Source organism: Aulonocara stuartgranti (assembly GCF_965226115.1).
Source record: "Aulonocara stuartgranti genome assembly, chromosome: 7".
Lineage (NCBI taxonomy): Eukaryota > Metazoa > Chordata > Actinopteri > Cichliformes > Cichlidae > Aulonocara > Aulonocara stuartgranti.
Window position 1 is genome coordinate 45,744,454 of NC_138945.1, and position 110,702 is coordinate 45,855,155.

Genomic DNA, 110,702 nt, shown 5'->3' on the forward strand with positions numbered 1-110,702 from the left:
TACGTAGAAAAATGTGTGTACATGTTAATAATTAATGGCGGATGAGCAGATGACATAAAAGCAACCAAATGAGATCATTTGTCAGAAGTCTGTTAAGTGGTGAAATTTGGAAGATGAATCTCAACAGTTTATTTTTGATTTTGTTGTTTTGTGGCCTGGCTGTGGCCTAGGATACTATCAAAACCAATGCCATGACAGAAAAATTAAATTCTTTGGAAATCAAGATGATGAACATTGAAAGCAAGCTGGAAAACTTCAGCTGGGACAAAAAGGTAAAGAATAAAGCTGAAGCAGACGTTTTTGGGTTGGTTTTTTTTGTGATTTTCAACATCTGGAGAAATAAAATGATGTGAAGAATCATACTTTAACACATATCTGAAATAAACATGTTTTTTTTTCTTTTTTTCTTAGAGAGAAACACGGTCATATTCAGTGTTGGAATTGGAGTGGATTCACCATTTGGGCCCTTTGACACAGATGTAACTATGATCTACAATTACACATTTTTAAATATTGGAAATGCCTACAGCCCAGTTACAGGTAAGATTCTTCTTCACATTTTTGTGTTAGTCAAGTAAATAAAGCCCAAAAAATGTGTCATGTGATTATGCATGTTTACATTCAGTAATAACATTTGCAGATTCGTAATACTGAAACTTTTTCGAGAATTTTGAAAAAATGAAAGAGATTTAAAGATATTACAAGTGTTCAACTGAGGTGTTTCTTGCATTTATACGTGTAAAACTTGCTTCTTCAGAAAATGACAAACAATTAAAGGAGTTTACTTTTTTTTTCTCCAGGTGTCTTTACAGCACCTGTTTCAGGTGTGTACTTTAACATTTTCTCTCATTCTGGAGGTCGCCATAGAACATGGCTGCATTTATACAAGAACAATGAGGTGATCTTACACATCCATGATCACCAGTCAACTGACACAGCTGATAATGGAGAAAATGCGACATTCCTGCAGCTGCAGCAGGGTGATACAGTGTATGTGTTTAAAGGCGGGTACACATGTCTATAAAGCCAGCACAGTAACAACTTTCAGTGGATTTTTGGTCAAACAAAACAGTTAAAAAGAGACGTACATTTCTTTGAAATTGTGTTTGGCTGCAGTGGTTCTTGTGTGTGCTCCAATAAAACACATTTAAATCATACATACAGCTGAATATGGGGTTTACTTCACTTTTGTGTTGTTAAACGATTTTAATGCTTATCAAACTAGTAAAAGACTCTTTAAATGTGGCGTGGAAATGCTAGTAAACTTGTTTTTGATGTATTTGTAACTAGTAGATGAACAATGTTATGTTTGGAAACAGTTCATGGGGAATATTCATAAAGGCCAACTGAGACATTTTTTCTACCACTCTTTGAAACCAGGATTGAACTAAAACATTATTTTGTTCATCTCCGTCTCAGAGAAAACCAGCAACAGCTCAGAGTTACAAGATGCAATCTTGACTTATTTACAAAAGTGGCTGTTGATGTATTGCAGTTGCCAGAAAATGGCAATTCCAATATAACTGTAAAAAAAAGAGGAGTAATAAAGATGGCGTTGTAACAAAGTGACAACCAGACTGGTTTAGTATAGCTGTTGCTTCCTGTGGTGCATCTTTCAGAAATATGGCGAGCATTACATTCATGCGAGTAGCATGATTTATGCTGCTCTCCAAAGAAAAGCTACAAAGTGCACAGGCTGTGTGGATATGATGCAAATGTCAGGAAATACATAACAATCTGTTATCAGCCTCATTCACTGTTTGATACAGGGAGAACACAACTTCCAGTTTGTGTGAGTAAAATCAGATTTTTTTTCTCTTTGTCAGTTTAACAGTTTCTGTTTTGGCTGTCACTGTTCCCTGTCTGTTTTCTTACCTGGTTCTTCCTGACCTTGTACTTTCTCCTCACGTTCCCCTCTTTCCTCTTTCCCTCTTCGGACTGACAATCATACACAAATAAATTGTATTCAATTAGATGAAAAAATTAAATTAATATGAAAAAAAAATTCTATCAAGAATCATCTATCAGTGTACTTTCAACCAAAAGGCAAATAACCAAACCACATGAACATCTAATAAAAAATATAAATATTGAAACACTGATCCAACATTATTCTTGATTAACGGATCATTTGATTTTACACTTTTACCTGAATGTGGCTCCTTTTTTTGAAAAAACTTCCTTATATCCGTTATGAACCTGGCTGTCTCTCTGTACACACACACACACACACACACAACAGGAGTTATAAGGTTAATGGGCATTCAGTCAGTTAGCTAGTTAGTATCCATTTCAAACAGGACAGTGGTAACAACAGTAGGCTACGGACAATTATAAGTTTTAGATTTTAAATAGGCTGTATACATTTCAATGGGAGCAACAGGGTGGCCAAATGTCACTGATTTTACTACAGAGCAGGACGGATTGTAGGTTAGCAAACATTGTCGGAAAACACGTTTTCAACACTGCAGGTTAACTGGGTGTAATGTTTTTCAGCTAAAAAGAAACATGGCCTGACTCCTACCTAACTATATAAAGAGTAACTTAGGGTTAAATGGAGCTAATATGTCCTGTTTTAAGCCAGGCACTTACACCTCCGCTCCGCTGCCTCTCAGCCACCATCGCGCTGGCAGAAAGGGTGCTAGAGCCAGCGTAGGGGAAAGACGAGCTGGAACAAACCATTTTGGGAGAGGGTGGTTATCTATACTTTTGTTGTTAAAATGTTACGTCTCAACCAAGTTCTGTATGCTTTTTATATTTTTAGTAGTGTGACACACACACAGCAAATATTGTAAAAAAAAAAGTAAGAAATCTTTGGGGGTGCTTCGATTCATTTTGAAAAATGGGCTAAAATCGCCCCTGGTCTGTCTTATAAAAAATACACATGGACTGACTCAATTCTTTCACAGCAAAGCAATAAGATCCAGTTTCGTTTTCATGATAGTAAGATTTTGGATCAAATGCTTTCTTAGCCTAATATTTGACAGCTAACTTGGTGTTAGATATTACTGTTAGTGGTTGTATGTTAGCATTTAGTTAGTGGTTATTCTATGTATTTTATGTTAGTTGTTGTATATTATGTGTTCCTTTTCCAAAGACTCTATACTGAATTCCCCATTTTACAAAGTTTATACATACTACTTCATTATCTTCTCCTTTGTCGTTTTAACCAGGTTTCCTCTGTACAGATATTTTCTGTTGTCCTTCCTTTGAAATTCAGTGATTCCTTTAAACTATTCTCCAATTTTCTCCAAACCTTTAGTGTCCCACTCTAAAATAATCATATTGTCTTCTCTTCTGGTCCTCCTGCCTTCTTATCTGTCTTGGTTCACTTATTAACTCCCAGAGCGTGTCTTTTATACAAAAAATTAATCTAATCCATTCACAGTTTTTTCTGTTGTTCTGTTTCTGTCTTGCTGTTTAGTGTTTCAGTTGGTCCATGCAATTTATCAGATAAGCAATCAGCAAAATCATCTTCTGCAATGTAAGTGTACAATGACTTTCCTGTCAGTCATATGTCTATTTCACAAAACTTTTTTCGTTAATTCTTTACAGCTTCTATGCAACTTATACTGTGAACTTCTTTAACTTCTATTTCTATTTCCATATCTTTTCTCCTAACCTCACATCCCCCATAGGTCACCCTGTGCTGCCTACCACAGTTATCTTTTGCATTATCACAGTCTCCATATCTGTGCTCACCCCCACACTTAGAGCACCTCTGCTTCCATTTGCACACTGCAATGCTCATATCTCTGACACTTGTAGCACCTGAGGGGAGGAAGCACAGAAGGTCTAACCTGAAAGTTCATCACCCCCCCCGACTGTCTAATCTGTACCTTTGGAATGAATTCCAAAGGCACTGATAAGTTATCAGCTCTCTCCCCATAGTTGTTTTAGACGATTTCTTCAGTCAGTAATTCTCACTATCATGCATGTTTTGTTTAGGTTTCTCTAGATCGCTGCCCACTGGCATTCCTGTAATCACTCCCCACATTAATTTAGTCCCTCTAATATTCAAAAAGGTTGATTCTGTTCATCTGGACATAGTGTTTTCAGTGGGAGAAATGTTTCATCACTCATCCACGTGAACACAATAAACGTTTTAGGATTTCCTTACCTGAATGACTGAGCATGTATAAAGACACCCTCTCCCATTATCTTTGACAATTTTAGTTAGTTGCCTCTCCAAACTTCTTTTTTGGTTCCCTAGGCAAAACTACTGAGTATTAATTAATCTTACTTTCTAAATTTTACGTCCCTTACATCTATTTCTATTTTATCAACCACCCCTCCAGTTTCTTTGATCTGTCATTCACCTACAAAGTCATCCCATATAGTCATGTTAGTGACATATTCAACTCTGGTCGCTTTCAAGACAGTAAATAAAATTCTTGTCCTCTCTGCTGAGTCTCCAGACATGATCACATTTTTTGTTAAACTGACCTCCCCTAGCCCTAAACTTTGCATGTCTCTACTTGGCTCTCTTCTCGCTTCACCGATTTCCCTGCATGAAATCAAAACGTGTTGTACTATTTATCTTTCTTAACACTGATTACAGTATTAAGTTGCATTCTTACGCAATTTACGTGCCATTCAAATTACTGCATCCAGCTTGAAGTCTGCTGATAATCACATGCTCCTTCCTCTTAGAGCCCCTGCTTCTCTACACGCATTAATGAGATGTTTTTTGCCTGTTCAGTTAAACGTGAATTATGTGATAAAAATTCGTAAACCATCTCTAGGTGCTTGCTTGCTGTCCCTGTATCAATAGACAATAATGCTGACAGTGAGTGAATCACTGCATTTTAGCTTCTTACTATTCCTCACACCTTCAAGCCACTGCACACAAATCCTCTACATATACACTTGAATTAGATGTTCTTCTCCCAGTGATGATCTTATGTGGAAATAACAGTTGTTGCTGTCTGTGGCTCCTTAGACCCATCTGTGAAAATCTGAATGTAATCGCTGTAATCCCTGTGCCTGTGATGTTCCTGGACCAAATCTGGTGCTTTATGGTTGTTCTTAATATTTAACAATTCAGTTTCTGTATTTCTTGCACTACCACTGCACCCTATAATACCAATTTGGCTAACGATCCATACACTACAAATTCATACTCTGACTTTTGGCTTTATTAATTTGACATATGTTCTTCAGCAGCATCTTAGCAGCTCCCCAGCGTAGATAATATTAATAAATAATTTAATAAAGCTTTGCTTTATTACTCTGCTAAACTGATCGGTAGGTTAATCTTTAGTCAAAATACAGCCACAGAAAGCAAAACTATTTTAACTGTTTGAGTCATATCTTTAAAATTCTTTCTTCCATTTTTTTTCTTGTTTTCAAAGTTCATATCTTTATTTATTTTTTTCACTAACAATTTAAAACTTCACTCTAGTTCCCATGTTTGCTCTTGGCAATTTTCTTCCTACAACTTAACAACTTAACTGTCGACCCATCGATTTTTACTGTTTATCTTGTTCAGGGTCACTGGATATGAACAGGTCAGCAGCTTGTTGCATTGCTAACACAGAGAGACAAACAGCACATCACATCTACAAGCATTTCAGATCATTAGCCAATTAACCTAAACCTACTAACTGCATGTGTTTAGACTGTAAGAGGAAGCTGGAGCATGCCCTGGTCAGGACCTTCTTGCTTTGAGGGAACAGTGCTAACCACTAAACATCAGATGTTCAACGAAATTAGAAGCAACTCCCTAGCAGCAATATTTGCAAAAAAAATCAATAAAAACAAATCTAAAAATACCAGCTATACAGCTATAAATGTAAATGTAGAAAATAGATGACTGAAAAATAATAATAATAGAAATGAAATTATAATTTAAGGTAACCTTATGTTACCTTAAATTAACTGACAGTGATTCTTGTCACTGATGGATGCTTTGTTGGTAGATTATCCACCTTTTCTTCCTGTGATTTTTCACCAAGGATTTAAAAACTATATTCACTAATAAAATATATGGGTTGACCTTAGCTATGTAAGGAACACATGCTTGTAACTTGTTTTCACTTGGATATGGAGCTACTGTGTGAATGCACAAGGATCACAAGGATCCATGGTTAATCAAAACCTTGAAGTAAAGCTCTGATCCATTCTTTTCACGTTTCATTCATTCGTCGCTGTCTGCCAGAACTGTCCTAACATTAGAATGTTTTTAACTATACTATATGTTTACCTGCAATATATAAAATATTTTAATAGTATATTTTTATATAAAACCTGCAAGTGTGTACACTATATGAAAAATACTTTATTCAAATTATGAAAATCAAAACAATTCCAAACAACCTTAAACTTTCTTCAGCATTAGATAGTTGTGCTCTTTTGGCTTATTACATTTTTTGCAACACTGTTAAGTGTGAGCTGAGATACCAAAGAAGTAAGATGCACTAAAACCAGCATCAAAGGGGAAATAAATGAGTACCTTAAAACTGTCCTGCTGACTGTTACTTCTTATTTCTCCAGACATGAATACAATTCAAGCATTATTCAGTTATAAACACCTAGGCAAAATAGAAACCATGACCAAGGAGTCTCTTTGTCTCTCTGTTTGAGTATGTTTTGTAGTTACATAAAGAAAGCCATAAATAAGTGTTAAAGTCAGCAATCCCAAGCTGTTTTACCTCCTTTCAGTCAACTCAACATGGTGCAGTGCACACTGAGAAGAACATTAAACCAAATCCTTTCATAAAAACAGTTGCACTTTTTCTTGTCAAGCAGACTTCTAATAGCTGCAACTTGGAGACCACAACTTAAACTTCAAGGCAGATAATGGCATATGCGCTAAAATATAAAGTGATACAGCAGATAGAGTGATAACACTCCAAAATGAGAAAAAATAGTTTGTATAGTATGCTTTGCATACTGTGAAAAGGGATTAATTTATTAACCAATAGAGCTATGAATTGAAAAATGAGTGTTGTTTCACGCTTATTTTTCAATTTCTTGTGCTGTGCTGTTTAAAATGCCAGAACTAAAAGCCTTAGTCATTTTGTGCTCTTTGGTCAGCAGTGCTATTTAACGTCAGTCATTAATATGACATAATCTAAAATTTCAACAGCACAAAAATTCTGTCAATTAAAAATAAACAAGAATAAAAACATAGTCTGTTACATTAGATTTACACATATTAAAAAAAGCCAACAAAAAACATCCATTCACCGCCCCATTCCCTTCCACTTACCCTTATCAGGGTCATGGGGGAGCTAGAGCCTATCCCAGCTATCAGAGGGTGAGAGATGGGGTAAAAAACTATACCCCAAATAAAACTATAAATATATATTTATAACCGTCGATTCCTACATATCAGACTATCGGAATAATACGGTGGCTGGGAAGTGCAAATCGCAACAAATTAAAAAACCATAACAAATTAAAAACCCGCAACAAATTAAAAAACCCCGCAACAAATTAAAAAAACCCACAACAAATTACAAAAACCTGCAACAAATTACAAAAACCCACAACAAATTAAAAAACCCCACAACAAATTACAAAAACCCGCAACAAATTACAAAAACCCACAACAAATTACAAAAACTCGCAACAAATTAAAAACCTCCACAACAAATTACAAAAACCCACAACAAATTACAAAAACCCACAACAAATTAAAAATCTTTGACGGAAAGGGATTGTCTGAAATACTGGAAGTGACGCAACGATTAGCCTAATAGGGCTTTTGGAGCGTGGCCATGATTTTTGGTTGAGGCGCCATGTTTCTGCGCCAAACAAAGCGCTAGCGAAAGAGGAGCGAAAGTACATGGATAACACCAGCTATGGTTCGTACTTGCTGTGCTGACGCCTTAACGCCCACTCACATCCTGGGCCATCTGACCTCAGGAATTCGCATGATAAGGTGGGGCCTGGTTTCACAATGAACACACCTGAAACTCTGGCTGATTTGGACCCACGCCCAGTTTCACACCTTGGCTCAGGCGATTAGAGGATCATCAAGGGGTCCTTTTGTCCCTCTTTGGGGGGGGTTACTCCCACTAGGTTTATATCTGGGACTCTCCACCATTTGACCTTAGAACTGAAGAAGCTTCTCGGATGAGAGGTGAAACGTCTTCAAGCAACTTAAAGAAGTCCAGACGCTTTTCTTTGCAAGCTCCTTTGACTACGATGACCTAGATGACTGAGAACCTTCACAGACCTCTTGTATCAGATGTTACCAAAAGAATGCGTCTAGTCTGGATAGCAGCTGTGAGACGAGCTGATATCCAGTTCTCTTCCATCTCCAAATATCTGTTGGTGTGCTCCAGACATTTTCATTCCGGTAAGTTATAGATATGTTCATATCACTCTTTATCTGGTCTTTAAGTCTGACGTCACTAGCATGGGCTCAAACGGCTGCTGCAGGTCCATAAATCACTGAGAGTTGAAAAACTATCTAAAGTCTTTCATCTGTAATAAAATGATCAGCGCTCTGCTCTACCATGTGTAACAATTGAGTTTATCATCCAGGCAACCATGAAAACGAAGCGGAATTTATGACATTTAACAGAGTTAGAAGTTAGCAGGAAGTTAGCTCGCTAGCTTCCATCTAAATGAGGGATTTTGGAAACAAATTCAAACGTACAGCTCTGCTATCACTTTCAACATAAATGAAGGCAGAAAACTAAACAGCAGTGACGTTTTCTAGGGTTACTGAAGGTTATATATAATGATTTGCTACGTCACCACTAGCGACACAGCTATGTTAGCATAATATAAACAGGCTAACTTTTTTCCACTTGATAAAAGTTATCGTTAGGATTCTCGGTGGTCTGGAACAAATATACAGTGGGGCAAAAAAGTATTTAGTCAGCCACCGATTGTGCAAGTTCCCCCACCTAAAATGATGACAGAGGTCAGTAATTTGCACCAGAGGTACACTTCAACTGTGAGAGACAGAATGTGAAAAAAAAATCCATGAATCCACATGGTAGGATTTGTAAAGAATTTATTCGTAAATCAGGGTGGAAAATAAGTATTTGGTCAATAACAAAAATACAACTCAATACTTTGTAACATAACCTTTGTTGGCAATAACAGAGGTCAAACGTTTACTATAGGTCTTTACCAGGTTTGCACACACAGTAGCTGGTATTTTGGCCCATTCCTCCATGCAGATCTTCTCGAGAGCAGTGATGTTTTGGGGCTGTCGCCGAGCAACACGGACTTTCAACTCCCGCCACAGATTTTCTATGGGGTTGAGGTCTGGAGACTGGCTAGGCCACTCCAGGACTTTCAAATGCTTCTTACGGAGCCACTCCTTTGTTGCCCGGGCGGTGTGTTTTGGATCATTGTCATGTTGGAAGACCCAGCCTCGTTTCATCTTCAAAGTTCTCACTGATGGAAGGAGGTTTTGGCTCAAAATCTCACGATACATGGCCCCATTCATTCTGTCCTTAACACAGATCAGTCGTCCTGTCCCCTTGGCAGAAAAACAGCCCCATAGCATGATGTTTCCACCCCCATGCTTCACAGTAGGTATGGTGTTCTTGGGATGCAACTCAGTATTCTTCTTCCTCCAAACACGACGAGTTGAGTTTATACCAAAAAGTTCTACTTTGGTTTCATCTGACCACATGACATTCTCCCAATCCTCTGCTGTATCATCCATGTGCTCTCTGGCAAACTTCAGACGGGCCTGGACATGCACTGGCTTCAGCAGCGGAACACGTCTGGCACTGCGGGATTTGATTCCCTGCCGTTGTAGTGTGTTACTGATGGTGACCTTTGTTACTTTGGTCCCAGCTCTCTGCAGGTCATTCACCAGGTCCCCCCGTGTGGTTCTGGGATCTTTGCTCACCGTTCTCATGATCATTTTGACCCCACGGGATGAGATCTTGCGTGGAGCCCCAGATCGAGGGAGATTATCAGTGGTCTTGTATGTCTTCCATTTTCTGATGATTGCTCCCACAGTTGATTTTTTCACACCAAGCTGCTTGCCTATTGTAGATTCACTCTTCCCAGTCTGGTGCAGGTCTACAATACTTTTCCTGGTGTTCTTCGAAAGCTCTTTGGTCTTGGTCATGGCGGAGTTTGGAGTCTGACTGTTTGAGGCTGTGGACAGGTGTCTTTTATACAGATGATGAGCTCAAACAGGTGCCATTCATACAGGTAACGAGTGGGGGACAGAAAAGCTTCTTACAGAAGACGTTACAGGTCTGTGAGAGCCAGAGATTTTCCTTGTTTGAGGTGACCAAATACTTATTTTCCACCCTAATTTACGAATAAATTCTTTACAAATCCTACCATGTGGATTCATGGATTTTTTTTTTTCACATTCTGTCTCTCACAGTTGAAGTGTACCTCTGGTGCAAATTACTGACCTCTGTCATCATTTTAAGTGGGGGAACTTGCACAATCGGTGGCTGACTAAATACTTTTTTGCCCCACTGTAATCTCATGGCAGGTTGCTGTAAAAGGACCAAACTTCAGCCAGGAGAGCAACTGAGATAATTCATCCACAAGGATGTATAGGATTAGTCATTCATATACTGCTGCATAGGCTGGGCTGTAGCTACATCGTAAGGTTTTAAAAACTGAGCTTTCAAATGATTAGTGGTGATAAAAGCAGAGGGAGGCCAACAGTGATCACTGACTGCTTTTAGGAGCGCTTTGTTTGGCCCAGAAACATAGCGCCTCAAACAAAAATCATGGCCACGCCCCCTCTCGTGACATCACGCTCCAAAAGCCCAATCCGGTTGTTCAGTCTGACGTCACTAGCCGTGTCTGGACCTAAACTCCGCTGCAGGTCCATATATCAAATGATCACTATGGCATTACTGAGAGTTGAAAAACTGTCTAAAGTCTTTCATCTTTAATAAAATGATCAGCGTTCTGCTCTACCAGGTGTAACAATTGAGTTTAGCATCCAGGCATCCATGAAAATGGAATTTATGACATTTAACAGAGTTAGAAGTTAGCAGGGAGTTAGCTCGCTAGCTTCTATCTAAATACAATATAGCAGAGGTGGGACCAAGTCATTGTTTTGCAAGTCTCAAGTAAGTCTCAAGTCTTTATCCACAAGTCAAAAGTCAAGTCTCAAGTAATGTCAGGCAAGTCAGAGTCGAGTCTCAAGTCACTGGTGTAAAAGTCCGAGTAAAGTCACAAGTCTGAAATTTTGAATTTCAAGTCGTTTCGAGTCTTTAAAAAAAAACGAAAAAATAATGTTGCAGTTATATGCTAAATGTAAATATTAGACCATGTAATTTTTAAATCTGTGTTTTTCTCAACACATGACGAAATAGTGAACGTAGAAAATATACACAAATTGTGAAATTGCACCTCTATAAAATGCAGCTCAATTAAACCTAGCTCCTAGAATAATTTTCACCGACGGTTCTGAGATAAGCTGCATGTTATTCTTGGATGCGGTTGTAGGACTGGCTTTAAAATCGCTTGACAAAAATATCATATACATTAAAAAAACTGCATCACCAACGTAGCCTGGACAACATTTGCTAGTTAGATGAAGTTAGCTATCTCATCGTAGCATATTTATATGCATATTTATAATCATACGGTTCTTGGAGTGAGTGCATACACTCATGAAGTTTAGTAACTTCAGGTCACTGCAACAAGCCCAGGTACAGTTTACCGACGGATGGGTGCAGGACCTTGAAATGCACAGTGTAGAACGAAAGACCATCGTACCTATCATAAGTTTACCAGTCTCACAAATCGTCGTCATAAATACACATTCGTTAACCGTTTATTAATATAACCTTTGAGCTCAATGGTAATTAATTAGTAGTGGAAATAATTTCTGGTTCGCATTACTGAAATGTAGCAGTGACAATAATATTGTATGCTGTAATCGCACTGGGCAATTGGTGATACAAAAACCTGTTTTACCCTGTGAATAAAAGTATATGTTTTTGTCAATGTACCATGGTAATAACAGAAGCGAAACACAATATTGTGTCAGGACAATTCACTATTTATGCACAATAAATAAAGGAGCATAGCGTGACAATTTCTGTTCAGCGCCAGACTTGCTTGTAACCTATATCACCAATTATGTTAAGAAAAATGACGTATTAACTACTACAAAACTCTGACCTTTGTGGGAATGCTTGGAGCAGACTAACCTGTGAGCTGGAGTGTTCTGGGACGTTATATTTTGTCTTTGAATGGCTGCAATCCAGGCCATCCGTCGCCTCTTTGTTACTTCGGAAACATGGCTCGAACAATTTCTCTTCAACGACGTAATCCGATAACAACCGATCTCTTTACCCGCCGGCTTCCCGTGGCTGTCATGCGACCGGCTATTGCAGTTAATAATACAACAGCTTCTTGACATTTTTGTGTTTCTTTTTATCGCTGTGTGACTGATTTCAATTGAAAGCCTGCGTGCGCTAATACCTCTTGCCACGAGTTCCCAGAATCCTTTGTGGTTTTACCCCTGAATGACGTCACATTTTCAATCTCTATATAATATGCATGTTAAATTTTATATTTGGGGTGAAATATCAAGTCTTTTCAAGTAAACCGGTTCAAGTCCAATTCAAGTCCCAGGTCATTGGTGTAAAAGTCCAAGTCAAGTCACAAGTCTTAGAAAATTTTTTCAAGTCAAGTCTAAAGTCATAAAATTAATGACTCGAGTCTGACTCGAGTCCAAGTCATGTGACTCGAGTCCACACCTCTGCAATATAGCATGTCCTGACTGCGGGGTTTTGGAAACAAATTAATGAAGACAGAAAACTAAACAGCAGTGACGTTTGTAGGGTTACTGAAGTTGGGCTAGCTGGTATATAATGATGTGCTACGTGACCGCTAGCGACACAGCTATGTTAGCATAATATAAACAGGCTAACTTTTTTTCCACTCGATAACAGTTAACGTGAGTGTTCTTGGTGGTCAGGAACAAATGTAATCGCATGGCAGGAGGCTGTAAAACATAGGTGCCAAACTCTGGCCCGCGGGCCAAATCTGGCCCGCAGCCTAATTACATTTGGCCCAAGAAGCCATACCAAATTACTATTGGAGCTGGCCTACTGGTATTATAGAGCTAATACATATATTGTTTAGTATTAAGCTTTGCTTGTTCCATATTCAGTTTTTCAGCAAAACTTGTTTGAGTCCATAAGAAAAGATTCATTCTTATATCTAGAGGAAGATTTTTTTTCAGTAAATATTAACGTTAGCCCGCGACTTTGTTCCAGTTTTGAATTTTGGCCCACTGTGTATTTGAGTTTGACACCCCTGCTGTAAAAGGACCAAACTTCAGCCAGGAGAACAATTGAGATAATCCATCCATAATACGAAGTTAGTCATTCATATACTGCTGCATGGGCTGGGTTGTAGTTACATCCTAAGGAGCTTTTTGAGATCAAATACAAGAAAATACATAGCATTAAACATGTTAACAACACAAAAGCCATATTAGGCCCGGAAGTAGGATTCGTCGCGTCATCACTGAACAACCGGATTAGGCTAATCGTTGCGTCACTTCTGGTATTTCAGACAATCCCTTTCCGTCAAGGATTTTTAATTTGCTGTCGGTTTTTGTAAATTGTTGTGGGTTTTTTTAATTTGTTGTGGGTTTTTGTAATTTGTTGTGGGGTTTTTTAATTTGTTGTGGGTTTTTGTAATTTGTTGTGGGTTTTTGTAATTTGTTGTGGGGTTTTTAATTTGTTGTGGTTTTTTAATTTGTTGCGATTTGCACTTCCCAGCCACCGTAGAATAACCTTAGGTAGCCAAGTTTAACTAGCAACAAAAACAAAATCTTAACCATTAGAAAAACCATAAAAAAATTCACATCAGTTCAACAGATATCATTAATTACAGCAACATTAATGAATGGTTTATTCAATCAGGATTTATAGTATATTATAGCACAGAAACAGCAATAGTAAAGGATATGAATGATAACTTATGGCCTCTGGCAGTGGAGTCATCTCTGTGGTTGTTCTACTAGACCAACGTTCAATACTGCTGACCACAGTATACTACAGAGTTTTATTACAGAGATTAAAACACCATTGGTACTGCACTGCAATGGTTTGTATCATATCAATCTAATCGATTCCAGTATATGCATGTAAATAGAGTCTTGCTCACACTCAACAGTTAGTCACAGGGTTCCACAGGGTTCAGTGGTGACATCGATGCATTTTATATTCTAAATGCTTCCCTTGGGCAATATAATTAGAAACCTGCACATATTTTTTATTGCAGGGTCATCAGATCCAGCTGTAAATATATGCTTTGTAAAATTAGAGAGGATGTTTGTCTCCCAAATTTACTAACTTATTCTGTTCACAATTCTTTTGTGAACAAAATAAGTGACAATTTTTATTGCACAATTTTAAAGCATTTCTAGGTGGTGGGAGGCTTCCACTTGGCCAGTCTCTGAATATCCTCTCAGTTTTTCGTGGATGATGTGGTTCTGTTGGCTTCATCAGGTGGTGGACTCCAGCTCGTACTGGAGCGGTTCGCAGCCGAATGTGATGCGGCCGGAATGAGAATCAGCACCTCCAGGTCTGAGGCCAAGATCCTCACCAAAAAAGGGTGGTGTGCCCACTCTGGGTCAGGGATGAGCTACTGCCCCAAGTGGAGGAGTTTAAGTATCTTGGTGTCTTGTTCATGAGTGAGGGGAGACGAGAGCTGGTGCTGTGGCTGCAGTGATACAGACATAGTACCAGTCCATCGTGGTGAAGAGAGAGCTGAGCATAAAGGCAAAGCTCCTCTCCCAGTCAATTTACATCCCCAAGCTCATCTATGGTCACGAGCCTTGGGTAGTGACATGGATACAAGCAGCAGGAATTAGCTTTCTCCAAAGGGTGGCTGGCCTCTCTATTAGGGAGTCTGCCAGAGTAGAGCTCAAAGTACTCTAGAGCGGCTCTGCCACATCGAAAGGAGCCAATTGAGGAGGTTCGTGCATCTGACAAGGATGCTTCTGTTCCGGGTATGTCCCACCGGGATGAGGCCCCAGGGTAGAGCCAGGACACGCTGGTGAAATTATATCTCTTAGTTGGCCTGGGAAACCCTTGGTGTTACCCTGGACAAGCTGGAGGAGGTGGCTGGGGAGAGGGAGGTCTAGGTTTCTCTGCTTAGGCTGCTGCCCCCGTGACCCAGCTCCCGATAAGTGGAAGAAGATGGATGGATGGCTGGATGGTGTGTGTTGTCTGTTCTGCATAACAAAAAACAAAAAAAAGTAACTTTAGTGGTTGAATGTTATGGGTGATTAATTAATTTTCCAGTTCATTGTTTTCCCTAATAAATAACAATATTAGTTTTAGTTTTAAAAAAGGTTTAGATAGATTTCTAAAACATTTAAGTTTTCTTGTTTTACGAGAGGTGGTCAAATAAATTTGTTAAGCACTGTTACAATGAGAAATGCAGAATCAAGTCTAGTTATAAGGTGTTTAGTTAAAGAAGGCAAGGTTTCTATAGGAGAAATACAGAAATCTGCATTTAAGCTTCTGAAATGCTTTATTGTTGTGTGAGCACTTAATTTTTCCATGTTGGACGTAAAATGCATAATTATGTAACGTCTTTGAACTAGTTTGCTCATGATAGCACTCGAGGTCAATCTCTTTATCACTGAACTGTTGCAAATTAATAGACCACAAAAAAACAATTCTAGGAGAAAATAAATTATATTGCTTATAAGGAAAGATGATTGTGCGTCACAGTAAGTTTCAAAAGTTTTTTTAAATTAAGTTTTTGCCTCAGTGCAGTGAGCAAAATACAATGATTTGTGATTTATTTTAATACAGTTGCAATTAGTGTCGGGTATCGTAATGTGTCAAGTGGAAACATGGTATCCATGGATCCAATCCAAAGATGAACATCAAAAGCTGAAATCTGCCACTTTGTTAAATTCCTTAAATATTTCACCTGCAAATATTTGATAACAGTATGATTCATGTGTAAATAAAGATGCATGTGACAAACTTGCTTCGCTATTCTCAATAGGTCCATCATCACACAACAGCAGGCACATGACCCAAAGTCAGAGTAACTAGAGCTCACACTCACCCAGCAGCAGTCCAGAAAGTTTTCAGAGCCAAAGAGGAGATTACAAAATAACTAAGCCGTTCTCTTTCTGACTGCGATAGTCAGCATTCCTAGCGAAACTAGGGAAATGGGTTATTAATGTTGTCCCTTTTATTTCTGTGCTCAGTTAGAGATTTACTCCCACCTTGTGTGTTTTTGTATTTATGCGGAGTTTACAACACCTTGCCTGATTTTCCACAATGCATCTCACGACAGAAGAAACAATAGAGCTTGGACTCAATGACCAGGGGACAGACAATCCTGCATTTGGGGTAAGTGATGTGTTGTCTTTATCTGCTCTAAAGTTTCCACATTGATTTTCTTTCTTCTTTCGGCGCACCAGCTGATCTTGATTGATTTTTTTGGTGTCATAAGACTCCAACTCTGTCACAAAGACAAATGGAAAACATATAATAACACAGAGTCACTACTTAAGATTTTGACAATGTTGTATGTTTGCTTATATTAGCAGACTAGAGTTAAAAAAGAGCTACAGTGTGATATCCTTTCAATACAGCACTAAGAGCTAAATGTAAGCCACTCTGGAATGTGAAATCAACAAAGGGTGCATGTGTTGCCCAAAAGGAGGGATATGTAAGTGGAGCGGACTCCATGGCTGTTTGTGTATAAATGGGGAAAAAAAAGTTTAGACTGCATGTGGTGTTCAAGTGTACACAGCTGACTTTAAGGCTGATGTTTTCCTCTTCCTACCCATGGCAATTGACTGAAGAAAGAAAATTGGAACATAAACAAACTCCACTGCAGATGGGCAAGCACGTGAATCTGTCATCATCTGCAAAACTGGGCCTTGTTTATCATATTTAGCTAACCTTGTATTATATATCAAAGCCTCCTCCTTTGGGGAAAATCACATCTTCATTTCACGTCTCTCTTTTAAGTTAGTTTTATTAAAGTGCATTGTACACAACACGCATCTACAATTGTCAAAGTTTTGTTTTAGCCTTTTTGGAAGAAAGGTCTACTTATATTTTTCTCTTAAATTTTAACCTCTACAATAGTTATCTGGCAAAAACATGCTAAAAACAAGTGTTATAAGATTATTGTGTCCCTTGAGTCTGTAGGATTTATAATACATTTATGATCCTATGTGATATTTCATTTGAGCAACAAAGTCACTTTGAGAGAAGGAAAATCAACACACACACACACATGCACACACCCCCACACACCTTGGAAGAGCAAGAGATACACGACTAAAGTAATAACAGCTCGGACATCACCTGTCTCAACAAGGCCACTTTTCATCAGTATGTCCTCTTGTGGAACCAGGACATATTGATAAAAAGTGTACTGTGGCATCCAAACCCATGAGTAGTTATGAATTAACAGACGACCAATATCCACACTGACCGAGAAGTACCTGGCACCTGGTGCAATCAAAGCAAGAGATCCAGAGACTACAGCCAGCACAATGGGAACAATAGTGAGATGCATGGACACGATAAGCCAACTCTGGTAGAAAACAGCATTTTAACTGAGCATCTGCTGAGCTAAGGATAAAGCAACTGCCTCGTCTCAGGTATGAGATCAAGTAAATAAATGGTAAATGGCCTGCATTTGTATAGCGCTTTTCTAGTCCTTAAGGACCCCAAAGCGCTTTACACTACATTCAGTCATTCACCCATTCACACACACATTCACACACTGGCGATAGCAAGCTACATTGTAGCCACAGCTGCCCTGGGGCACACTGACAGAGGCGTTGTGCATCAAGGATGCAAGTAAAGAAAGCCCCTGTGGTGAAGAAGAATCAGGAAAGCTAATGTTAGTCGGTCAATTGAGACAATACTAGCACATTGCTGAAGAAGCTAACAGCAGTCCACGATCACTTGGCAGAACTTGATCACCTGACCATCAGGCAACTCCTGTACATAGCTTAACGGTTGAGGTTAAACGTTAAATAAACAATCAGCTTATCTATGAATAGCTCACTTGTCTCTTTAACTTCTTGTTTTATTGTCGTCTAAATCCAATTTTAATGTATTCCAAGAGCTCTGGAGCAAAAGTGGTGTGGCACTGTATTAAAATGACCCTTTTTTTGGCTGTTTAATGTGATCAAACAGTGTTGAGATTACTTTTAATGGGAGAATGAAAAATCTAACTCAGTATATCAAAATCATCCATCCATCCATCTTCTTCATCTTATCCGGGGCCAGGTCGTGGGGACAGCAAGTTAAGCAGAGAAGCCCAGACCTCCCTCTCCCCGGCCACCTCCTCCAGCTTATTTGGCACCAAGGTGTCCCCAGGCCAGCCAAATAAGAGATATGATCTCTTCAGTTTGTCCTAGGTCTGCCCTGGAACCTCCTCCAGGTGGGACATACCCAGAACACCTCACTCAAGAGAAGCTCAGGAGGCATCCTTATCAGATGCCTGAACCACCTCAACGGGCTCCTTCCGATGTGGAGGAGCAGCGGCTCTACTCTGAGCCCCTCCCAGATGGCTGAATTACCCTTGGGAGGAAGCCCATTTCCGCTGCTTGTATTCGCAATTTCTCCAATCCTGCTGTCTATCTCCCGCTCCCTTCTCCTGTCACTCGCGAACAAGACCCTGAGATACTTAAACTCCTCTACTTGCGCAGGAACTCAAACCTGACCCAGAGTGGGCACTCTACCCTCTCCGGGTGGAGGTTGGAGAGGATATCAAAACCCAGACATGGTTTTGTAGCATATTGTTTGCCTCAGTTTTGAAAGGATGTAGTGTATAGTCATTTTATTAAGTAGCATCTTACATAATAAACAAACCTAAAAACATTATCAAATAGACTTTTGGCAGTTAATATTGAGATGTCTGTAGAGTGAAAAGCATTTTAAACATTAAAGTGAGAAATCTGACTCAGTGACTCAAAACCCAGACAAATAAAAACAATGCAGCAACAGCTGAAGATTTGTTCAGCTGACCCTGACGTGAACAGCTTACCCACATCCAGTCATATGTATTTCTGTTATCTGTAGATGCTGGGTTACAGGAAGAGAGCCACTAGATGGAAGCAAATAATAACTGAAGCAAATGTCTGAAGATGCTTCTTGCTGGAGAGGAAATGTGGTACAGATGGGTTTGCAACTGAGTGGTTGAGACTGATGGAATGGTGACATTCACACAACAAGGTGTCAACTTTGTTTGACGAGATGAGTGCAGAGCAGTCAAAGGAGCTTGCAAAGAAAGGCGTCTGGACTTCTTTAAGTTGCTTGAAGACATTTCACCTCTCATCCGAGAAGCTTCTTCAGTTCTAAGGTCAAATGGTGGAGAGTCCTAGATTTAAACCCAGTGGGAGTAACCCCCCCAAAGAGGGACAAAAGGACCCCCTGATGATCCTCTAATCACATGAGTCAAGGTGTGAAACTGGGCGTGAGTCCCAATCAGCCAGGGTTTCGGGTGAGCTCATTGTGAAACCTGGCCCCACCTTATCATGCGATTTCCTGAGGTGAGATGGCCCAGGATGTGAGTGGACGTTAAGGAGTCTGGGGAGGGAACTCAAAACTGGATTATAGATGGCAGACAGTTGGTGTCGTAAACCACCGTCTCTGTTCAAAGATGGTCGCTCACAGTGGACATAGATGGCTTCTTTCACTCCTCTTTCAAACCATCTGTCCTCTCTGTCCAACATGTGAACATTGGCATCCTCGAAAGAGTGACCTTTATCCTTTAGATCCAAAATGGACTGCTGAGTCTTGTCCTGTGGAGGTGGCTCTTCTGTGTTGTGCCATGCGCTTGTGAAGTGGCTGTTTGGTCTCTCCAATGTAGAGGTCTGGGCATTCCTCGCTACACTGTACAGCATACAGCACATTGTTAAGTCTGTGTTTTGGAGTTTTGTCTTTCGGGTGAACCAGTTTTTGTCTGAGTGTGTTGCTGGGTCTGAAATGCACCGGGATGTCATGCTTGGAGAAAACTCTCCTAAGTTTTTCTGATACACCGGCTACATAGGGGATGACAATGTTGTTGCGTCTGTCTTTCTTATCCTCCCTCGCTGATGTCTGATCTTCTTTTCTGTGCCTCTTTGCTGACTTTATGAACGCCCAATTAGGATAACCGCATGTTTTGAGTGCTACATATGTGTGTTCCTTCTTTTTCCCTTTAGGCTTAGAGGGAACATGTTCTGCCCGGTGGTGTAGGGTCCTAATTACTCCAAGTTTGTGTTCCAGAGAGTGATGGGAGTCAAAGAGGAGGTACTGGTCCGTGTGTGTGGGCTTCCGGTAAACTTCGATGTTGAGGTTGCCATTCTCTTCAATGTGCACAGCGCAGTCCAGGAAAGGCAAACAGTCGTCCTTTGTGTCTTCCCTAGTGAACTTGATGTTTTTATCCAAGGCGTTAATGTTCGCAGTGAAAGATTCCACTTCTTGTGTCTTGATTTTGACCCAGGAGTCGTCTACATATCTGTACCAGTGGCTGGGTACTCTTCCTTTGAAAGAGCCTTCCTTTCCAATTCCTCCATGTAAAGGTTGGCTACAATAGGTGACACAGGGGAGCCCATGGCACAGCCACGTTTTTGTCTGTAGAAGCCTTCATTGTATTTGAAGTATGTTGTGGTAAGGCAGAGGTCTAACAGTGTGAAAATCTGATCGGGTGTGAAGTTGGTTCTGTCTTCTAAGGAGCTGTCTTTTTGTAGTCGTTTTCTGACAGTCTACACTGCCTCCGTGGTGGGTATGCAAGTGAAGAGAGAGACTACATCAAAGGACACCATGGTTTCATCTGGATCCAGGGTAAGTTTCTGGACCTTGTCGGTGAATTCGGTGGAGTTCTTGATGTGGTGTGGGGTGTTCCCCACGAGAGGTGCAAGGATGGTAGCAAGGTGTTTTGAAATGTTGTAAGTAGCTGAGTTTATGCTACTGACGTGGGACACCTTCTTTGTGGATTTTAGGAAGTCCGTAAAAGCAGGGTATGGCATCCCCTGGGTAAAGGTGGTGATATGTAAGGCAGTCAATGATTTTGTCCTTTTCAAGGTCTTGAAGGCAAGCTATAACTTTCTTTTTTCTTTTTCTTTTTTATTTGTAGCTGCTTGTGGGGTCTCGCTTTAAGGCTTCGTAGGTATTGTTGTCACTGAGGAGAGTAATGATCTTTGTGTGGTAATCTGTAGTGTTTAGGACCACAGTGTATCTTCCCTTATCAGCTGGTAAAATAGTGATGTTGTGGTCTTTGCTCAGGGAAGCGACGGCCTGCTTTTCTTGTATTGTGAGGTTGGACGGAGGGACTTTGGCACTGGAGAGGGTGGCTGAGACTTTCATCCTGATTTGCTCTGCTTCTGTCGGTGATAATTTATTCATCTGTATGGCAGTTTCTGTGGCTGTGATGAGGTCCACTATGGGCAACTGTTGCGGAGAAATGGCAAAATTGAGTACTTTGGCTAATACTCTCTTTTCAGGTTCAGTGAGATTCCGGTCTGAAAAGATCTTTACCCATTTCTCCTGTCTTCAGGTGTGTTTTCTTCTCTGAGTTGTGTAGGTTCAGAATGAGGAGTGTGTGTTTTTGAAAGCAAGGTGTGAAATTTTCTGTGTTGTCTTTCTTTTCCTTTAGAGCATAGGTGTCAAACTCTGGCCCGCGGGCCAGATTTGGCCCGCAGTGTAATTACATTTGGCCCGCGAAGCCATACCAAATTACTATTAGAGCTGGCCTACTGGTATTATAGAGCTAATACATATATTGTTTAGTATAAAGCTTTGCTTGTTCCATATTCAGTTTTTCAGCAAAACTTGTTTGAGTCAATAAGAAAAGATTGATTCTTATATCTGGAGGAAGATTTTTTTTCAATAAATATTAATGTTAGCCCGCGACATTGTTCCAGTTTTGAATTTTGGCCCACTGTGTATTTGAGTTTGACACCCCTGCTTTAGAGTGTTGGGCCTGCTGAGCCTTGTCCACAAACTTGTAAACCTCTTCTAAGATTGGAGAGGGTAGAAGGGTTTCCAGTTCCTGCAGAGTCTGGCTGATCTTGATCTGGATGGCATCTATAGTGAAATGGACCTGTCTTATCCTTTCACTTAAAAGCTGATTTTGGCTCAGACAAAAACTGGTTCACCCGAAAGACAAAACTCCAAAACACAGACTTAACAATGTGCTGTATGCTGTACAGTGTAGCGAGGAATGCCCAGACCTCTACATTGGAGAGACCAAACAGCCACTTCACAAGCGCATGGCACAACATAGAAGAGCCACCTCCACAGGACAAGACTCAGCAGTCCATCTGCATCTTAAGGACAAAGGTCACTCTTTCGAGGATGCCAATGTTCACATGTTGGACAGAGAGGACAGATGGTTTGAAAGAGGAGTGAAATAAGCCATCTATGTCCACTGTGAGCGACCATCTTAGAACAGAGGCGATGGTTTACGACACCAACTGTCTGCCATCTATAATCCAGTTTTGAGTTCCCTCCCCAGACTCCTTAACGCCCACTCACATCCTGGGCCATCTCACTTCAGGAAATCGCATGATAAGGTGGGGCCAGGTTTCACAATGAGCTCACCCGAAACCCTGGCTGATTGTGACCCACACCCATTTTCACACCTTGACTCATGTGATTAGAGGATCATCAGGGGGTCCTTTTGTCCCTCTTTGGGGGGATATTCCCACTGGGTTTAAATCTAGGACTCTCCGCCATTTGACCTTAGAACTGAAGAAGCTTCTCGGATGAGAGGTGAAACATCTTCAGGCAACTTAAAGAAGTCCAGACGCTTTTCTTTGCAAGCTCCTTTGACTACGATGACCTGGATGACTGAGAACCTTCACAGACATGAGTGCAGAGCACAACCTCTGAGACACAGCAGGTTTCAAAGACAGTTGTGTCCCACTGTGGACCTAGTGATGAAGACTTTAGTGAATTTTAGAACCTTCTGGTTCTAATATGTGAAGCACGTAGAAAGAATGCTGTTGCAATAGTATAGACCCTGTTAATACATAGTGATTAAGTACACTGACAAAGCGATGGATGGATGGATTTCATGAAGATTCCGCCATAACAACAGTGTCCAATAGTGTCTTTGCTTTGTCCTTGGTTGTTTTGGTTGGGTTGTCTTTCTCTCTTTTCTTTTTTTTCTTTTTTGTTGGCGCACGGGGCGGGAATGTTGTACAAGGAGAGGTGTTAGAAGTAAAATATTGACCGAATCACTGGATGATAATGAATGACATAATGAATGAGATGAATGACATGTCCATACCTGTTTGGTCGGGGGCCAGGTTCAAAATGACTTCATCTCATAATGTTGCCCAATAGGGTGAAAACTGTGCCACTTTTGTCAGAACACAAAAGGTGAGAAAGGAGGGAAGGCATGCTAGGAGGAAGCAAGAGAGAAATAAGGCTAGAATTGCAAAGGTGAAAGTGGTGAGATTCTAAATGAAGGGACTATGACTGGTAAAAGAAGAAGGAAGCTAGAAAGATTGTATAACATGATATACAAGGTCAGACATTTCTGTACACTCATTATGGGCATGTATGTCATGGTAGTTTGGGGCTTTTAATTCTTTCTTTGAATTCTACATCTTTAATGCATTTTTTAAAAAAAAAACAAGAATTAAGTGGACAAGTTCGAATTTATATTGGATTTCTTTAAACCATACAGGGTTAAAAACATACACACAGGCTCATATATATATACATACACTCACTTAGATATTTTAATAAATATGCTGAAGGTTCTCAAGTGTCTTTTGATTTGGCAGGTTTAAGGCCTGTTAACTTTTTATTAGTGCATCATGATTGAATAGAATTCGTAGTTTCTCTTTGCAAGAATGAAAAGGATTTCTTTGAAAGAACTCACTGGTTCAATAAATACTCAGATGAATTTGAAAATTTTAAGGAGGCGGCATTATTCTTAGAGCTTGACTCAGTGAAGCTCTATGATCTACAAAGTTTAACATCATTAAACTGGAAAGATGCAGACTAAAAACGAAGCCCCTGCTCCAGTATAAATACCTTCAATCACAACTGAAGTGTATGCTTTCTGGAGAAGATTTTTAGGGTAAGATGAGACAACAATTAAGCTACAGTATCTCGCCAGAATGGCAAGAGGTATACTGGTGGTTTAAAGGTGAGGCTTTCAAACCTCCCTGTATCAGCTATCAATGATGGTGTTTTTTTCACTTAATGGTGGCCTTCTTCACATGCTCCAACATCTGTATGGACTTCATTTTGAGAGTTCAAGTGAAATGTTATCAAAAAATGAAATTCTAATCCAAAATCAAGTACCTAGGCATGCAGACTGCTTCTAGAAATGTTTGTGAAAGAATGGGTCGTTCTAAGGGGCTCAACAAATTACAGTGTGATACTGTGGTAGGATGTCCTGTGTCACAAGTCCAGTCATGGAATTTTCATACTATTATTCCACAGTCAACTGTTAGTAATATATAACAGAGTGGAAACGATTGGGAAAAACATCCACAAAGTGGTATTCCACATTACAGTTTTTTCTGAATGCTTAAACCCTAACTGTGATTCCTGTAGCACAATCTCTAAAACTATTCAGACTTATAGCAAAACCACTCACTGAGTTTGCAAAACTAAAAGCACAAAAACTGCTTTGCACTCAGTTTGCAATTTTGTAACACACACTTTGCAAAACTGTAGGCACAATTCACTGCACAACACTCAATTACCAAATTTCCAACACACTCCTAGCAAAAGTATACACATGTATGGCTATCATTAACACTAATTTGCCAACTGTCTGGCACACTTTCACATGTGAAAACTTTTTTAGATAATTAGTTCACTTTGCAATCAGCCTAAGCACTATAATACAGGTAAGCTGTGTGTGCGGAGTACAATGGAGGGAGCAGAAAGAGTGAGAAGTAGAGGAGGCCGAGGAAGAGGACGTGGAGGTGAAGAAGTAGGATGAAGAGGACGACAAGGACAAGGAGGAGCAAGAGGAAGACAAGGAGGGAGGAGAGGAAGATGAGGAGGGGTGAGAGGAAGGGTAGGAAGAGTAAGAAATAGAATCACTGATGACATCAGAGCTACAATAGTGGACCATGTAATCAACCGTGGAATGACCCTGAGGGTAGCTGGCCAACGGGTCCAGCCTAACTCGAGCCGCTACACTGTAGCAAGTACCATAAGGACATCTTGAAATGAGAATCGGTGAGTATAGTCACTTCGCACAAAGATTTGTAGCACTGCCATATGCCAATGAGAAACACACCAATACCATTGATGTAAAAATACTGAAATTGTTACTTTACAGAATTGCTAGATGACCAGATGCTGGGGCAGAGGAAGCATGTTCACTGCAGACCAAGTAACCCATATAGTCATTATGGCGATTGCAAATAATCCTATACTTGGAAATAAACACTTGTGTTTGTTTTGATGTGTTTGAATAAACACCAGTACTTGAAGTTTGGATCCCTCTATGCTTATGGATCTATGACAGAAGTATGAGCTCAAACTGACATAGCCTACCTTGTGCACAGAGAAAGCAAAAGCCAGATGTGTTTTGTATTCATACCATCAGTGTGCAGTTGGCGCATTGTGTGCTTAGTAGATGATGGCTTGTGTGTACTGTTTGATACGGAAACACCATTTTTACGAAGGTGTGAAGAGTTAATCTAGCTGTGTTTGCTTTTGCAAGAGAACTACAATGTTTTGATGATTGGGTGACAGGTTTTCTTATTTGTGTGAAGAGTTTTGCAAAATTAGCCAATAGTTACAATAAATGTGCTTAAGCAATCAGAAAAAACTGTAAATCACAAAGCAGCGTCAGCTGATGCTCAGGTGCATAATGGACAGAGGTCACCACTTCAGAGTCATTTGCTACAGACCTCTAAACTTTATGTAGCTTTTAGATTAGCTCAAGAACGGTGCATGGAGAATTTCATGCAATGGATTTCCTTGTCAGAGCAGTTCCATCTGAGCCTTACATCACCAAGTGCAATGCAAAGCATCATATACAGTGGTTTAAAGCATACTGGCACTAGACTCTAGAGCTGTAGAGACATGTTCTCTGGAGTAAAAATTGTGCGTCTCAATCTGGCAATGCAATGGACAGGTCTAGCTTTGGTGGTTACCAGAAGAATTGTACTTATCTGGCTGCACTGTGCCATGTATAAAGTTTGGTGGAGGCAAATTATAGAGTTGGGTTTTTCTCAAAAGCCGGGTTCAGCCCCATAGTTCCAACGAAAGGAACTCTTAATGGTTCAGCATTTCAAGATATTTTGGAAAATTTCATATTCTTAACTTTGTGGGAACAGTTTGGGGATGGCCCTTCCTGTTCCAACATGACTTTGCACCAGTGCACAAAGCAAGGTCTATAAAGATATGGATGAGCAAGTTTGGTGTAGTGTGGAAAGACTTGACTGGCCTGCAAAGAGTCCTGACGTCAACCCAACAGAACATAGTTGTGATGGATTAGAGTGGAGACTGTAAGCCTAAACCCAACACTCCAAAACCTAACAAACCTAACAGCCTAACACCCCTAAACCTTGTGGACAGGCTTCCCAAAAGAGTTGATGCTGTTATACCTGCAAAGAGTTGTGCAACACGAAATTAAATCCTATGGATTAAGAACAGATTGTCACTCAAGTTCATACAGCTGTGAAGCCAGACAAGCAAATACATCTGGCAATATAATGTCGCTATAGCTTTGTGTTAAATGAGGTTAAACTGCGGTTTATTTCTTGTTTGAGCTGCTCCAGGTTTTCATATTATTTTAGAGGACTTTGTGAATGACACTTTTCATTTTGGATTTTAGGTCCATACTAATGTTCTCTAAATCCAAACAAACTTTGGCAGCATAGGTGGTTGGACCCGTTCACTCTCAGCACCCCTTTTGTTTGACCTGACTGTCTGTTGGCATTACTATGAGGGTAAATATGTTGTAAATGTGAGAGCTTGTAAAATAAAAGGAGAGAATGTGTAGAAAAAATATGAACTTGTAATTTGAAATGCTTGCGTGTAAAAAATGTTCACATACTTGTGATTTAAATTTATAGAAAAAATATTCACAAATTCAAGGATGGACATTTTCTCAAATATATAACGAGAACTGCAAATTTTTGTATTGTTATTTGTTTTACTATGTACAACTGCAACCATGTGATCAAAACCAGTCAAAAATAGAGTCTTTGTAGAAATGGTGCACAGTGGCACTGCTTCGGGATATTGTGTTGCAACCAGAAATAATAAAAAGCACTATCTGCTTGGATGCTGGTGAAATTGCTCAATGAGGTCCATGCCAATGCATTCAATGGGACCTCCATTAATGATAGCAGGTGCAAAGACGCTAGATGCCAGGACCGTGGAGAGATATCAGAAGTGGAAGTGTGATTAAACGTTGGACTCCACTGGCTGCAATGGGGATGCACCACAGGGCCTCCTTGGGGCTGAGATCGGCCATCAGCTGTGGGTCCCTGCCAGCTCCCTGCTGCAAGGTGATCCTTAGCCAGCATTATGGCCAGCTTGAGACTTGCTGGCTGATGACAGCCAAACTGACTCTGCTGTTTATGCTGGGAACCCCTCCATAAGCTGCATCAGTGTCAGCATGTTCAACAGCTAAGCTTCCCCCAGGCTACTCAATTGTGGAGCCTCCTAGTGTAGGCGAATGGCTAACCTCTCACCCCCATCTCCCCTTCCAGGAACCAATAGCAGTGATGCTCATGCAAGAGTCCCAGTCGGTCCATGATGATTTGCTGGATGTTGAGAAAGCAATTCCTAACAACCACCTAAAGGCTAAGCTCTAAGCTGCCACTTCTACCAGAAGCAGCAGCCACAGTGAGCATTCAAATATCCTTGGGCAAGATACTAACCCCATGTTTGCCTACTGGTGGTGGTCAGAGGGCCCGGTGGCGCCTGTGTCCGGCAGCCTCGCCTCTGTCAGTGCGCCTCAGGGCAGCTGTGGCTACAATGTAACTTGCTATCGCCAGTGTGTGAATGTGTGTGTGAATGGGTGAATGACTGAATGTAGTGTAAAGCGCTTTGGGGTCCTTAAGGACTAGAAAAGCGCTATACAAATGCAGGCCATTTTTTTTTTCATTCTCGGGTGCCCAGCACGTCTCCGCCGTGGCCTGTAAAACTTCAGGGAAGTCCTGGGGGTCCTCCCTCTTGTCCATTGGGTGGAGCGTCAATGCTCGGACTCTGGGGAGCAGAAACAGCGGTAGTGAGGAGCCAGCCCAAGCAAGCAGACATTTGAGCAGCCTTATCTGCCGCTTGGACTGTTCCTGCTGCTTGTCTAGAAGATGGCGCTGTGTCCCCACTAGGTCAGTCACTATCTTGGCTTGCACCTCCACTGGCTGAGCAGACCACGGATCCATCGTGACATGCCTAAGTTTTTGGAACGCTATAGCAACAACCCAGACAGTTTATCCAGTTTATATAATGCTTTTTAAACACTCTTTCTCCAGCCGACACCACAAAACTGAACACACTGGTCCATCCCTCCCCTAGAACTGAGCCACAAACCACACGCCTCCACAGTGACTTAAAGTGTGATGTACTGATGCCCCTGAGTCACAATGCTGTGATACAGAATGAGGGCTCTGAGGTGAAGTAAACTGCGCTTTTACTGCCAACAGCGGAGCAAACTGAGTAAAATGACTGCTGAAATATGGACAGAATGTCTGTCAAATTTCAGAGCGAAAGCTAATGTCAGGGCAGCACACTGATCAGTGTATTTATGGATGTGAGTGAAGTGGCCCCCCCCACCTTCTTCAAATCCAACAAAAGTGGTATCAAACGTTTGTGCTACGTTTGTGCTGGTTTGTGCTGCAAAAATTTTCGTTTGTGCTACTATCATTTTAAAGATATTAATAAAAATTTCTAGAGGTCATCAGAGGTCAACCAGCCCCCCCACATTAATTAAATCAAACAAAATGGGTGTCAATCAACTGTGCTACGTTTGTGCTGGTTTGTGCTGCTAAAATTGTCGTTTGTGCTACTATCATTTTAAAGATATTAACAAAGATTTCTAGAGGTCAACAGAAGTCAACCAGCCACCCCATATTAATGGAATCAAACAAAATTGATGTCAAACGTTTGTGCTGGTTTGTGCTGCAAAAATGTTTGTTTGTGCTGCTAACATTTTAAATTTTTAATAAAATAACATCTTGATGCGTACTTAATCATCCAGGTAAGTAAATCCCAAAAGGTTGATTCTGTTTATCTGGACATTTTCAGTTGGAGAAACGTTTTGTCACTCATCCAAGTGACTTCTTCAGTCTCAGCTGACTGCAGGTTTCCCCAACCTTATAAACAGTACACATGTGAGTGAAATTGGCCCCCCTACCTTCTTCAAATCGAACAAAATTGATGTCAAACATTTGTCCTGCAAATTATTTTGTTTGTGCAGGTTATGTTTCCCTAAGAGTGAGAAACATAACCTGTGAGAGAGAGATGTTACATCTGTCTTCACTTGCAGCCCAGTCATAGAAGCGTTGGAGGTAGTTCATAAGAGATTACAGGATCACCCCAACCTCAGCAACAGGACCACTCTCAGCACTGATCAGTTGTGTTTGCTTTTGGAACTGTGTCTTAATTCCACTTCCATTTTGCATAAGGGTCAGTACAGGCGGAAACCTAGGTGTGCCATGGGTTCCCACAGGCCCCTGGTCAAAGTCACCAAACCAGTTCGTAAGCAGGTACAGGTGTGGCCAGAAGGGTCCTCAGAGGCACTGCAAGACTGCTTTTCCACCACAGGCTGCTACACACGACAACACCACAGACTTTAAGGAATATACAGAAAGTGTTACTGCCTACATCCCAAAATGCATTGATGATGTCACAGAGACCAGGTGTCACGGGTTGCTTAGAGGATCCACTCGCAGGACTCATGAGTAGCGTTTAAACAGAGACGGTTTATTTACAGATCTTCACCAAGTGTATGTACTATATACAAGACGTGAGGGGCAGGGCTCCAGGGAAAACAGGGAAATCACACACGCGCTCAGTTCAACCTCTCTCTTCTCTGCTAGCGACCAGTCACTCCTTCCACACTCCACATGGGGAAACACGGGGAATCTAGGAACAAAGAAACACTCGTTAAGTCTCTGAGACGGAGGCACAGGAAACTTGAGCTAGACGTGTACTGACTAGAGCCTTCACAACAATCCAGCATTGAACAGCTGATCTCCTCCTTCTAATATACCAGCTGGTCTGATGAGGCCCAGGTGTTCCCAATCCAGGAAGGCGTGGACCGAGGGCGTGAAGCCGCCATGCGTTCCGCCCCTGCAAAACAGGGCAGAGAAGAAGAGAGGGGGAGAGAGAGGGAAAAAGAGAAGAGAAGGAGGGCTAGGAGTGGAGAGATTCTGATCAGCACCTTGCCGATCCTCCAGATCTTGACACCAGGCCTATCACTGTCCGGGCCAATCAGAAACCATGGCTCACAGGTCAGGTTTAAATGCTCCTAAGGTTGAAAAATGCAAGCCTTCAGAGCCGGGAATTAGGTGAGCCAAAGAACAGCAAGGGCAAACCTGTCACGTGGCATCAGCTACAGCAAAGCTTCAGCGACAGCAGAGATACTTGAGGCAGTGGCAAGGAATACAAACCATCACAGACTACAAGCCTACTCTGCAGACCGTGGTGACACAATCCCCAGACAGTGTGTGGAGATCCCTTGCCAAAATCAGTACTGTCGTTCCCACATGCCTCAAAGCCTCCAACATCATTACTGTTCCCAAGAAGTCATCTACCTCCTGCTTTAAGGACTACCGTCCTGTCAAACTCACCTCCATCATTATGAAGTGCTTTGAACGGTTAGTCATGCATCAAATCAAATTATCGCTTTCGTCAAAATGCTCAAGTGATGATGGAATTTCAACTGCCCCTTACTCAGTCCTCACGCATCTCAACACTAGAGACTCATATGTCAGAGCGCTGTTCATAGACTTCAGTTCAGCCTTCAGCATCATCATTCCCCAGCAGCTCATTCACAAACTGGATCTGCTGGGGATCAGCACCTTGCTGTATAACTGGCTGCTAGATTTCTTGACAGGAAGACAGCAGACAGTACGGGTCGACAGCAACAACTCCAGCCCAAGAACACAGAATACGGGGGCTCCCCAAGGATGTGTGTTGAGCCCCCTTCTCTTTACTCTGCTGACCCACGACGAGATCTACTACAGGGGTGAAGTTAACCATCTGGCAGAGTGGTAAAGCAACAACAACCTGTCCCTGAATGTGGAGAAGACCAACAGCGACTCTACTTCCTCTGCAAACTGAGAAGCACAAGTATGACTCCTGCAGGAAAAAATGACAACGGGTAGTAAGAGCAGCTGCACCTGCCTCATCTGGAAGGTGCTCTCTATTACAGGTGACTCCACTCATCCCTTCAGCAGCGTCTTCAGTTTGCTGCCATCAGGAAGGATACTGAAGAGCCTCCGGGCCAGAACACACAGACTGAGAGACAGCTTCGTCCATCGAGAAGGGGGGGCCCAAGGGTACATCTTTCACCATCCTACAATGCTGTGATTGTAGCCATTCCCCACTTTCTGTGAATGGTACTCATGGCCATTAATCAGTAGGCTTTGATTAGTTGTCATTGATCAATGGTCATAAGAATTTGCATACTAACAATCATGGAACTAACCCCTCAGTCCATTGTTCATTCAGTGGTGCTAGTTTCCTTCACTATGCAAATGTGTACTGTTTATAAAGTTGGGGAAACCTGCAGTCAGCTGAGACTGAAGAAGTCACTTGGATGAGTGACGAAACGTTTCTCCAACTGAAAATGTCCAGATAAACAGAATCAACCTTTTGGGATTTACTTACCTGGATGATTAAGCACACATCAAGACGTTATTTTATTAAAAATTTAAAATGTTAGCAGCACAAACAAACATTTTTGCAGCACAAACCAGCACAAACGTTTGACATCAATTTTGTTTGATTCCATTAATATGGGGTGGCTGGTTGACCTTTTGACCTTTACCTTTTCATTAATATCTTTCAAACAGAAGCAGCACAAACGACAATTTTAGCAGCACAAACCAGCACAAACGTAGCACAGTTGATTGACACTCATTTTGTTTGATTCAATTAATGTGGGGGGCTGGTTGACCTCTGATGACCTCTAGAAATTTTTATTAATATCTTTAAAATGATAGTAGCACAAACGAAAATTTTTGCAGCACAAACCAGCACAAACGTAGCACAAACGTTTGATACCACTTTTGTTGGATTTGAAGAAGGTGGGGGGGCCACTTCACTCACATTATTTATGGCTAGTTAGCTAACACCTTTACCATTAACTAAAATAGTCATGAAGGATTTTCATGTCTGTGTTGGTTTTCTCATTAATCACAGTAGTAATGTACTAAATAAATATTTGAAGGAAACTTACAGTGGCTCTCTGTGCTCTGTGGCTGTGAATCCACCATGGCAGACAAGACAGTGGGGAATGAGACTACTTGGTCTTCTTTTTCTTTGATTGGCTGACGCCCAACCTTGTCACACTCTCTGTGGTTTTAGTCATATTATTAAAATCTTTGATCCCTTTGTTTCTTTTCTCACCACTTATCTTGCATCCACACCTTTATACAGGGAGTGCAGAATTATTAGGCAAATGAGTATTTTGTCCACATCATCCTCTTTATGCATGTTGTCTTACTCCAAGCTGTATAGGCTCGAAAGCCTACTACCAATTAAGCATATTAGGTGATGTGCATCTCTGTAATGAAAAGGGGTGTGGTCTAATGACATCAACACCCTATATCAGGTGTGCATAATTATTTGGCAACTTCCTTTCCTTTGACAAAATGGGTCAAAAGAAGGACTTGACAGGCTCAGAAAAGTCAAAATTAGTGAGATATCTTGCAGAGGGATGCAGCAGTCTCAAAATTGCAAAGCTTCTGGAGCGTGATCATCGAACAATCAAGCGTGTGAATGTGTGTGTGAATGGGTGGATGACTGGATATGTAAAGCGCTTTGGGGTCCTTAGGGACTAGTAAAGCGCTATATAAATACAGGCCATTTACCAATCAAGCGTTTCATTCAAAATAGTCAACAGGGTCGCAAGAAGCGTGTGGAAAAACCAAGGCGCAAAATAACTGCCCATGAACTGAGAAAAGTCAAGCGTGCAGCTGCCAAGATGCCACTTGCCACCAGTTTGGCTATATTTCAGAGCTGCAACATCACTGGAGTGCCCAAAAGCACAAGGTGTGCAATACTCAGAGACATGGCCAAGGTAAGAAAGGCTGAAAGACGACCACCGCTGAACAAGACACACAAGCTGAAACGTCAAAACTGGGCCAAGAAATATCTCAAGACTGGTTTTTCTAAGGTTTTATGGACTGATGAAATGAGAGTGAGTCTTGATGGGCCAGATGGATGGGCCCGTGGCTGGATTGGTAAAGGGCAGAGAGCTCCAGTCCGACTCAGACGCCAGCAAGGTGGAGGTGGAGTACTGGTTTGGGCTGGTATCATCAAAGATGAGCTTGTGGGGCCTTTTCGGGTTGAGGATGGAGTCAAGCTCAACTCCCAGTCCTACTGCCAGTTTCTGGAAGACACCTTTTTCAAGCAGTGGTACAGGAAGAAGTCTGCATCCTTCAAGAAAAACATGATTTTCATGCAGGACAATGCTCCATCACACGCGTCCAAGTACTCCACAGCGTGGCTGGTAAGAAAGGGTATAAAAGAAGAAAAACTAATGACATGGCCACCTTGTTCACCTGATCTGAACCCCATTGAGAACCTGTGGTCCATCATCAAATGTGAGATTTACAAGGAGGGAAAACAGTACACCTCTCTGAACAGTGTCTGGGAGGCTGTGGTTGCTACTGCACGCAATGTTGATGGTGAACAGATCAAAACACTGACAGAATCCATGGATGGCAGGCTTTTGAGTGTCCTTGCAAAGAAAGGTGGCTATATTGGTCGCTGATTTGTTTTTGTTTTGTTTTTGAATGTCAGAAATGTATATTTGTGAATGTGGAGATGTTATATTGGTTTCACTGGTAAAAATAAATAATTGTAATGGGTATATATTTGTTTTTTGTTAAGTTGCCTAATAATTATGCACAGTAATAGTCACCTGCACACACAGATATCCCCCTAAAATAGCTAAAACTAAAAACAAACTAAAAACTACTTCCAAAAACATTCAGCTTTGATATTAATGAGTTTTTTGGGTTCATTGAGAACATGGTTGTTGTTCAATAATAAAATTATTCCTCAAAAATACAACTTGCCTAATCATTCTGCACTCCCTGTATATTACGTTGTATGGGGTATTTTCATGACAGGCTATCAGGGGTTCTGACCCTACACTATTTTCTCCATCATAGCATAACCAGATGTACAGTAAGAGAGATTCTTGTGGCCTCTCCAGAAGATAAATAGCTGCTCAATCCCCTCCAACCAGCATTTGCACTTGTCTAATGGTAGCATTACACTCCCAGTAGCTCACATTTCCCGACATCATATTTCCTTTCAGCAGCACAGATGCTGGGAGAAAAAGCCACATGGGTTTAACTTACCATCTGGGGCCAATCACTTAAAGGCCAGTTTAGTAAGAGTACTATTTTTTTTTTCATAAATTACTGATAATAAATAGCAAAAAGAAAGCACTGATAATTGCATGGAGGGTGTCCATGCAATTTTAGAAGGAGCAGAAATGCTATTGTTTGGACATTTTTCTGCTTTTACATAGACCAGCAAGGGCATTAGTAAGACCAAATGGCATCACCAAGTATTTAAAATGTCCCAAATGAGTGGTAAAAGTAGTTTTCCACTCATCCTTTTCTTTTATGTTTATAAGCATTACACAGATCTAATTTTGTAAAAACATTATGGTGCCTCAAAAGCTGAACTGAACAGAAGTAATCTGGTGATTTGATTTAACCTCTGGTAACCCCCAGCAATCAGAAAATGGCCTAAGAGTCTTACTCTTCTTTTAGACAAAGGAACACTTCATAGGAGGGAAAGCTTTAACACTTTTTAAGCTCTCCCAATTGATACCAATCACTGTGGAAGAAGTGGGGTGAATGGCTATGGTCACTGAGGCCAGAATTACTTGTCACAATTATGGTGCGCATTTGGTCTATAGCTGCTCCATGAATAAATGTTGCACATGCTTGTGTTGGCCCAAAGACAAACCTTGTTTAGATAAAGCCATATAGGTATGGCAGCTGAGTCTCTTGAGTCCAGTATTTGGCCAGATAATTCTGTCGTGTTTTGCAAGAAGTTATTAGCAACAGATAAATACTCAGATAAGATAGGGGAGCTGTTACTGGCAGGCCAGAGGATCCCAGGGACAGTGGAAGAAGAAAGTGGTGGAGACTGGACAGGCAGTTGAGTAAAAGGGGAATATGTCTTTTGTAAGCAGGCAAGCAACTTAAAGAGACAGGTAAGTGAGACAGTGAACCTGAGCTCAGTTTTCCCACAAAGCACAAGCATTGCATTTCACCAGGAAGTCACAGACAAACAAAAATTCAGGATTCATAACTGCCAAAGCAGAGGCAAAGCAAGAGGATCACAGAGCCACATTACTACCATGCATGTAGTAATGCCATCTGGCAGAATATGGAAGCACAATACTACCGCAAGCAGTTAAGGAAATGGAATACAAGCTCCAACTGGAGGCAGCATCTGTAAGGAAAAAAAAGCAACTCCAGCTGAGAAAGTAACACTTTCACAGCAATTTGCAGGAGCACTTATTAAAAGATTTGAGTGTATATTGGCCTTTTATGTAAAAACATACATACAAGCTCAAATATATACATACATTAAAAAAAAATCCTAAATAAATTCAAACTTGTGCATACAATTAATTGGGATTTAAAGTAATTAAAATTTCAAACAGTTGCTGAAATGATGCAGAGGAAGAAATGCATTGCAGTGGATTAAACTAATTATTGCTAAATTAATGACTAATTAATGACTAATGACTTTTGCTGTGCTTCTCTTAAAGGACAAAGACGACGAACAGCCACAGCTGACAGCTGATCCTGGGGAGTCTCACACAGAGGAAACCCTAGAAGAGACAACAGGAAAAAAAATAGATTTAGTTTACTCCCTTAATGACAGGCCACCATGGTACCTCTGCATTTTGCTTGGCTTCCAGGTAAATCTATCTTCTGACTTGTTTAATGGATAATAATAATAATGGATTGGATTTATATAGCGCTTTTCAAGGCACCCAAAGCGCTTTACAATGCCACTATTCATTCACTCTCGCATTCACACACTGGTGGTTTAGCCCAGTGTCACAGCAGAAAACTGTATCTAACCTTGCTACTACTGCAGGAAAACATTCTGCTTTCATTTATTGAACATCTTTGATTGGCTGTAGCTCTGGAGGTAGAGCCGGTCATCTACTGATTGAAAGGTTGGTAGGGCAAGCCAGCCTGCTCAAGTCTGCGTGCCAAGGTATCCTTGGGCAATATAGTAAACCCCAAGTTGCTTTCCAATACATTCACTGTGAAAGTGTGACTGTTAGAAAGACAGCACTTAGGTGCAGAAAAAAAAGTGCTTGTGTGAATGGGCGAAAAGGGGTATATAAGAAACAGTCCATTTACTCTTATAATGAAGCCTCTTGATGTTAGATCAATGCCAAAGCAAGGAGACAAACCTACAGCTCTGTAAAAATAAAGTTGCATTGGCTAAACCAATTCTCATTTACATCTACAGCAAATGCGAGGTCAAATTAGCAGTCATTATTCATAATCCCAAATTCCACATCCTTCTCAATTTCTTTTTGAGACAATTAAAAACTTTCTATAACTCAGTAACTTAATGATAGATATTGCACCATCAGCTTCCTTTATCTGCAGTTTAGTGCTGGACAGTTAGGAAAGTGGGCTTGTCAGTGTTTTCCAGCTTTTTAATACAGAGAAAGAGAAGTGTAACTAAAGCTGAGGTAAATGTAGTTGAAATTATAACTAGAAGATTTCCATAATCCTGACAAGTTGATGGTAATGTATTTTTTGTTGTTGCAACATTTGCGAACTAAAAAATAAACAATAATTCAAAAAATGACATTAATGTAGTTAAAGAAAATGTCTCACTTTAAAAAGGGGTGATAATTAATGTGTGTTGGCAACAGTATGTATTTACTCACAATAAGGTCTGTCAGTAACCCTAACCCTGATTCTTTAGTGACTCGTTAGCGACTTTAGTGTAAAGTCGCTAACATGTGAGTGCTTGTATGTGTGAGACGGTTCTAGACATGAGCAGAAATGAGTAAGGGGGATTTTGAGTAAAAAGGGAGGGAAAGCTAAATATGACATGTAATTTTCTTTACATTTTTAGTTAAACTATTTTAAGTCGTGTCAAAACATTTTTGGAAATGGGACTTTATTTTATTAATAACATACCAGAGTGTGGGTAAGACATGCAGCAAAGACTAGAATGTCAAGAGTTAATTTCATGGCTGATTAGCAACAGCATTTCAATCATTCAATAACATTATTTACAAGACCTGCAATATGGTTAAAATCCAAAGTGTGGTCATAAGTTAGTAGTTTAGATATTTTCAAGGTTATAATAATACCAGTTTTCTTTCAGGCTGAGTGACCTTGGTTGAACCAGCGACAAGGAAAATATGATCATGCTGTAAAAATATATTAAATTTAAGCTCCAAGGCTGGCATGTTGAAATGACCAAAATGTTGGTGACTTTATTTTCTCCTGTAGCATATTATTGATTTGTATTTATTTGAAAATAATCTGTTAGCATTTTAGCATACATATATATATATTAGGGGTGCAACGATACACAAAATTCACGGTTCGGTTCGGTTCGATACTTTGGTGTCACGGTTCGATATTTTTTCGATACAAAAAAAATGTTCATGCCTTTTTAATTTGTCATTTATTAAAATTATAAATATATATTTTAACTCAAAAGTACAGTTTTTAAATTTAACCCTAACCCTTGTGCGTGTTTTTTATTTTGACAGCGAATGCGCACCTGCGGACCACTTATGTGCACCCCTGGTTATATAGCTCGTCATATTGCAGCCACAGAAATTCTTTTGTCCATGAAACCATAAAGCTGCACTTTCTTTTTGCCTTATAGTCTGATTTGTCATAACTTCTCCGTTTTGTGGTAAGCTTTTCTTTGGCTGTCACTTCTTCACCCTGACCTGTCTTATTTGGCTCAGCAGAACTAAAATATATATCTGTCTGTGAAGGTTCTCAGTCATCCAGGTCATCATAGTCAAATATATATCCTGCTGCTTTTACACACGCACTCACATAAGCTCAGCGATTCTCTGCGCGATCAACCTCTCACATGTTTAAGCTGCGGGAGATTTCACTTGTCATGTTTGCATAGTAAGCTAACAATTAATAAGACGATGTCAGAAGAATTGGTGCACAAATTATCATCACTCACAGATCAGTGCTGTCGCTCTCTATACACAGTTTGCGCGATTGCAAAGTGAAAGCAAAAAAACAAGCGCAAATTCAAACGCGATTGCAATATGTCACATATTGACAGCGGCTCACCGATGCCAATGACATAATTACCCAGCTACATTTCTGAAAGAATGCAAAAGCATTGACATATATTTTTCCTTCCTACAATAGCCCGACGGGCAGGGCAGAGATAGATTTTGGTAGCCCGACTGAAAAAAATCGCTAGCCCCGGGACGTCGGGCTAGCGATATTGCGAGCCCTGTATCTGATTGAGGAATCACTCATCTTTGAAAAGAGAGTTTATTACAGAGAAATGTCTCTTTCCAAAATAAAAGCTATACTATCCGCTTCTTCTGGGCTATATTCTCAGCAGCATATTAAACATATAAGGAGAATCATGTGCTAACAGCTGTCTAAATGACTCGGCTAAAGTTAGTAGCATGCTTGCTTGTTTTTTTTCTGCTTCCACTTGTCTTTGCACTAGGATGATGTCGGCGTAAATGTGCAGTCATATTCGTCGTGTTCCCACTAGTGCTTTCAGGTTAATCTCGTTGAAATGACCTTAACGCCACAACATGGCAAATCTCCGTTAACGAGCTACCACCGATCGCCCCGTGCATGGGGCTAGACGGCCAACACGTTAACGAGCTAACACACTAGTTCCCACCCATGTAATTGAGCATTGCATGGCACATCCAACATACTGTTTTACTTTAGTCCATGACTCGCTTACCTTCAGGGTCATACGTCACATGAAAACCAAAATAATTCCAAACGCCAGATCTGAATGAGGGTGGGGGAGGTCCATGTTGCAAGGAGAGCTTAACTTCTGTCTCGCTAGCTTGCCCTGCGCTCTTCCTTCTGACGATGCTGTCTGTGTTGAGCGCTCAGTGAATCTACGTTCGACTACTCCGCCTAGGCTGCACTGTCGAGCCTTGGCGGAGTAGTCGAACGCAGATTCACTGAGCGCTCAACACAGACAGCATCGTCAGAAGGAAAGTTGATAAAATAAATAACAAATGTTGTATTGTTCGATACATATGCGTACCGAACCGAAAGCACTGTATCGAACGGTTCAATATCGATACGAATATCGTTGCACCCCTAATATATATATATATATATATATATATATATATGACCACTCACTCAAATCTTTTAATAAGTGATGCTGAAGGTTCTATTGTGTCTTTTAACTTGACATGGCAAAAGGCCATTTATGTTACTGATTAGGATTGACCACAAAATATGAATGTTGGGCAAAATGTAAAATCTTTTAGGTTTATACATCTGGAAAGAGTAACTTCTACCAGCCTATCTCATTCCACAAGGAATCCTCACTGCCATGGAACTGATATCTCCCTGATTGTTGCAGGTTTGGAAAATGATTAAAACAAACAATGCCCGTGTTTTCCACCCCTGTGTGAAGTATAGTAAAGCCTTGAATGTCAGCTGCAAAGACATAAAAGGATATGACATTTTTGCTAATACTTGTGGCATTACCTTCTTTTGTCAGCATTGGTGAAACACCAAGGATACCCGCTCCATTGCCCATATTATTTATTTATTTATTTTTTTTACAAATCACTTAACATTTTCTGGACGACATTGTAGGTTGTGTTGATAGGAGAATTAGCTCTGACCACACCGATGGTGTTGTCAATGACATATAATGTGTTTTGTACTTGGCTGCAAGCAGCCTTAGTGAGTCCAGATATATGTCTATGCATCACTCAAATTAGATTAAAGTGTGAGACATCTGAGACTGAACATATCCTGCCAGCCAGGCCGTTGTGTTTTGATGTAGCAGATACAAGATTGTTATTATTCTAGCTGACCACACTAGTTCTGAGTTACAAGAAATAGCCTTTGTCATAATGATTTAAAGCAAAGAAACACTGATATAGGGAAACTCTTATTGCTTACTGAGTAGAGAACATCAGATAAACTGGTATTACTGTTTTAGATTTAGACATTTCCTCAATTACACTTGGCATTTGATCTGTACGCAGATATTTTGAGATAATGACATCCAGTACAGTCTGGTATGAAATTAATTCTCATCTATGTCATTGCACATTGTGACTGTTTTTCAATAAAAAACAACAACACAGCAAGCATTAAAGTCAAATAAAAAGGAGTTTTATGAAGATAAAAACATAAATTAATCTGTATAAAAAGAAAATATGTTTAATCCTTTAAAATCTCTCTATTATTCCACTTTCTGCAGCATTACATTCTTGCTTTCGGTGGCATCATTGCAGTTCCACTGATCTTGGCTGAACCGCTCTGTATAAAGGACAACAACATTGCTAAAAGTCAGCTGATCTCCACCATATTCTTTGTGTCAGGATTGTGTACGCTGCTGCAGACGACTGTTGGAAACAGGTAACACCCTTTTATGATTTCAGTGAACCAAAGCAGACGAAAACACAAGAGTTCACACAAGAATTTCCACTTGTGTAATATCTTTTGGCACTAGCTTTGCAGTGCGCAAACTGAGACAATGCCCCACCTAAGAATGAGTGAGCGTTTTATTTGTTTGGCACACCTGATATTGGGGAAGCATTTCTTTGTTCAGTGAGGATTTTTGAGGATTAATATAAGTCTTCCTAAAACACATCCACAAAGGATCTAAAGTAACAGCCCAGCTCCTGTAGTGGTTCATGTGAACTTAAACTGTGGGTTAGTTTATTGTGGGGATCTCTAGAACAGCCGTCCCCAACCCCCGGGCCTTGGACCGGTACCGGTCCGTGAGTCGTTTGGTACCGGGGTGCGAGAGTTGAGGCTCAGGCGTGAAATGTATAGTTTTCAGGGTTTTTATCGGTTTTCAGCGTTATTTTGTTATTGTTTTTATCGTTTACTCGGTTTTCCTGGGTCTTTTCACGTGTGTTATGAATAAATTTTCTTTTTTTCGGTTGGGAGCCGAAAGAGCCGGCTCTTTTTAGTGAGCCGAGCCGAAAGAGCCGGTTCTCTAAAAAGACCCGGAAATCCCATCACTAATTTTTCAGTTTAAGTTTCAATTTTATTTCTATAGCAGATTTAAAAGACCAAGGTACATCAAAGTGCTTCACACAAGAGCCGCATTTGCGGGGTTACAGCAATAGAGTGACGAAGAAAATACAGTTATCATTACGGAAAAGTTTCAGATAAGTGGTATGGCACAAACGCAAACTGAGTAAAAATTTTAAATCGAATTTGTTTCAAAGGCTAGCTTAAACAAGTGGGTTTTTAAACGTGATTCGAAGGATTGAATGGATTCCAACGCATTGACAGTTTTTATTATCGGGCTACAGAAAACTTAAAATGAGCTTTGCATATTAGCAAGATGGCGGCGCGCACGGGTGCAGCGGCTCTTAGCTCTCCAGTTTGGTGCTAATTTTTACTTTTAATGTGGATATTTTTGAATGTTTGCAACACCACCATCTCTTACAGTCGCCAGAACCTAATTGACCTAGGTTTTAAATATAGTTTGTCTGTTTCTGGCGACTATCAGCGAACACACAACATCCTGGTGGCGATAGCGAGACCGCCAGGGTCACTGTGGATGGTCTGCCCGCCCAGCAAGCGTAGAAGGCGACGGGGGAAAGAAAGCAGAAGAGGGGATGCCGGTCGGGCTCAGATGCTAGGCTACGCAAACATTCACACCGGCCAGCACTTCCGAGCCTTTTCCTATCGAACGCCAGATCCATCACCCACAAACTGGACGAATTGGAGCTACAGATAGCCAACACAAGCTTTGCACGTAACTGCAGCATTATTCTTATTACGGAGACGTGGCTTCACCCGCTGATTCCCGACGCTGCAGTCGAGTTAGCAGGCCCCACGCTACACCGGCATGACAGAAACAGCAACTCAGGTAAAAGCAGAGGAGGGGGGCTATGTGTTTACGTGTATAACGAGTGGTGTTGTAACAGCAGGATCATTCACACACACTGTTCTCCTGATTTGGAGGTTCTGGCAGTCTTGTGCAGACCTTTTTACATCCCGAGGGAGTTTACAGTAGTTATTGTGATAGCTGTTTATATACCGCCGGATGCTAACGTTAGCACGGCTCTCAGCCTCTTGCTCAACACCATAAACAAACAAAGCGACTTTAACAAAGCGTGCCTAAAGACTGTGCTTCCTAAATTTGTCCAGTTTGTGAACTTTGCTACGAGAGGAGAACACACTTTGGACCATGTCTATTCAAACATCAGGCATGCTTTCAGAGCGACACCCCTCCCCCACCTGGCTGGATCTGACCACCTCTGCATGTCCCTCACCCCCACCTACACCCCCCTGCTGAGAAAAACAAAGCCCCAGACAAAGACAATAAAAACCTGGCCTGAAGGAGCCCTTTCTCAACTGCAGGACTGCTTCTCAACAACTGTATGGGATTTATTCTCCAGCCACAACCTCCAGGAGTACACGGACACTGTACTCTCGTACATCAGGAACTGTGTTGACAATGTCACCGTCAACAAAAGGGTCAGGGTGTTTCCAAATCAAAAACCCTGGATGAAGTGCAATCCCTCCTAAAAAGCTGCAACACTGCCTTCAAGTCAGGGGACAGGGCTGCGTATAGGGCGGCCAGGGCAGACCTGAGTAGAGGCATCAGGAAAGCTAAGGCTGTCTATAGGAGGAGGATTGAAGATCACTTTGCTGACAACGACCCCAGAAAAATGTGGCAAGGGATCAATCACATTACCAACTGCAGAAGCAATAACCAGGCAACATCTAGGACTGATGCCTCACTGGCTGAGGATCTAAACCGTTTCTTCGCCCGCTTTGAGACGACCAGGCCCTCAGCTGCCACACCACTTCCACCCGCCCCCAGCACTGGCACACTAACACTTAGGGAGCATCAAGTGAGGTGTGTTCTAAGGTCAGTGAATCCCAGGAAGGCGGCAGGTCCTGATGGAATACATGGAAAGGTTCTCAGAGCATGTGCTGACGAACTGACCGGAGTCTTCACTAAAATCTTCAACCTTTCCATGTCATCAAACACCGTCCCACCCTGCCTCAAAACCTCCACCATCATCCCCATCGCCAAGAAGACAGCTGTGGCCAGCCCAAATGACTACAGGCCTGTTGCACTTACGCCTGTAGTGATGAAGTGTTTTGAGAGACTGGTCTGTCAGCACATCAGGGCCGGTCTGCCTCCCACTCTGGACCCCCACCAATTTGCCTACAGGACAAATCGAACCACCGAGGACGCTATCTCCATAGTGCTCCACACTGCGCTGAGTCATAGGAAGCTATGTGAGAATGCTCTTTCTGGACTTCAGCTCAGCATTCAATCATATCATCCCAGAGATCCTGGTCCAGAAACTGTCTCACCTGGGACTCTCCACCCCCATCTGCCTCTGGATCAAGGACTTCCTGACAAATAGACCACAGTCTGTCAGACTCGGCCCCCACCGGTCCAGCACCATCACACTCAGCACCGGGTCTCCACAAGGATGTGTTTTGAGTCCCCTCCTGTTTACGCTCTACACATCCGACTGCTCCCCTACCCATCTCTCAAACACCATCATAAAGTTCGCGGATGACATCACAGTGGTTGGACTCATCTCAAGGGGGGATGAGTCGGACTACAGAGATGAGGTCAACAGACTGAGTGAGTGGTGTTCAGTTAACAACCTCCAACTGAACACAACGAAAACTAAAGAACTTATCTTGGACTTCAGGAAGGGCAGAGCAGACCCGGCCCCACTTTACATTCACGGGAACTGTGTGGAGAAGGTACACTCCATGAGGTTTCTGGGCATGCAGATCTCTGATGACCTCTCCTGGACTGCAAATACCACGGCGGTGGTTAAAAAGGCCCAGCAGCGTCTCCACTTTCTGAGAGTCCTCAGGAGGAACAACCTGGAGGAGAGGCTGCTGGTGACATTTTACAGAGCCACCATAGAGAGCATCCTAACGTACGGCATAACAACATGGTATGCAGGGTGCTCAGCTGCGGACAGGAAAGTACTGCAGAGGGTCATCAACACAGCCCAGAAGATCACTGGCTGCTCTCTGCCCAGCCTGGAGGTCACTGCAAACTCTCGGTACCTCAGCAGAGCTGGCAATATCATCAAGGACTACTCTCACCCCAGCAACCAACTGTTTGAACTATTACCGTCAGGCCGACGGTACAGGTCACATAAAACCAGGACAAACAGATTCAGGGATAGCTTCTTTCCCAGAGCTATCACCGTAGTAAATAAGCACAAAAACAATTGAACCTATTCCATACCGTCACTGTCATTATATTATGCTGCTATTCATACTGTCATTATATTAATGATGCTATCCTGTATATATTGTACATACTATTGTTTGAGTACTTATGATTGTTTTTTTTGTACTTTTTATATTTTACATTTATATTTATTATTGAAACTTGCACCAAGGGAGTGGCACTCCAATTTCGTTGTACTCTGTACAATGACAATAAAGGCTATTCTATTCTATTCTATTCAGGTTACTGCCAGGACTTGCTGGGAAGTCCTACCAAGGAGGGGTTAACATTAATATCGCACTACAGCCAAATCCTTTGTTTAAAGAATGAACACTATGGGTGTATTTTATTTAGTTTGAAATTTTTTCTCTGGATGTTTGAATTAGTTTTAAACACAAACTGCATTCTCACTCTTCATTATGAGCATATGGCACGGGGAAAATAGGTACATAACTATGACACGAGTGTAGTCTAAACTAAGAGGAAAGAAATAACATTTGATTTCGTTCCCAAAAAATACATTACAGGACTCTGTAATAACAAAGCTTGACTACCCTTTGGCAGATTACAGTATAATAAAACCAATGGATTGTACACTATACTATACATTTGCAGATAGGTTTTACAAGCACTAACTGATTTGTAAAATGCTGTAAATTAAATTAAATCAGAAAAACACTGTCATATCATAGATAGACTAGAAAATAAACAAACGATTGATCGATACAGGTTGTCGTAAGCTCTATGCAGACAGGTACACATACCACCAAGTCAGATAATGATTGATGGGCTAAGGGAGGAAGACAGGATGAATTGAATGTCACATATTTTGACAAACTTGAAATATCAGGAAAGGGATTCCATTTGTGATAATCAACTGCCAATTCCTAAAGTGTCTAAATGAAGAATGAACCATGGTTCCTCCTCAGCTATAAATAATAAGTCCGCCTAATCTGTGCAGCAATTTATTTTGACAGTTAAATGATTATGTGTGGAGAAAAACATCAGCATGATTATTGTCCATTTGCCACTTAAGGTTAAAGTTAACTTTTAGGCCAATCTTATGGATTGTTATTTCATGAGATTGATCTATATACGTATATACCTGTGTGAGAGAGTAAAATCAGTGTAGTTATTTTGAAAAATAAAAATTATCTTCAGGTTTGCTTTGAGTATACAAAGTCAAGCGTAATCAGAAGAGACTTTACACCATTTGGTCAAGTGACCTTTGACCTTTAACTTTAAAATTATTGACTTGCAGGTTACCAATCCTCCAGGGTGGCACATTCAGTTTCATCACACCAACCCTGGCAATTCTTGCATTACCCAAGTGGCAGTGTCCTGTGCCAAATGTACCTGTGAAACCATTGGTGCAGTTTCATAATGGCACCAGTCAGCTACAAATGGAAAATTCAGATGAGGTCTGGATGACAAGAATGCGTGAGGTATGTTCACTTGTGTGGTTAAAAAAACAAAACAAGGTGTGTGTGTGTGTGTCGGGGGGGGGGGGGTATAAATAAGCAAAGAAGTGAAAAATATGTTGTCAAGACTTAACATTTAAATGTGAAGTTGAATTCATTTTAAGTCCCTCGACAAACAGGAAAAAGGACAGTGTGAAGAACCCAACGAGAGAAAAGCTACATTAAGATAAGATAAGACTTTATTGATCCCACAATGGGGAAATTTCTGCGTCACCTCAGCTCGGGTACAGATATCAGAAGGAAATACAAAAATACAAATAAGTACAATCAATGAAGATAGATAGATAGATAGATAGATAGATAGATAGATAGATAGATAGATAGATAGATAGATAGATAGATAGATAGATAGATAGATAGATAGATAGATAGATATTTCTCATCAGAGGCTGCACAGTACATACTATTTAGAAACTGTGGCTAGCTGTCAATGTGAAGTTCTTTGTTAGCATGTGCTCAAATTACACAACTGCTTGAATTCTGCTATTTTTAAATCGCTAATAGACAGTCTGTTTCAATTTTATCTGTCCTAAATTTCAGATTTTGGGTCAAACCAGTGAAAATGTCAGACTTTTAACTTGAACAGTTTTTAGAGTTTCATGTTCTAAAACTGAGTTCTGCAAAAGGCCTAAAACTTAATTTTGAAAGGTTAAAGTCAAACGAAAGCATTATAATGGCAAAAGATGCACAGCATTTAATTTTAGATATGAAACCTTTATGTTGGCATAGGGAATGACATTACGTCCTTATTGTCTTATCTTCCACAGATCCAGGGAGCCATTCTGGTATCCTCTCTCCTTCAGCTCACACTAGGCTTATCTGGGCTGGTGGGCCTTGTGCTAAGATATATTGGTCCTCTGGCTATCGCTCCCACCATCAATCTCATTGGTCTGTCACTGTTTACTGAGGCTGGAAAGAAGTCTGGAGGCCACTGGGGAATAGCTGCTCTGTGAGTTAAAATCCTGATTAGCTTTATGTTGGAAAATATGTTGAAAGAAGTCTCTAAGCTCATCAGAAGTGTCTACCAGTCCTAATTCTGTCTTTATTATATCAAAGCATATAATTCTAACTGGACAGGAAACCCATATTCACACGTTGCTTTACTTGCCACTTGCCTCTATGGTTGCTGTCAAAAGACATAGACTCACCGTGGACCTGAATGTTTTGGTAATACTGAGCTTTCCATAATTCCTCTGAAGTGAATGCTTGCAAAGAAAGGTTTTATGTTCAAATTAGACAGAAATTAAGTTGACCATAGTTAACACAAGTATTGTTGGAGGAGTGAGGCTCAGGCATTCAACCCCAAATAAAACTATACCAGCTGTTAAGCACAGAGCTATAACAACGTACTGCAGTGTACCAGTGGAAATGGTACAAAACACAGTGGACTTAATAATTACAGTGGCAGACTACTTCAGAGTTCTTCATTATAGCTCGAAAGCATCAGTTGTAACTTAGATACAATTGGGTATTACAACAGGGCAATGACCCCAAGCACACATGGGCTGGTGTAATGAACTGAAGCACTCTTTGTAGAAGCTCAGGTATGGGATATATTTGGCCAGGCGGAAGTAGATCTTATTGCCTCCAGGGCGAACACTCTCTCCTTCTGTTCTATGCCATACCTGGCAAAGAACAAAGACCCGCTCTACCTATGAGAGCAAGTCACCTACTAATCATGAGGTTGGTGGTTCGATCCCTGCCTGCTCCTTGGGCAAGATACTAACCCCAAGTTGCTCTCCGATGCAATGTGTGAATGTTAGATAGAAAGCTCTTGTGTAGAAGAAGCATACAAAAAGAATTCTTTTATGAACGGGTATGAATCGGTGAATGAGTCAGTGTATAGTGCTTTGAGTACTCAGAGCAAAGTAGAAAAGCACAACATAAGAACCAGTCCATGGGAAGACGTGCTCTTAAATGCATATCCGCCAGTAGAAATGATACTTCCAGTTCTAGAAAGCACTTTTATAGTTGGGCGCTGTTTTGATTTGAGGTCCTCTCTCTCCTCCGAGCTGATCATTCTGAAGCCAGTCTCCTCCTCTTCGGTAACTCCTATGACCCCTGTGTACTTATATCCATCTTTTCTGTGTGCCAATAAAGGCTGTGAAACTATTTGATTACCTTTTCCATTGGCTCTGCTTTCTGGTTCACCCTTGGTATTTAATCACACAAATGATGCAAACCTACAAATAAAACAACAAGAAGCCAAAAGAGCCTGACAAACATGAATGCGGACATTTTGAAATGGACACTGAGAGAAATCAAAACACCAAACCAAAATCCTAAAATAGAAATAAAAATAAAATCTTCAAATACTAGAACCACCATGAACATCGACCATTAACCAAGACTGAAATATGGGGTCAAATTCAAAAACCACAATCAGTCTCAAGCATCATGAAATTAATTCTATATTGACAAATTTACCCTCATTTATTTTTAAAACATAAATGCCTACTGTGTTAATCCACATCTCCAGCTAAGAATTGTGCCGTCTAGTGCTACCCTGTGAAATCTGTCTTCATTTAACATTTCTATCTTGAGATAATGCAGACTAATCCTGTTATATAGAGAGATATTTGTGGGTTTTAAAAGGTTGAGCACATCCCCCTCCTGGTGCCATATATGGATAGTAATCAGTCATATCCTTCATAACTTCAGCAGTCTCTCTCTGGCCCTCATCCATCAATAGAAGTGTCAGTCCATATCCTGCAGCTTGTAGAAGCAGACATGGACAGCTTATTTGTAAATCACCTCTTTACTTCTATCTGACCAGTATTCATGCACAGTATGACATCTTTCATCACATTTAAAGTGTTACAAAAACATATCATTTTCAGGTGTCAAGTACCAGCCATGCCTGTTGTGTAAAGTGGCATGTTTTCACTTGCCCTGACCTCCCTGTAACAGTGAACCATGCCCTGCTAAAAAGAAATTCCACAAATAGCTGGAAGCAAGGGCCAAGCCTTTGGGGAAATTACTATGATTAACACATTTTATCCCATTTTCTTTTTTCCTATAGCACAGTGGGTCTGATTCTACTGTTCTCCCAATATCTCAGCAACGTTGATGTTCCAATGGTTTCTTACAAGAATAAAAAATGGATGGTGTTCCAGTATCCACTCTTCAAGCTGTTCTCTGTGAGTTGTCAAAATTTCCAAGTCTAATATGTTTCACTTGCTTTCCGTTGTGATAAAAAAGATCAAATTAAATGATGGGACCCCAAAAAAACAGTTTCGACCATCCTAACCTTGCTTCATAAAAAATTTAATGAAAAATAAGTTGTGAAATCATGTGGAGTCAAGTCAAAGTCTGCCAGTCAAGTTAGATTTGAAAAAACTAAATGTTGTCTATTTGTATAATAGACAACATTTGTATACTGAAAACAAGTTTACAATTTGACTTTTTGTTAAACACTAGTATGTTGAATCTGCCTTTTAACTCTGTGTAGGGACGATATTGCCTCTACTTTTAAACATTATTATGGCAGTCTATAGTGCTGATAACATTACACTGGGAAAAAAATCTTTTGAAAAAATCGTTTTGAAAATAGAAAGAAAAAATAATATAATTTATTTTTAAGCTGTTGTTCTTTCCTCTTTCATGTTCATGCAATGGGATACCTTGAAAGTGTCTGTGCTCGGCTGAAACACAATCCTTTTGTGGCTCCCAAGAAGACAACAAGCATCAAAACTTGGCATGCTTTCAATAAACATTTTTCTAGAATGAGATCTGTTTCATATCAGCAGCTACATCTCTGCTGCAGATAAAAGAAAATTAAAAAAAGTTTTGATGACAGCATCATCCATGGCTTTCTTTTTAAGCTACTAAAAAAATAGAGATTTAAAAGAATGGCAAAAGATCAAATGGTGGGTAGAAATATTTCCAGAAAAGTCTGAAAACACCAACAACATCTAAATGCCTGTTGATATTAGAGTAAACAATGCTTAACTGCTCTAGCTATTCATCAGTATTCATTATCATAAAATATGGTATTTTTCTTTCTATCTAAGAAAAGATTGTGTACACATAATGTGTACCCACACATAATGTGTACCCACAAACAAAAGTACACACAATCTTCTGTCAAGTCATATTCTTTTTTAGGCTATCATTATAATGGATATGATACTTGGTAACTGAAATCTTCTAGAATTAATTATCTCAAGTTTACCCATGAACTTTCCATGAATCCCACTCAGTTATCTTCATTCATGGATTCTACAGATCAATGTATCATGATGACTTTAAGGCAGAAATTTAGATAATATAATGAGCTCATTCTGCTTGCATGTTTGCCTGACTATGAGTTATGCTTTCACTTTCCTCGATATGTCCTAAATAAAAGCATTCATGTGCACAGTTCTTTTCTCCCATGTAATCCCTGTACAAATGCGATGATTAAAAAAAACCCACTGGAGTCCCAGACAAACTGTATGCACATGTATTCAGGCTCATATTTATGACAGCTGCAGAAGTACATCTACCAAATTGATCAATAATGTGATCGTGCTTAAGCTGTCACCACCATCTTACATTTGACGAAGGGGTGTGGATGGAAAGGGCTGGTTTATTGGTTTTAAGATAGATTCACGTGGAACATCTTATCACCTCAAAGTGTTACTGAAAACAAATTCGGACTTGCATTTTTTGTATTAGTTAAATTTTTTGTTTTTCTGTTTTTGATAACAAATTCCAGGTTTTGTTTGGCATGTGTGGTGGCTGGCTTATCTGTTTCTTGCTGACCATTTTTGATGTCCTGCCTTCAAAGTCTGATAAGTATGGCTTCTCAGCCAGAACCGACATAAACCTGGATGCTGTTACAAACTCTCCATGGTTCCATGTGCCTTATCCTGGTAAGTGAATAGGTATCATACTTCAAACAGTTCTTTTATTTTACTATATATATATATTTTTGTTTACTTTTTTAATTTTCTTGAACACCTTTCCTCAGAAATCTTTAATTTTAGTAGTTGTAATACCCTTATTAGGGAAACTACTTTGCTTCATAAACATATAAAGTTGCAAAAGTCCTGTAGTAACTGCATTATTAAAGATCTGCCATTTATTGCTGTATTACAAATAAAGTAAAAATTCTTAGAAGTTATGTTACCATTTGGCTTGCTTGCTTCTCATTAGGCTACTCTTGATAAACATGCAAAACTGTGGTTAGTTAACCCTTTAAGACCTACCATAGAACCAAGTCCACCAGAGCTTATATTATATTTTTACATGCTGTAGTGCCATGTTTGGGAGCATTTCAAGTTGCTATACATCAATACAACCATTATAGCCCAAATTTTAATAATATGTATGCATTAAGTGCATAGTAATTGTTGGAAAAAATGTTGAAAGAAGTTTTTGCTTTTTTAACATATAATACAGAAATTTAAGAGGCTTATCCCTCAAAACTGTAAATACAAAATAGTTGCACAAAATAGTTTCCAACCACAGGAAATTTATTTTGAGTGTCTTCATAGTTTTATTTTTGAAAGACAACAATTTTTATGTACTGCAGGAAAAACGAAAATAAATATTATAGTGCAAATTTGCAAAAAAAAACAAAAAAAAAACAGCATATGCATCAAAATAAACTATTTCCAGCAGTGCAATATGAGTCCTAAGCATCCCAGAAACGACACAGAAAGTCAAACATAATTTTTAAAAACACCAGTATAGGCTTACAAGGCCCTGATGGTAAAAAACTACATTTCCGAGATTATGACGTCACTCCCTGTTTCGGGCAGGTAATGGCGGACATGTGATAGTTCTATTCCAGCGTAGGAAGTGTTACGAACAGCTGATCGGATCGGCAATATTATGTTTTTGTTGCTGCAAGCGCTTTTTATGCAATTTTTGCAAAGCTACATGTGGAAGGAAACTGTGACCTAGGAAAAGCTGATGGCATAAGATGTAAGTACAACTCCTCCGGTTTCATATGCAAAAAAAAATATTGCGCTAGCTTACGTGGTTGCAGTTCTACCAGGATTTAAAAATAGTTATGCAAAACAGAGCGTGCCTGCTCCGACCGGCTTTAAAGGGTTAAATGTTGCACAATTGCTGTTAACTGATTCACACATTAGATATGAAACTAGACATTTATTTATGATTGATTGCTTAATGCGTATCTGCTAAAACCTTGGTATGTAAGTGAAGAGTGACAGATTGATTGAGGCATAACACCTTGTGCCAACAGTCAGTTTGCTCTGACTGGTAAGAAGTCATGTGGGATTTGACTGCGGAATGTCTGTTTTGTAGTTTGAAAGAACACATGTTTGTAGAGGATTGGGACCTTTTTTAAAAACAAAAACAAAAAGGAGATCAAAGCAAAACAATATCATTTTGTAACAGGAACAATATATAGTCCAGGTAAGGGTATAAAATGCATTTCCCTGTTGGAAACTCACAGGTTCAGCTTGATGTCAGTATTTTTTTATTCAATAAACATGCTGGGAAAGTCAGCTGTAGGACTTTAGTTGTTTGCACCTATCATCTGCTGTTTACAGATGGTACAAAAGTATCCATATTACTGAGTTCAGATATTCCAATCGTGGCCATAGGCATATAAAATCAAGGATGAAAGCGTACAAACTGCGTCTACTCCTTCTTTTCTTCTGAACGAATGGGTCACTCTCAGGAGCTCAGGGAATTCCAGCATGACACAGTTATAGGATGCGACCTGTGCAACAAGTCCAGGCTTGAAATTTCCTCGTTATTAACTATCCCACCGTCAACTGCTACTGGTATCATAACAAAGGTGAGGTGCATAGTGTATATATGACATCAACCTTCTGGCCTCACTACAGACCTCCAAAGTTCATGTGGCCTTCAGAATAGTGCAGTGTATATAGAAGAGCAATTTATAGAGAATGTCATGGAATTGGTCTCAATGGCCAAACAGCTGCATCCAAGCCAGTCACAACGCAAAGTACAGAAGGGGACAAGGTCCCATAATTTGTACATTGGTCCATGAGTCCTCACCTCAACCTGACACCTTTGGGATAAATTAGAGCAGAGACTGTGAGCCAGGCCTTCTCTTACAACATCAGTGTCTGACTTCACAAATGCACTTCTGGAAGAATGTCAAAAATTCCCGGAACACTTGAAGCTGTTATAGCTGCAAATGGTGGGCCAACATTATATTAAACCCTTTGCATTAACCATGGGATGTCACTCAACTTGATGTGTGTGAAGGCAGATGAGCAGATTAGCAAATACTTGCCGATACTTGCCAAACAAATACACAAAATTGTTTGAAATGATGGCAGGAAAAACACTTGCCTTTTAATGATGTCCTGTTGTGAACCCAAAGAATTTTGACAGCACATGATAGTTTTTAATGTTAGAAGTTGAAGACTGAAAGCAGTATTAACTGCAATAGTGCAGACAATGATAAAGATAGTGAATGTTAAATAAGTTTAATTAGCATGTTTGGGTTTTATTGGGTTTAGCTGGTGATAATCTGAAGATTTTGGTACAGTAGAAATAGATATATACCTTTTATACCTTTAATCAATGGAAAATTGCTCAGGAGATTGCTAAAGGAAGAGATTTCCCCAAATATCAAGGAACTGAAAACAAAGTTTTATGTTGCAAATTCTCAAAGATGCTGGGAAAATCATCTTTTCAATAGCTAAAAAAGTCTACTGGCGAGCCAGATTTAAAAATAAATGCATCCTCTAGTGCAGCGATGGGGAACTCCAGGCCTCAAGGGCCGGTGTCCTGCAGATTTTAGATATCACCCTGGACCAACACATCTGAATGAAGTGATTAGTTCATTGCCGGGCCTCTGGAGAACTTCAAGACATGTTGAAGAGGTAATTTGGTCATTTAAACCAGCTGTGTTGGATCAAGGACACATCTAAAACCTGCAGGACACCGGCCACTGAGGCCTGGAGTTCCCACCCCTGCTTTAGTGCCTGTTGTGTTAAAGTTGTGACAATGTTGTATGTAATGACAAGGATTTTAAATTTGATTCTGGATTTAACAGGGAACCTATGAAGAGAAGCCAGTTTGGGTGAAATATGCTCTCTTTCTAGTCCCTGTCACTACTCTCGTTGCAGCATTATGGATCAACTGAAAACTTCTCTGAGAGCTTTTAAGACATCCTGATAATAACAAATGACAGTAGTCCAGTCTAGAAGTAATACGTGTATTTACTACTTTTTCAGTATCTGAGACAGAATGTTTCTAAATATTATAGATGTTGCGCAAATGAAAGAAACCACATATCTTGGTCAAAAACAACTCCAGGATTCCTGCCAGTGTTACTGGAGGTAATGCCATCCAGAGTAAGCATCTGGTTGGACACCATATTTGTAAGATTTTTAGGGTCAAGTGCAATAACCCTAGTTTCATCAGAATTTAGAAGTAAAGTGAAATTAGACGTCTTAGAACTCTTTATGTCTTTAAGACACTCCTGGAGTTGAACTAATTGGTGTATGTCATTTGGTTTACATATCCAACTTTTTCTGTATTTAAAAAAAAGTATGCTATGCCTAATGGAATAATACTACCTAATGGAAATGTGTACATTGACACCCAAACTCAAGGACTTTCTTGACTCAAATGACAACGGAGAGGTCTCTGATTCAACACTGTGGGAAACATTAAAAGTCGTAATGCGTGGTGAAATTATTTCCTATAGCTCAGGCCTCAAAAAGGAGAAGATGAAGCAACTTTCTGAAATTAATAGTGCCATTCCTCGTCTAGAAAGGGCTTACCAGAATTCTAAATCACCTGAGGATTACAGAGAGATATTAAAACTCAAATACGAATACAATGCAATTATGAGTGACCAGGTTACCAACCTACTACTGAAGCTGAAACATAAACATTTTGAGATAGGAGACAAACCCGGTAAATTGCTAGCGCAACAACTAAAAGGAACACGAGCTTCGAGAGCAATTCACAAAATAAGATCTAAATCTGGTGCTTTTCTAACAAGCCCTATAGAAATTAATGAGCACTTCAGAGAGTTCTATCAGGAGTTGTACTCATCCCAGCTGAATGTAACACAGTCTGCCTTAAATGACTTTTTTGATTCTCTCAGTCTGCCTAGGCTAGATGAAGCTGCCAGAGATCAACTCGATTCGGACTTTACATTGCAAGAAGTGGTAGCTGCTATTAAGTCATTTGCATCTGGGAAGGCTTCAGGCCCTGACGGTTTTGGCATAGAATTTTATAAGAAATTTTGTGATGGTCTTGCTCCATTCTTGCTTAGGATGATGCGTGATTCTAAAAACAGGGGCGTACTACCCCAAACTCTGTATGAAGCAAATATTTCGTTAATCTTGAAGAAAGGCAGAGATGACTCAGATCCTGCTAACTTCAGGCCAATTGCTCTTCAAATTTTTGATTGAAAAGTGATAACCAAAATTTTAGCAACTAGACTGAACAAGTACTTGACCTCTATTATTCACCCCGATCAAACGGGATTTATCCCTGGCAGACTTTCTTTTTTCAATGTTAGAGGTCTTCTCAACACCATCTATTCTGACCATGGTAGTTCGGCAGGAGCAGCAATTTTAGCTCTTGATGCACACAAAGCCTTTGATCAGGTTGAGTGGTTTTATATGTTCGAGTCATTACGGAAGTTTGGGTTTGGTGAAATATTTATATCTTGGGTAAAATTTGTATACGCAAATCCAACCTGTTCAGTTCTCACAAATGGAGAGAGGTTGGCGCCATTTCCTTTGCAGCGCTCTGTTCAGCAGGGCTGCCCCCTGTCTCCTGCTCTATTTGCTCTGGCATTAGAGCCCCTTGCGATTAAGATAAGAGCACATCCAAAAATACAAGGGCTCTTGGTCAGAGGGGTTGAAACTGTTATTAGTTTGTACGCAGATGATGTACTATTATACCTGCGTAATGCAGAAGACTCTGTACCATCCCTTCTTAATCTGGTCACCTCATTTGGCAAAATTTCAGGATATACAATTAACTGGGTTAAAAGTGAACTTATGCCTTTATCTAAAACCGGTTCACCGAGTTTTCTTTGTAACGTTCCATTCAAGATAGTTAACGACCATCTCACATACCTTGGATTAACTGTTCCTAAAGATCCCAAATTAATTTTTAGCTTGAACTTTGCTGAATTCTTGTCAACATTAAAGCATAACATCGAGTCATGGAAAATTCTTCCCCTATCTATGGTTGGTCGTATAAATTCCATAAAAATGGTCTCTCTTCCTCGATTTCTGTATCTTTGCCAAAATCTTCCTATTTATCTCACTTCCTCTTTCTTTAAGGAGTTGGACTCAATTATTACTTCTTACATATGGAACAACAAGAATCCTAGGATTTTAAAATTACATCTACAAAAATCCAAATTGGAGGGAGGTCTGAGTTTACCAATATTTAAACATTATTACTGGGCTGCAAATCTAAGAGCCTTGACCTTCTGGCAGCAGACATCCTCAGATCTTGGTGATTTCAACATCCCCCTTTGGGTTAAAATGGAGGCTGGCATTGTAAGGGGCTCCTCTCTAGAGGCCCTGCTTCTCTCAAAAGTAGGGAGGGCTGAGAGTCTTAAGAAACTGGGGTTTGTTCCGAAACAATCTGTGCGGATTTTAAACCAAGTTAGAGGTTTTTTTGAACTGCCAAACTCCTCTGTGCAGGCACCAATATGTGATAACCATGCCTTTTTGCCTCCTTGGGATGATAAATCCTACTATGTTTGGAAGGAGAAGGGCTTACTCAAATTCAAAGATCTTTATATAGATGGAAAATTTGCATCATTTTATCAACTTAAGCAAAAATTTGATTTACCGCATTCACATTTTTACCGTTACCTACAAGTCAGGCATTTTATGCAATCCAATATGAAGAATTACCAAGATGTTCCACATGAACATAACCTTTTTAAGGTGTTCCTGAGCCCTCCTTACTCCAAACATTTGATTTCTACAATTGTACGTTTGTTTGATGACAGCATTGAAGTGCAGACTACGAGGATAAGAGACGCTTGGAGGGAGGAATTGGGCATAGAAATATCAGAATCAATGTGGGACAAATGCCTATCAAAAATTCATTCCTGCTCTGTTAACAGCAGACATCAATTAATACAATTTAAAATTGTCCATCGGCTACATTATTCCAAGGTTCGACTACACAAAATTTATCCTTCAACTTCCCCCATATGTGACAGATGTAAAACATCAGAGAGCACATTGGCTCACGCTTTCTGGCATTGCCCCTCATTGACCAATTTTTGGTCCAAAATATTTGATTGGTACTCTAAAGCTTATGGGATTTCCATCTTACCCAATCCAGAAATTGCAGTTTTTGTGCTGTGTACGTTCCAGAACTATCCCTGCGACTGTGCGGGTGCCAATCGACCTCGGAATGATGATTGCGAAAAGACTTATTCTAAAGGAATGGAAGTCCGCTGCTCCTCCCTCCTTCAGTGTCTGGCTCAATGACATGTTATCAGTCATTCAGCTGGAAAAAGTTCGATACCTGCAAACACCTGCAGCAAATGTTTTCTCAAAATCCTGGACTCTGTTTTGTTCTCATCTTGAGAAAGCTCACGTTGTATAAACATGTACCATGGCACTGCAATTTCCCTGTTTATTACATATTCATGACATTTAATTTGTTATGGATACTGGTAGTTTCTGATTTTAATGTTTTCTTTCTTTTTTCTTTTGTCTTTCCCTATTGACTATTATTATTGTGCTATTTCTTGTCCTATCATCTCAGCGCCTGAGCTGTATTTGTTTGTTGATGGAGTTTTCTATGCTGAAAAAATTAAAATAAAATATTGGAAATGTGTACATTGTAAACAGGTCCAAGCACTGAACCATTGAAACTCAATAATTAACCTTTGTGTGTGAAGAGGACTTGCCATTTACATGGACAAATTAAAGTCTGTTAGATAGACATGATTCAAACCACTGCATTGCAGTACCTCTAATACCTAAAGCATGGGAAATTCTCTGTAATAAAACATTTAAAGTGAACAGTATCAAATGGTGCACTGAGGTCTAGCAGGACAATTCAATTCAATTTTCTTTATTGTCCCACAAGGGGAAATTAGACAAGCACACAGATGAGTCCATTGTCAGAGGGCATTAAAAGTTCATTTGTAACGTTAAATAATGCTGTTTCTCTATTGTTTCATAGCTGAAACTCTTCAGTTCTCTTTACAACTACTTTTTCAATAATTTTTGATATTGGGGTAGGACTTTGAGTAGTCTTGTGGGAATGGGCTCTAAAAGACATGCCGATGGTTCAGAGGAAGTAATTACTGAAGTTAAGTAAAAAAGATCAATTAGGGAAAGAGTCAATATATAAATATAATCTAGTAAATAAATCAGAAGTAAGGCTACATTAAAATATGCAGATGAGATGCTGACTTAGTTTGATACTATGGTTAAATTATACATCTTGCTGAAGGCTGACGACAGCTTTCCTATTTTAGATGGAAGCGAACAGGGGTGAACCTAAAGGGGAGCATGGTGTGTATTTCAAGGTTTTCGTAACATTGATTGAAAGTAAAGTAATATAAAATACTGTCTCAATTAAATTGCACTAATAATTAAAAATATAAATATTAAAGCTTTTTGCACAAGCCAATAAAAATATACATGGGCCTGTAAAACTCCACTGACCTGAGGGATTTTAGGTTGGACCATGAATTATTGTTAATATTAATTAACGTCTACAGCATCATAACATCTTGTTTTCAACAGCACAAAAACTTTGAAGAACAGAGCAAACTTCAGAATGCTGATATGGTTGTCTCTTCATTCACTCATTCACTTGCACACTTTAACGCATTGCAACACATGTACAAAAACTCATAAAACCTTCCAAAATGAGTAAAGATTTAAAAAAAAAGATACTTTAGTTTATACATATATATCTTATTTTATTTGGGTTTGACTCTACTTGAAAGTGTTTATAATTTTTTGCATTTAAGAAAATGTTCTCTTTAAAATGTTCTCTTTAAAAAAATTAATTTAAATGAAATGTAAATGCAAGTGAGCTCCAACAGACCAGGTGTCATCATTGCCGACATGATTTAAAGTATCCAGAGTGTTAAAATAAGTTAAACAATTAAAAAGCACAAAAATGGTTTGATCAAACTAAACTAATGGGCACTCAAACTACAATTTTTTACTCAGGCAAATAAATAAATCTTCATGTTTATTAAAACTGACAATGACTGATTCATCTATTAGGTACTGTAGCCACTGACATGATTTCAGTCTTCCTGTTCCTATAGTTTAGGAAAGCTTAAGTATGCCTCCTCTGCATCCACAGGCCAATGGGGTGTGCCCACAGTGAGTTTGTCATCAGTGCTGGGTATGATGGCCGGGGTCTTGGCATCGACCATGGAATCTATTGGTGACTACTATGCTTGTGCTCGCTTGTCTGGTGCCCCTCCACCACCCATACACGCTGTCAACCGAGGCATCGCCGTAGAGGGTATTGGCTGCATACTTGCTGCTCTGTGGGGAACTGGAAATGGCACCACTTCCTACAGCCAAAACATTGCTGCACTGGGCATTACAAAGGTATATACAATCTCTTATCTGGTTGTAGATCTCTTGAAGAAGGCAATTTGTAAGATTTTTAATTCATTTGATTCAAAACATAACAAACATTTGGGGGACTTTTAAACCTTTAGTCCAAAAGAATAGTAAAGAAAAGACAGGAATGCAAGGAGGAAGACATGGGGCCTTACAGTATATGGTTTGCCTGTTAAACCCAGTGTGCTAAACTGGTACCCTCAAGTGGTTTATCAATCACACACACACGAATTCATATGTGACAAGACAACTCTTTGTCATTCCCAAGGAAAAATGGAACAATGGAACCAATTAGTAGATGACCCTGTATTTTATCCAAATTTCCTGAATTTAGAATGCTCTTGTAACCCTGGCATGTCCTGTCTTGTAATACCATCCAAGAAACATGGACTCCGACGACCATGTTCCATGCACATTCATGGTTAAATAAAGAGTAAATCTCAAGTGGTCCAATGAAAGTAGGAGAGTCTGCAAGATTGAATCCGTAACAGAACATGCTTGGTGGAAAGCCAAAATCTTTTAACCTGTTAAGCAATAGGGTTTGGATGTCTTGCAATGATCGGCACTTTATTTATTCTGCTCATTTGTCCGAAGCAGAGCTACCTGTGTCACCCTCCAGAGCCGCGGACATGTGCAGAAATTGTGTTGCACAGACAATACAGAACACTCTCCTTCCACAGAGGGAAACGAGGGTGGCTGATCGCCTAGTTGCTGATGATGTCAGGGAGTTATGGGCATATTCTTCCCATGCTATCTGGGAGCTCCAGGTGGAGGGATTCATGGACACTGTGCATCAGAGGGAGGCCTCCAGCTTCTGGTTTATCCTCTCCACCTGGTCATAATGTCTGCAGGTAAAACCCAGAAAAAAGACTAACCTGGGTTCCCAGGGCAGAGCAAAACTCTTTTCACACCCAGGAGGTAATTTGAGGACCACAATCCAACAAGATGTCCCAAAGAATTCTCATGCTGAGTCATTACTTGGGCATCCAGTGAGGATACAGTTTGGGTAAGCTGATGAAGTAGGCTGCTTTAGAAAAGTATAGTAAGGATGACTATGTTATCTGGCGAGCGGGGAAAGGCCAGGGCAAGGCCTCCCAGGTGTAGGAAAAGATCGGAGGAGTCCCGTGGGTGGAGAGCTGCAAACCTTATTTTTAGCACAAACCTGGCAAGCAGACACATATTCCTGGACATCATTCTTGAGAGAGGACCAGCAGAACAGACATTGGATGAAGGTTATTGTCCAGTCAGTGCTGGAATAGCAAGTGAACCAGACCATATGCCACCAATTACAAATCATGGATTCAGTCTACCACGTCAGAGACTCAGGCATCTGAGGGTGATGTACTTCTCCATGGCCTCCTGTTCCAGCTTGGACAGACTGTACAGTCTCAGACTTCATTTTTTCCAATAATTTATGAAAATATGCTCCCCTCAAAACATGCTCTTCCCATATATCTTGTTCTGTTGATATGTGGAGCAGCAGAGCTTTGTGTTTTGCCAGCTGAGTTTCCTGCTGGACAAGCCGGCGACAAGAACACAGTTGAGTCCACTGAGCCCATTTTTGGCTCGAGCATTCTGTCACACAGCCAGGACTCAAACACAGACTCAGAATGCAGTTTGGTGAATTTATTGACAGTGATGTGAAAAAACGTATTTACAGTGTCTTTCAATAAAGGGAAGACATCCAGAGTTTCTATATACAGAATCCAAGCTGATGGGCCGATAGATTCCACTCCATCTTTAGACTTGATAGTGAAACAGTTTTCTTTCTCCAACTCTCATGCATAAATCCAAAGAGAGAAGGATGACATTTACACAGGTGAACAGATTTACGGAACAGGGATGAGTATCTACCACTAAGAGTTAAACGATCAAGCATAGACACAAAAAACTGATATTCTGTCTCCACAAAAATGTCCAAACTATCCTGGACAAGCCCCCATTTATTTTACGACTCAGCTCAAAAGCCACAACATAAATTTGGAGACTAATACCAGAATTTCACAGAGGTTTTATTTTAAATTGCATAAGAAGGTGGCTAAAATACTGTAGCTGGTACCACTAAGACAAAGACTGGTGAGCCTTTATGAAAGCCCACTTCAAGTATGCCTTTATCCACACCTGACTAGGTGTGATTGATTAGCAACAGCTGAACACTCTTGCACTGCCACTGCAAAGAGATTAGGGGCTGCAGAGGGGCATAATAATGTCCTCCATATTTGAAGGGAGCCAACTGATCACCAGATGAGGAGCAGGTGAGTTGATTACCGTAGGTATACCAGGCTGGAGTGCAAAAAACAAGAGGATTCTGCCTCTGAAATTAAGGTGTGGTTACCACACATGCACGCCCACACACATATAGGCACACAAACAGTCAAGAGGAATAAGAGAAAGCCAAGTTGGAGAGAAAGAAAAACTGGCAGGACTACCAGGAGGACAGAAGGACTATGACACAGAGTGTGCATCCAGATATATTACAATGAACAAATCTTTCACATTACCTACAGACACTTAATTCATTGCCAGGTAAGAGTTAAACATGTTAATATACATGTCTTCACACCAGTTTTGGTAGGGTTTCCTAAAATGGCTGTAAGACTACATAAATTCTGAAATTCTGAAGTGCAATTAGTCACATATGTCAATCAGCTTTTGTGGTAATTTGGCATGCATTTGAGTAAATGAAGACATTTAAAGGCATAGAGGAGCAAATTTATAACTGAATTTCCTCAGACGACTGTCCTCAGAAGTACTATCTGTAGTTTTGTTACTGAAGTTGCTACATTAAGTTGTCTGGTCTAAACTAACCCCTCTAACTCTGGTGAGACACACACAGTATCTATTGTGTACTTGGATAATTTGTCACAAAGAATTTGAACACTTAAATAATAAGTGACTGCAATAAAGATTTCTTAAATTTTGTATTCATTTTATTTTATTATTATGCAATAAAACATTTTTAGGATACAGATGTTATTGTCATTAAAGTATCTATAAGTAACATTCATTCCTCACTTAATATGATGTCCTGTGCCCTGTATTATCTGGGCATATGATGCCCCTACCCCATAAAAAAAATGAAAGGAGAGAAAACTAAATTAACTTTGCAATGCACAAATAATGTTGATTCATGTCAAACAATGGTGATTCATCTGTCTGAGAGCTTTGGTGGTGATATATGTACATAGCCATTAATATAAATACTAGCTGCATATTTGTAGTTGTAAGAAGAGAGTTTGATGTTAATTTAGTATTCTAAAATATTCACTGAAACAGCCTAAAAATAATAATAACACATACTATTAATGGCCATGTGACTGAAATATCTGTAAATATTTTTCCATACAGATGGGTGGTTGGAGCAGTTAACAGCCTTGGCAGATCCATACTATATACAGAAATAGTTCAGTAGAACTGCGATTATACAAGTAAGATTTTTTATAAGTTATACATTTGTATTTTAGTGGATAACTACCGTTTTAACTTTTGGATGGACTCAGTGGAAGCAGAGATAGTGAGCAGGGCAAGCAGGGTGAAATATGATTTTATTTGACCTTTAGATTATGGTCTTGTGATACAATTAATGGGAGAGGAAGGCTATAGACACGAATGATTTAGTTATATTGCATTGTTGTTGTTTGTGAGTCTTACTGTTTGTGCTGCAGACTAAACTACATATTTAACTGTCACAGCTGGGGAAGCAGTCGTGTGATGTATTGAAGGAGGACCCAAGTTGCAGACAGTGGTAGTGATGTGAGGGAATTTTATTTACAGTGTGGCAAGTGGCAAACAGGAAATGTGGAACAGGCTAGACAAAAACTAAACTGGGAAAACTAGAAACCAAACCTGAAATCATAATATACGGAGACACACGGGATGAGGAGCAGAGAGACGTTGAGAACACCAGATTACGCAAAATAACACAGACGAACCCATGGGGTGCATAGGTAGAAGCACACTATAAGTACAGACACAAGGTAATCGGGAAAGAACACACAGGAGGAACACACAGCTGAACTTAATGGGCATGACAAGACACAGAACTTCAAAGTAAAACAGGAAATCATAAACAGTTTTACAAACAAACTCAGGAACACGAACACAGCACCGGGAAAGCACACAGGCAGGAATAAAAAAAACACTAAGAATCAAAACCCTGAGAACTATTGAACAAAATACCAAAATCAGAATAAATACTAGAACACAGGACAATAGGAACAGTAAACACAAAACGCTGGGTCTAACGACCCAGGACCATGACACTGACAACCATATACAGTTTAACTGATGGAGCAGTCACTGTTATTTTTTTTTTTTAATTTACAGAGTCAAAGCAGCCCTGTTTTGATTCATAGCAGAAGTTAAAGCTCAGATTTTGTAAATTGCTGTTGTAAGTGCCAATATACACTCACCAGCCTGCAGAAGTTCTAATCAAGCATCAGAATAGGGGTAAAGGTAATTCAAGTAGTTTTTTACATGGTTGTTGGTTTCAGTATTTGAGAAATGGATGATCTACTGGGATTACTACTGAACAGTACTTATCTTGGCCTTGTTGATGTCAGGTGTCAGAGGAGAATGGCCAGGCTGCCTGAAGTTAAGAGGGCAAATGTAACTCACTAATCTTCTCATATGCAATTACTCAACACTCAACCAATGTGGAGACAGACAGAGAGACATTGTACACACAATCACACTCCCCAAGCGTACTCTAACGGTGTGTTCACACCGAACGCGATGGACGCGAATAAAACGCCCCAAACGCCCCTAATTTGACGCGTGTACATTCGCGTCTCAACGCGTGTCCAAGAAAAATCCATCGCGCGTCAAAATATGATATTTTGACGCGCGTGAACCGGAAATGTGGGAGGAATGTGGGAGGGAGTTGTGCCAGACCGGTATCTTTGTAAGATGGCAGCTATCGAGCTAGCGCTTGAAGAGAGAGTCTCCCTTCTCTATGTACTGTGGAGAGCAGAGCAGCAGCGTAAAAGACGTCCTCGCCGTACCTGGGTCCATCAGGTCCTCCAGAGGCATGAGCAGTTTGGTGAGTTTCACCACTTGCTCCAGGAGCTGCGCCTGGATGACGGCCGATTCCAGCGCTATCACCGTCGGCCAGTTTGAGGACCTGCTTTCCCTCGTCGGTCCCAGCATTGCCCGCCTAGACACCAACTACAGACGCTCAATCCCACCTGCAGAGCGCCTGTCCGTCTGCCTGAGGTTAGTAAAACTATTTAATACGGTAGTCCTTTATTGATATCTGTGCTAATATGCTAATCCATCCAGTTATACACTGCTAACATGGATGTGCTATGCTAACAGTGAATGCTGTTGGTGTTTACTGAAAGCAAACTGTGGTACAGAGACGACTCTTTATAATATTTCTAGTGATACTCAGAAGGTCTCATCAAGTCCCGATTTAATTCGATTTATGCTGTTATCAGTGTTTGCATGATAGCATGGCTGTGGTGTCACATCAATGTATGCGCTCGGTGTTTGCTGATATCAAACTGTAGCATTAGGACCACTGAGTTAACCTTTGTAGTGATACTCACTCCTTTTTATTTAGACCTGGTTTAATTCTGGGATAGTTGAATATTTGTATATAATCCCTGCAGCTGTCAGACTCTATAACAGGGGTCACCAGCCTTTATTAAAACAGAGTTAGATAAAACTGTGAACAGGTCGGTTCATCTCTAGTTACATGGTTCTATCTTGATAAGCTGTCTTATCACAGATTAATTTTTCAAAAATATTAATGATTTAAGCAAGGAAAGGGCTACATGTCAACACACAACTCTTTATTTCTATTAATGTCTTACTTCATTCCTACCTGATTGACATGTTTAGGAATTATGAGTGATTGGCTCACTGTAGTTGTGAAAGTTGCTACCAATCAAATTATGATATGTTAAAGTTAAAACAAAACACAACTGTTTTAGATATTATCTAATATACATTTTGTAATTATCCTTATAATTACAAAAGGTTTTATGTAAGATTTAAGTTTTGTGATTTAAATCTGACATCACAAAAGTATTTTGGAATTTGAATAATGTATTTTGTAACTGCAGTACACATAATACTGATTTTGAACAATTTTGTCCAGGTTCCTTGTCACCGGGGACTCCTTCAGGACCATCGTGTTCAGTTTCAGAGTCGGTGTGTCCACGGTGAGCCAGATCACCCCCCAGGCAGCGACGTCCATCTGGGACTGTCTAGTGGACGACTTCATGGCTGTGCCTTCACCTGGAGACTGGCGGTCCATCACAGAGGGATTCCAGGAGCGCTGGAACTTTCCTCTGTGCTGTGCAGCTCTGGATGGGAAGCATATCCAGACAAAGGCACCCCATATATCATATAGGAGACACACACATTGATATACACTAAATATTCATTTCATTTCTTTTTTGTGGTGCCCAAATTGATGCACCTGCTTGATTTTGTTTAAACAATTATTGCACACTTTCTGTAAATCCAGTAAACTTCTTTTCACTTCTCAAATATCACTGTGTGTGTCTCCTGTATGATATTTAACTGACATTTTTTATTGTAACAACCAACGATTTATACAGGAAAATAATGTCTATTAACAAGGTTGCCCAAACTTCTGCATCCCACTGTGTCAGTATATTTTGTCATTAGTATAATATGAAATAAATTCTACATGTGTCAAGTCGTGTGCCAACATTTGCTGTGTAGTAGAACTGAGACATTAGTCATTATAAACATTTATTTGAAATAATATTAAAAGTCTCAAACAGAAAAACATTAAACATAAATATATAAAATATAAGTATTTACAGAGAGACAGGAATAAAAAGGACCAGCTGCTCTCCAGAGCAGGAACAAGGCTGAGGAGGAAATGCTCCATTGGAGACTGGTGTGGCCTCTTCAGGGACTCCAGGATGGCCAGCTCCACTGCCGATGGACCGTCCTGGGACCCGTCCCTCATCTGCCTCAGAGCCGTCCTCCTCTGTGGGCCTGTAAAACAGCACAAAACACAAAGAAATGAGAAGGCTGCTACTAGATTTTAATTTCAACATTGAAAAAAAAAAAAAAACAATAACAGGATATAATCAGATTGGTTGTAGATATTTAGTAAAGGTGATCACAAGGGAATCCCACCGACTAAAAAGGTATCAGTGCTTGCTGTACATATCTGTGGGTGCAGCAGCAGGAGCTCAGGGACTGGGGATGCTCTGCTGCAGAATCAGTTGGTTCTATCAATACAGTATTAAATGTTAACAGGTTGAATATAATAATCATAGAGTAGACAGTGGTCCCTCATTTATTGCAGCAGGGGTTCTCAGAATAACTAGCCCCTGGTCACAGTTCTCACAATTGATTCTCAAAGTGCAAACCTTTGTAGATTGCAAAACGTAAAAGTATTATTATGCCGCGGTTTGTCTTCATCTGCCCCCACTTTCGTGCGCCTTTTTCCCTCACGGTGCAGGTGTCTATTTCCGAATGAGGCTCATAGTTATGGGTGTTTTTGTGCTGGTTTTTCTATTGGACGCGATGGTTATCAAAACCAAACGTGATAAATTTGGCAAGCGCAGGAGATTTGTCAATCAGGCTGCAGAATGCAATGCTGTACTGTGCAATAAAAAAATCAGCGAAAAAGCAAAGCAGTGACGGATGAACAGCGGGACCACTGTGTGCTGTTTATTAATAAACAATAAAATATATTCCTAAATGACAACATGCATAAAAGCAGAACGGTATTTGTACGTCAGTGGGAAAATAGCAGTGGCTTGCTAGCTTTTGTGCGGCTTCCCCGGGTCAGTGAAAACTTTCAAAAGAGAAATGAATGAACTTACCAGGTTGCCCGATCTCTTCACATATCTTCCTCCAAGCTCGGTCCTTTTTATTCCTGTCTCGGTACTGAAAGCAGCTGGTGTTGTACAGCTCCGAGTTGTTTGCTACCGCATTGATTAGCCTTCCCCTCCATTGAAGTATGAAAGGCTTTGGCTGGATCTGCCCCTTTGACCTAGGTAACAGCCACGTCACCAGGCTCCTGATTGGTTGTCGCGGCGCGATTTGACGCTGGAGTTCAGATTTTTCCAACTCGAGCGGTAGACGCGAAACGCGCGTATGCACAAAATGCAACACAAAAACTCACGCGCGTGGTTTTATTCGCGCGTCAAACGCGCCAGACGCGCTACACTGACGCGCGTTTCACGCGTTTTGGCGTTTTCGCGACGCAAATCTGCTTCCGAATTTTCGCGGGACCCGCAATCGCGCGTCATCGCGCCTTTCCATTGACTTTACATGTAAACCTGACGCTCTATTCGCGTCCATCGCGTTCGGTGTGAACACACCGTAAGAACCGGGTCTAGGTACCCTTGCCCCTGGAGGGGGAAACTGCACCCAGACCCAGGTGGTGTTACCCTTTTCCCTGCGGTGGGGAGAGGCAGACCGCCCCGACTCCGCAGCAGCAGGGAGGCCCCACACTCCAGACCCCAGTCGGACGGCCAACTCCTCCTCCTGGCCCCCCGCTCCAGCAGGTCGGAGAGAACAGGGGTGTGAGAAGACTCCAAACCTCCCTCCGCCCGCTCCTATGTAGTGTTGATGCATGTGTGTTCTAAGGTGCATTTAAAACCCAGGAGGGCATGGAGCTACCTGCCAGAGAGCAGCAGGTAAGCGCATAGCCCCTCCTGATAGCCCTCAGTGTCTACGTGTTTTTAAAATTGAGAGGTGGGCAACGACGCTAGGGGTGCGGTGTACACCCTGAGGGTCTTAGTCAGAATAGTATTTCTGAATACACATCACTTCAAATCACATGGGTTAGTCAAAGTCAAATGTACTTATATAGCACATTTAAAACAACAGCTGTTGAGCAAAGTGGTGTACATTTAAAACAATCAAAAGAGATGACAAAAAGCCAGGGAATAAAAGTGGTTTACACCACTTTTAGTGGGTTACACCAACCAAAGACTTCATGGGGTCCCCATATTAAATGGGATGTTTCCAGCAGGGTAATATACTATGTCCCAACGCACAAAAATATTTTTAAACTGTTCCTTGAACAACTTGACAATGACATCAATATACTCTATAGGTACCATGTGACAAAGTGGGTGAGAGTACCACTTGTCCATATTCTTAGTTAACATTCTTGTTTTGATTTAACCATATTTCACATGTAATCTGCAATAGGCAAACATCTACTATCCCGGGTTTGTTTATGTTTTGCACTTTTACAGATTATATAATATAACATCTTGGTTTAAATCAATTCCTACAAGTTTGTTAAGTTAACATGTTCTTTATTTCAACTGTTAATTTGTATTGTTTAGAACTTACCTTACCTACCTGTCTTCCAGAAACAAAAGGAGGAAATGTAGTTTTACTTCCTGCTTTATAGCTTCTGGGTTCATCTGAGGTCACAGGAAGAGACCAAGTGCGGGAGGGGAAGAACTCTTATAATTTAATAAAGTTGATTTTAGAGGGTTTATGAAGAAATAGATTTATTGTTGTAATATGTATTGATTACACCACAGAGTTCATGTTGCCAGTAAAGAGTAGTAGTAGAGGTCTGAATATAATTATGTTCATCTTACCTACCGAATGGAATAGTCCAGAGGAGAAATCGTTTGGTTAAGTGGACTATTTAAGCAGAACTCGGGTGTTTGAGAAGAAAGGTTCAGGTCAGTGTAGCTGTGTGCAGTTTGACCTTAATTTCTGTTGATTTAAGTTCAGTTATGTTTATTTGAACTGAGTTAGTTATAGAGTTGAGTTTCTTATTTGTTTTTTTGTAAATATTATTTGGGTCACAAAATGGTGAATAAATCACTTGCTACACTGGGCAGCATCAGTCTCCTGCACTTCTTTGACCGCTTAAGTCAAGTCCTACCACACACCATTTAAAAAGAACACCTTTGGGAGATTTTCACCAATTACTGAAAGGGACCAAAACCAAGTTTACTTTTGACTACTGACAACATTCAAGATGGATTTATATGTATTATGTATATATGTTTGTTTGTGCATTGGTTAATGGTAATCTAAATCCACTTGTATTCATGTCTTGTTTGAAAGTGCAGGTTACTGTATTTTCAATTAAAAAAAAATTGCGATTAGTATGTACACACCTGTTAAAAACATGTACACCCTGTCTTATCACAGGACAATTTCAGATATAGTTATTATTTAATATTATGGCATCGAAACGCTTAACCACTCTTCCTGTGTTGTCATGTCACATGTCCAGTGAGACCCAGAGATTCTTCCAACATCCTTGCAAAAATAATGATGGTTTAAGTTTTCTTGCGTACACCTTACAGTGAGTCCCTGTGCTCTGTTTTTATGTTAGGTTGGTAGCAGGCTGGTCCTCCAGACTACTGGAATTCTGATGATCATCCTCGGAATCTTTGGAAAGTTTGGAGCAATTTTTATCACTATCCCAGATCCAGTCATTGGGGGCATGTTCCTTATTATGTTTGGAATGATTGCAGCAGTCGGGATATCCAACCTCCAGGTAAACACAATTAATTTCACAGCATATCAAATTGCATTTGTCTTTTATTTGGTGCACCTTTTTTTTTATTCAGAGTAACTAGAGCATAGCTTAATAAGATGCCCTAATCCTTAACCCCTTCAAATAAAACAACACTGCTAAACAAAACACCATCTCTATTAAGGCTTTCTTGGACTCACTGGTTCCACAGTGAGCGGTGTTGTTAAATCTATCTAGAATACAGGCAAAAACAGAAAATAAGGATCATGTGTGTAATAAAAACTTTATTTGCTTTTTATTGTCATTAACTTGTCTACCATTTGGCACTTTAAGCAACCTTTAAGAAATCTGCTGCACAAAAATGTCTCAATATTGTAAAACTGCTTTGATGTTAGATATTGAGCTTGGCAGTTGTTAGCGCACTGTAAGTGTAATCCGTAATACATGAAATTCAATGTAAGTACAGTAATATGTGATTTCAAGGTTAGGTTGAGTGAGTAAGGGTCAATAGTAATCACCTTTCCCGTATCAAGCTATTTCAGTTTGATTACAGCAAACATATTGGACAAACATACAGACAAGAAGATAGTAATTTAATGATATTCCAAAAAAGGTTTTTGAGTGTTTGTTTTTCAACCACAAACATATTTCTTAATGCCTAAATGAGAACTGAAAACTAAACACTGTGAATTTTTAGCTGTTATAAAAGTCTCCGACTTTGAGACTAATTAATTGTTGAAAAACATAAGTGAGATGGCGTTTAAGGAAGTACTTGCTAGAAAATACAGTAAATGCAAATACCTTAACTGAATTGTTGCACAACTGTATTATTAGTTCCACCCCTCTATGGTATTTTTTGGCTAAAGAACTTGCTCTATCAGTTTTTGTAAAGATGAAAAATGACGGTGTTTTCCCAAGCTATATTTTGTAGCTATTTCGTTTTGTACTGTTGTAACACTATTGTGTATCATGTTTCATTATTATAGGCAGGTAATATAGTCTTATACATACATCCGCACACACACAGATATATATATATATATATATATCTACACTGACCTCACTGTGACCCGTGTTAACCTGTCATGACCAAATAAATGTGAATCCCATACCAAAATAGAATTTGGGTCTCTTTTTTTCCTGATTATTCCTAATCTCATTTTAGTGAACTTCCACAGCAGAAATGTCAGCTAGCTGAAACAGATCAACAAAATAATGGCTTGCATCTGAGAGTCAATAAACCAGTTTTAGCAAATTTGTATCACATTATTTCTGTCTCTCTTTCTTTCTTTCTCACCCTATTTCACACACCATCCTGTCTTCTTTTCTCTCTCCAGTATGTGGATCTTAACTCTTCACGTAACCTCGTCATCCTGGGCTTTTCAACCTTCAGCGGTCTGGTTCTACCCACCTGGTTTCAATCCAATCCTGGCATCATTGACACTGGTGATTTTAACACACACACACACACACACACACACACACACACACACACACACACACACTTTTAGGGCTTTAAAATCAGTATTTGCATGAAAGTATAGAAATACAGTTAAAATAATCTACATATTGACTGTGAAACATAGTCTGTCAAAAAGTGTGTGTGTGGTTTTTTTTAATGTCAAGTGGTACCATCCAACCTGTGAAAACACACTCAAAGTCTTCTTTGCTTGAATTTACTGAACAAATTAAAATTATTATTTATTTATTTATTTTTTAGTTTACTTTAGTTTTACTCCAGAGCTTCCCAAAGTGTGGGGCCCGCCCACGTATGGGGGCACGGTATGAAAAGGAGAAAAAAAAAAAAACCATGCTTGGACACTGCTAGCACAGGTGCCCACACAAACACAAAGCAGGAGATGAAGCATCGCTGAATATGTTTCCAAACCAACTTCATTCTAAGCCAAAGACTAGAAAATATGGTGAAGCATATCTGCCCTTTGGTTTCACCTGCACAAGTGGCAAGGTAGGTCTCCACTGCAAAACTGCTTTTCCCTTCGTTGGGAGCAGCGCTGGGCTCTTCAAATCACGGACGCTCTTCAAATCACGGACAAACAATATCCCACATTCTTGATTTTTAGTTCACAAACACTTGTTGTAATGACTAAACTTCTCCTGACATTTTGGAGATGTTAGCTATTTATACAGTAAAGTTACAGTGGGATACAAATAATATCAGACAGATCCTGCCACGATTTGTTCCCTCAGTTCAAATCACAGACAAACAGTATGCCACAGTTGTTTATGTTTTTAAACCCATTTTGCACAGAGAGGCATTTATTGAAAAATGTATTGATAGCAATGTTGAATATTATAACACAGGGAAAAAAAACAACTACACGTAAAATAATCACACCGTGACGCCTCTGCCTTTCTAAATAGAGGGACAGTAACTGCGTGTGTGTAAGCGTGCGCATAGTCAATTTAACAGTAACAGTATTTTGTCTCTATCTGCAATTCATCTCACGTAAACAATAACGTGGCGCACAGTGTAATGTGAAATAAAGCACATACCTTTGACGTTGCGTGACAAACTTTGTATTCCTCGTCCACACGTAAACGCAAAAAAGGAGTTTTAAAAAATCTCAGTTTTCGGTGATTCGAAACATCGTTTACGTGTGGACGAAACAGCTACGTTTTCAAAAATACCCGTGTAGGTGCGGACGTTAGCGTAAAAGAGTTAGTAGTTTACTTTCTTTCTACCTGTAATTTATTGCAAATTACTTGTATTTGCTTAATTGTTTACTAAATGTTTGAGGTGTGAAATAAACCGTAATGGAGCAAAATATGGGTGTGTGTGGTTGGAGGATGTGTTTGTGCGTGCACGCACGCCCGGGGGGGCACGAACATTTTTCTTGTAAAACAAAGGGGGGCCCAGCAAAAAAAGTTTGGGAACCGCTGGTTTTACCTGATTCACATGTGTTCTTTCAGTACGACACTCCGTTTTAGCAGGCTAACGTCAGGACTTGGTTCAACTTTTTAAATAAAAATCAGGAGTTACTTCCACCGAAAGGTTGAGTGGAGCTATTTGACATAACTTTTTAAAGTAAATCCACAAACCTTTTTTTCTGTTGAAAGAACATAAATTACTCCAGTAAACTAAAAAAAAAAAAATTTGTTTGTTGAATCTAACTAAATAGTATTCTAAACCAGCCAATAGTGAGGTTTCATTTTTTGAGCTCATCCTTGAGCTTGTGTGCCTGTTTGTGTTTTATTGTTTTTGTGTGTGAAGTTTAAACTACTTTAATTTCTGGATTACTGAGCTGATTTATTATTTTAATATTGAGTTTGACTCCTTGTGATATTGTTGAATCTTTGATATCTAATTCCAATATAACATGATGTTCTTATAATAAGTTTCTGTTTTGGCTCATAATTTCTTTGTTTTCTCAGTATCCTGAGCTTTTATGTTATTTTTCTGGTTCCTGTCTAGTTTTCATGCCTCATTCTGTGATTTATTGTTGTGGTTGTTTCCTGAATCGTTTCTTCTTCTGTCTCACTCCTCTGCTTTACATCACTGGAGTAACACTGCTCCTTTGTCTGTGTTTTCATGTTAATTTGACTCATCTTTTCTCTCTGTTTAGTATTTTATGTTATTTTCTTTTTTCCCCTCTTGTGTCCTGTGTTAGTTCTGTGTGTTTAGTTTTACCTATGTCTTGTTCCTTTGCAGTCTGCATGTAATCAACTCTTTTTGTATATATTGTTAAAGCATTAGTTGTGTTGCTCCTGTGCAGCTCTGTGTTTTCTTGCTTATTGCTTGTCTTAATTAGTGATGTGTCGGTTGAGAACGAAACGGCTCTTAGAGCAGACTCTTTGAAGTGAACGACGCAAGCCGGGGTTTTCTTCTTTCTCTCACCCTCTCTCTTGCACTTTTTTTCCCGCTTCACTCCACACGCGAGCCTTGTGCTTTGCGCTGGGAAGAGGGGGGAGGGGCGGTAGTTACACTCGCCAGGCACAACAACGTCACATTAGAAAGGTGTAGTGATCATCCACAACTATTTTCAGTTGCGGAAGATAAAGGATTCAAAGTTTATTCATGCAGGCCCATATGAAAGAGAATGTGCATCTTCCTTTTGTTTTCATACTTTTTCATATTTATATTTTATTGTGTTGTGGTTTGCAGTGTTTTGTGTTGTTTCACTTTAAATTTGTTTAAAAGGAAAAAGCTGAAAATTTAAATAGTTAAAAGTTGAAATGTTAATAGTTGGTTTTTGTATTGTATGATTTATTTATTACATTTTATGTGGAGTGAATAAATAAAAGTCTATTTACGGTGGCCCCTAGAGACAAAGCACGTACAAACTCCAAAACACGTACGAACTCCAAAACACGTACAAAACACAACAGAAATGCTCCAGGATGCTAGGGGGAGTGTTGAGCTTTTGTTACCTAGTGGCTACACAAGCCAGCAAGTACCAATGACCAGATTTGGTGTGTGGTAGTCTTGTCCTTTAGCGGGCAACCAGCGGCGGTACCAGTACGCTGCTGTAGGTGCTGCAGGTTCTCTTGCTTGACCAGCGATTATCTTCCACGCTTTTCGATCTAAGGCGATGGTTCTTACAGGTGTGTGGTAGTAACAGGTAAATGAACTTTTTTTTTTTATTATTTGAATATATATGAGTGCCTGTGTATAAATACACAAACAATACACATATACTTTCAATTGTGTAATTTAAGTGATCGAGGTAGTGTTTTGGAAGTTCAGTTAATGCTAGAAATGTGCTTTGGACTTTTGTTTATAGCCAATATTAAAGACTCATCATTTGTTGTTCAAGTCAGCCTTCTATGTCCTACATTTGGATTCTGTGTCTATACTCTGTACACCTTGCTACAGTCGACCTCACTGACTGAGTCATTAACTGAGAAACTGTTGTCATTTATATATGTATATATGTTATTCTTAGGGCAGCACGGTGGCACGGTGGTTAGCACTGTTGCCGCACAGCAAGAAGGTCCTGAGTTCAATTCCACCATCAGGCCGGGGTCTTTCTGTGTGGAGTTTGCATGTTCTCCCCGTGTTTGCGTGGGTTCTCTCCGGGTACTCCGGCTTCCTCCCACCGTCCAAAGACATGCAGCTTGTGGGGATAGGTTAATTGGAAAATCCAAATTGTCACTAGGTGTGAATGTGCGAGTGAATGTGAGTGTGAATGGTTGTCTGTCCCTATGTGTTAGCCCTGCGACAGACTGGCGACCTGTCCAGAGTGTACCCTGCCTCTCGCCCTATGACAGCTGGGATAGGCTCCAGCGCCCCCCGCGACCCTGAAAAGGATAAGCGGAAGCAAATGGATGGATGGATGGATGGATGTTATTCTTAGGACATGAAAAAAAAATCAATCCTGTACATAGTACAGTCCTCCAAAATAGTACAAAGTATGGTTAGGGCCTATCAAGCTATAAATATGCTGCAGAACTAACCTGCTCGGAAGCAGGTTATAGCTCAGTAGCGTATAAAATCGCTGCTCACTGACCAATCAATTTTCCAGAAATTAGTTTCAGATGCATAGATAGCAAAAGTTGTTTTAAGAGTAACTGATATCATTGTCTGCAGCAACTGTGTCACTGCTGTATCATGTTATTAATGTCTTTATATTTTAAATAGTTTTCCTTTCGTTTGTGAAATCAGACACTTTGTTGATAAAACAAAAATCTGACCATGTTTCTAATGGTCATCTGGTTGGTCATATGCCACGTCTTTCATGTGAATGTGTGCATAGCTAGATTAGGAAACCTTGGGCTTACTGAGCTAATAACCACCTTCATGTGACTGCTTAACACAATTGGCAGGGTAAGTGAAGCCAGGTATTGAATATCATGTGTATGCTGAACTTGTTTCATAGTACATGGCCCAGCTCTGGCACCCCGATGCCCAGGTATCACATGACGAGTGCAGAGAAAAATTCAAGCACAAAAGATATCTGATACCTATAGAGACAGCAAAGAATGTAGCTTGCTAACACACTGTACTATTTTAGCTTATTCAGCCTGGTTTATAATAATTTATTTCACAGCATAATATCAACAAAATAGGACGATAAAATACACAAGATGGCACATGCACCTGCTCTTTTGTCTATTTAAGCCCACACAACCCATGTCTGTTTGTTATGGCACAGCGCTAGTTTGTTACTATGCATCAATGAGCATTAAAAATGTTGGAAAGCAGCAGTTTCACGTCATTTTCTTCTCAGTTCAGTACACAGTAGCCACTGTACCATGACAAACTCTTTGTCTGTACCCACACTGGGTGTGATCTATCATTTATTTCACCACCTCCTTTATGATTTTATCTAACAGGAATCACAATAGAAAGTGCTCTAAACATCTGGTGCATAATTGAAGAAACTAAGCTATGGTGCTTTAATAACATTTATAATTGTTCAAATAGTTGTGCTGTGGGACACTTTTGTAAGATTTCTGCTTGAGATATTACACAAGTTTGACCATTTTATTTTTTATTAATCAAAACAAAATCAGTAAACAATGACAAAAAATAAAACATCCAGTGACATAGTCCTCTTACGGTGAATTCCAGGCTGTGTTCCCACAGACACTTAGAGATTACCCTTGAAAAGATGCAGTAGTTTTGCCAGCCTAAGCTCCTAATGCCAAGGTGTTCCAAAATCCCACAGGCCCAGATGGCAAACATTTTACATTTAGTCTTTAGGCTAAAGGTGGCAAATTGTCTTTTAGACTAAATGTGTTTTGGGAATCTTTGGTTTTACCTTTATGTACTTAGGACAGAAAAACATTCAGTTTGGAGTCCAGTCTTTTAAGGCATGTTTTATATGGGTTGAATAGGATAAAACCAGCATAACAGCCAGTAGGGGGCACTGATAAGGCTCTTGAGCTTGATTCTTTGTACATCCATGCATGACTTTTCTTCTTAGCACAAGAAGGAGGCTGGGTTGGAATCACATTTATTTAAAGTGTAAAACTGTAGATGTTGTCGGCAGCTTTGAGAATAGAATTTTAAGGGCTTGGCTTGGTTATATGTGACTTTAGCTTCTTTGGAAAACTTCTACATCTAGGGATGTGCAGATTGCAGAAAACATCAGAAAAGAACCTAATGCTTGAAATATTTTTGGGGGGTTTCTTGTTTGTTAGTTTTTAACAATTACTCTAGATTTCATTTGTAAAAATATAGTTTTTTCTATGTTATACTGGAATTTGCTGATTGCAGATATTGCCAACTTCAATCAGGTCTCTGACAATTTTGCAAACAATTTAAAGAAAAAAAGCACTGCAACTTCGTAAGTATTTGTAATATGGTAATCCCATCACATACATCTTATAAAGGTTTCACAGTGCCTAGGTCAAATCTATAAAACATTCCAAGGGTATAATCATAGATAACTCTAGGTTTACTTGCACTTCTGTTTATGTAGTGTGCACAAATTCTTCATTGACATTATTGCCTATTGGCCTATTGGTAAGAGGAATGACTAAACCGGGAAAAACAATAGTGAAAAAGCAGAAAGGGGAAAAATAATAATAATAAAGCTAAATGCGAAAGGTGAATAGGGTAAAATTGTTTTGTAATACTTTAAATGTTTTTCTACATTACATAAACATAATAAAATATGCATTCATATGCAACTGATAGATCACTCTCAGCTTACACTAATGCAGTCATCAATCCAAACATTAATCTAATAGATGAAATTACACAATGTGAAATAAATATGATCAGTCAGAGATCTTAGAAGTAAGAGAGTTATAGATTGTCACAGGCTGACAACTGATAAGTACATTATTTTGATGACATTTTGATTAGCTGATTCATAGGCTTTGTGACCACCTCCTATGAAGCGCCATCAAAAGAGCAATCTTCAAGATTAAACAGTTCTTCTCCGCAGACATGAGACCTTGATCCTATGTGTCATGTGATGCTAGTGTCTCCCAAGAAAGTGTTAATCCAGAGTGCAATACTGGGCATGAGGGCTTGTCTGGTTTTCTCTGGTCTAGGCTGCTTACCTCCCAATCCTCTTGGCTTGCCCCCATGTAACTGGCTGTAATCTGCCCAGCTCAGATAAAGCACTCTTGCTCCAAAGTCTGTCCCCAGCCTCAACATTAGCTGATAGCACCAGACAAGAGGAAACCTGTCAATGCTCTTTGTAAACAAACTCTTGCTCATCCCGACGTCTTTCGATGTACAAGCTGTTGGATTTAAAATCAACTCTGTGGATGCCTTGAACTTTTGACTGCTGTCGTTTTGGGCAGGAAATGTGTGTGTGTTCCTTTGTGTGTATATGTTTTGGGATGGGTTATTTGAACAAGAGTTTATTATTTGAATGTCAGCGCTGTTTGCAGTTCTTGATTCAATTCAGTACAACTTCATTATGCAGTTTATTGCCTGAGAAGGATTATGAAAGCACGGCCTTGGACTTGCAGGCATTTCCATTTTGAATGGCCCTCTGTATTCCACCATGTGCTCATGGTCACACATGCCACATGAAAAGCCAACTCTGACTCAGGATTTTAGAGTATCTTAGTGGTCTCTAGTGATTAAAAACGGTGCCCCTTGGTCAACAGAAACCTTTACAAATCCATATATCTAAACATCCGTGGCTCTTTTGTCAATGTCACAGGACACTCTTGTGAGGTGCTACAGGCAAATTGTACCTATGTTACCACTTTGTGTCAACAATGTGGCTTTTATTAAACTACCAGCAAATTTGCTCTTTTTGTCACGGTCCTGGGTCAGTGACCCAGTGTTTTGAGTTTCTTGTGCCTCTGAGTTTTCTGTATTATGTTCTTAGTTCTCGTTGTTGTCCTAGCTTGTTCTTTAGTGTAGTGTCTTAGTTTGGTGTTCTTGTATTCTGTTTAGTTCTCTGATTATTTAGTAGCTGCCCTCTGTGTTTCTTAGTTGCTGTCTCCCCTAGTCTAGTTTGCATCTGTGCTAATTCCTGTTTTACTTTGAAGGTCTGTGTCTCATGTGAGTGTATCCTACTTTGCTCCCTTGTCTCATCAGTTCTGATTTCTCCCAGCTGTGCTCTCCTTCTGTGTCTCATTCCCCTCGTTACTTCCCAGTGTATTTAAACCCTGTGTTTCTCTGAGTCAGTGTCGTGTCGTCCCTCATGCTGTGTGGATCGCCCTGTGTCTCTCTGTGAGTTCTTAGTTTGTTGTTTCCCCAGTTTAGTTTAGGTTAGTTTAGTTTAGTTTAGTTTGTATGTTTGTCCTACCAGCAAATAAAGCTGTGATTTTTGAGTTCATCCCCTGAGTCTGTGAGTCTTGCATTTTGGGTCCAACTCCTGCCTGCCGCACAGCGATTCATGACACTTTTAGAATGCTACTACATGTTCTGTTTCTTATTATCCACTTCACTTAAAATGTCTCCATGTAAAAGATTAATTTACATCAGTTCATCAGTTACAAAAATATATGTATTTTTACTATTGGCATCAGATAGTAGCTAGTTTTACATTGACGTTGTCCCCTTCTAGGTCATCTCCTTGTGCACCGCTGCACCATGTTTCTCCAAACTGTTTTCTGGAAGTCATGTCCTTCCTCTATACCCCAATCCTAAGAAAATAAATAAGGGTTGATATGGTACAAATCTTAATTAAAAAAAAGAGTTAAAATAGGATTTGGTAGGTGGGGGAACCCTAAGGTCCAGTGTAATGGGGCAGTGCAGCAAAAAGAAGTAATCAGTCACACATACTGTCACATATACTGTGGTTAATACATAAGCAGATTTTACATCATGGCTTTATCATCATGACTTCCTGGCCACTATAAAATTATTATAAAGGCAGACTTTTTGTATGTTAATAAAGAAAGCAATCACCTTAAAGTGGACATGACAGTATCACGGCAAAATGTGCAACAGACACGCCAGTTCGCCATTTTATACTTTGCCTCTCCAAAGCATGAAATGGAGACGCATGCAAAGTTGCAGTAAGCTGCAGAACCAGCAGAGTGAGATATTTTATTTCAAACTAACATTGAAATAATCATGGGAACACATTTTAAACAGACATTATTCATATGTAAATACATATTAGCCAACTAGCTTTATCATTTCTGTCGATTAACGACCCAAGAATGTAAATCATACCTTTCTGTGCTCACTACTGACTTCCTGACTTTAAATATATTATCTCCCCCTGTTGGTAATGCAGATTCTGCATGTGTATCCAGTTCTCGATTTGGACCAGCCTGTCTATTACACACTTTGCTGTGGTTGTGTATTAATGTGTAATAAACCATGGAGCCCAACTTAAAATACTCTAAGATTTAGCACTATCTGTGAATGTTGATTTAAGAAATAAGTATTTAGAGTTACAATTTTTAGAGCATGCGTAGCACCATCTTGTGCCAGTACAGAATGTGAGATCACTAAGTTGGTTGGTTGCTGCTAATAGTCTTGCATTAGCTAGCTAGTAACAGAATTGATAACTCAATAGAAAACAGGGAAACTAAAAGTAAAAAGCAGTCTCGGGGGTGTCACTTTTAAATCGCCCCTGGCTGTAGCAATAACTTTTATGTTAAAAAACTAATTTGTTTTACAATCAACTTTACTCTCTGTCTCCTAAGCAGTAAGTTGTTCTTTATTGTTGGCTAGCTGCACTGTAATGGGAAAATTCTCCTGCTGACTGTAGTGTTAGAGTTTGTCGAGCAGTTTAATAAATGAAGACTATGTGCAAAAGAGCTTGTTTGAGTCAGGCTCACGGTTGATTCACCACACAGACAAACTGTCCGACACTGTCCCCTCTGTGTGTGATTTTTGTTGTTAGGTTGAGTGGACAGACTGAGCAGTTCAATCAACTGGCAGATATATGTCTACAAGATGCGATCAGTGCTATTTTATGCAATAAAATAGTTTTTCTTCTCTTAAAAGCATATCCAACCAGTTTACTACTTATATATCACACAAGAAACTGAAGCATAACTGATAATCCTAGAATGCATGAGCATGTCCACAGGGAGATTTTTTTTGTTCCGTGGACATGCTCATCAAAAGGAGCGAGCTGAAGTGGTTTGCACATCTGATAAGGATGCCTCCTAGGTGTCTCCTGGTTGAGGTGTTCTGGGCATATCCCACTGAGAGGAGGCCCCAGGGCAGACTTAGGACAAACAGGAGAGATTACATCTCTTGGCTGGCCTGAAAGTGTCTTGGTGTTATTCCCCTGGATAAGCAGAGGAGGAGGCTGAGGACAGTGAGTCTGGGCTTCTCTGCTTGGGTTTCTGCCCTCATGACCCTGCTCCTGATAGGCGAAAGAAAATGAATGGAGGGATGGATGGATTTCATTGTACTACTGTACTATGTATGACTGTGCAATGACAATAAAGAGTTATCTTAGATGAACATATCACTGGATGGTAGGATTCCTGATCGTGCTTTGGTAAGAAACTTAGTTATGTTTGGATGTGCTTGGGTAAAGAAAGTATTTTATGGCATAAAATGGTACTGATCACATCTAGTGGACATCTGCTCTGCTAGTTAATTGCCCCTCTCAGTTTACCCACCAGACAAAGAAAAAACACAGGAAGGACAGTATCAGACCACTTTTAAGTTTGAGTTCACCTTGATTTACTTAATCTCTGGCTCTTTTCACAGTGTGCTTTTTTTAATTCTCTCTTCCTTTCATTAAACTCAACCAGTGGTGGCAGGCAGCCACTTCCTTCTTGGACTTTTCTTCCTGTTAAAAGGGGTTTTTCCTTCCCACTGTTGCCAAGTGATTGCTCAAAGTGATTGCTCAAAGTGATTGCTCAAAGTGATTGCTCAAAGTGATTGCTCATTTCATTGTTGGGGTTTTCTCTCTATTATTGTAGGGCAGTGGCTATCAAAGTGAGGTCCCCAGACCTCTAGGGGTATGCAAGGTGCAGATTGGGGGTCTGTGAAAACACATAGTGTCACCTGGCGCATAGTGGCACTTAAAAACATGTGCCAGTGACAACAGTCCCCTCGAGTTTGGCTTTATCGAGAATGTTGATGGAAGACCAAAATGCATTGTGTGTCTTCAAGTGCTAGAAAATGAAGCAATGAAGCCAGCCAAGCTAAAGTGGCATCTCATCTCAAAGCATGAGAGTTATAAGGGGGTCCTTGGAAATATTTTACCCCCTGTATGGGGTCCCTGGCCCCTAAAAGTTTGAGAACCCCTGTTGTAGGGTCTTTACCTTACAATATGAAGCACCATGAAGCCACTTTAGTTTTATTTCTATAGAACTGAATTGAATTAAACACTTTCCATGGCGTTATTGGTTTTGTCACTAACTAGCTAACATAAACTAATGGGAATCTATTAGCAACCAAACAACCTAGTGACATCACATTCTGTACTAACCCAGATTGCTTCAAAAAGTCAGTCCATTTTTAACTGTATCCGGGAAGTGATTTGAATAGTTATTTGGAAGCATTATCTAGCTTGTCTTTGATTTCAGTGGTCAAGGGAACATACAAGTTACTTATACAAAATATCCTGTTAAATGTGATTTTTTTTAAGTTTTAATAAGGTTTGATAAGATTTAAAAATCCTTTCTCTTGGCACTATCAAGTTTTTAGCCTAATGTGTGAATACAATTAATTAATTTGAAATAGACATTTCTCGGTAAGCCATAACCAGATAACCTCACCAAGTTGATCCACTCTCCAGTTAAAAATTTTATATAAACAAGAGCACAGTGCAACTCCCAGTGAAGAGCAAGTTAAGATACTTTAATATATTCATTTATTTGTGTCTATGTGAAGTCGAATGTTTTGAAAACCTCAAACAAAGAAAGTTTTTAACTGTCAAAAAATATCACAAACAGTTTACAGGCCACTGATAAAATATAAAATATCTCAGACAAATCCATCTCAGTCAGACATATAGGGATTCACCCGTTTGCTTCTAAGATGCTTGAATACAACCAAACACCACACAAAAAAAAATGTGTATGGTAAACTCAGCAACCGTGGTAAAAGTGCATACCAGGCATTCTGGCTTCCTCACACAGTAAACTGAGTAAGAGTGAATGCTGTCTGTCTCTCTGTGTTGGCCCTATGCTGGACTGGCATGTCAGCTAAGATAGGCTCCAGCACCCTTGTGATCTAAACTGCATAAGAAGTTAAGGAAATGGGTGGATGGATGATTAAGCCTTGATTTAGTTTTAAAAAGAATGAATCCTTGCCTTCATATGGAAGAGGCAAGCGCAACGATAATCTTGTACAAGATTTATAGTTCTTTTATCTTTGGCTAATAAAGGTTAACGACTTGTTTTGTTTGTTCTTGTCTCTAAAGGAATAAAAGAGCTGGACCAATTGATTGTAGTGCTTTTTACCACACATATGTTCATCGGTGGATTTTTTGGATTCATACTGGATAACACCATTCCAGGTGAATGACAGAATACTTGTGTTAAAGACAATCAATTATAAAGTAAGCTCTATCATCTAACCTCATCCCATCTTTTTCAGGTACTGACAAAGAGAGAGGTATCAAGAGCTGGCAGGACAAGGTGCAAGATGGAAGCAAAAACATGCATGACCAGTCATGCTATGATATACCTTTCTGCAACAAGGTTTTGAAAAGGTTTAGATGTTTCCAGTGCCTCCCCTTCCTCCCTTCTTACAACACCACCCAGTAGGAGGCAACCATGTAATGATGTGGTAGCTCAGTGTGCAACATTAATGTTGGCCTGTTAGCCCCATTAGAACAAAGAAGTCTTAATTGGATGGAATATTCTCAATGACAAAATAAGTGTACATGACACTTACCTTATTTCTTCAGTGCTATTACGGTTCATTTTAAACTTCACTGCTGACAGTGTTTTCACAGTGTCACCTTTCTGCTGAAGTTTCAGTTTCCCATTTTTGTTGATCTGGTTAATTATTTCTAAAGAGTTGAATCTTTGAAACAAATAGAAGTGTTTCACATTACAGAATTTCAAATTCACATTACAGTGTACATAGGAGCTTGCAAAGAAAAGCGTCTGGACTTCTTTAAGTTGCTTGCTCATCCGAGAAGCTTCTTCAGTTCTAAGGTCAAATGGTGGAGAGTCCCAGATATAAACCTAGTGGGAGTATCCCCCCACAGAGGGACAAAAGGACCCCCTGATGATCCTCTAATCGCCTGAGCCAAGGTGTGAAACTGGGTGTGGGTCCCAATCAGCCAGAGTTTCGGGTGTGTTCATTGTGAAACCTGGCCCCACCTTATCATGCGAATTCCTAAGGTCAGATGGCCCAGGATATGAGTGGGCGTTAAGGCGTCTGGGAAGGGATCTCAAAACTGGATTATAGATGGCAGACAGTTGGTGTCGTAAACCCCCGCCTCTGTTCAAAGATGGTCGCTCACAGTGGACATAGATGGCTTCTTTCACTCCTCTTTCAAACCATCTGTCCTCTCTGTCCAAAATGTGAACATTGGCATCCTCGAAAGAGTGTCCTTTATACTTAAGATGCAGATGGACTGCTGAGTCTTGTCCTGTGGAGGTGGCTCTTCTGTGTTGTGCCATGCGCTTGTGAAGTGGCTGTTTGGTCTCTCCAATGTAGAGGTCTGAGCATTCCTCGCTGCACTGTACAGCATACACCACATTGTTAAGTTTGTGTTTTGGCATTTTGTCTTTCGGGTGAACCAGTTTCATCAGGGGGTCCTTTTGTCCCTCTGTGGGGGGATTCTCCCACTAGGTTTATATCTGGGACTCTCCACCATTTGACCTTAGAACTGAAGAAGCTTCTCGGATGAGAGGTGAAACGTCTTCAAGCAACTTAAAGAAGTCCAGACGCTTTTCTTTGCAAGCTCCTTTGACTACAATGACCTGGATGACTGAGAACCTTCACAGACATACAGTGTACATTGGCATCAATAGGCAGAGGTCAAGCTGCTGCGGCTTTAAACTGTCATCGTGCTTCTGAAACTATCTTTTAGACTGAAAACCCAGTGGAGACATAAAGCCGCTGATTCTTTAACATAATCGCACTTACCGAAAACAAACACTGAAACAATATTTGTGCTAATTGGTTACTAGTTTGTTTTTATATTATGTTTAATTAATTAATTATATGGATGGTTGCAATTAAAATAGCAATTTATAGGTAGTGCATTTATAAACATTAGGATGTTTTTTTTTTTTTTTTTTTTGCAATATCGCTGATGTTTGTGTCCTGCTTCATTTTCACTGTTTCATTTTGTTTGAACTTGAACAGGTTGTATTAAAATGTGACGAGTTGAGATTGTTGCTTATTAATGTTTTTTATATTAGTGATTATTTTATAGCTTTTTAAGAGTAAACAGTTAATTACAATGATCATGAAGGAGCAAGACCCACAAGCAGGACACCCAAAAATCCAGATCTTTAATCCAGAAAGCTGTACACAGGAAGGCAGAGGAGGCAAACAAATCCAAATATGGCAAAAGTAAAGTCCAAAAAACAATCCAGATGTTCAGACACACAACAAACAAGGAGCAACAAGGAAAAAATTGTGGGCATACAAACAACATACTAGAAATACTAAAATATATGCAATGTTTGACCAAATCATGGTAATGGCAACTTTAGTCATGTTGCAGAATTCGTCATACTCAAATTCAATCTGCTTACTACAGAGAGTAAAAATAAACACAAATCTATATAGGTTTATAATGACAGCTGAAAAATAAATCTTATAATAGTTAAAACAGCTAACATACACATGCACACACACTCACAGACACTCAGCTTTTGACTTATTGAGTCGTTTTTTGAATGCAGGCACAGCTGTAACTTACCTCAGGTCAGCAGGCAACTTGTTACAAATATAGGAGCACAGTAACAGAAACCACCCTCACGACATGTAGCTCTAATTCGGGGGACACCTGATGTTGTTTAACTGGGTTGCAGACAGTGAGCAGTAAGGCAGCGAACGTTTAGTTCATAAAGTTGAAAATTAACTTTTTGAACTGGGAGCCAATGAAGTAGTTAAGCACTTCAGCACATGTTCAAATTTCCATGTACGTGTAACGACTCTGGCAGCAGACCTTATTATCAAAACTGTGATCGCTGTTCAAAATGATGCCAAGGTTTCTGACTTCTTTGCTGTGTTTCAGAGGCAGGAAAGATAAATGTGAACTAACTGACTACAAATAATTCTGTTCTAAAAAAAATTCTATAAAGTTTCTAGACATCCAGAGTTAATGTCATCAGTGCAGCTTATTAGTTTGTTAAAAAAAAAAAAAAGGTTAGATCATGTTAGGAAAAGGGTTCAGGTTAGGTGAAGCAGTGTCATGTGCATAAGAATGATGGGATATATTGAGATTTTTTATGACAGCACCAAGCAGGACTATGTGAAGGTTAACGTGTAACAGACCGGTGATAGACCCAAAGGAAAATCCTTTGAATTTTTATTTGAGCAGTTCCAAAGCTACGAATTAAAACACAAAAACGTTTGCACTTTTGGTATGATGAGTACCAGTGAAAAACATGACCTGACCAACTCTTAAACCAATTGACTTGTGAGCTGAATAAAAGGTCTGCAGCATTTTATTTCTGCCATCTTTACCTTTCCTTTGTTTCTTCCAGGAACTTTAGGTGGATTATGTATATCTACATTTCTGGCAAAATCAATATAATTAATTATTTGAGAAATTGCATCGGAGAAATTATGCAGCATTTAATGATATGATAACAGTACTTGTAATGTGTGCTTTGAAAGTTCGCTGATAAATATGTCACCTGTGATGCCATTGATGTAATGCTCGTTAATTAATCGGTTGGTATTTGTTTTGACAAGACAAATAAAACACACAATAATGATTCGAGAGAGCAACATTTTGAACATTTGTAAATGTGACATCAAGGCGTTTGGAAACAATTAGAGCAAGTGTGTGACCTTTTGTATGAATGGGTCCATTCACATGCTATTTAAAGTCAAAACATTCTAATAAAGGGATTGTCTGTTTTATATCACTTTTCATTGTTGCTGTTGTCAGTGTGAATATTTATATCCCCTGAACTAATGATACATCAAATTATGTCAATTAGGGCAATTTATTCAAAGGAGCTTGCAAAGAAAAGCATCTGGACTTCTTTAAGTTGCTTGAAGACGTTTCACCTCTCATCCGAGAAGCTTCTTCAGTGCTGAGGTCAAATGGTGGAGAGTCCCAGATATAAACCTAGTGGGAGTATCCCCCCACAGAGGGACAAAAGGACCCCCTGATGATCCTCTAATCGCCTGAGCCAAGGTGTGAAACTGGGTGTGGGTCCCAACTCTCCACCATTTGACCTCAGAACTGAAGAAGCTTCTCGGATGAGAGGTGAAACGTCTTCAAGCAACTTAAAGAAGTCCAGACACTTTTCTTTGCAAGCTCCTTTGACTACGATGACCTGGATGACTGAGAACCTTCACAGACATAGGGCAATTTATGTTGTATATTTGGAAAGAAATCCATCAATTTCCTCTGAACCATGTCTAAGGTTAGGGGGATGATATTTAGTGACGAATACAGCAGAATATAGAATTAATTAATAAATCTGAATATTCAAAATCTTGAAAATGGCACAGATTAACAGTTAAAGATTCCAGTACTTCTCCTGTGCAATATTCAATATGCACAACTAATTGTGAATTAGTGGTTGATATTTTAATCGGCGCCAGGGGCAGAGACATCCAGTCCTCACCAACTACAAAGGTCAGAGTAGGATTATAAGAATTAATGTGTAAACAGAAATATTTATTTTTTTATCCCAGTTAAAAGTCAACTTCCCTCATGTAGAGTCCATTGTTAGTTGGCAGAACTTTACTGAGTTAACAGCAATAATTGCACAGCATCTAGTTTTTAAAAAAATATGCTACATTATTTTTTAAATGCTAAAAAAGATATTAAACACGTTATGCTAAAATGTTAAAAACAAAGAAAATGGGTTGAACATATGTGTAGCAGCATTTACAGTAACCTTTTACATGCATGTCTGTCTCACAGCATGCTGCCCAGTTACAGAGACAGGGGAACTGCTGAGGCAAAGGTTAATTGCTTTAAGATAAACATGGAGAGCTTCTAGAGCCAATGATTAAGGCAGGTTTATGCAGCATAAGAGACTCCCATCAGGGTCTCACAGTATAAACATGTGCTTAAATGCTTAAATCTTTTTGTTAGTGGATTCAAACATAAAGCCCGAGTACTTACAGTATGTGTCTGCACTTCTTTTTGGCTCTCGGGGGAGGCGGACGCACTTTTTCTCCTCTCCTCTCCCTTATCTTTCCTGCTTAGCTCTTATGTCCTTGTCTAGTCTTGTGTTTTTTTGTATTACTTTCCCTGGAACACTCTCTCACAGTCTGTTTCTAAAACCTAAAGAGAATTATGGATTTGATCAACTGGTCTCTGAATGCTATTGACACACTTTACCCTTTTGTGTTACACATTTCGATGTTTTTTTCCTCGCTACCTAGCCTGACCTGTCTCCCCAATGTGATGTTTGTGTATTGTACGTACGGTCGGCAAGGTCTGTCATCTCGGTTGTGGGCAAAAGGCCTGCAAATGACAAATAAAGGCTATTTCATCTCTCATCTCATGTTTTGGTATTTCTGAATTCTTTGATGTTTATTTTTGACTGATGTTTTGTCTTCACCCCTCCCTGGTCTGAACAGGAATCTTTGAAATCTCTTCCTCTTTCAGAAATACAACCTATGATACATTCTACAGTAAGGACTGGCATTGCATCGTTTTCTCGTGTTGTTTAAGACATTTTTGGAGATCTGACATTTTGTGTGATGTTTAATATTTCTGATCAGGCGCATTACAAAAAATATCCATAGCACTCAGTAAAAAGAATGAAATTCCAAAAAGCAGACACTCATTATCCAGCTCCAAGCACTATGAACAGAGAATAGGGATGAATGACAGTTACTAGTGTAGGATCAATTAAAGGGAGCTCATGGTGTGTAATTTGTCACTTCTTTCAGAACATTGGTATCTAAGGCTACGTCCACATTAGCCCGGATAGATTTGAAAATGTGTTTTCGTTTTCAGTCATTTTCACAGAGTTGTGCGTCCACATTGCAATGGCCGAAAACGCTTATGTTCCAGTGCAGCGCATGTGTGAAACGCAAGAAGATTCGACCTGCCTCATTTCTGTCTGCCTTTTATTTGCTTTTCGGCTCTTTGAAATGTTGCGGCAGAATGTCGAGGAAAAGCAGCAAGTATTTTTTTGTTTTTTGCTGCTGCAAGTAACACAAAAGTACAAAGTTGCAAAAGTGAGTGAGAATTAAAGAATTTGAAGAAAAGCTTTCTGGAGCATGTACAAACTGATATTAATCTGTAATAGGGCTGTCAAAATTGAGAGCAAACAAAACGACTGCTGTATAATGCCCTCCGCTATCTTAGTTTAATTGGTCACATGACTGCAACACATGACTAAAATGTGTCATCGTTTTCAAAAAGTCTCAGTTTTTGCTGTCCATATATGCGAAAGCACTGTTTTCAAATGTATGTTTTTTGCGTTTTCCTTCAGCGAAAACGCCATCTCAGTGTGGACGGGACGTCAAAACAGAGAGAAGACGATGCGTTTTTAAACGAAAAAGCATTAGTGTGGACGTAGTCTAAGACAGGTGTTAAAAGTAGTGTAACATGTTTTACCAACAGCTTCAGTGGCATAGCAAGTGCAAATCAGGTCACACACTGTGAGTACCATATGTAAAAGCCATGTGGCTAGCAAAAGTGCCAAGTTTGTCAGCAAGTCACCTGGTCAAGGAATAAGCCAGTGGCACAGATAGATATTTAAAATGGTGGGCAACCCTTGCAGCTACACTGGCGCAAAGCTAACATGATTACCAAATCCTAATCAGGATTGAGTTGAATTGACAGATGTGAGCATTCATTATGTGAAGACACCTTCAGCCACAATGTTCAAAACGTGAGGCATTACAGAAAGTCTGTCAGGGTATTACCTGCCCCAGGGTTTATCAACCCTTTGAAACGTGACCTGCCTTGAATGCATGCCATCTCTGAGCTCAAAGGTCTCCTAAATGCAGGAGAATAGTAAACTAAGCCTGTCTACTCTATGCAAGCTTGCATTAGTAGTAGGGTCATTAAGAAAGTGAGATACAGGTGCTCGTTTGTGGGTTTAATTTTTTTTTTTTTAATGTAGGGAGGGGAGGGTGTGTGTTTTGCTTGAATCCCACCATGGAAGTTAAAAAAAAAAAGTTGTAAAGTAAAAGAAATGTACCAGTAAAAAGTACCAATTTTTTTTTTTTTACAAATAATTTTGTTTTATTAAGTCCTAAAATTAAGAACATTCAGAACAGAGATTTTTAAGAATAGTTTATTTCAAACAAGAGAAAAAAAAAGAGAAAAATAACAAAGGCTGCATGAATATGTCTACACAATGTTTATGTTCAAAAACGAGTAGGATGAACTTTACTCTTTTTTTGTTCGTACCCCCAAGTTAACTACACAGACCAAAGGAAATTAATCTGCAAATACAGTATAACCAAGACCAACAGATCATGGCTTAGGGCAAAAGATGGTGCAGGTTAGTTTCTCCTTAGTTAAGCTACTTTATACAGCTTTACTCTAAGGTACACCATACTGAACTAATCCAATGGAGGCCAGAAGATTGGAAGCCATTATTTATTAGTTTTCCCTGAGCCTTAGTGATTTTGCAAAGACTGCAACTGGTCATTATTAATAACATGCTTGTTTCTATGTCACCCATGCACCATGCCTCGCTAATTTATTTACATGTTACTAAATATAATGTAATATTAGAATAAATGCATGTTTTCTTATGGCTATAATGTAAAAGACATGAAAAATAAAATGCTCATTAAAATTTCGATTCTGAAGTTTTGATGTTCTGTCATTTCCTGTTTAATCTGGGAACTACTTACCTTATTTTATTCCTGTCAGCTCTACTTCCACACTTTGTTCTATTTCCGAAAGTTTTCTGCCACAACAATGTCTAGTCAGACAATCCTCGCTTCAGTATATATTCAACCCTTTGACCTTCTTCCAGCTGCCAGGTTGCCTTGTTACTCTTTACAGGTAACCTGTCCATCCAGTTTTGCATCTTTTTGTTTTTGTAGTTTGATTTTGTTTTCCCTTCAGATGTAATTTTTATTTGTGTATTTTTTATTTGTTGCTCATGTTTCACTTGTATGACCATTGTATGATTTGTTGCCTGACAATAAAGATCTGGATTGTGGATTTTGATTGGCCTCTAATATCCTGTGTTTAAGTGCTCCACTCATGCTGAAACCATTTTTAATAGAAGTCAACAGGTAACCTGATCCTGGTCCTGGTATAGAGATATTCAAAAAACGAATTATAGCAATGATTCATTATATTACAACTCGACTAAATTTATTAGACATTAGTGAATCATATGTAGAGAATCAAAGTGGTCCATTGTCTTGACAAACATCAGTATATTGGCTTATATTCCAGCTTTAAAGTCGTTCCCTAAAACTTGTCCTTAGCATTGGTTAAGGATACAAGTTCTGATAAATTAAATAAATAAGAACCACCTTTACCTGTTAATCAATAGTTTTTGTTGATTTAGGTAGGTGTACTTTTTTGAGCATTAAGTTAGTATTAGATAACTATCTCAAGCAAATCAACACGAGTAACCTATATTTGGCTTGCAGGTAACCTACATTTACTATATATTTGTTATATCGCATACATTAGTAAAAACTGCACTTGTAATGTTTGCCATTTTTCCTAGAAGATCATTTTAAATAAAAAAGGGCATTTCTCTCTTTTTCCATCACATTCCAAAGCGATGTGGAAAATAACAAAGTGATTGTCAGTTGCAATGTTGATGTTGGACGTAATTATGATAATACAGGAGCAACACCAACCCAGAGATATCAGATGCAGCAACCTGATGTCCCTTTTTCATAAAATCCTAGACAGAATCCATACAATAACATGTACCACTGGCATTGTTGTTGTTGCCAAGCAGTAGACGTTACAGGAAAAAAGAATGATCTAAGTTTTTTCAAGAACGCTTTTTCCCTTGACGGGGAATTTGCAAAATATTTTGGTATATTAAATTTCTGATGGCTGATACTGCTGAGCTCAACAGCATGGTATTAGATGAATGTAAATACAAACAGAGCCCCTTTCTGAGAAAAGTAACAAAAGTAAACCTTCTTATTCCTTAACCATCATTAAAGTAATGTAAAGACATTATCTTATTTATTGTTAAATAATTTCATATGTGTTTTACTGCAAAGGACTACCTTCATATGTTTCCTGGCAATGTGGTCTTGCCCATTTACAGTTGTCTCCTACCTCTGTGTATTTACTCCTTTGTCAATTCCCAAATTGCTTATGCATAATTCCTCTCCTCTAATTCTCTCCTTGTGTTTAGTCCATCCTGCTAACTGTGTGAGTGCAGGAGGCAAGGAAGGGGCACAAAGAGAAAGGAGCAGAGGCATCAGACATTTAATGAAGTAAGACAGACTTTCACACTTGATTTCTGAGTGGTGTCAGTAAAATTTAAGCTTTGACACTTTTTACACAGTTTTACATGAATAATTTAGCCTACAGATGATCTCGTTTGTAACAGTGGTCATGACATATAATTTTCTTTTCTATATAAGGTCATTTTTAACTAAATGTGACAAGTTAATGTAACTTCTTATAAAACACATAAAAAATTGTGAAGAAAAAGTAACCATCTTAAAAACATGAAAGGATAAAATATTTTGATCCTTTTTATTTATGGATCAAAATATTTATGATCAAATATTAAATAATAGTTTAATAAAATCCTTCTTTTTTGACCCTATGCGACCCATATCCGATCATGGTATGACAGTGTGAACAGCACAAATCTGATATTTTCAAATCCAACCTAGGTCACTTTCCTATGTGGTACTGAATCCGATACATATCTGATGTTTTAGAAAGCAACTGCTGTTTGAACGGTCATGTCACATTAAATCCGTCTTTTACTTCACTGACACAAGACAGACGCTAATTATCAGCGCTGGAGAAGACAAACAAGATGGCCATTGTTAAAGCACGGGCTCTCTATTTTCGCAGTGTCCTTCTTTCTCTAATAAATTTGTCAAAATTCTGCCGGTTACGACTGTGCAGACATTGATAGACTGCTGCAGCAACACCTACTAGCTCTGTAGCTGCCATTTTTACTTCCGTAAACAGAGCGCGCTGTGTGTGACGTCTTCTTTTGCTCAAGCGGGCCACTTTGAGGGCCGTGAACCGTTCACACTAGAGCGCGTTTGCTGTCACATTTATTTGTGGTCGCAAAAAATCTGATTTGATCAAAACATGGGAATTGAGCATTAAGACCTGCAGTGTGAAGATTGCCTTAAATTGGCCACATGCAGGAGAATGGAGGCCAGAGGAGACATCCTCTCCTTACTTTCTCTCTTTTAGTCTTAGTCCCTCCAGAAAGAAGTTGAGAATGGAGGAGGTGAAAAAGAGACATAAGGAGAGAGAAGTCAAGATAACAATAAATGATGAAAATGAGACATTGCAGCTTCCTTTTTTTGAGATAGATTGAAAGTTTGATCTCATATATGGTCATTTTAAATAACTGAAAACAGCATTTGACTAAAAAGAAGGTGTTTCTGTGGTGTTTCTCTCACCGTGGTTTGTACTCTCTTGCAGTTTGGACCTCCTCATTTAAGTCTCAAAGATACAAAGAATTATACCTCATCCAGCAAGCCTCTCTCCTCTTTGGGATATATTTTAAGAACCAAGATATCCTTCAACACGGCATAACAAGATTGATTTATAGGTAACAGACAGGAGGACAGAAGAAAGAGCAAATGAGGATGCACAAAATAAAGAGGCTCTCTGTCTCTCTTTTCCTTGTACTTGATCCCTGTAGGTCTGCTGCTGTTATAAAACTGCCTGTTTTCCCTGCTTCCTGCTCTACAGTCCTTCATGGATTTGCTATTTACTACATTAACACCCCGGGTGAAAAAAGATGAAGTACTGAGAATGCTTTGATAGAGCTTTAAGTCCCTTATTTATATTTTATGTCTCTGCTCATTTCTGTTCATGCTAGAGCACTTTATTATTAACACATGCTTGTGTTAAAATTAATTCATGTGTGTCTGTGTCTTTTTGTTTCCTATACCGGCAAGGCAATGGTATGCACTCTTACCAGCGATTTTTATTGGTACACCACCACAGTGGTGATTGAGGGGCAGATTTTTAAGTTTAATTCAAGGCTTTAATAAAAAAACAATGCAATAACTGTTTCAGAATTACAGACATTTTTATACACAGTCCTCCATTTTCAGAGTCACAAATATAATTGGACAGACTAACATAACTGAAGTACAAGGGTTATTTTCAATACTGGGAAGAAAATGATTTGTTGTCAGTTTAAGTTTAAAACCCGTGGACATTAACTTGTCAGTTTGCTTTGGATCATTTCCTATTCCTGTGAGGTGTTGTCTAATCGGTTTTACCTCTGGCTGAATCTAAGCAAAGAACATAAATTCATCCTTCGATCCTGTTCTTCCTCTCTCTGAAATCATTGAAGGCGTCTTCATTGCAGAATTTGACAATGATACTACCTCCAGAGTGTTCTTGATTTGATTTCATGTTGTGAATGCATTTTATTTTTTATTTATGATGATTTTCATCAGTTGTCTTTTGCGATCTTTCAGGTCTTTTGGTTTCGCTGAACTGGCCAGCAGTTCAATCCTTTTTCTTAAGTAAGAATGTTGACATGGTCACTGCTGTGTATAAAAATAGCTGTAATTGGTAAACATATTTACCAATTACAGCTATTTTTATAGCTGTAATTGGTAAATATGTTTACCAAAAAATAGCTGTAATTGGTAAACATATTTACCAATTACAGCTATTTTTATACACAGCAGTGGGTTAGGGTTAGGGTTAACCCTAACCCTATTAACTATAGTTAATGCATTAGTTTTAGCAAATTCCTTAATTTAAAACTGAAAGTCTGCCCTTCAGTCATCAGTCTTCATTGTTTGATTTAAAAGCCCCCTGTGTTAGTGTACCGAAGCAAAACTACAAAAAAATGGGTTAGGGTAACTCAGCAGTTAACCCAGAAAGCTAAGATTTGTAAGTCCACAACTTTTTTATCCACAACTTGGGGTGACGCATGGCTCAGGGGGTTGGGAAGCTCATTTGTAATTTGCAGGTTCGATCCCTGTCCTGGTTGTTGTGTCCTTGGGCAAGACACTTCACCTACTGCCTACTGGTTTTGGCCTGAGGGGCCGATGGTGCGATATGGCAGCCTTGCTTATGTCAGTCTGCCCCAGGGCAGCTGTGGCTACAACTGTAGCTTGCCTCCACCAGTGTGTGAATGAATAGTGGAATTGTAAAGTGCTTTGGGTGCCTTATTATTATTTGAAACAAATCAAAAGAGACAGCTTTTTACCATACTTTTCAATTCTTAGTTACTTAGAGCACTTTGAAGGACACTAAAACATTCATACATTCATACAGTGCAGGGTTTTGTATGACATACAGTCTGTGCAGCCCCCTGAGGCAAATTTGTGATGGGTTTTTACACCTTTACACCTTCTGCAGTTTTGATGTTTGCTTGTGTGTGTGTGTGTGTGTGTGTGTGTGTGTGTGTGTGTGTGTGTGTGTGTGTGTGTGTGTGTGTGTGAGACTCTCTATTGATCATCCACAGTCTCTGAATTTGATTGAGTTTTCTTCTCATTTTGATCGTCAACATATTCTATCACTATTAATCATAACCAGAAAACGGCTGAAAATGTTTTAGCTTTTGGAGGGATCAAAAATGAAGGCCAGATTCATTAATCATTTAAACCAATTTTAGGCCTCATAAAGTGATCTACTTTATCTAATCACTCCTGGCTCCAGAGAACTGAAATGCCTATAATGCCTTCAATTTAACTGCTACTTTGCTCTGCATCACATGCTGATCTGTCTGGCAGACTGACTACAAGGCATCAGATATGGATGCTGTTCCAAGAAATTTTTCTAAGGAATTATTTTTGTTGTGGAATTCTTGACAAGGGAGAGAGAGAGAACATTTGAATTAATTCATCAGAAGGAATGTGGTAGTAATTGATTTTCCCAATGGGATACTTTATGACGTCCATGTTTATGATAGAAACTATGTTTCACACTGAATATGTAGTCCACCTTCTTAATTAAAACAACATTCTGAAACTATACAATCACTGATGATGCATAATCAGGATCATGACTATAGTGTCACTGGTAAGCAGGACTGGACTGGGACCAAAAATCGGCCCGGGCATTTTGACCCACCAAAAATGTGACGTCATTCACGGGTAAAACCGCAAAGGATTCTGGGAACTTGTGGCAAGAGGTACTAGCGCATGCAGACTTTCAATTGAACTCAGTTACACAGCGATAAAAAGAAACCCAAAAAATGGCAAGAAGCTGTTGTATTATTAACTGCAATAGCCGGTGTTGTGCCAAAAAGTGATTGTCTGCCAAAAACTGATTTCCGGTATTTGCCAAAAACTGATTGCTCGTATTTAAATTGCTATAAGTAACTTGTTGGGCTATAATATGTGAAACATATGTCAAATGCATCCCTCATGGATGACATAAAGTCATCTCTCCATCTCCATCTCTCTCTCCTGCTCTTTTATGTCTCTCTCTTGCTCCATCTCTCTCTGCTGCTCTCCTGTCTCCTCTGTCACAGACTTTTCCACTTTTGATGATAAATCAGCCTGGTGCAACATGTAAGGATTGGCACAATTTGTTAAGATTTTGAGGAGTTTGAGAAACTAACCTTAAGCATAAAATAAAATTTACTATCAGTAACTTCATAGCACCCGCCCAGCAGTATATAAACTCCATCATGCTAGCTAGTACGCAGTACCAGTTATTCTAAGCGACTGTAAAAAGTCAGCACAACGAAAACAAACTACAACTAAACTTGGTTTATATCTGACACAGATAGACAGCAGGTCATAACTTCTTACCTGAAGTTCAGTTCCTCTGCCACTATGACCGGCGGCCGCCTCGGGTCTCTCCTCCTCTTGCCTCCCCTTTCCCTTATCCACCTGCTGGCCTCCACCACTTGCTGATGTTGCTAAATCTGTGGAAGCTATGCCATAGCTACCGCCAAACAATTCAGTTATTTTTACACATTTGGCAGCGTCTGCCTGAAGGGCTTGTTTCTTTTTGGCCCTAATTTTTTCTGCACCTCCTTTCCTTTTTTTGTTCTCCATTTTCTTTAGTTCGTCTATAAGATTGCTAAACAAGGGGGAGGGTGCATCCGACCTCCTTGGCTGTAATTGGTCCAGCCCAGAGTCGATCATGACCAATTGGCCAAACCTTTCATTATTTATACCCTTCCAAAAAAAAAAAAATCGATCGGCCCATAAAAACAAAAAATCGCCAGCAGCCCACCGGGCAAATGCCCGATGGCCAGTCCAGCTATGCTGGTAAGCAAGTGTTCAACTCCTCAATGTATCAATTTTCCTGGCCACTTATCCAGCGAACTCCAAATAACATCAATTAGCACAAAGGCACAAGACATAACTTTTTCTTTCATCAAACTGTGTTACTTAGAATACTGGCACTGACCAGCCTGGCATTTTCTGTTGCTCACACTGATATTTCCACACAGATTTAGCAACACTCTGGATAACAACATTGCATTTAATATAACACACTAAAAAGGCTTATCAACAGTGTGAGAATGATCATCGAACAAAAGAAATGCCTTCTGGTGTATCATTCTTCTAACAGTGTGGACCGTCTGATCACCACACACTCAAGAATCAAGCTCTGCGACAGGCGGTTAGAATCGGATGATCCCTTTTTGGAAATGGTCCAACTCTGGGTCATCGAGTTTGAAGCTCTTAGGAAGTAGAAAGTGATAATGATGGCATGCACTTTGCCACTAGTAGAGTTTCAGACCCAAAACATTATTATATAGAATAAAAATACAAAAATGTACAAATAAAACAGCAAAAGCACCACCACCACCAATAATAATAATAATAATAATAATAATAATAATAATAATAATAATAATAATAATAATGCTCGGATGAGAGGTGAAACATCTTCAAGCAACTTAAAGAAGTCCAGACGCTTTTCTTTGCAAGCTCCTTTGGTCTACAAAACACTTTGTTTCTAACACATGGACTTATACACAAGTGTCAGCACTTGTGGCATTCAGGGCCCAAAGCAGTCCTTGGGAGCAACCTTATCTAGAATTTCCAAATAGTGGACAAAGTGCTCTACAACCCGAGTCGCAATTGCTTCCAATCCAGCTTTTGACTCAGAGTGATTAAACAGCATTTTGTTATGGTCAGTTAATTTATTTGAAACTTCTTTTATGTGAATTAACTTCCCTTGTTGCCCAGATACCCCATTATCAAATTTGCATTTGTTTACTGTATATGAACGGCTATGGTCAATTTTCCAAACTAGTTTCATTCCTTGGGGCAACTAGTCATTTAAAGTTATGTAAATTCAGCATTCTGATTTATGCATTGCACTGCATAAATCACCAAAAGGGAAATGTGGTTACGATATGTGGTCATAGCCAATAACATATCATGACAATCTTTTGGGGAAAGTAAACACCACGAAACTGATTTTCTCACAGTCTCAGTTATTACAATTAGTTATCTGCATTCAGTCTTAGCTTCCAGAAGTGTGTGTGTGTGTGCGTGCGTGTGTGTGTGTGTGTGTGTGTGTGTGTGTGTGTGTGTGTGTGTGTGTGTGTTTTACAGCAGCCTGCTGTTAGGGAAGTAAGTTACTCTCAGGAAGTTATGGGCATAGAGGCAGAGCCAGTAATGGTGTGTGGTAGCCATGGTCACCGCAGACTGAAGCGTGGCCATTCCTAATGACATAAGAGTAATCAACCAAATGCATTGACGATTTAGTCTATGGTGATTTCTCATACTGAAATAAATTAACAAAAAAATCGAATAATTCAATAAATCAACCTTTTTCATTGTCACACTTTAGGACTCCCGTTTAAAAACCTTCCAGTTTACTGCCTTATGAAGATGATTTAGAGAACGCCTTATGCTGAGCACTTATTGGCTACTTTTCTCTCACTCTTTGCCTCATCTTCCTAAACTATTTCCGCCATATGATCATGGACACAGGGTCATCTTATGCAGATCAAATAAAGGTTTCAGTAAGAATGAATATCATTCTGTAACTACACGTTTACTATCCTATAAAGTCTGACATCCTTTAACAAAATACCTAAGTACCTCCAGCAGCTGAGAGCTCCCACTTGAGCTCTCAGCTGTCTGTCAGACCCAGTTAATGTTTTCTATTTTCTTAGAAATGTGATTATGCCTGCTCTCAACGTAGGTTTTTAGTGGTAAAACCTTGTTGGATTTAGACAAAAAAGCTAAATCAGGATTATTTCCACTTTACCAGTAAAAGACAATATAAGATAATACTGCAGAACACTCATGCTAACACGAACCAATGCAAAATGTTTTTTATAAAATTATTTTAAAGAAGTCATAACTTAAACCAGACAAAACAAATCTGTGTGCAGTGTTGGGGAGTAACAGAATACATGTACCGCCGTTACGTATTTAAAGTACAAAATATGAGTAACTGTATTCCATTACAGTTACCGTTTAAAAAGGTGGTATTTAGAATACAGTTACTTTGTTGAAATAAACTGATTACAGGACGGTACTTTCCTGTTTCATATTGTGGCGGGTCAGGACTGTTTCGGTTTTGTTTGACAGCTGTGTTCTGTTGTTCCAGGCGGCAGCGTTACGGTTGCCATGGTTACAGAGTGACTCTCTCTCTGCGTGTTTCCTGGGTGAGAGAGCCCTTTTTGTTGTTGTTGTGCTAAGCTAACAGGCAGAATGCTACAGATATAGCTCTAAAGAATGTAGCATCATAGGCAGTGTAGTCTGTGCTGCAGGGAGAATGGACTGCCATACGCGTTATGTGTCTGTGAGCGAGGGAGGAAGAAAAAGGAAAAGTACAAGCTGTCATCGAGCAGAAACGAGAGCTGGAAGCATGTAAATATAATAATAACCACTGCAGCCAAGAAGAGTGCCTGACGAGCCCAGTTGTAAGTAAGCTATTAAGACTCGACTGTACACTGTGCTCGTGTTTTCCTCCAAAAACAATAAGTTCCGTTGGAGCAGCCTTTCAACGCCTCTCTCTGTCTCTCGCCAGCAAAGTTGACCCACACAACAAAGTAAAGCTATTTTTCGGCTACGGAACCCACGGCATTAGCCAGAGGTCCCTTTACTACGGTTCGGAGCCGCGGACCTTCAGTAATAGTAATAAATCACACAGCAACAGTACATTCACGTAGTTGTAAACAGCATGATAATATATTAAGTAATCCAAAGTATTCAGAATACGTTACTGTCATTGAGTAACGTAACGGAATACGTTACAGAATACATTTTGGGGCATATGTTCTGTAATCTGTAGTGGAATACATTTTAAAAGTAACCTTCCCAACACTGTCTGTATGCAATCCCAGCTCAGACTTTAAATACCTAAAACCAAAGGTGGTGACTTTAACCTGCATGGACTCATCATTTAAACGGATCAGAATTGAAAAGTTCATGACCTTAAGGTTCAAGATCTCAATAAATTAGCCACAGTGGATGAAACATACCCCATCTGTCCTCCGACAAACAGTTGCATTTACCATAATCCCTCTGCATATATATATATATATATATATATATATATATATATATATATATATATATATATATATAAAAACACCCAGCACGCCCCTGCGGGCGGTTTATCCTTCAAGCTCGGGTCCTCTACCAGAGGCCTGGGAGCTTGAGGGTCCTGCGCAGTATCTTAGCTGTTCCCAGGACTGCGCTCTTCTGGACAGAGATCTCCGATGTTGTTCCCGGGATCTGCTGGAGCCACTCGCCTAGCTTGGGAGTCACCGCACCTAGTGCTCCGATTACCACGGGGACCACCGTTACCTTCACCCTCCACATCCTCTCGAGCTCTTCTCTGAGCCCTTGGTATTTCTCCAGCTTCTCGTGTTCCTTCTTCCTGATATTGCTGTCATTCGGAACCGCTACATCAATCACTACGGCCGTCTTCTTCTGTTTGTCTACCACCACTATGTCCGGTTGGTTAGCCACCACCATTTTGTCTGTCTGTATCTGGAAGTCCCACAGGATCTTAGCTCGGTCATTCTCCACCACCCTTGGGGGCATCTCCCATTTTGACCTCGGGACTTCCAGGTTATACTCGGCACAGATGTTCCTGTACACTATGCCGGCCACTTGGTTATGGCGTTCCATGTATGCCTTGCCTGCTAGCATCTTGCACCCTGCTGTTATGTGCTGGATTGTCTCTGGGGCATCTTTACACAGCCTACACCTGGGGTCTTGCCTGGTGTGATAGACCCCAGCCTCTATGGATCTTGTGCTCAGAGCTTGTTCTTGTGCTGCCATGATTAGTGCCTCTGTGCTGTCTTTCAGTCCAGCTTTGTCCAGCCACTGGTAGGATTTCTGGATATCAGCCACCTCCTCTATCTGCCGGTGGTACATACCGTGCAGGGGCCTGTCCTTCCATGATGGTTCCTCGTCTCCCTCCTCTTTCTTGGGTTTCTGCTGCCTGAGGTATTCACTGAGCACTCGGTCAGTTGGGGCCATCTTCCCAATGTATTCTTGGATGTTCGTTGTCTCATCCTGGACTGTGGTGCTGATACTCACCAGTCCCCGGCCCCCTTCCTTCCGCTTAGCATACAGCCTCAGGGTGCTGGACTTGGGGTGAAACCCTCCATGCATGGTAAGGAGCTTTCTTGTCTTTATGTCAGTGGCTTCTATCTTCTCCTTTGGCCAGCCTATTACCCCAGCATATATATATATATATATATATATATATATATATATATATATATATATATATATATATATATATATATATATATATATCGCCCGGATCAACAAGGTCCGCGTCAGGTGTTGAGGAACCAGGGCACCCTGACGAAAAGTGGGCTACTGGAACAAGAAGGCATCGGTGGGCAAGAGACGAAAACAGGGCGTTGTTGGAATGCTACTATGCAAGTAACCCCGGCGGAAGGGGCTACATGAATAGGATGAGGGACCTATGGATTCTTCGATACCCAACATCCACAATGACGGCGAAACAACTAGTAGCTCAGTGTTCCAACATTCGAAAGAAGGGACTGCTCTCACAGCTAGAGATTGACGAGGTACAACACAAATGCTACGGCAAGGAGGAGTCAGGACGCCAGGTCAGGGGGGAGATATCATCACCCCCACCCGAGATTGGGTACATAGCCCCAAGTGCGATAGGAGAAGGATCGTTGAGTGCGAGAGGAACTGACCTGAAAAATAGGATCATGGCCAAGCTTGAAACCTGGATCCCGCGTAGCCGGTTACCAAGATTACGTGAAGTTCCCTCAGAAGGTCTGCTAGATGATGTTAATGCAGCACTACGGGCAATACCTACAACCACGATTACCAACACTAACAAGCTGATCTACAATACGGCAACAGTGATCAGTGAGATGCTTGGCTACAAGTTGAACAGCGACAAGGGGCAGTACCCTCCATGGAGAAGGAGGCTAGAGGGCAAGATCAAAGTAGCACGGAGGGAGGTTAGCCAACTAACGGAGTTGCAGAAAGGTGCGACAAATAAGGTGCCTAAGAAATACAGCAAGCTGTCCATACCTGAGGCCTTGGAAACTGCCAAGCAAAGACTCACAGCCTTGGCCAGCCGCTTGAGGAGGTACACCAGAGAGATAGAAGGCAGGAGAATAAACCAGCTGTTCTCCACAGAACCAGCAAAGGTGTACTCTCAGTGGCAAGGGAACAATAAGAGAACAGCACCACCAAGGCTGGAGACGGAGCAATACTGGAAGAGCATATGGGAGAAGGATGCAACCCATAACGGCAATGCTCAGTGGCTAGAGGATCTGAGGGCTGACCACAGCGACCTCCCTGAACAGGGTCCAGTAACCATCACAGTGGCAGATATCCAAGAAAGGGTCTCCAGTATGAAGAGTTGGACAGCACCAGGGCCCGACATGGTTCACGCCTACTGGCTGAAGAAGCTGACTGCACTCCACGAGCGTCTGGCAGCACAAATGAACCAGCTGCTAGTTAACGAGAGACACCCGGAATGGCTAACTGAAGGCCGGACGGTCCTGATCCCCAAGGACCCCAAGAAGGGACCGGTCCCCTCCAACTACCGACCAATAACCTGCCTCAGTACTACATGGAAGCTCCTGTCAGGCATCATATCGGCTAAGATGAACAGGCACATGGGTCAATACATGAGCGGGACACAGAAAGGAATTGGCAAGAATACCAGAGGCGCAAAACACCAGCTACTGGTAGACAGAACAATCAGCCGAGACTGCAAGACCAGACTGACCAACCTGTGCACTGCCTGGATTGATTACAAGAAGGCCTATGACTCAATGCCCCACAGCTGGATACTGGAATGCCTAGAATTGTACAAGATCAATGGGACCCTAAGAGCCTTCATCAGGAACTCAATGGGGATGTGGCGTACAACACTAGAGGCCAACTCCAAGCCCATAGCACAAGTCACCATCAAGTGCGGGATCTACCAAGGAGATGCTCTGTCCCCACTGCTGTTCTGCATAGGCCTGAACCCCCTCAGTGAGATCATTAACAAGACTGGCTACGGATACCGACTACAGAACGGAGCAGTTGTCAGCCACCTCCTGTACATGGATGACATCAAGCTGTATGCCAAGAGTGAACGAGACATCGATTCACTGATCCACACTACCAGGCTATACAGCAATGACATTGGAATGTCGTTCGGACTGGAGAAGTGTAGTCGGATGGTAACAAAGAGAGGGAAGGTAGTCAGAACTGAGGGGATTGAACTACCAGAAGGCAACATTGCAGACATAGAGGACAGTTACAAGTACTTGGGGATCCCACAGGCGAATGGGAACCATGAAGAGGCCGCTAGAAAAGCTGCAACCACCAAGTACCTGCAGAGGGTCAGGCAAGTCCTGAGGAGTCAGCTGAATGGTAAGAACAAGATCCGGGCCATCAACACGTACGCCCTGCCCGTGATCAGGTACCCTGCTGGGGTAATAGGCTGGCCAAAGGAGGAGATAGAAGCCACTGACATAAAGACAAGAAAGCTCCTTACCATGCATGGAGGGTTTCACCCCAAGTCCAGCACCCTGAGGCTGTATGCTAAGCGGAAGGAAGGGGGCCGGGGACTGGTGAGTATCAGCACCACAGTCCAGGATGAGACAACGAACATCCAAGAATACATTGGGAAGATGGCCCCAACTGACCGAGTGCTCAGTGAATACCTCAGGCAGCAGAAACCCAAGAAAGAGGAGGGAGACGAGGAACCATCATGGAAGGACAGGCCCCTGCACGGTATGTACCACCGGCAGATAGAGGAGGTGGCTGATATCCAGAAATCCTACCAGTGGCTGGACAAAGCTGGACTGAAAGACAGCACAGAGGCACTAATCATGGCAGCACAAGAACAAGCTCTGAGCACAAGATCCATAGAGGCTGGGGTCTATCACACCAGGCAAGACCCCAGGTGTAGGCTGTGTAAAGATGCCCCAGAGACAATCCAGCACATAACAGCAGGGTGCAAGATGCTAGCAGGCAAGGCATACATGGAACGCCATAACCAAGTGGCCGGCATAGTGTACAGGAACATCTGTGCCGAGTATAACCTGGAAGTCCCGAGGTCAAAATGGGAGATGCCCCCAAGGGTGGTGGAGAATGACCGAGCTAAGATCCTGTGGGACTTCCAGATACAGACAGACAAAATGGTGGTGGCTAACCAACCGGACATAGTGGTGGTAGACAAACAGAAGAAGACGGCCGTAGTGATTGATGTAGCGGTTCCGAATGACAGCAATATCAGGAAGAAGGAACACGAGAAGCTGGAGAAATACCAAGGGCTCAGAGAAGAGCTCGAGAGGATGTGGAGGGTGAAGGTAACGGTGGTCCCCGTGGTAATCGGAGCACTAGGTGCGGTGACTCCCAAGCTAGGCGAGTGGCTCCAGCAGATCCCGGGAACAACATCGGAGATCTCTGTCCAGAAGAGCGCAGTCCTGGGAACAGCTAAGATACTGCGCAGGACCCTCAAGCTCCCAGGCCTCTGGTAGAGGACCCGAGCTTGAAGGATAAACCGCCCGCAGGGGCGTGCTGGGTGTTTTTTTTTTTTTTATATATATATGTATCTATTTGTGGTAAATCTGAATCTATACAAAATAAAATATGAGCATAGCCCACTTGATGTCATCTATTGGTTTAAGGCCTTGTTTACAACATTGCAATTTTGTTCATCTTAAGCAAAGATTAGTGACGTTTTTTTGCAAAGAGAAAGCAAACGTTGATTATGTTTTTTGTTAATATTTTTTTTTATTATTTTTGTGTAAGCCAAAATAAGGGCTTGTTCATCATTTGATTGTTGGGTTCTCACTTCCAGAATTTTGGGTCCTCTCTACAATAAACAGTTCTGACAGAAAGAAATGTTTTTCATTGTTTTACATTTTTTTCACTGGCAATACTATTAGACATGTGTTTATATTTATGTATATAACATCCACCCAGAAAAAACAAATCAGCTAGTAAAACTTGACACATGTATTAAAAGCAAACAGGCCTGGATTATCTTTAAAGTCCTCCTAAAATCAAAACAAAATCTTTTCATTTCGACCCGAAAACTCAGAAACACTAACCTTAACAAAAAAGTTCTCTTTTTTCTTTACTCTCACCTCCATATGCTCAATTTGCATACCATAATACTGATTATTCAGAACTAACTGGTTATGGTTAATTCTGTCATGGTCCCACTGGGCCCTCTTTATTTTCTCTTTCCTCTTTCTTCTCTTTTCTCTCTCTATCCTGCTATTATTCTTGCTCTCAGGTGGAGTTTGGGCTGTAGCTGGTTACACACAAATAATACATAACACAACAAACGACAGATGCTTTTTCCTGTCACCGTGATAAAGAATTGAATCTGGATAATATTACACTGCTGCACTGGAAGAAAACAATCTAACAGACACTTTTTTTCACAGCATCAATAATTATACTGTGTGTAATCTTTCTAAAACTCATGAGAACCAGCTCTTTTTTGGAGTTTGCCAAAATGTATACATTCAGTCACCGTACATGTTATAAGATTTGGCACTGATCCCGAGTTGGACCTGATATAAGAAGTAGGAAATAAGTACAAATACTGTATTACTGTACTTTAGTAGAATTTTGCATGCTTTCCTTAAATGTTTATGTTTATGATAACTATTTTTTTATTTTTACTACTAATACTTTCTATTGCTTATATTTTTAAAAGTAATGCTTTTTTAAGTGGCAGGCAGTTTCAACTGTAATGTTCGTAATAGCTCATTAAATATCAGCGAACACACAAAATTCTGTGCAGTTTGTCACACAGTTTTAACTGCTGTAGCTTAATATAGCACCATAGCCTAGCATAACATAGCAGTAGCAAGCTGCTGTGTTACATAAGGAGAGAAAAGAACGTGTGATAACTTCACTCAGAGATTAAGAGTTTTTTTCTTTTACAACATACGTGTCCAAGTGAAGTGTTAGACGTAGTGTAACAAATATTATTTATGTCACAAATGTGTGTACTTTTGCCAACTCTGCATGTTGTTGCCTTAAGATAGTGTGGTTTATTTTTGTGCAGTTAATCCTGTTGCTCTACTACCACATGAGCAGTTCCACTTCCTGCTGAGAAGAGAAAGTAGGTTATAATCCAACATAAGTAAACTGTATTTGAGTGTAATGTAACCATTTTAAACTGTATTTTCTAAGGCACAATATTAAAATGTACAAAATGTATCAAATCTTATTTACTTTTAAGGGTCTAAGACAGGGAACAAAATTAGGGACAACTTCTGTTGAAAAGCAAAAGCTCTGCAACGATTTTGCTTCCTTGAGACAGCCTACAGTGTTGTATACTTTATTACCAGCTCCTTTTGAGGATTAAGAAAATCCTAATTGACTTTTGTGACAGGAGTTTGCAGCTCTAGTTTCAGTTTAGCTTTGTGTGTGTGTATGTGTGTGTGTGTGTGAGAGAGAGAGAGAGAGAGAGAGAGAGAGAGAGGGAGAGAGAGAGCTGGATGTTGGGATTTTGAGTGCTAGCTTTTTAGTTACAACCCAACTTCACTCTACACATCTTACAGCAGATATAAACTCAGTATAACACACCATCTTGCTTTGATGTGTTTTGACTGTTAAAAGGACCAATAGAGCTTTTTGAAAACACAATCACTTTTCAGTTCAGAAATAAAAAACTTTGCTTCCTTGTCCACATGTAAAGAATTGCAGAATTTGAGGGGGGGGGGAAGACACCCACAATGATGGGTTTTGTTTTTGTTTTTGTTTTTTTACCTAAAATACCATTTGTATCTAGACAAAAAGAAATAATGTATAGATGCAAAAAAAATGCCATTTACTTAAACACGAGCGTATGTGTTGACAGGACAAAAAAAGAGAGAAAAATAACTTAACCTAGACTCTCTTCAGAAGTCAGAAGAGACCTTTAAGTTGTCATTTTTTGAGTGGTAGAACCTAGGAATAAGCGCCACCCCTTTGCAGGGCTTGGTTACTGTTAAGTAGATGTTTTTTCTCCTTTTATAAGTACAGGTGCAAGTAATTAGGATCATTTTGGTCTGAAATGGATTGAATGGATTAACAGACTTTGACTTTGGATTGCAGACTGTGGATACAGAAGCTTCTGTCTGCCACTGATTTTTTTTTTTCACCATCCATGAGTCAGTTTTTGGTTTTAAAACTGACTCATGGAGTCCATGGATGGACTCATGGAAACCTAACCCTAACCCTTTTTCACCATCCATGAGTCAGTTTTTGGTTATTTTGGTTACTCTTTCAATTTTCGGTTTTTACCAAAATTTCAAGTGAATAGACTTGCAATTTTGACTTACTAACCTGAAACAAGGGTTGAGATTAGGGGTTAAGATTAGGGCTTAAGGTTTTAGGATTCCTGAGACTTACTAACTCAAAATCCTATGAAATTAAATCAAAACTGACAGGAAGTTTTAGGTAATTGAGTCAAAATTTATATGACCTGAAATTGTGACTTATGGTTGGCAAATGTATTTACTTATATATTTATAGTTGGGGGATATTCTTTTTTTTATTGGCAGAAAAAAACTTCCATATTTGAACTTGGCAACAGTTGGGTCAAGTAATACATTTAGTGTGGGCAGAAGGTGCCTGTATAAATCCAATAGCAATACTCTTCAATGCTTTTTCATGAAGGCCATGGTGGGAACACCGATAGCTGCAATAGCATGGAGGTAAGTACGGAGGTAGTGAAAAGGATAGAGAGGAAAGTAAATGGCAGCAGGCGGAGAGAGGTCAGAAGAATAAGACGCATCCCACATAGCAAAACTGGTATCGCCCAGATCTGGCCCACACAGTGTGCTTACACATGGCCCACATACCGCAAAGAATGACGGCCCTTTGGTGGCCCAGATGTGGTTGGCCAGAGGTGGCCCACACATGGGCCAGCACAAGGCCGATTGCAGACACACTAGTGGTCCTATGCTGGCCCAGAACAGTTTCAGCTCTGGCCCCAGATGTCAGCCTAATATGTACCTTAATCAAGCCATGTAATAACAACATGTGCCAGAACATAATAGTGCAAAAGTAGCATGACAAAACTGTTCAGACAGTGAATGGATTGATTCTTATACAGCGCTTTTCTGCTTTCCAAAGAGCTCTATACAACATGTTATACTCATCCAATCACACACTTTCTCTTAACTGAGTGCTTCCTCACTGCATTCATACACATTCACACTCCTGACATGCAGACTTAGAACCACTAACCTTCCGATCAGTAGGTGACCTGCTCTACCTCCTGAGCTACAGCCACTCAGTGGTAAACAGTAAACCCTCACTAGGTTTAGGATAAAGTGTACACTCACAAACCTGTCAAACCTGTATTTGAAATGTTGGCTACCATGGCAGTATAGAATTGCAACATGGCATTTGGATCTTCCTGTTTTCTATGAGCATGGGCCACATAAACCAAACCACAATCGGGCCAGATGTGGCATGCCATCACATAAACAGTGCCATCTATGCCCATATCTGGATGACATACCACTAGATTTGTAGTCAACACCGCCTAAACCAAGACCAAGACAATACCAAGACCAGAGGGTATCGAGACCAAGACAGACTGAGTCAAGACCAAGACAAAGTTGAGACGAGACCAAGACCGAGACCGAGACAAAAAAGTCTTTAAACTGCAGCCAGATGCTGCTTCGTTTACGGGTGTCAGGCATATTTATGTGTTTATGAGATGCACTCACACAGCCCTCCTCACTGCTGTCTACTGTCTCACTCACTTACTGAGAGGACAGACACATGCTCCACTTGACTGTCGCGTCTCTCACCCTCTCTGATATATATATATATATCCTCGCATGTGATTGGCTATAATATGGAGGGATTGTAGCATAGCTGAGCCACTGTGTGAGAGCTGAGCAGCGAAAGGAAATTAAGTGAGTAGCCGGCTCTCGCTCAATGGGAGTTGACTCTTCTGATTCACTACAAAGCACTCTGTTAGAGCTGATGCTTTTGCGCACGACACATTATCGAACATTACATTGTGTGTCATGGATACCGTTGACTCCAAATCTCCCAACCACTATGTCGATCTGAGACAGCAAGACCGAGACAGTGAGACCAAGACAAGACCGAGGGATCCAAGACCAAGACCAAAGTCCGTCGAGACCAATACAAGACCAAGACCACGTAAAAGTGGTCACGAGACATCCAACTCTACATACCACTTACCATGCCAGAAGCAGCCAGCAGTGCCGATTTGACACCAGACTTGTCTGCTATGTCGGATGAGGAGGCTAACTTGGAAGGATTAGACAGTGAGAGTTGTGAAGGTGAGATGAAGTCTAAAGTGGAATCCCTTCATGTTGTGGTGAGGTTGGAAGGTGATGGTGGGATAAAGATAATGGAGCTGCTAAATTTCACACACAAAAAAAAAAATCAAAGCCAAAGTTGGTGAGGCTACGTATCCCTGGATGTTGGAGGATGACCTGATGATAAAACTGCATCAAACTGAAGTCAGTGGAATTATGAGCTTCCTAAGTGTAAGAACAATTCAGATTAAAATTGGGGAAAAGTGGCGAATATATAGAAAAGAGTTGGAAGACAGAATCAACTAAGGAGGGGAAAAGTGAGATTTTGCATTTTAAATAGAAAAAAGGCAATGTAATTTTTGAATAAGAAAGTTAGAGAAGGAACGGTTCTAAAGCTACATGGATATAACCTTGAAAGCTTTTGGGTTTTCTTGGACTGCACTTTGACGGTAGAGTAGCTTGGAGCAATCGTGTCTAAACTATAGGAAAAAGGTGTGAGTCATCTACCAGTGTTATCAGGTGTTAAACAGCTATGGGGTGAGGAACTGATATGGCTTCAGTGAGACAAATACTGTATATGTTGCCCTAATCCAGTTGATTTTGACTTATGAGTGTTTTGTGTATGGATCAGCAGCCAAATCTTTATTGACAGAGCTGAACAATATTCAATCCCTAGCTCTTATGATTTGTGTTTGCACAGCATATGTGTGATTATGTGTGTGATTGGGTGAGTGAGGCTTGTAGTAAAAAGTGCTTTGATTGCTCACTTAGAGTAGAAAGGTGCTACAAAGGTACATTCGGGAGATCTCCTCTTCAAGTGGAGGTAGGTGAAATGTCACTTTGGATTCAAAGGAGGCAGCTTGCAGCAAATTACTGGATCAGTTTAAGGGGACATAATGAAAGCCATCCTACAAAGAAGGTCTTAAAG

The 110,702-nt window shown here is 40.1% G+C and overlaps 2 protein-coding genes across 2 annotated transcripts; both read left to right on the forward strand.

Moving 5' to 3' along the window:
* Positions 1-16,226: 16,226 nt before the first annotated feature.
* On the forward strand, positions 16,227-86,740 carry LOC309711402 (solute carrier family 23 member 2; the record flags this gene model as incomplete). The annotated part of the gene is made up of 12 exons (XM_082541694.1): positions 16,227-16,298; positions 35,869-36,021; positions 40,548-40,705; positions 45,790-45,973; positions 46,777-46,958; positions 49,032-49,149; positions 50,709-50,865; positions 59,276-59,529; positions 69,857-70,021; positions 71,338-71,446; positions 83,224-83,319; positions 83,400-86,740. The coding sequence occupies 12 exons, from the start codon at positions 16,227-16,229 to the stop codon at positions 83,567-83,569; spliced, it is 1,818 nt and encodes a 605-aa protein (XP_082397820.1). The 3' UTR covers positions 83,570-86,740.
* Positions 64,435-66,159, forward strand: LOC309711199 (uncharacterized protein). Its single transcript, XM_082541332.1, has 2 exons — positions 64,435-64,758; positions 65,648-66,159. Exons 1-2 carry the CDS (start codon positions 64,499-64,501, stop codon positions 65,916-65,918), a joined length of 531 nt encoding a protein of 176 aa, XP_082397458.1. The 5' UTR covers positions 64,435-64,498; the 3' UTR covers positions 65,919-66,159.
* Positions 86,741-110,702: the final 23,962 nt, after the last annotated feature.

Coding starts and splice junctions, on each gene's coding strand:
- LOC309711199 (XM_082541332.1), top strand. CDS start 64,499: ATGTACTGTGGAGAGCAGAGCAGCAGCGTAAAAGACGTCCTCGCCGTA. Junction 64,759..65,647: donor CGCCTGTCCGTCTGCCTGAG/GTTAGTAAAACT, acceptor AATTTTGTCCAG/GTTCCTTGTCACCGGGGACT.